This window comes from Carassius carassius, chromosome 28 (genome assembly GCF_963082965.1).
Source record: "Carassius carassius chromosome 28, fCarCar2.1, whole genome shotgun sequence".
Taxonomy (NCBI): Eukaryota; Metazoa; Chordata; class Actinopteri; order Cypriniformes; family Cyprinidae; genus Carassius; species Carassius carassius.
This window is the reverse complement of record NC_081782.1, coordinates 17,957,809-18,091,498: the sequence shown is the minus strand read 5'-3', so window position 1 is coordinate 18,091,498 and position 133,690 is coordinate 17,957,809. Positions and strand designations below refer to the sequence as shown.

The window sequence follows — 133,690 nt, the reverse complement described above, 5'->3', positions numbered from 1 at the left end:
GTGAACACAAAAAAAAAATTGAGGGCATGATTCGAAAAAGCTTAGTGGTCGTAAAAAAAAAAGTCACGCTCATGGGTTGCATCCGATAATGGAAAAATGTTGCCTTCGGGGGACACATTCCAAGGTAGGACGGCATCAAGGCACGCCCAAATTCAATGTTAGCTTAATTTCCTGTCTCCTGAGATGCTTTCATTTGGCTTGTTTTTGAAGGCAGCATAGATGTATCCTTCACTGCCTTTGATATCCCACAATCCTGTGCATTCAGTTCTGTGGCAGTTAAGCCAAAAATAGAGATGGCATCTGAAAGTTGTGGACAGTGGTCAGGTTGTGTGTAAATGTATGTGTTTGTTCAGCGTTTTCTACTTTGGAGGTAATTTATAGCGAGAAATTAATATTGCAGTAATTAAATATCCACTTATCACCAATATCACCAAAGCGCTCTTTATTTTGCTGTAGATCATTTAACCATTACTCTGCCTCAGAAGCCTGTCCAAAGTCAGTTTCATGAGGTGCCTTCGTGCAAAAACACTGCCTGAAAAGTCATTGCCTGATACGGCAGTGAGGCAGCAAGTCACCTGCCTAAGTTTTCGGATGCAGCCATGGTCTTCGGTCAAAAATGACAGACCATAGGAAATTAATGGGAAATGGAGAAAAAAATTGAAAACACTGAACATTTTTAAGTGTACAATCTACAAATCCCCCAAAATGCTGAAAAAAATTGCACAGCGATGAAGGGGTGAAACTCCAAAACATCTAGACTGCAAAATCAACATACCAACTCACACACAGGCGGACACACACACACATACACACCTATGAACTGGTGTGACTGTAACACTGCAACTATGAAAAATAAAATCAATAATTTTACTACAATGCAGTAAAAAAGTGGACAGCAGGAAGGGGTTACACTGTAAAACATCAAGAGTGTAATACTGATACATGCACTCACACACACTTACTTACACACACTCACAGATACACATATTTATTAAACATAGATTTATTCATAATCTAGTTGGTATAGCTATAACCATATAGCCAAAATGAGTCAGAAGACTGAAATAAAAGATTAAAATCAGATCAGACCCAGAAGGATTAAGCTCTTATAAGCATTCCTGTTCATTTTTGTTACATTTATTTATAGAATTTTAATGTATTGTGTAACATAGTGCTTTCTGTGTTCAGGTTTGAATGTAGTAATAATAATAAAATAAATAAATATATCAAATCAACATTTAAAACAACAAAAAATGTAAACCTTGACAAAAAGTAGTCTTTGAGAATTCCTTAATATACTTTTAAATCCACAACCTAATAAAAGTTAACAATTATGTATAAAAACATAACTATGGAATTCACAAGTATCTCTATAGAGTCCTATACAGGAATAGGATAAAAAGATAAAAATAAAATAATTATTTGCATTTAGAGGTTTTTCTTTTTTATCCTCTCATCAAGAGGTGCTATTCTGCCTTCACAATTTGGATTTTAAGGGCCTAGTCTCTATTTCAATCTGAAATACTGCATTAATTGAAAAATTAATGTTTTTTTACTAATAAATGCGATTTTACAAATCTCACTGCGAAAAATGTATCATAATTATTGCATAAATATTAATTAGTATCGTGAAATTATCTCAAAATACAAAAGAAACACTAAAAAAATATATTATTGAACAAAAATATATAAGATGGATTTCACTGAAGAGAAAAAACCATACATTTCAGGTGTCCTGTCACCTTTGACCATGAAGACCATGAGTGTGACTCTCAAATGGTGGACACAAATCCAGGTGGACACAAGGATTAAATAGGCTAATTAAACACAGCGTCAAGTTGTTATTGTGGCTTGCACTTAAAATTTTGTGAAAATCAAGTTTAAATGGAATTAACAAGGGTTTTGACCAGCAAATAATGACCAGACAGCAACCAGTTTGGCATGGATTAACACTCAATAGAGAGTGTTAGAATTAGAGCGTCAAATAAACATGGAAGAGATGTGTTTTTAGTCTATTCTTAAAGATGGCTAAGGACTCAGCTGCTCGGATTGAGTTGGGCAGGTCATTCCATTCAGGAGGGAACATTTCATTTAAAAGTCCATAAAAGTGACACTGTGCTTCTTTGGGATGGCACAATCAAGTGCTGTTCAGTTGCAGAATGCAAGCTTCTAGAGGGCACATAAGTCTGAAGTACTAAATTTAGGTGCAGAGCCATTGGTTTTATAGGCAAATATCTATTGGTAGCATGTGCAAATTAATAAACAGAGGTGTAACTTGCATTCTTTTTGGATCATTAAAAATTTATCTTGCTGTGAGTTCTGGATTAATTGTAAAGGTTTGTCAGAAGAACTGTCTGGTAGCCCTGCCAAGAGAGCATTGCAATAGTCCAGCCTGGACAGAACAAGAGCTTGAACAAGGAGTTGTGAGGCATGTTCCGAAAGAAAGGGCCTGATCTTCTTGATTTTGGATAAAGCAAATCTGATATAGACAGATAAAAGGATAGACAGAATGATAGTTCAATAGATAGATAGATAGATAGAGACAGATAAAATGATAAGCAGAACCATAGATTGGTGGATAGACAGAATGATAGAATGACAGAGACAGACAGACAGACAGATACATAGATAGATAGATAGATTAAAGCATTAAAGCATTACAGCACATTTTCTCAAACAGACGTCAGATTTGCCTCAGCATTGTGCCACATTTGACGGCTGCAGTCGGGGACTATGAAAGAAAAACACTGTAGTTAAAATATTTAATATTCACAGATGAAAGTTTAGTCCTTATGAAGATATGTGCGTTTCTTAGAATGAATTCAAACAGGATAAATGTCAAGCTTATGAGCCTGTGCTTATATTTTCTCTACACCATATTTAAGATTTTACACATTTAAATAGTGTGCAGTATTATTTATATAATATGAATTATGTGTTATATTATTCAAAAGAAATTGTGGTTCACTTTGCATTTGAGCATTAAAAGTGGTAGCCTATTTTAGTGAGCTATAGGCTTGTGTTTTTTATAAAATGTTATCTTTATTTTAGTAAAACGTGAGGCACTGTATAATTTCACTTCCATTATTTAGGCTTAATTAAAACAAGAAACGAATAAATTAAACCTGCACAATTTAGCTAAATCATTGAAACTCTAAAGCCTATTTAATAAAACTTCCTCATGTTTAAACTCAAGTTCTCTCATTATAATCAACAAAATACACACAATGTAAATAATGGATTCATTAATTGACAACTTCAGTGATTTTAAAGGGAGTTTTCTTTACTTGCTTTCATATAATTTAAGTAAAAAAAATAAATAAATAAATTGCAGCCGCATTTAAATGCAGGTGTGTATAATATTCCGTAAAAAATCATTGCAAGATTTGCTCGGCGCGCATGATGCTGAGTGCACACGCAGACTTTATTCTTATTTGTCTACATATTTTGTCTTCATTACAAATCTTGTTTGGTTTTATTTTGAATAATGGCATGTAAAATGTAGTATGGAAGATAGGATCCAAATGCAAATGAAAGAGTTTTTTGAGAGAGCGATGACACAAGTCTCTTCAAACGGGAACACAAGTAGCTGCAGGTTATGCAGAGATAAAAAGTCACTCTTAACCAGTGGTGGACAGTAACGAAGTAGCTTTAGTTCGTTACTGTACTTAAGTAAATTTTTCAAGTATCTGTACTTTACTGGAGTAGTTTTATTTTGAGTAACTTTTACTTTTACTTCACTACATTCCAAAGCATAAAATCGTACTTTTAACTTCACTACATTTCATAAAACATATCGTTACTCCCTATAATATATCACGTGCTCCGACACGCAGAAGCGGTGTTTGATTCATCATGAAAGAACCGAGTCTTTTCAAAATAAACTTAAATCGGATCGCAAATCGCACCAAACGATTCGTTTACGAATTAGAATGATCCGATTGCAGCCTACTGTCTATGGATTGCAGCATAGACTGTAAAAAAAGATGGACGACTCGCCTTCGCTCTCTTCCATTGGTCAAAACTGAAGCCGCCAGTGTCCCGATATGGCGCTGACATCTTGGACTTGTGCCTGCGCAGATAGCGATCTAGGGACCAGTTCTGCGCATTAGCTATGCGCAGTAGCAAGCAGGAAGTAAAGCCTTAAAGCCGCGAAATCAACGGCCCCGCCCCTGTGCCCCGCCCTCACTCTCCCTCGCAGAATGCACATACCGTAATCTGCACTGTTTTGGAAGTGGAGTCCTGCTCCTGTGAACTCTGTCTGCTCCGTTCCACTCCAATCTCATTAAAATAAGGTAAATACAATCTCCTCAGTCCTCCGAAGATCATGAAAAAAGCCTATTGACGCTTCAGTGCCTCCTCGGCTCAGAGAGCTGTCAATCACAGCTGTCAATCACGACGTCACACCACCGTTTTTAGAGCATTAAATAACTATCTAAAAAACAACTTATTTTAAAAACGAACACTTGAATTTACATTAGCGTGATACAAACTACAGTAAATGACAAAAAACAGCTTCGGAAAAAAGATATTTGAAGGGTAATTTAATTGTTTAGTTGGTCTCGCGTCATATTGAATATCATGGGGAGGGGGGGTTTATGACCTATACTAGGACCACTCACCAGGGGGCGATCGAGACGTTTTGGCTTCACTTTTCAGGGCTTGTGCTGCACGCTTGGATTGCAGCTGTTCTGGAGTCGACCACTCACTGATTCAAATGAACCGTTTAGTGCGAGTCTACAGAAGTAAGAACCGGGAGATCTGGTGAGCGCGCGTGGGTCTGATGTTGCTAAAAGTAAGTTACTAATGTCGAAATTTTGGATTAATTATTGTAACTGAAAATCATATTTAGGTCAAAATTGTCAGTTGTTTGGGAACTAAATCCGTTGTAAAGAGTGATCTATTTAAGCCCACTGAAATACTCGAGTGCAGACGATGCAGACACATCAATTTTAGGTAAAAAAAAAATAAAAATAAAAAAAATAAAAAAACAAACATTAAAATTACACAGGTTAAATACAATAACTCATGCACGTTCAAATTCCCCGCTGCCGTAATGTTAACAGTTTTATTAAGATGCTACCATCCCTATGTGACGTCTGTTTTTATATTGTTTATCAACAGTAACGTTTGGATTAACTAGACGAGTAGACAGACATAAATGTTTATTCATAACCGTACTGAAAATAAGTATATATTGTTAGCTGATGCTAACTGTCTAGCTAACAAGCTTGCTGGTAATTTTTATAAATAATGTCCAAATATTTTTATTCAACCACCTATATATATATATATATATATATATATATAGATTACATCTGGGGAGAAAAGAAAGGATGTGATGTTCAGAACATGGTAACTACAGTAATTATCAAAGTGGGAAGAGATGCACCCTGTTTGGCCAGGGGTGTTTTTACACCACAGACAAGGTTTGAGAAGGAAAAAATCCAGAGGCGTAGCCATCTTTTCAGCGGGGAGGGGGACAGAAATGATATATATATATATATATATATATATATATATATATATATATATATATATATATATATATATATAGGCTATATATGTAGGCTATATAACATTTCTTTAATCTATATAGCTTACCAATCAACAGTTTTTGAACAGTAATATTTTAATGTTTTTAAAGAAGTATCTTCTGCTCACCAAGCCTGCATTTATTTGATCCAAAGTCCAGCAAAAAACAGTAATATTTTGAAATATTTTTATATTTAAAATAACTTTTTTCCCTATTTGAATGTATTTTAAATTGTAATTTATTCCTGTGATCAAAGCTGTATTTTCAGCATCATTACTCCAGTCTTTAGTGTCACATCCTTCAGAAATCATTCTAATATGCTGATTTGCTGATTATCAATATTTAAAACATGAGTTTTTTGTTTCAGTATTCTTTGATGAATATAAAGATCCAAAAATTAGCATTTATGTGAAATAAAAAGCTTTTGCAACATTGTACACTATATATCATTCAAAAGCTTACAGTCAATATAATTTTTTTTTTTCAAAATAAATTATAGAAATGAACACTTCTACTTAGCAAGGACTCTTTTGTGGTTTCGAGTCTCAGGCCGGCAACACCATGACTAAGGTTCTCTTGAGCAAGACACCGAACCCCCAACTGCTCCCCAGGCATCGCAGCATAAATGATGCCCACTGCTCCGGGTGTGTGTTCTCGGTGTGTGTGTGTTCACTGCTGTGTGTGTGCACTTTGGATGGGTTAAATACAGTGCACGAATTCTGAGTATGGGTCACCATACTTGGCTGTATGTCACGTCACGTCACTTCACTTTAAATTGATTAAAAGTGATGATAAAGACATAATTTTCTATTTCAGATTATTCCAGATTTCTATTTCAAAATAAACGCTGTTCTTCTGAACTTTCTATACATCAAAGAAACCATTTTTTTTTTTTCTGAAGGATTGTCTGACTGGAGTATTGATGCTTAAAATTCAGCTTTGAAATTTCAACAAATTACATTTTGAAATATATCCAAATAAAAAACAGTTAATATAAATAGGTTAGTAAAAATATTTCACAATTTTTCTGTTTTGCTGTACTTTGGATCAAATAAATGCAGACTTGGTGAACAGAAGAGACTTCTTTAAAAAATATTAACAAGCTTACTGTTCAAAAACTGTTGACTGGTAGTGGATACAATAGGCAACTTAAATTTTTCTCAAATTTCTAACTTTTAACAGGCTTAGAAATCTATAACTGCTGGACAATAACAAATAATAATGTTTTGTTTATATACTACAAAATGTTTTTGTCAATTAGCACTGCATTGTTCATACTTTATTTATCACCTGCTGAAGATGACTTGAAAAACCATATATTATTGCAATCGTATGTTTAATGTCTTCGTGTTTCCAAAAGTTTCTGTGTAAAAAACGCTTTCATACAGCGATAGCTGGACGCTTTTGCCCATATTAGGAATTTCCTGATATGACTTTCTGCATGAGAGCGCCCTCCTGCACAGTCCACACTGCAGGAGAGTTCAGCGCTCTGTGATGTTCATCTCGCTGTATTCTGGGTCCGAATAAAATATCAAATCATGTGCAGACTATCCCGTCTCTTTGAGCTTAAATCTATATTTATTCACACCAGCTCTTGAAAACCTCTATGCGAGGGGGGGGGGCTGATTATGAAAATATAATTCTATTTTCCTTTAAAATGTTCTTCCTAACTTCTGGCCTTATTATCATGTCATATATAGTCCTACCCGTGATATTCTGTAAAACAACAAACTTTAAAATACTTTGTTCTTACTGGTGAAAATCAGATGGTCATCTGTTTTCTCTCATGTACATCACAGTGTAAGCTTTCACAGTTAACATCACTCTCATCAGCGTAGTCCATATCAACAACAAAAATATATCTTGACTCCATATAGTTGTTATTTTGGAAAAAACCCCAGGTATTTTCAGCAGTAGGATTATTAAAAATATGTGCGAATATAAAATTGAATTAAGTAGCCTATATAAAATTTCAGTACTTTAAGTACATAAAAAATCGAGTACTTTTGTACTTTCACTTGAGTAAAATTGAAAAAGGAGTACTTTTACTCTTACTGGAGTAATATTTTATTATATGTAGGCTATCTGTACTTTTACTCAAGTACTTGATTTGTGTACTTCGTCCACCACTGCTCTTAACTGAAACACAGGCAGATTGCAAAAGGTCAAAGGAAAGATCACAGGACGGTCTCTGAAGAGGGTCCTCTATTAATGGGTCAGTGGCTCTCTCGTGGGTCTTGTGAGCGCCTGGAATGCAGCAGGTTAACAGGGAGACCGGCTAGTGGAACTTAGACCTCTCGTCCCCACGTACTGAGCGGCCGCAATGCACTGAGCGCAGCTCAGGGAGATCGTCGACAGCGGGAGGGCTGGACACAGTCGAAGAGAGGTTAATAGGCAGTGATATGGTGTAGCTGACCTGAACCTGACTGTAGACAGAACTGCGACAAGACTGTGACAAGACGAGACGGATACAACAGGGTTTGTAGATAGCCACCAGACGAAATAATCCGACAACTGGCAAGAAAACAGAGGACATTAAATAGCAAGCGGGTTAGAGGGGGAACAGGTGGAACGGATCAGCGAGAAAGCTACAAATGAGAAACAGCTGAAGAGGGAAAGGGAAAGAGGGAGGTAAAGACCAGCAGAGGGAGGAAAAGGACTTGGAAGAAGCCAGAAGGAAGAACCAGACTCATAACATAAAAAAAATAAAAAAACATTTTTACTTTGTAATGCATATGCAAAATGTGACTTCTTATTCATTTGTGCGAAAATTAATAATGCGCATGCATGGCAGGCAGTCGCCCTCTCAGTCACGTGATTTTTTTCCTGATAATGAAATAACTGAAAATTGGGGTGTCTCACATACATGAGAAACATGTCTACAGAAAGCTTCTTTTAAACGAATCAGTTCAAAACGAAAGCATTATGTACTTATCTGTGAAGGGTGCATTTCTCTTTAAAGGCGCGTCCATGTGGAGAGAGTCAGCACTGTGAATTTCATCTTGCAACCGACAATAAAACATTTGTTTATTAAAAAATAATAAAAATTTCTCCTTTTTCAAAATTTGTTTGAGAGATTTGTATGATGGAAAAATTACTTACAAATATTACAATTATTCTTCTGGTGATCCGACTCATGTATGATGTAAGGAAATGTATGTACACAAATTAGACTAGTTGTGACCTCATCAGGTCAAATGATCAGGAAGTTTATTTAATTTTTATGACGGAAAAATTCATTACAAATACAACAATTATTCTTTTGGTGATTTAACTTGTGTATGATGTAAAGTAGTGGTTTCCAACCATGTTCGTGGAGGCCCACAAACACTGCATGTTTTCCATGTCACCTTTATCTAGGTCAGGTTTGGGATGTCTCTAATCAGCTGGTTCCTCTCGCTGTGACTGATATTCACCGACAGCAGTGGATTTTGTCCGGTACTGATCGCAGAGCATATTCATTCTTAAAATCCAGAGTCTGAGCTCTGTGGAAATCAGATTTCGTTAAATCCCAAACAATTAAAGCAAACTGGCAGGAAAATCCAGCCCCTGTCACTTTTTTCTCATAAAACTGCTGTGCTTCCCCAAAGAGATTTATTTATTGTTATTAATCAAAACAACATTTTTCAAACACGGCCTGAAAAAGGACAGATCAAAAGGTGAGCTTTCAGTTATCTTTTACTATAGAAGCTGCTAAAGGCAACACAGACTACATTTGCCGTCCATTCCTAGATAGTACAATTTTTCTGGCCACAAACTTGCCTAGGTTCTGGCCCAATTCTGTCTGGAAACAATACTGAAAACAAACACAAACAATTTCCTCTGGCCCAGATTGCGGCCCACACCCTGTAAAATTACTCTTATTTATTGACTTGGCCCAGATCTGGCCCAAATACTGTAGAGTGACATATTTTATGTGACCCAAGTCTGGCCCAGACACTTTAAGCCAGATCTGGCTGAGACATTCTTGGTTCCTGGGCTAAATGGGGCCCAGAAACTGCTTAATCTAATTCAGCAGTAAAACAAAAATTCAACCATTTGAAAAAAAAATAAAAGGCTTTAATTATAAAATTACCAAATACTTTAATATTAATATGTGTTAACAATGAAAAAATGCACTACAATATAAACATTAACACACTTTTTAAAACATAAAATAAGTAGATTATATTTACAGTTGTTGGGGTAATTTAACAGTTAAAACCCATTTTACCAGATATGTCGAAATGAAGACCAGGAGTCAGAGATGAGTTCAATTAATAATAATAATTTTACTTGAAGAAAATAGTTTGCAATTTCATCAGCAGAAGTCAGCTTCAATACTCTCGACGGAGTTCGTAGGCCGCCCCCGTACAACTCAAAATCAACCGCAGTTATACCCTGACAGAGGATACTAATTGCGTCAATACATAAGTCAACAAAATCCTGACTGGTTCCAAAACCTAGATAAACTCTCCAAAGACGTATATCTGATACGCTGGACACTGGCAGTTGATCGTTTGTCCTGGGACTGTCTAAGCTTCTCCCTGTACAGACAGATACTAACACACATACACAGAGAACTTATCTAAAATTCAAGGCTTTCTAGCACTGGCGAGTGTCTTATTACGGTTGGATACACACACATAATATGTGGCCATTAATCTTGAGGAAAAGAAATAGAGGGTAGTACAGGATTCTTTAATATCTCTTAAGCGCACATAAGGTTACACATTTCACTCTTGCCATAACTTGATTAATAGTCAAACAAGAAATCATGTAATAATATAATTAATATCAGTATGAAGCATATGGCAACTCGGCATCCACTCCTTCAATCCCCCGTTTTAGATCAATGTGGGGTCCAATACCCCACATCTGGTCTAATAAATGAGGTCAGGTGTAGTTGTGATGCATGCTAATAATGCAGGCTGTTGGTCAACTTAAGCAGGTTTATATACTTAACATCTCTGGTACTGTCTGACATTTCTAGTAATAAACATTATTTTGTACAAAATACTTCCCATATACATTCTTACTTCCCATATACATTCATCTACTTACTTAATCCCACAATATCTGCACTTGCACTAGTCTTTCTTCACATAAAAAGTAATGTCTTTTCCAGTGAATCATTCTGTGTGTCCCTCTACCTGGAAAAGTGTCCTCCATCCATATATACTTTCATCAACATACCTTTGTAAATACCTCTCTTCCTACTACAGCTACTTCACACTTACCCTCTAAAACAAAACATTTATCCAACAGCCTTAAGACTAAATTTGCATATTCATTAACCAGATTTAACAAATCATTAAAGAAAACCGCACACACAATAACCAACTCATTTTTTTGACCCTTTAGAAAGAAATGTGCCTTATTTGTTTTCTTTTAACATGTCTTATACAACTATGATGAATATTAGTTAATTTGGTCATATCGTAAAATAAACTCATTACAATAAACGTATATATATATTAATATCTGGAAGCCGGGCTAAATTAATAACCACTGTTATTGCATTCCTGACATATGTCAGACCCTCAGTCACCTCACAGATACCAAATACAGACATTGCTTATAACCTAATTCCCAGTAAAGATACCCTTATTTTATGAAAATCTATCATTTTCCAGATCAATGGTGCAGGGATTGAATATCCATTATACCCTTTCACTCCAAACTTTGTGTTAAAAACGCAAAAAATAAACAAACCAAAAATAACTAAGATCAATATTGAGCCATCTTTAAAAATAAAAATAATCATAATCATTATTTCCTCGAAAACCTAGAGCAGTTCCTAGTTTATTACTTAATAGCCCTTTTATTAAGTCTTACTTTCACCAAGAATCCATTTGCAGTCATCATAGTTCACATGTTGTTTAAACATACATGAACCATAAACCTAAACTTGTCATTGTTAACAACATTTGGTCAAAATTACATTTTAAGTATCGAAGTGTCTAACTTCAAAAATACAACTAACCTGTCCACTTATTGTCATTCATGTATTTTTATACCATGACATTACTGTTAATCATACTCATTGCCTTATTATTATTATTACTTATTTTATTTACATTTTTTTAAGCAAATCTTGTCAATTATCATACCATATTACTGTACTCAGACTATATTAATGACACATTCAGAAGCAAATCCTCAATACCTCGTATAAAGTCAATTTAGTTCTCACTGTTTTGTCAGTGAGAAATGCTTACAGGTCAGCTACCTGATCAATGTCTTAAAAACCCTTCGTTCATGTTTGTCATTTGGCAGTGATATTTATTTACTCAAAATTATTATAAACTGAAAAAGAGCAGACAGATTTCCCAATACTATTACTAAATGAATAATACTATTACTTAAATTATTAAAATAATTATTAAAGAGACATCCTCAGTTTCTGTAAATCTGTATTGAAACAGTATACATTATCAAAAAGCCCTGTCAGTGTTCACAATATTAATTTGATTTGACTTGACAGGTGTCCATAAGCAGCTCCATAGAGCCTATTACAATTGTGTTGTTTAAACATATATATATTTTTTGCTGTGCTATTTCAATTAATTCAAACCTCTTGTTATGGTATTCCTCCATTAAGGGGCTATCTCAGGAGATCCACACGTTTTTGTTCAACTTATCTCTGCTCTACATAAACCAAACTATTGTGTCTTTCAGACCTTGAGGACCCACAAAGCCTTACGGCTGCTTTTGCTTTTGCACTATTATTAAATAAACAGGATTCACTCCTTTGTTTTCCCACCAGGCTTCTTTATGTGAGGGTGCTTAGTATGTGATTAGTGACTTAGCCAATCTTTCACTGTTTTTCTGCCGTCAAGTCTAAAATATTTACCTTTACCATTCAAACAACAAAGTGTTAACTTGTTAAAATTTAGACCCTCATTTAAATTTAGGCATGGATTTTAAACCCATTTTGGGCGGCAATCTTAAATTTCACAAATCCAATTATATAAACACTCTTAAACATATTAATCCAGAGAGTGATTTAAATCAGCATTATAAAAGACAAAACAAGTCATTATTACCAGTAGCAGACAGAGCTGGATAACCAATCCACTTAAAGCTCGTCCCATGTTTGGCATTGTCTTTTCATTAGTTTCACTCAGAATTATTGACTTCTGTAAAGAATTTCACTTCACACATCTGTAATGATAAAACACTCATTCCAGAGGTTAGTGACTCAATATACACAAAGCAGAAACAGAATTGTCCTCCAAAATATACAGTAGTCATCCTCATGCGTGCACATACTTAACATAAATATTTAACATCTCATATTCAAGGTTTGCTTTTGGTGTTAAATCGGAAGGATTTAAAAAAAAAAAAAAAAAAAAAAAAAAAAAATTCTGTACGTGCTACCTAGTTTGTTCCTAGTCTCTTATCTAGTATCAAAAGTTTGCCTGTTCATTAATGCTTTTTATTTCGAGAAAAATCAGCTGGGTTGTTTTGGTCTTAAAATCATTGCTCTGTTTTGGTTACTCTTACTTAGCAGGCCGATAAGAGAAGCAGATCACCATCCCTGCCTCCACTCAAGCACTCTCTCTCTCTCTTACTGTGCAAAATGTTAGTTATTTATTTAGACAATTTTCGCCAAACTTTAACTTAGATTATAATATCAAATTCAATACAACATATAAACCTTAATCATTCAAATAGGTTAAAAATGTCAAAGTTTCTATATCTCAAATTTCAGTTTAGACTGTTTAAAATACATAATGCTAGGAACATTTCTTTAAAATTATTTTGACCTTAAATGCTTAATTCCCTTAACCTTTGTTATCTAAACCATCTCTTGATTAAGCAAAAGTAGTCTTCATTTTTAGCCACCACCATATCTTGTAATCATCTTATGCCATGCCTAATGACCTGCATGAGTAAAGACTATGATATAGACATATTAGTTGAATATCGTTTTAGCCACATAAGAAATTTTGACTCAAAATAATGGCTGTCATCACATGGTCTCAGATGGTTCTTGACAGCCCATTGCCATTAACTCTTTATAAACAAGCCTCTTTTCCTCAGGGTCTGATCCCCTGGCATAGTTGCATCAAGTTGTGGACGCTTGTCACAACAAGCAATCAAGGAATGCGGTTGCTGTTGATCAGGTCTGGAGGAGCTCACATTTTTGAGGCAGATTGCTGTACTTCCTACAGTTCCCCTCTTAATGATGCTCTAGGCCTATCAAGCATCCGCTCAACTCCACTACCATCTCACATATAACACCTCCCTTCTGGGCAGGTGCCCAGTGGCGGTGACCCCCTGCCTTAGGTTGTCCCCTATTGGCCAGAAGAGGATCTTACCAGTCATTGAGAAATCACCTCATGCACACTGGTAACCACTCTTTCCCGTTGCAACATCCTCGACAGTCTTCTTCCGGAATCCAGTATTTCCTGCAGCTTAGGGAAGGTGCACTCAAGAACCATGAGAGCCATTGACAGCACCTACTAGTGTTAAAACATTGAGACAGGTTAATCAAACCTATCAATTGGATACCTCCAAACTATCATGCTGAGATTACTCAGTGAATTTATTTTTCACACCCCTCCATTCAGTGTAATTTTCTGTTGCTTCTGTAGCTGCAGCCATCAGGCCCTGTATGATGGTGGAGACTAAAAATAATACAGATAAGTTACTGGTCATAGAACAAATAGCAATACAACTGTTTAACTATTCAAAATTATTACTTCTATAGCTCAGGGTCTGTATTATGATTTTAAAGACCTCATGTCTCTTCAACAATTGCTCCTAAATTGTTATTCATTATTTTTATAATCTCTTATTTCTTAAATGCATTTGGCAGTTGAACATTTAACTACCAATTGCCCTCTTAATGCATTAAATCTGAACTCTTTTTGTCATGTCCTTTAGCATCTCAGTGCCTATGATTTGAATGAAACACTGTGCTGTACTATAAATAGCTTATCACTTAAACACAGGCTCAGATAATGGCATTTTAGCTTACTTTGAATGAGAGAGAGAACTCTGAGGGATTCAGGACTCGTAACAATACATTTTCATTCATTTTTAACATAATTTCATCGTACTATCATTTTACTCTAGCCCAGTTTAAAACTTGTCAGAAATTATATGCATTTTAAAAATAAACCTCTTTATATTTGTATTTTTACTTTATTTTCGCAACTCAAATGTTTCTCAAAGTTCTTTGCAGTCATTGTCATTACTTTTACATCAACTTGTATTAAAGGAGTCATACCCTCGTATTACCTTGGATACCTACTGCTGTATTATAGTCTTTCAGGCCCTTCTAAAAAAGAAAATTGGAAAAAAAATAAACGGAGCTCCTCAGATTGTCTCGCGAGATCTGATGCGATATTTTGGCTGTCGTGGACGGTCATTATAATAATGCAAATGAGGGGCACGTTGATTGGTTGCAGGAAGGAGGGGGGTTGACACCGCAGGTAACGCTTTAGCATATCATTACAAACTGACATCATGGCGCAAGTTGTGAATGAACGCGACCGGCTTCCCGGCCAGCGCCGTTTAGGGCTTAAATCAAACTTCATTCACGCACACATATGAAACACGCTGGCATAAGTACTAGTCACACATACATGTATATGAACTATCTACGCACATAAAGTTACTCATATGAGACGTGAGCACAGCACACACACACAAATATAAGACGTGAGCACACACACACACAAACTAGACGGGGCCTCATGTAAGCGTTAGGCAATAAATAAACAATAACCGAATTCATGATGATCTCAGTCATTTGTTTTTTGCAAAGTACGTTAGCAGCCATTCCCCATACCTCGAAGCTAATGCTCCCGCCAGAGTTGTGCCTGGACGCGTTCATTGAACGATAGTTCATGAACTCGTTCATATTTTGGGCGAACATGAACTGAACGTACCGCATTACTGCCTGATGAACGTTACTGTGAAGTCGTTCATTCTGGTGTCTGTGAACGCCACGCTCTCTCAGTTTAACTTCGTTCAGTAGGATGCCAGATTTCTATAAAGCCTTCCAGGCGAAAACCCACCTAAAACACACCGTAAACCGGCCTTAATATGTAGCGGAAAAAACACCCAAACTGGCAACGCCAGACTCTCTTGTTCAAACTAGTTCATCAAAATGAACAAATCTTTTTTCGAGTCATTTCGTTCATTTAAGGGGCTTTAAATGTTACTATTAACAGGCAAATTCCCCGAACACATCAACCTACGCAATCTTGATCATATTCTGAATTAAGAAATCATTATAATGCAGTCAAAAGTCCGTTTTTGCAGTCCGTTTACAGGGAACATAAATAATTACTTCACCTCCAGTCTTTCGTTTATTTGTCTACTGACGGACGCAATAGCATACAATAGCTGCATTAGCAGTTATGCTGTTTGTTACACACAGTAGAGCAATAAAAACACAGTCTTACCGTTTCAATTGCAGCCAATTTTGTTGGAATGGCGCTTTTCCCGAGCTTCGATGCCAACTTCGCCTGATATTGCCCCAAATTTGTGAAGGATTTCGGCGTACAATGTTTAGCACAAACACGTAACGATAAGTAAGGATGGCTGAAGCGAAACAGTCGTTCCGAAGCTTTGCGAGATCCCGAAGCGCAGATGTGTCGAAACACTGATCCGAAGCGTGATTCGAAACACCCATGTCACGTGACTATGACCAAACGAAGCCTCGAAGTGTTTCACTAATTGTTTCATCAGGTGTGGTCCGCCGAATCAGCGTTTGATTGGAACGGTTGGGAACAGACCACACAATCGCACATCTGTATAAAAGTAAAATAAAAGCATTTTGACCTCGTGGGTTTTTGTGAGAGGAGTTTGACTTTGAGATAGCGGATTTTTGGTGATATAGTGACATAGTGCGATTTGATTAGTTATAGGCAATTTAGACTTACATTTAAATTTACACAACACATTGACTGAGAGGCTAGAGACAGACAGAGTATACATATAGTGACACATTAATAGATGCATAGATATAAATATATATAGACAGCTAGATTAATAGATAGATACATATATAGATAGATTACAGATACATATATAAATACATATATTATAGATAGATACATATATAGATAGATTATAGATACATATATAAATACATATATTATAGATAGATACATATATAGATACATAGATTATAGATACATATCTAGATACATAGATCGATTCATATATAGATAGATAGATTTGGATAGATGAAATGGAAGCTCCCCAGAAGAGATGCCGTACATCTGTGGTGTGGGAGCATTTCCATTTAGAAACCCCAAATAAAGTGAGATGTGTGTATTGTGATCGGCAGCTAGCCTACTGCAACAATACATCATCCATGATGCGCCATTTGAGGAGCACTCATCCTGCCATTTTGCAGGGTGCAGAGGATGGCCTGCTACTGACACTGCTGGGCCATCTAAGCAAGGTATGCATTGTTTGGGATATAATTATAATTGAAATATAATTACAACCTTTTGGGACACTGTTTATAAAGTTTATAAGTTATATAAAGCACTGATTATAAACACTGGAAGGTTTCCAAATAATGAACCAGTAGGCTACACTTTTAATAGATGTGCACTAATTGAAGCTGTATTTTTCCAATGTATTTGTCAATGTCAATGTCAATGTCACCTTTATTTATATAGCGCTTTAAACAAAATACATTGCGTCAAAGCAACTGAACAACATTCATTAGGAAAACAGTGTCAATAATGCAAAGATGATAGTTAAAGGCAGTTCATCATTGGATTCAGTTATGTCATCTCTGTTCAGTTAAATAGTGTCTGTCCATTTATTTGCAATCAAGTCAACGATATCGCTGTAGATGAAGTGTCCCCAACTAAGCAAGCCAGAGGCGACAGCGGCAAGGAACCGAAACTCCATCGGTGACAGAATGGAGAAAAAAACCTTGGGAGAAACCAGGCTCAGTTTTTGTCTGAAAGTATGTTTTGTCTTCTCTTTTAAAAGTCAGACAGAGGGAATTGGATGAGGCTCTTATAAACATGGTGGTGAAGGATCTGCAGCCCTTCACCATCGTGGACGATGAGGGATTCAGGGCATTTGTGAACAAGCTTGATCCAAGCTATGTCCTCCCATCCCGGAAGGTGCTTAAAATAATGGTCAGCGAAAAGTACAACAAAGCCAAGGAGAAGACAATGGAGGACCTACAAAAGGCCGAATTTGTTAGCCTTACAGCTGACATGTGGTCCTCCATTAATATGGATGGATATCTTGGTGTGACTTGCCATTACATAACACCAGAGGCAAAAATGGCAACTGTTGTACTGGGTGTAAGGAGGTTTTACCAAACCCACACAGCCCAGCATCTCATGGAGGCTAAAGCCTTGCTAATGGCTGAGTGGGGAATAACCTCCAAAGTTCAGTGCATGGTGACTGACAATGCATCTAACATGATCCTAAGTGCCCAGCTACTCCACCTTCGCCATGTCCCATGTTTTGCTCATACTTTAAATTTGATTGTGAAAAAGGCACTAGATCAAACCCCAGTCATCAATGAAATACGCCAGAAGGCCAGAAAGATAGTGGGGTTGTTCAGATCCAGCTGCAAAGCAAAGGACAAGCTTGTGGAGATGCAGAGCTTGATGGGAAGACCAACTCTGAAACTGATACAGGAGGTTGACACGAGATGGAACAGCACATTTGACATGCTACAGCGCTTGTATGACCAACGTGAACCAGTGGCTGCTGCACTTTCCAACTTAAACAATGATACTGCTCCCCTGACAAGTATTGATTATGACATTATTGAACAATCATTGTCAATACTGCAACCATTCAAACTCGCAACAACAGAGATGTCAGAGGAAAAGAGAGTGTCTGCTTCAAACCTTATACCACTGTACAGGATGTTGCAGCACAAGCTTGCACAGAAAAAAGGAAATGCAACGCAGGAATCAACTGTTCAATTAGGTAGGCCACAATGACCATACTACCCATGTGATTGGCCATAACTGTCATATTATTGTCATTATTATAAATATGTGTTTCTCCTGTTTTGGCTCATAGGCTCACATCTGCAAGAAGGTCTGCACTCCAGATGTGGAGGTTATGAGAGTTTTAGAGCCTTGGCACTGGCTACACTGCTGGACCCAAGGTTCAAAAATGTGGCATTTGGAAATGCTGCCAAAGCCCAGGAAGCTGAAAAGCATATCACACTGGAGTGTGCTTCACTGATGCGTTCAAACACAAATCCTGGTGAGCAGTTTCAGTCAGTGTTATGTTATGTAATCTGAATCATGTAATATAATATATCCTTCATATATGCCGTCAGTTTAGGATTTGTTACTAATTGCTGTTTTCATTTTTATTCAGACCCAGAAATGTCAACATCACACCCATCATCATCATCATCACCATCACCATCAACATCAACACCAGTAGAAACACAGGACAGTTTATGGGAACTTTTTGATACTCGCATCCATCAAACCAAGATGATACACAATGCTACAGCTGATGCCACAGTGGAAGTGAAAAAATACATCAACGATGCGTATTTGCCCAGAACTCATGATCCACTAACTTACTGGAAAGAGAGAGCAGTAATCTTTCCTCATTTGTATGTCCTTGCAAAAAAATATCTTTGTATGCCAGCAACAAGTGTCCCTTGTGAGAGGATTTTTTCAAAGGCTGGAGAAATTATCTGTAAAAAAAGAAGTAGGCTAAGTCCTTCCACAGCAGATAAATTAATATTTTTGAATAAAAATCTCTAAAAAAGTGAGACATTGTGGCTTGATTTCTTTTATTAATATTCATTTTTCATGACCAAAATAACATTATGCACAGTGAGGAGCCTATAGGTTACAAGCTTCACATATTAGAACATTATAATAATAAAAAAACAACACATTTTTTTAATGGCTCGTCAAGGTTGTTTCAGATCAACACCTGCAAGTGACCACTAGGTGTCACCGTTGAGACGGGTGTCGGATTGATTCGAAGCCTCGAAACAATATGGCACATTTGGTTCAACTGTTTCATTGGTTCACGAGGCCTCGATTTTGCCATCACTAACGATAAGCCAGTGGAAGGGTTGAAGGAACCGCGTCATTAAAAATGAATTTAATCCACTGGTCTCTGATAGCTAGGTCCGTTCTTGGTAGAGAAAACACATTTAAATGTTGATTCTGGCAGTCAACCACAGAGCAACTCACGTGTGCACTACTCCAGCGTCTTTCACGACTGAATATGAGGGGGAGAGGGGAAGGGGCGAGCTTCCTGCTGCGATGTCCATATATGGTATATCCTGCCCCGTCTTGACGTCAATTGAATGCGCAATTGATCTCCTATTTGAATGCGCGTGCACGTGGGCTATTTTACAAACCCTGAGGTAAACAAACGCTTCACTTTTAAATATTGGCTTCCCGGCCAGTGTATAATCGTTAGGCAATCATAACATACATTGATTCTCGTGGAAAAGTGAAAATTGTGGGTCATGACTCCTTTAATTCATTCACTTAATTCTGGCCATGGCTTCGGAATTTCAACATTTGTTTTAAATCTGTCAGGAGTTATCTGACCCAGGTATATTACTTCGGGTCTTGCTAGCATGCTGTCTTCAAAGTTACTTTGAAACCCCCATTTATGTTACATGTTTACAACTTTATCATCTCATAAGCAAACAATAATTTTCTTTTCTCTTTTTTTATGATGCTGAGTGGCTACAATTTTGCAGTCCAACAATAAAGTTACTCTTTTGGCCAAACATTAGTAAATATAGGAATTACAAATTTTCCACTCAGAACATGTCTCTGGTATTTTTACTGCTTACAGTTTTTTACAATCACTTTGTTACTATTTTCAGAACCTTGATGTCATTTTTCACAACTCTAGACACAAAACTCACAACCAATGATCCCTGTAACTGTACACATCTTTAAATATATCTTATCCTAAGACCTACCGATGTGCACTTGTACCCCTTTTACTCACAAGGTTACTTCATTTACAGGTGTACCATGACACCAATTTACCTACTCCACCCCGGAGCTGGTGTCTACCCCCTCACGTCTGAGTGAGTCTATCGTTCCTCCTTCTCTCGACCCCCTCCACTTACAGACAGTCCCTAACCAATAATATTAAATATAAAATCTTTCCTACCTTGGTTTGATGATTGATCAGGGATGTCACCAAAGAACGATTGCCCGAGCATCCTCCACCATTAACTGTTGGGGTAATTTAACAGTTAAAACCCAAGGACCAGATATGTCGCAATGAAGACCAGGAGTCAGAGATGAGTTCAATTAATAATAATAATTTTACTGAAGAAAATAGTTTGCAGTTTCATCAGCAGAAGTCAGCTTCAATACTCTCGACGGAGTTCGTAGGCCGCGCCCGTACAACTCAAAATCAACCACAGTTATACCCTGACAAAAAAATTGGCAAAATTCTGATTGGTTCCAAAACCTAGATAAACTCTCCAAAGACGTATATCTGATACGCTGGACACTGGCAGTTGATCGTTTGTCCTGGGACTGTCTGAGCTTCTCCCTGTACAGACAGATACTAACACACATACACAGAGAACTTATCTAAAATTCAAGGCTTTCTAGCACTGGCGAGTGTCTTATCATTACGGTTGGATACACACACATAATATGTGGCCATTAATCTTGAGGAAAAGAAATAGAGGGTAGTACAGGATTCTTTAATATCTCTTAAGCGCACATAAGGTTACACATTTCACTCTTGCCATAACTTGATTGATAGTCAAACAAGAAATCATGTAATAATATAATTAATATCAGTATGAAGCATATGGCAACTCGGCATCCACTCCTTCACAGTATATTATTTAAAACAACAACAACAACATTATTAAATAAATTTATGCATTTAGCAGATGCTTTTATCCAAAGCGACTTACAGTGCATTCAGGCTATCAATTTTTTCCTATCATGTATTCCCGGGGAATCGAACCCCCAACCTTCGCAATGCTCTACCAATTGAGCAACAGGAACACTATTTATTTCTTTACATTGTTATGTAGCAAAGAGGGATGTCATAATTCAGGTCAGTTCAGTTCTTATCCAGTGGTGTCACTGCAGTCAGGTCAATAATATTGCTGAATATTAGGGGTCTTTAACTAAGCAAGACAAAAGGCAACAGTAGCAAAGAACCCAAACCATATCAAAACCAGGCTCAGTCAGGAAACCCCTTCTTTTCTGGCCAAAAAATTGAACATGGTGTGATGATTCCAGGCTGCATCACAAAACAGATTTTGGATTGATATCATCCAGAATATTTAATTTAACTTCTTCTGCTTAAAGGAACATGATGCCAGCAGGTGAAGCTGGTAAAAAGGGTCTGTGCCGAGGGCTTGTACTGTTCTCGTGGAGGATATTTGCTTCGCATCTGTGCTGGGGCCATCAATGAGGTCTTCACAAGGGATCTGTCATCATCTGTCTAGACCGGGCTAAAACACCTCATTCAAGTCTGGCTGTGCAAAGGCTGTTTTTAAAAAAAAATGGGTCAATCCCGACTTTGCTATGACAATCTGGTGTTTAATCTGAATCAGCTACTGTAAGAATATGTTCTTATAAATTTAAGTATTTGCTATTGACAGTTCAAATACTATTAGTCTGCGGTGTGAGGCCATATAAAGTTTGTGGGTTTGAGTCGAAACAGATTTGTGACTTCTGGCCTTTCGTTTATCAATGAATTGCATGCTTATGCCCTCGGGCAACAGAAAGTTGTGAAAAATCTCATACAGGAGATCCTGGGTTCGAATCCCAGCAGTGCCTTTGCTGGTGGTCAAGCGCTGCCATGGGCTGTGAGGTTTTGCTCTCCGTAAAAAAGGGGGTGCAGAGGAGTGCCAGAGCAGCATGCAATTTAATTTGCGAACCACCCCTCAGATGCTGCCGAAGAATGCTGCTAGAGTCATCTCAGCAATGTAGCATGGCTCAGCTGGTCAAAGAGCTTACCTTGCAAACAGGTGATCCTTGGTTTAGGACTGCTGCAAGCCTGGAAGGAGCTACTGCAATGTGGTGCAGAGTGTAGCGCATTGGACTATTAGTCTGCGGTGTAAGGCCATATGAAGTTTGTGGGTTTGAGTCAAAACAGATTGGGGACTTCTGGCCTTTCGTTTATCATTAAATTGCACGCTTATGCCCTCGGGCAACAGAAAGTTGTGAAAAATCTCATAAGCTGACCAGCCCATGGACCTTTGTCCTCACCGCTGGATGTTTTGATCAACTTACTCACCCTTCTAGTTCTCTGCTTGGTGCCGTGGCTTAGTCGGTTAAAGTGTCTGTCTCGTAAACAGGAGATCCTGGGTTCAAATCCCAGCTGTGCCTCAATCAGAATCAGAATGAGCTTTATTGCCAGGTATGTTCACACATATGAGGAATTTGTTTTCGTGACAGAGCTCCGCAGTGCAACATAACAGCGACAGAACAAAAAACACAATAAGGAATAAAAAATACAAATAGGTGGGTAAGGATTGACAATATACAAATTGACAATGTATGGCAGGTATATTAAAAAGAGCATTTATGTATGTACATGTATATTATGTGGAAAAATTTTAACTGTACGCTAAGTATGTGTGTTGGATAAATAAGTGTATGTGTATATAAATATAAATATAAGTAGTGTAGTGTGTTCCATGTACGTACATGTATATTATGTGCAAAAGATTTACGTGTACGCTAAGTATGTGTGTTGGATAAAAAGTGTAGTGTATATAAATATAAATAGTGTAGTGTGTCCCACAGTTATTATCAGCTGTTCATAAGATGGATTGCCTGAGGGAAGAAACTGTTCCTGTGTCTGGTCGTTCTGGTGCTCAGTGCTCTGTAGCGTCGACCAGATGGCAACAGTTCAAAGAGGGAGTGTGCTGGATGTGAGGGGTCCAGAGTGATTTTAACAGCCCTTTTGCTCACTCTGGATAAGTACAGTTCTTGAATAGATGGGAGGTTTGTACCGATAATTCGCTCAGCAGTCCGGACTACCCTCTGTAGTCTTCTGAGGTCAGATTTAGAAGCTGAGCTGAACCAGACAGTTACTGAAGTGCAGAGGATGGATTCGATGATGGTGGAGTAGAACTGTTTCAGCAGATCCTGTGGCAGGTTAAACTTCCTCAGCTGGCGAAGGAAGTACAACCTCTGCTGGGCCTTTTTCACAATGGAGTCAATGTGAATGTCCCACTTCAGGTCCTGAGAGATAGTGGTGCCCAGGAACCTGAATGACTCCACTGCAGTCACAGTGCTGTTCATGATGGTGAGTGGGGGGAGTGCAGGGGGGTTTCTCCTGAAGTCCACGATCATCTCCACTGTTTTGAGCGTGTTAAGCTCCAGGTTGTTGAGACTGCACCAGACAGCCAGCTCTTTAACCTCCTGTCTGTAAGCAGACTCGTCACCGTCCTGAATGAGGCCGATGAGTGTGGTGTCATCTGCAAACTTCAGGAGCTTGACAGAGGGGTCCTTAGATGTGCAATCGTTAGTGTACAGGGAGAAGAGCAGTGCGGAGAGAACACAGCCCTGGGGAGCTCCGGTGCTGATTGTACGAGTGCTGGATGTGTATTTTCCTAGTCTCACTAGCTGCTGCCTGTCTGTCAGGAAGCTGTTGATCCACTGACATACGGAGGTGGGCACGGAGAGCTGAGTTAGTTTGGGCAAGAGGAGGTTTGGGATGATCGTGTTGAAGGCAGAGCTGAAGTCCACAAACAGGATCCACACAGGTCCCCGGTCTGTCTAGGTGTTGCAGAACATAATGCAGTCCGATGTTTACTGCATCGTCCACAGACCTGTTTGCTCTGTAGGCAAACTGAAGAGGATCTAGCAAGGGTCCAGTGATGTCTTTCAGGTGGGCCAGCACCAGTTTTTCAAATGACTTCATGACTACAGACGTTAGAGCCAAAGGCCTGTAGTCATTTAGTCCTGTAATTTTGGATTTCTTTGGGATAGGGATGATGGTGGAGCGTTTGAAGCATGAAGGGACTTCGCACAGTTCCAGCGATCTGTTGAAGATCTGTGTGAAGATGGGGGCCAGCTGGTCAGCACAGGATTTCAGACAGGCTGGTGTAACGCAATCTGGGCCTGGTGCTTTTTTCCTTTTCTGCTTCCGGAAGACCTGGCGCACCGCATCCTCGCTGATCTGTATTGCAGGTGTGGGGGAGAGGGGGGATGCAGGAGATGTGAATGGTGAGAGCGCTTGATTGGAGAGGTGTTCAGGGTGGGTTGCAGGAGTTGTGAGTGGTGTGAACAGTTGTTTGGAGAGGCATTCAGGGTTGGTTGCAGGAGTTGTGAATGGTGAGAGCGGTTGATTGGAGAGGTGATCAGGATGGGTTGCAGGAGCTGTGAATGGTGTGAACGGTTGTTTGGAGAGGCATTCAGGGTTGGTTGCAGGAGTTTTGAATGGTGTGAATGGTTGTGTGGGGAGGTGTTCAGGGCAGGTGATGGGTGTTCTTTCAAACCTGCAGTAAAACTCGTTCAGATCGTCTGCCAGTCGTTGATTCTCCACAGTGCTGGGGGGTGGTGTCTTGTAATTGGTGATCTTCTTTAGGCTTTTCCACACTGATGCGGAGTCGTTCGAAGTGAACTGAGTCCTTATTTTTTCCGAATAATTCCTCTTTCCCACTTTGATCTCCTTTTCCAGTGTGTATTTAGCCTGTTTATACACGACATTGTCCCCCTTCACGTAAGCATCTTCTTTAGCCTGACGGAGCTGTCTGAGTTTTGCAGTGAACCACGGTTTGTCATTGTTGTAATTTAGTTGAGTCTTGGTAGGAATACACATATCCTCACAGAAACTGATATATGATGTTACGGTCTCTGTGAGTTCATCCAGATCGGTGGCAGCAGCTTCAAAAACACTCCAATCGGTGAGATCAAAACAAGATTGTAAATCCTGCTCTGCTTCATTAGTCCATCTTTTTACAGTCCTTAATACAGGTTTAGCTGATTTTAGTTTCTGCCTGTAGGTCGGTATAAGATGAACCAGAAGGTGATCAGAACGTCCCAAAGCTGCTCGTAGAACAGAGTGAAATGCATCCTTTATTGTTGTGTAACAGTGATCCAATATATTACTGTCTCTTGTGGGACAAGTAACATGCTGTCTGTATTTTGGCAGTTCACGGGAGAGATTGGCTTTATTAAAGTCCCCAAGAATGATTAAAACAGAGTCTGGGTGTTGTTGTTCTGTCTCTGTGATCTGCTCAGCGAGTTTCTGTAAAGCTGAGCTCACGTGCGCTTGAGGAGGGATGTAAACACTAACCAGAATGAACGAATGAAACTCCCGCGGCGAATAGAACGGCTTGCAGTTAATGAAGAGCGTTTCGAGATTTGAGCAGCACGTCTTCTTTAACACAGTTACATCTGTACACCACCGTTCAATGATGTAACTGCGTCGCGATCCGCTCTAAACAGCTGAAAGTCCGGCAGATGGAGCGCGTTGTCCGGTATGGTGTCATTCAGCCAAGTTTCCGTGAAACACAGAGCAGCAGAGTGAGAGAAATCTTTATTCCGTGAAACACAGAGCAGCAGAGTGAGAGAAATCTTTATTTGTCCGAGAGAACAGAAGCAGTTCGTCCGTTTTGTTGGGTAGAGAGCGGAGATTTGCCAGATGGATGCTAGGCAACGGCGTTCGAAATCCGCGTTTTCTGAGTCTCACGAGCGCGCCAGTTCTCTTTCCCCGTCTGCGCGTCCTCTTGAAGCGTGTGATCAGCGCAGCCGCTCCGCCGACAAGAATGTCCAGCAAAACATCAGAATAGTCAAAAACCGGTGAAATATCGGGAGATGTGTGTTGCCGAATATCCAGCAATTCGTCGCTGGTGAAACTGATTGCAGGAATATAACTAAAGACAGGATAAACTAACAAAAACACAAAAACAACTGCAGAGCACGTCACGGAGGCAGCCATCCTGTATCGGCGCCACTCGCGTGTGCTTTTCTGAGATCGGACTGCAAACAGGGATAGCAAAGGCAGCAGGTGATTCCATTTCCAAACCAGATCCTTGTAATGCTGACGCTCTTTTGAACAGGTCAACAGTTGCTGATAGGCTCTGTGGCACAATAGATAGCAAACTGGACTTCTAGACTGCCAGATGAGGCCATTCAAAGGTTAACTAATGGCACTTGGCCAACAAACCCAGAGGCTAGCTGGCCACCCCGAATCAATTGTCAAAAAAACTATTTTAGGCTGTGCAGAGCCTGGTCGTTGGCCTCTTATCTGGATGCTTTAATCCTCTTAGTGCCCCTCCCTGAGAGAGTGTGTGCAGGTTGGCGCCATGGCTTAGTTGGTTAAAGCTTGTGTAGTGAATAGGACATACTGAATTCAAATCCCAGCACTGTCTTTGCTGGTAATCAAACACCACCTTGGGTTGTGTGGTTTTGCTTTGCGCAATCAGGCGGTACAGAGGAGCGTCAGAGCAGCATGCGATTTCATTTGGCAACCACCCCTCAGCTGCTGCTGAAGAATTCTGTCCCAAGCCGAGCATGCAGCAGGGCGCCGTGGCTTAGCTGGTCAAAGCGCTTGTCTTGTAAACAGGAGATCCTGGGTTTGATTCCCAGCGGTGCCTTTTAACAGGTGGCTCTGCTCTGTGAGTTCTTTCTTGGAAAGGAAGCCCCTTACAGATCCTCCGCTTTTCCAAACACATACCAATTGCAGAGAGACCCACATATCTTGTCCTTCCCACTCCCCAAATGGCTGAACTCAATTCAACGGACTGGTACAAGCCAGGAAAAAAAAGCACCACACATGGCTCTGTGGCGCAGTGGATAGTGCAATGGACTTCTAGACAACACCCCTCAGATGCTGCCGAAGAATGCTGCCCAGAGTCATCTCAGCAATGCAGCATGGCTCAGCTGGTCAAAGAGCTTGCCTTGCAAACAGGTGATCCTTGGTTTAGGACTGCTGCAAGCCTGGACGGAGCTACTGCATGTGGCGCAGAGTGTAGCGCATTGGACTATTAGTCTGTGGTGTGAGCCCATATGAAGTTTGTGGGTTTGAGTCAAAACAGATTGGTGACTTCTGGCCTTTCGTTTATCATTAAATTGCACGCTTATGCCCTCGGGCAACAGAAAGTTATGAAAAATCTCATAAGCTGACAAGCCCATGGACCTTTGTCCTCACCGCTGGATGTTTTGATCAACTTACTCGCCCTTCTAGTTCTCTGCTTGGCGCCGTGGCTTAGTTGGTTTAAGCGTCTGTCTCGTAAACAGGAGATCCTGGGTTCAAATCCCAGCGGTGCCTCAAGCATGTGCTTTACTGAGATCGGACTGTAAACAGGGATAGCAAAGGCTGCAGGCGATTCCATTTCCAAACCAGATCCTTATAATGCTGACGCTCTTTTGAACAGGTCAACAGTTGCTGATAGGCTCTGTGGCACAATAGATAGCAAACTGGACTTCTAGACTGCCAGTTGAGGCCATTCAAAGGTTAACTAATGGAACTTGGCCAACAAACCCAGGGACTAGCTGGCCACCCCGAATCAATTGTCAAAAAAACTATTTTAGGCTGTGCAGAGCCTGGCCGTTGGCCTCTTATCTGGATGCTTTAATCCTCTTAGTGCCTCTCCCTGAGAGAGTGTGTGCTGGTTGGCGCCGTGGCTTAGTTGGTTAAAGCTTGTGTAGTGAATAAGACATACTGAATTCAAATCCCAGCACTGTCTTTGCTGGTAATCGAACACCACCTTGGGTTGTGTGGTTTTGCTTTGCGCAATCAGGCGGTACAGAGGAGCGTGAGAGCAGCATGCGTTTTTATTTGCCAACCACCCCTCAGCTGCTGCTGAAGAATTCTGACCCAAGTCAACCATACAGCAGGGCGCCGTGGCTTAGCTGGTCAAAGCGCTTGTCTTGTAAACAGGAGATCCTGGGTTCGATTCCCAGCGGTGCCTTTTAACAGGTGGCTCTGCTCTGTGAGTTCTTTCTTGGAAAGGAAGCCCCTTACAGACCCTCCGCTTTTCCAAACACATACCAATTGCAGAGAGACCCGCATATCTTGTCCTTCCCGCTCCCCAAATGGCTGAACTCAATTCAACCGACTGGCACAAGCCAGGAAAAGAAAAGCTCCACACATGGCACAATGGATAGCGCATTGGACTTCTAGACTGCCAGATGAGGTCATTCAAAGGTTGTGGGTTCGAGTCCCACCAGAGTCATTACTTTTAGCATTCTGTTAATGGCGCTTGGCCAACAAACACATATGCTCTCAGGCCACCCCTCCAGAGTTATAAAGCTCTAAGTCTCACTTTCTTACCAGGTATATGCAAGTTGGTGCCATGGCTTAGTTGGTTAAAGCGCCTGTCAAGTAAACAGGAGATCCTGGTTTCGAATCCCAGCGGTGCCTTTGCTGGTGATCAAGTGCCACCTTGGGCTGTGAGATTTTGCTCTCCGTAAAAAGGGAGGGCAGAGGAGTGCTAGAGCAGCATGCAATTTAATTTTGCGAACCACCCCTCAGATGCTGCCGAAGAATGCTGCCCAGAGTCATCTCGGCAATGTAGCATGGCTCAGCTGGTCAAAGAGCTTGCCTTGCAAACAGGTAATCCTTGGTTTAGGACTGCTGCAAGCCTGGAAGGAGCTACTGCATGTGGCGCAGAGTGTAGCACATTGGACTATTAGTCTGTGGTGTGAGCCCATATGAAGTTTGTGGGTTTGAGTCAAAACAGATTGGTGACTTCTGGCCTTTCGTTTATCATTAAATTGCACGCTTATGCCCTCGGGCAACAGAAAGTTGTGAAAAATCTCATAAGCTGACCAGCCCATGGACCTTTGTCCTCACCGCTGGATGTTTTGATCAACTTACTCACCCTTCTAGTTCTCTGCTTGGTGCCGTGGCTTAGTTGGTTAAAGCGTCTGTTTCGTAAACAAGAGATCCTGGGTTCAAATCCCAGCGGTGCCTCCAGGAACCCTTGTGTGCTCTCAAGCATGTGCTTTTCTGAGATCGGACTGCAAACAGGGATAGCAAAGGCAGCAGGCGATTCCAATTCCAAACCACATCCTGATAATGCTGACGCTCTTTTGAACAGGTCAACAGTTGCTGACAGGCTCTGTGGCACAATAGATAGCAAACTGGACTTCTAGACTTCCAGATGAGGCCATTGGTTAACTAATGGCACTTGGCCAACAAACCCAGAGGCTAGCTGGCCACCCCGAATCAGTTGTCAAAACAACTATTTTAGGCTGTGCAGAGCCTGGCCGTTGGCCTCTTATCTTGATGCTTTAATCCTCTAAGTGCCCCTCCCTGAGAGAGTGTGTGCAGGTTGGCGCCGTGGCTTAGTTGGTTTAAGCTTGTGTAGTGAATAGGACATACTGAATTCAAATCCCAGCACTGTCTTTGCTGGTAATCAAACACCACCTTGGGTTGTGTGGTTTTGCTTTGCGCAATCAGGCGGTACAGAGGAGCGTCAGAGCAGCATGCGATTTCATTTGCCAACCACCCCTCAGCTGCTGCTGAAGAATTCTGACCCAAGTCAACCATGCTGCAGGGCGCCGTGGCTTAGCTGGTCAAAGCGCTTGTCTTGTAAACAGGAGATCCTGGGTTTGATTCCCAGCGGTGCCTTTTAACAGGTGGCTCTGCTCTGTGAGTTCTTTCTTGGAAAGGAAGCCCCTTACAGATCCTCCGCTTTTCCAAACACATACCAATTGCAGAGAGACCCACATATCTTGTCCTTCCCGCTCCCCAAATGGCTGAACTCAATTCAACGGACTGGCACAAGCCAGGAAAAAAAAAGCACCACACATGGCTCTGTGGCGCACCATGTCACCTGTAGGTCGTGGTTATTCTTTGTTATGACAGCCAATCATGTTCCCGGCTGCAACCATGAAATTTATGTTTTAGCCAATCAGCGCTCGTGTCGCAACCGCAAATTAGCCAATCAGCGCTCGTATCGTAACTGCGAATTAGCCAATCAGTGCTCGTATCGCAACCGTGATTTCCCCCAGTAACAACAAGCAATTAGCCAATCAGCGCTCGTATCGCAACCGTGATTCCACCCAGTAACAATAAGAAATTGACCAATCAGCGCTCGTTCCTCATCCGTGATTCTTCATAGTAACAACAAGTTATCAACAACAATTGATGACGTCAAGAACCCCCGGAGACTTGCGGATCACGGCTGAAGAAGAAGATAACGGTCATCGATTAATTTCTAACCTACATTTGCAATGTAAGTGAATCTTTTATCAATAAAAAACACTTACAATACTGGTGCACATATATGCATTAATTTATACTTAACAAATGCACAGATAATCATGATTTAATGTAAACGAATGAAAGACTAACTTAAACCATTAATTAATGATTACTACATCAGCCACTAATAAACATTCTATATGTTTCATAGATTAATTAATAAATACAATTTTATTAGTTAAATTTACTTTAATGTATTAGTTCCTTAATAACATTATATTAACTAATGACGTAAATGTATATTTTAAAGGAGTCATACCCTCGTATTACCTTGGATACCTACTGCTGTATTATAGTCTTTCAGGCCCTTCTAAAAAAGAAAAGTGGAAAAAAAATAAACACAGAGCTCCTCAGACCTTTATTTCTGTAGGCATTATTTTCTCGTGAGATCTGAAGCGATATTTTGGCTGTCGTGGACGGTCATTATAATAATGCAAATGAGGGGCAAGTTGATTGGTTGCAGGAAGGAGGGCGGTTGACACCGCAGGTAACGCTTTAGCATATTATTACAAACTGACATCATGGCACAAGTTGTGAATGAACGCGACCGGCTTCCCGGCCAGTGTATAAGTATGAGGCGCCGTTTAGGGCTTAAATCAAACTTCATTCACGCACACATATGAAACACGCTTGCATATATACTAAGTACTAGTCACACATACATGTATATGAACTATCTACGCACATAAAGTTACTCATATGAGACGTGAGCACAGCACACACACACAAATATAAGACGTGAGCACACACACACACAAACTAGACGGGGCCTCATGTAAGCGTTAGGCAATAAATAAACAATAACCGAATTCATGATGATCTCAGTCATTTGTTTTTTGCAAAGTACGTTAGCAGCCATTCCCCATACCTCGAAGCTAATATTCCCGCCAGAGTTGTGCCTGGACGCGTTCATTGAACTATAATTCATGAACTCGTTCATGTTTTGGACTGAACTGAACGTACCGCAATTACTGCCTGATGAACGTTACTGTGAAGTCGTTCATTCTGGTGTCTGTGAACGCCACGCTCTCTCAGTTTAACTTCGTTCAGTAGGATGCCAGATTTCTATAAAGCCTTCCAGGCGAAAACCCACCTAAAACACACCGTAAACCGGCCTTAATATGTAGCGGAAAAAAACACCCAATCTGGCAACGCCAGACTCTCTTGTTCAAACTCGATCATCAAAATGAACAAATCTTTTTTCGAGTCATTTCGTTCATTTAAGGTTAATGTTACTATTAACTGGCAAATTCCCCGAACACATCAACCTACGCAATCTTGATCATATTCTGAATTAAGAAATCATTATAATGCAGTCAAAAGTCCGTTTTTGCAGTCCGTTTACAGGGAACATATATAATTACTTCACCTCCAGTCTTTCGTTTATTTGTCTACTGACGGACGCAATAGCATACAATAGCCGCATTAGCAGTTATGCTGTTTGTTACACACAGTAGAGCAATAAAAACACAGTCTTACCGTTTCAATTGCAGGCAATTTTGTTGGAATGGCGCTTTTACCGAGCTTCGATGCCAACTTCGCCTGTTATTGCCCCAAATTTGTGAAGGATTTCGGCGTACAATGTTTAGCACAAACACGTAACGATAAACAAGTGGAAGGGTTGAAGGAACCGCGTCATTAAAAATGAATTTAATCCACTGGTCTCTGATAGCTAGGTCCGTTCTTGGTAGAGAAAACACATTTACATGTTGATTCTGGCAGTCAACCACAGAGCAACCCACGTGTGCACTAGTTCCAGCGTCTTTCTCGACTGAATATGAGGGGGAGAGGGGAAGGGGGAGCTTCCTGCTGCGGTGTCCATATATGGTATATCCTGCCCCGTCTTGACGTCAAGACGTGGAAGAAATCAAAATCTCGTATTTGAGTGCGCGTGCACGTGGGCTATTTTACAAACCGTGAGGTAAACAAACGCTTCACTATTAAATATCGGCTTCCTGGCCAGTGTATAATCGTTAGGCAATCATAACATACATTGATTCTCGTGGAAAAGTGAAAATTGTGGGTCATGACTCCTTTAATTACTACAGTGGCCAAAGCTATTTACTTCAACTTCCAGTTGTCAGCTTTAATTAATCATTAGCTAATGATTTTCAAAGGAATCATGTTATGACTTTACATGTTGAGGTAAAGAGCTATTAACCTATTGTTAATATGTTATTGTGGTTATGGATTTTTTTTAAATTAGTCATGTACCTCAACAAGTAAAGTTAAAGTAATAACATAATGATATCTTTACAAATTATTATCTAATGATTCATTAATGATATAATTTTACACTGTTAGTTAATATAAAATGTTATTAAGGAATGGATACATTATGACACATTTAACAAAAAAACAATTTATTGATTTCTTTATCTATGAATCATATAAAATGTTCATTTGTTGCCAATGCAGTAATAATTAATAAATGGTTTGGTCCTTAATGAGTTATATATTAAGTCATGATTATCTGTGCATGAATTAAGCATGAATTAATGCATTCAATTGTATTTATTTAATGCATACTAGTGCCAGCATATTGTAAAGTGAGTTGTGTTTTTATGTTAACATAAAAATAAAGTGTCAAATATATAAAGTTGTTTTGAATGAATAACCTGTAGTTCAGACAAGCTAATAATTCAGCTAATCAATGTAAAATATTATAATAAAAAAAGTATTTCATATTCTTGTAGATTAGTCGACCAAGCAGAATATAAAGTATATTAAGTTACAGTTTTACCAGCTGCAACATTAAAACGATTCTTGCACATTAATGCATTACTTGTTATAATGCAATAATATAGTATACATTATGCGTCTACTTTTAGTACTTTAAGTATATTTTGATTCTAGAATTTTGAATGTATGATCTTTACTTGTAATAGAGCAGACAAATTTGTGAAAAATTTGTCTTTAAAAAGGAGATCACATAGAATAGACTGAACTTTCACTTCCCTGTCTCAGGTGGGACAAAAATGTCAAAGGTGAAGGAAGCCAACAAAGGAGAGCCATACACAAGACACCTGCCCCCGGAGAAAGTGCTGGACAAAGCCAGGAAAAGTTTAAGTGAGCACCACGGAGATCTGTCTAACAGAAAGCACCTGTTGGGTTTCTTTGAAATCCAGTTTGGTGTATTTCGTGGGCAAACATTTAGGTGGGTGGCTGAAAATGCCCTGGGGTATGCTGCTTATCTGGTGGCAGCTATGAAGAGGGACCCCACAGGAGGCAGCAAAGACTCCCAAGAACATGCCCACAACAAGGGGAGTTTCAGGGAGTATATTGAGCTCTAGACTGAACTTTCCCTTCCCTGTCTCAGGTGGGACAAAAGTTATATTTTAATGTATAATAATTATCTGAAAAATTACCTCATACTCTGGGATAATTCTGATATGTTAGCCAACATTTTTAGCCTGTAGGAAAATATATACACAAACAAAGCATAATATAAAATCAACATTAAAAGGTGATCATAAGTAAATATAGTTCACTTTTTTTTAATTTAGATGGAACCTCGCTTTAGGAGACGGGCTGATGGAAACCTGAATCTGACGGATACAGTGGAAGCGTCAAAGGTGAAGGAAGCCAACAAAGGAAAGCCATACACAAGACCCCTGCCCCCGGAGAAAGTGCTGGACAAAGCCAGGAAAAGTTTAAGTGAGCACCACGGAGATCTGTCTAACAGAAAGCACCTGTTGGGTTTCTTTGAAATCCAGTTTGGTGTATTTCGTGGGCAAACATTTAGGTGGGTGGCTGAAAATGCCCTGGGGTATGCTGCTTATCTGGTGGCAGCTATGAAGAGGGACCCCACAGGAGGCAGCAAAGACTCCCAAGAACATGCCCACAACAAGGGGAGTTTCAGGGAGTATATTGAGCTCTTTCCTTCTGGCAGAATTGCCATTGCCATGAAGGAAGAGCAATATGCTGGGAAAGCTCCCCAGCATGCTGCTTACTCCCAGCACTCTGCCCCCACAGAGTTCACCACCCCCACCCAGCACGCTACCACCACCCATACTTCTACTGCCTCTCTCCGCTCCCTCTTGGTTAGGAAGTTGCCTAACCAAAAAAACTTGAACAAGGCTGTAGAAAGACTGGTTTCCCCCCTCAAAGTCACACCTTGTAAGCAAACATTTATTTGTATAACACTTTTTTGGTTTGTTTAGCATTTATTGCTGTTCAGTAGTCATGTTTATCTGTTTGTCCTGTGTTTTTTTGTAGCTTTGGCCCAGGCACGTGCACGGCCCTCAGCCACCCTCACCTGTCCAACTGTGTCTCTTGAGACAGCCACAGGGCCCTCAGCCACCCTCACCTGTCCGACTGTGTCCCTTGAGACAGCCACAGGGCCCTCAGCCACCCTCACCTGTCCGACTGTGTCCCTTGAGAATCAGAATCAGAATCAGAATGAGCTTTATTGCCAGGTATGTTCACACATACGAGGAATTTGTTTTCGTGACAGAGCTCCGCAGTGCAACATAACAGCGACAGAACAAAAAACACAATAAGGAATAAAAAATACAAAAAAAATACAAATAGGTGGGTAAGGATTGACAATATACAAATTGACAATGTATGGCAGGTATATTAAAAAGAGCATTTATGTATGTACATGTATATTATGTGGAAAAATTTTAACTGTACGCTAAGTATGTGTGTTTGGATAAATAAGTGTATGTGTATATAAATATAAATATAAGTAGTATAGTGTGTTCCATGTATGTATATTATGTGCAAAAGATTTACGTGTACGCTAAGTATGTGTGTTGGATAAAAAGTGTAGTGTATATAAATATAAATAGTGTAGTGTGTCCCACAGTTATTATCAGCTGTTCATAAGATGGATTGCCTGAGGGAAGAAACTGTTCCTGTGTCTGGTCGTTCTGGTGCTCAGTGCTCTGTAGCGTCGACCAGATGGCAACAGTTCAAAGAGGGAGTGTGCTGGATGTGAGGGGTCCAGAGTGATTTTAACAGCCCTTTTGCTCACTCTGGATAAGTACAGTTCTTGAATAGATGGGAGGGTTGTACCGATAATTCACTCAGCAGTCCGGACTACCCTCTGTAGTCTTCTGAGGTCCGATTTAGAAGCTGAGCTGAACCAGACAGTTACTGAAGTGCAGAGGATGGATTCGATGATGGTGGAGTAGAACTGTTTCAGCAGATCCTGTGGCAGGTTAAACTTCCTCAGATGGCGAAGGAAGTACAACCTCTGCTGGGCCTTTTTCACAATGGAGTCAATGTGAATGTCCCACTTCAGGTCCTGAGAGATAGTGGTGCCCAGGAACCTGAATGACTCCACTGCAGTCACAGTGCTGTTCATGATGGTGAGTGGGGGGAGTGCAGGGGGGTTTCTCCTGAAGTCCACGATCATCTCCACTGTTTTGAGCGTGTTAAGCTCCAGGTTGTTGAGACTGCACCAGACAGCCAGCTCTTTAACCTCCTGTCTGTAAGCAGACTCGTCACCGTCCTGAATGAGGCCGATGAGTGTGGTGTCATCTGCAAACTTCAGGAGCTTGACAGAGGGGTCCTTAGATGTGCAGTCATTAGTGTACAGGGAGAAGAGCAGTGGGGAGAGAACACAGCCCTGGGGAGCTCCGGTGCTGATTGTACGGGTGCTGGATGTGTATTTTCCCAGCCTCACTAGCTGCTGCCTGTCTGTGAGGAAGCTGTTGATCCACTGACAGACGGAGGTGGGCACGGAGAGCTGAGTTAGTTTGGGCAGGAGGAGGTTTGGGATGATCGTGTTGAAGGCAGAGCTGAAGTCCACAAACAGGATCCTCACATAGGTCCCCGGTCTGTCTAGGTGTTGCAGGACATAATGCAGTCCGATGTTTACTGCATCGTCCACAGACCTGTTTGCTCTGTAGGCAAACTGAAGAGGATCCAGCAAGGGTCCAGTGATGTCCTTCAGGTGGGCCAGCACCAGTTTTTCAAATGACTTCATGACTACAGACGTTAGAGCCACAGGCCTGTAGTCATTTAGTCCTGTAATTTTGGATTTCTTTGGGATGGGGATGATGGTGGAGCGTTTGAAGCATGAAGGGACTTCGCACAGCTCCAGCGATCTGTTGAAGATCTTTGTGAAGATGGGGGCCAGCTGGTCAGCACAGGATTTCAGACAGGCTGGTGTAACACAATCTGGGCCTGGTGCTTTTTTCCTTTTCTGCTTCCTGAAGACCTGGCGCACCGCATCCTCGCTGATCTGTATTGCAGGTGTGGGGGAGAGGGGGGATGCAGGAGGTGTGAATGGTGAGAGCGCTTGATTGGAGAGGTGTTCAGGGTGGGTTGCAGGAGTTGTGAGTGGTGTGAACAGTTGTTTGGAGAGGCATTCAGGGTTGGTTGCAGGAGTTGTGAATGGTGAGAGCGGTTGATTGGAGAGGTGATCAGGATGGGTTGCAGGAGCTGTGAATGGTGTGAACGGTTGTGTGGAGAGGCATTCAGGGTTGGTTGCAGGAGCTGTGAATGGTTTGAACGTTTGTTTGGAGAGGCATTCAGGGTTGGTTGCAGGAGTTGTTATTGGTGTGAACGGTTGTGTGGAGAGGTGTTCAGGGCAGGTGATGGGTGTTCTTTCAAACCTGCAGTAAAACTCGTTCAGATCGTCTGTCAGTCGTTGATTTTCCACAGTGCTGGGGGGTGGTGTCTTGTAATTGGTGATCTTTTTTAGGCTTTTCCACACTGATGAGGAGTCGTTCGAAGTGAACTGAGTCCTTATTTTTTCAGAATAATTCCTCTTTGCCACTTTGATCTCCTTTTCCAGTGTGTATTTAGCCTGTTTATACAAGACATTGTCCCCCTTCCTGTAAGCATCTTCTTTGGCCTGACGGAGCTGTCTGAGTTTTGCAGTGAACCACGGTTTGTCATTGTTGTAATTTAGTTGAGTCTTGGTAGGAATACACATATCCTCACAGAAACTGATATATGATGTTACAGTCTCTGTGAGCTCGTCCAGATCAGTGGCAGCAGCTTCAAAAACACTCCAATCAGTGAGGTCAAAACAAGATTGTAAATCCTGCTCTGCTTCATTAGTCCATCTTTTTACAGTCCTTAATACAGGTTTAGCTGATTTTAGGTTCTGCCTGTAGGTCGGTATAAGATGAACCAGAAGGTGATCAGAATGTCCCAAAGCTGCTCGTGGAACAGAGTGAAATGCATCCTTTATTGTTGTGTAACAGTGATCCAATATATTACTGTCTCTTGTGGGACAAGTAACATGCTGTCTGTATTTTGGCAGTTCACGGGAGAGATTGGCTTTATTAAAGTCCCCAAGAATGATTAAAACAGAGTCTGGGTGTTGTTGTTCTGTGTCTGTGATCTGCTCAGCGAGTTTCTGTAAAGCTGAGCTCACGTGCGCTTGAGGAGGGATGTAAACACTAACCAGAATGAACGAATGAAACTCCCGCAGCGAATAGAACGGCTTGCAGTTAATGAAGAGCGTTTCGAGATTTGAGCAGCACGTCTTCTTTAACACAGTTACATCTGTACACCACCGTTCATTGATGTAAAAGCATGTCCCGCCGCCGCGCGATTTACCCGTTGATTCTGCGTCGCGATCCGCTCTAAACAGCTGAAAGTCCGGCAGATGGAGCGCGCTGTCCGGTATGGTGTCATTCAGCCAAGTTTCCGTGAAACACAGAGCAGCAGAGTGAGAGAAATCTTTATTTGTCCGAGAGAGCAGAAGCAGTTCGTCCGTTTTGTTGGGTAGAGAGCGGAGATTTGCCAGATGGATGCTAGGCAACGGCGTTCGAAATCCGCGTTTTCTGAGTCTCACGAGCGCTCCCGCTCGCTTTCCCCGCCTGCGCGTCCTCTTGAAGCGTGTGATCAGCGCAGCCGCTCCGCCGACAAGAATGTCCAGCAAAACATCAGAATAGTCGAAAACCGGTGAAATATCGGGAGATGTGTGTTGCCGAATATCCAGCAATTCGTCCCTGGTGGAACTGATTGCAGGAATATAACTAAAGACAGGACAAACTAACAAAAACACAAAAACAACTGCAGAGCACGTCACGGAGGCAGCCATCCTGTATCGGCGCCACTCAGAGACAGCCACAGACAGCCACAGGGCCCTCAGCCACCCTCACCTGTCCGACTGTGTCCCTTGAGACAGCCACAGGGCCCTCAGCCACCCTCACCTGTCCGACTGTGTCCCTTGAGACAGCCACAGGGCCCTCAGCCACCCTCACCTGTCTGACTGTGTCCCTTGAGACAGCCACAGGGCCCTCAGCCACCCTCACCTGTCCGACTGTGTCCCTTGAGATAGATGACAACACACTGCTGGCAGAGGCAGCTAAGTTTGAGGAGTCATATGTGGCATGTACGTTTATACTTATTTAAAGTATTCAACGTTTCCTTTCCAGGGATAATAAAGTAAAGTGAAGCAATGAGAATTTGTTTATTTATGTGTTTATTTTCTGTTTTTCTATTTTATTTTATTTTTTCAGCCAGACGAGTCTGTCTTCCGGCTGGATGGACACACACCCTGCCTGAAGTGGACCAGAGGTGGATCTCCAAGGCCCTGTTCAGGTGGACAGCACAGGGGCATCCTGAGCTGGTATTTAGTAGGGTGAACAAACTTTGGTGGTATCCTCCACCGGTGCCACTGAAGACCAGTAATTCTCCTTCCTTGGAGAATTACTTTGGCCATCGCCTGCTGCTCTGGATGCCACGAAAACTGTGGCAAGTGAAGCTGACTTGTCCGCATCCAGACTGTCAAAAAGAACTTCTGACCTCAGCTGGCTTGCATCAAAAGATCAGGCAGGTGGTTGCCATGGGTGAGATGTACTTTGTGGCATCTGAGTACCTTGCCTGCCGAAGATGTAAAAGGAAGGTCATCAGCTGGAGCCATGATCTCGTTTCCCAGCTCGACATTGGCCACAGGGTGCTGTTCCCTTGCATTCTTACTTCAAAACTTGCATGTGACTTCGAGGTAGTAACGTTGATGCGTCAGAGTGGGCTGGGAAACAGCAGCAGCCAGATCCAGCGCAAGCTACAGGAGCGCCATGTTGATGTCTGGTTGCAAAAGACAGTCCAGTATCTGACAGATTGCAAGGGGATTGCCAGTGCTGTCACGTCGAGCCTGATCCTGCCTGTGACATTTGAACCTGCTCCTTCAATGCCTTCTATACCCAAGCACCGACGGCTGATGCAGGTGTATGCCCAGGATGTCCTGCAAAGGCTGGATGAGGTCAAGGCCACTATAACATCACAATATGGTCGAATCTTAAAAATGGATTCTACCAAAAAAGTGGCCAGAAAACAAGCAGGACGCAGCTATGGCACTGCTACTTGGGCAACTAATGTTGGCAATGAGCATGGACAGGTGATCATGTCCGTGCTCACAGCGAGCGAAGGTTTTGGTCTGGGGCCAATGATAGAAGGCCTTATCAGAGCTGGAAGCTGATGGGAAACCATCATCCGAGGCTGATGTGCTGCGCTGTATCAGTCGTAGCGAGCTAGCGCTACATTGCAGGAGAACCACTCGCGGGACCAAAGAGACCCTGGCGCTGATTGAGAGCCATGTTCAGGCCTTTAATGGAGATGCTGGTCGTGACACTCTGGGAGTCCCACTAATAAACTCAGCCCGCATGAGAGAGATTTTAAAGTCCCAGCGGAAGCATGTGGCCTGCATCCAGGATCCTGCCGGTGTGCAGCTCTACATGCAGACGGGTACTGTACTGAAGGGAGGGCACCGCCTGCCAACATACCGCTGTGCCAGAGGTTCCACTTCACTTGAGTCATTTCACCTGCACCTTAACAGATTCATCCCAGGTTAATAAATTATTTAACTGAATTATTAAATTAAGATATGATTTATACTGAAATAATTATGAGAATTGCAAGAACAGCTATTTGTGTATTTATATGAAATTTTTGTTCTGTGAATTTATTATTATTATTTTTTTTTTCATTTATAGGCACGCTGGCAAGTGACACCTTCTTTCAGGCATATCTTTTGGATGGTCTTGCAAGGTGGAATGAGGACCGGGCTGTGGCAGCAACAACTAATCAGCAGCAACCACATTCCTACAACCATCTTCTGCGTCATGCTGTCAACACTCTTGCAGAGGAGCTTATGGGCATGAAAATCATTCCTTATGTTGGGCCAAGAAAGTACACTGGTATATAACAATTTTTTTTTGTTTTTAGTGACACTTTAATTTAAGTATAAACCACTGAACCACTAAGTTATAATATAATATTATGGTATGTTATCTAATTGTCAATGTTTTTCTATTTTAAAGGTGAGCTTATTGGAGTGGAATATCTTTACCAGCAAACTGGTAAAGTTCTGCAGGACTACAATTTGGCCATTGAAGAGACAGAGACCACTGAGGTTGGTATAGAGGTGGATGAAGGTTATGCTGAACTTGAGGAGTTTCAGGACATCACTGTCCCCACCTTTGACACTGAACGGACACCTGCTGCCTCTTCACAAGCATCAGTGTCTGCAGCATCTGCAGCATCATCTCCAACTCCTCCTATTTTTTATTTACATTTACATGTGTGTAAACATAATCTGGGTTACATTGGATATGCCTTCATGTGAATATTTGTTTTCATTGATGCTATCAAAAGTTCCTAAATTATCTTTCATTTTAGGATTCAATTGGACCTGATAATATTGAGGGGTATGGAGCCGTGCAGGACTTGGCAGAGTTCTTGGTTGGCCTCAGAAACCACCGTCTGGCTTTGTCGGGAGAAGAGTGCATCAAGATCGTCTCCCTATGGCAGGCATTGGGGGAGTATGACAGGAAAAAGACCATTTACCCACCACGTCACCAAACCAACCTAAAACAGGTGTGGAGAGCACCAAAAGGTATGTTATATTTAGTAAACACAGGGTTTACACATTTTTTTGTAATATATATATATATATATATATATATATATATATATATATCTGAAACTGGCTGAAATATCACCTACAACTTTTTTTGTTTAGTAACCTGACACCTTCATGACTAGCTTATCTTGGTTATAAAATAAATTATTAGTTGTGATTTACATTTAATTTTGACTATATATATTAGGTTGCTAAGTATGTTACACTGCTATGGACACAGTTCCAACTGTACAATGGAATAATTAATTTAGCAGAAACAAAGCAATCATTTCTTAAATCGGTAAAATCATTTTGTATCAATATGTTGTGTCAAATAATTTGTCTTTTACTGTACTTTAGTAAGTAGCCATGTAATAAGCGGGATAATATGCAGTCATTATAGTGAAAAAAATCTGACAGGCTGACTAACAACACCCTGTAATAATTCCACAACACAGTAATCCAGTAGAGACCTGATTTATTGATATGACATTTCAACATCAATCTAAAAACAAAACAAAGAAAGAAAACATAACTATGGGCAGATATTATCAATGAACATTTAGACAACACAAAGCAAAACAGACAGAATAGGAAAGGGAAAATAAAAATAAGATCACACAATGAAAACAATCTTACATTAATAATATGTATCCTGTTGTAATTTGCAGGTGTTTCGTTGGGGCTCATAGTCCTGCACAGTGGCCTGACTGCAACCGAGTGGTCGAGGCCATTTTCACAAGGCTCTGTGCTCTCTACCCAAACGTGGTGCGCTGTGACGGAGTGAGGGTGTCCCGCTTCTGATATAACTGATATAGGCTTATTTTTTTTATTATTTTTTTTTCTTTTTATTCAAAACAATTCCAAACATGCTTAATATATCAGGAAATATCTCGTTTCTCAAATATGTGTAGGTAAACGCGTTTTGCACCTTTATAGATTGTTATTTGATCATGGAAATGTAGTGTAATCTATTAACTACACATAAAAACCTGACTTTTTACTTAAGTGCCATATCATGCCATAAAATATTTTTAATACGACTGAACTTGCATTTAATGTAAATTTTAATAACAATGTTGTAAGATACTTATTTTAAAACTTTCATTTTACAGAGAGTAAAGAACATTTACATTATCAAAAAACATTTTCATTCAGTCTAGCCAGAGTTCAGGCACTCTCAAAAACTCCCTTTAAAATCACTGAAGCACTTTACATTATGAAACGAATATCTTACTTACATTCGTACGCACATCTGCACTTTTTGTTGTTTCTGATGAGAGAATTCGCTAAATAATTCAGTCAGCGAGCAAGTGAACAAAACACCGCGTTTCAGTGATGACTCTTCTGGACGTCTCTCATTGGCCATTGCATCCATAAGCGCAACAGAATAGTTTCTGATTGGTAATCATGAAGCGTTGTACGAACGCGTCTGTCTCTGGCTCAGCGCCAGCCAGCGAACGCAGATTTGAATTTAGCAGCTGATGCTGTGCACTGAACGATCTAATCACACCGCTGTGATTGTATCAAATATATAAAAAATATTATTCTGCGATTTTTTTTTTTTTTTTTTCGTTTGGAAGCTGCATTTAAAATCCACTTGGCTCAGAAATCTGATCTGATCACTTTGAATGGGCACAACGCCTCTGAGTGAGACCACCATCCAGCTCCCAGAAGTGAACGCTGCAACAGTCACACAATGGTGAGTAAATAAGCATTGTCACCGCTGATGTTACACAGCAACTTTTTTTGATCAATGCTGCTGGGCAACTTTGGTTAATATTGCCATCAACAGGCAGCCAGGTAAGACACAGAGCGCGAGATTGATCTGAAGTATCAAGATTGAAATTTGTTACCCATTCTCAGTGAGGAACGTACCCAAGAAACACTTCTCAAAATTTTTTGTATCATCAGCCTTAATTTAACCATGGCTGCTTTGCAGGTCTAGAAACAAATCAACAAGAGTTCAACTTCTGTTTTCTTCTTCATTATGAAAGATAAGATTTATGACATGGATCAGCTGTCTTCAGCAGACTGCAAGAATCAATAATTCATAATACAATGTTAATCTCAATAAAGTAGCCATTTCACAAAAGCAGTAATACATTAGATGACTGCTGTGTGATCTCAGCTGTGTCATGCTGCTGAGTCATTTTTATTAATATTGGTTGTTTTATGTTTCCCAGGTTCAGCAGGTGTGGCAAGTCACAGGAACAAGAGATTTTGAAGCAGGGTATCCAAGCCCCAGACGCACCCATGGCAGGACCCGAGACGCTTCCTGCGGCTATGCAGAAAGGACCAACTCTGTATCCAGGCAATTTGGCTGAGCCTCACCTTTTTATCCTGCCACCAAACACTGCTGGGAAGGCAAAACTTACGGGGAGGTCGCAACCCCAGGCCATCTCCCAGGCTCCAACATCACATCTACCCATCTCTCTCCCTTTCATTTTACCATCTGTGCAGCTTCCTACAGTGATAGGCACTTGCACGCCATCCTCTACAGTGCCAGGTACCTCACAGGTGATGTTCTTCAACTTCCCTTTACCTTCAGCTCTGCCACCATCAGCTCAGACACAGACATCCAGTCAAGATGTTCCTTACTCCACTCAGCAATATAGAAAGAGAAAACTGGAGAGGGAGCGCACTGGAACTGTCACAAGAAAATATGTGAAGAAGACAGATGTCATTCTTTGCAGAAAGTGTAACAAAGAGAGAAAGCCACCATCACATCTTCAGTACTTTGGCAACTGGTTCTGCAAAGAGTCTGAGACTCAATCATAAGGTGAATGGAGGGCTGTGCTGCAGGAACGAGGTTATAGAAGAAAAAAAAGGGAAATGGCAACCCTCCAGCTTCTTAAAACTGTTATTTCAGCACATTATATTTTTATTTGGTTAATGTTTGCTTTATAGTGCAATTTACAAGTCTCCAACAATGGCAGCTGTCTCTAAAATGTGTAATTACTGTGTGTTTCCTCTGCTGCATGCCTCTGTTGGAAAAATATTTGATACCATTATATATAAATGGTATGTTTATGTTTTTATTATTATCATTATTTTGGTTTTGGTATATTTGATTTACTATTTTTTTAGGGGCGAATATGTCATAATTGCACTACTGTGGTCCATTTTTGTTTTGATTTACTTTTTTTTGGCTAATATGTCAAAATTGTACTACTGTGGTAAATGTTTGTCTTGGTTTACTATTTATTATTTTCTTAGTCTGATGTCAAAATTGTACTGCAAATGTTTGTTTTGGTTTGATATTTATTATATTTTTACACTGATATGTAAAAAGTTTAATACTGTGGTAAACATTTTTGGTTTGCTGTTTATTATTTTAAATTGATGTGTCAAAATTGCACTATTGTTCTAAATGTTTTATTGGCTTTAAAATATATATGGAGATTAAAAGGGTTGTTAATATTTGCCCTCACACTATTGTTATTGTGTTTGTTTTGGTTTGATATTTATTATATTTTTTACACTGATATGTAAACATTTTACTACTTTGATAAACATTTTTGGTTTACTGTTTATTATTTTTAATTGATGTGTCAAAATTGCACTATTGTTCTAAATGTTTTATTGGCTTTAAAATATATATGGAGATTAAAAGGATTGTTAATATTTGCCCTCACACTATTTTTATTGTGCCTTTTTGTATTCTCACAATATTTGTACATGCATATATATTTGCACTGCTGTTATAATTTTTTTATTGACTTTATATTTGCAAATAAAAAGGGTTGTTAATCTTAATCTTTGCACTAGCAATGTTTTTGTACCTATTTCTCACTGTATTCCAGTATTACATAACAATAAAACACACACACACAAAAACAGGGACTTTCAGAATAAGTCAGAAAATATAATAATATAATGTTATACTGTAAAAAATAATATATTATACTGTAAAAAATGAGTTAGTTAGCGCTGAGTTATTCATGTATTTTGTTGTGTAAAATACATGAATGACTGCGTCCGGTATGAATGAAACATACATAACGTAAGAGTGTTTACTTTGGACAGTTCCCAAATTAGAGTGGGGGGGGGGCGAATTTACATTCGATTAAATTACAGGGGAGAATGATGATTATGTACACATGCATCACCAGCATCAAAGCGGACACATTCCAGGAATTCCATCACTGTTCGGAGTGGGCTGCGAACTCGCGTCCCTGTGCGTCTTTTAGGATCTTTACCTCGACTAATGGGCACCGGCCTTGGCACAATGGATAGCGCATTGGACTTCTAGACTGCCAGATGAGGCCATTCAAAGGTTGTGGGTTTGAGTCCCACCAGAGTCGTTACTTTTGGCATTCTCTTAATGGCACTTGGCCAACAAACACATATGCTCTCAGGCCACCCCTCCAGAGTTATAAAACTCTAAGTCTCACTTTCTTACTTGGTACATGCAAGTTGGTGCTGTGGCTTAGTTGGTTAAAGCGTCTGTCTAGTAAACAGGAGATCTTGGGTTCGAATCCCAGCGGTGCCTTTGCTGGTGATCAAGTGCAGCCTTGGGCTGTGAGTTTTTGCTCTCCGTAAAAAGGGAGGGCAGAGCAGTGCTACAGCAGCATTCAGTTTAATTTGCGGACCACCCCTCAGATGCTGGTTAAAGCTTGTGTCGTAAATAGGACATACTGAATTTAAATCCCAGCACTGTCTTTGCTGGTAATTAAGCACCACCTTGGGTTGTGTGGTTTTGCTTTGCGCAATCAGGCGGTACAGAGGAGCGTCAGAGCAGCATGCGATTTCATTTGTCAACCACCCCTCAGCTGCTGCTGAAGAATTCTGACCCAAGTCAACAATACAGCAAGGTGCCGTGGCTTAGCTGGTCAAAGCGCTTGTCTTGTAAACCGGAGATCCTGGGTTCGATTCCCAGCGGTGCCTTTTAACAGGTGGCTCTGCTCTGTGGGTTCTTTCTTGGAAAGGAAGCCCTTACAGATCCTCCACTTTTCCAACCACATACCAATTGCAGAGAGAACCACATATCTTGTCCTTGCCGCTCCCCAAATGCCTGAACTCAATTCAACGGACTGGCACAAGCCAGGAAACAAAAGCTCCAAACATGGTTCTGTGGCACAATGGATAGCGCATTGGACTTGTAGACTGCCAGATGAGGCCATTCAAAGGTTGTGGGTTTGAATCCCACCAGAGTTGTTACTTTTGGCATTCTGTTAATGGCGCTTGACCAACAAACACATATGCTCTCTAGTAAACAGGAGATCCTGGGTTCGAATCCCTGCGGTGCCTTTGCTGGTGATCAAGTGCCGCCTTGGGCTGTGAGGTTTTGCTCTCTTTAAAAAGGGGGTGCAGAGGAGTGCTAGAGCAGCATGCAATTTAATTTGCGAACCACCCCTCAAATGCTGCCGAAGAATGCTGCCCAGAGTCATCTGAGCAATGCAGCATGGCTCAGCTGGTTTAGGACTTGGTTTAGGACTGCTGCAAGCCTGGAAGGAGCTACTGTATGTGGCGCAGAGTGTAGCGCATTGGAATATTAGTATTAGTAAACAGGAGATCCTGGATTCAAATCCCAGCGGTGCCTTCAGCATGCCTTGTGTGCCTCAAGCATGTGCTTTTCTGAGATCGGACTGCAAACAGGGATAGCAAAGGCAGCAGGCAATTCCATTTCCAAATCAGATCCTGATAATGCTGATGCTCTTTTGAACAGGTCAACAGTTGCTGACAGGCTCTGTGGCACAATAGATAGCAAACTGGACTTCTAGACTGCCAGATGAGGGCATTCAAAGGTTAACTAATGGCACTTGGCCAACAATCCCAGAGGCTAGCTGGCCACCCCGAATCAGTTTTCAAAAAAAACATTTTGGGCTGTGCAGAGCCTGGCCGTTGGCTTCTTATCTGGATGCTTTAATCCTCTAAGTGCCGCTCCCTGGGAGAGTGTGTGCAGGTTGGCGCCGTGGCTTAGTTGGTTAAAGCTTGTGTCGTAAATAGGACATACTGAATTTAAATCCCAGCACTGTCTTTGCTGGTAATTAAGCACCACCTTGGGTTGTGTGGTTTTGCTTTGCGCAATCAGGCGGTACAGAGGAGCGTCAGAGCAGCATGCGATTTCATTTGTCAACCACCCCTCAGCTGCTGCTGAAGAATTCTGACCCAAGTCAACAATACAGCAAGGTGCCGTGGCTTAGCTGGTCAAAGCGCTTGTCTTGTAAACAGGAGATCCTGGGTTCGATTCCCAGCGGTGCCTTTTAACAGGTGGCTCTGCTCTGTGGGTTCTTTCTTGGAAAGGAAGCCCTTACAGATCCTCCACTTTTCCAACCACATACCAATTGCAGAGAGAACCACATATCTTGTCCTTGCCGCTCCCCAAATGCCTGAACTCAATTCAACAGACTGGCACAAGCCAGGAAACAAAAGCTCCAAACATGGTTCTGTGGCGCAATGGATAGCGCATTGGACTTGTAGACTGCCAGATGAGGCCATTCAAAGGTTGTGGGTTCGAGTCCCACCAGAGTTGTTACTTTTGGCATTCTGTTAATGGCGCTTGACCACCAAACACATATGCTCTCTAGTAAACAGGAGATCCTGGGTTCGAATCCCTGCGGTGCCTTTGCTGGTGATCAAGTGCCGCCTTGGGCTGTGAGGTTTTGCTCTCTTTAAAAAGGGGGTGCAGAGGAGTGCTAGAGCAGCATGCAATTTAATTTGCGAACCACCCCTCAAATGCTGCCGAAGAATGCTGCCCAGAGTCATCTGAGCAATGCAGCATGGCTCAGCTGGTTTAGGACTTGGTTTAGGACTGCTGCAAGCCTGGAAGGAGCTACTGTATGTGGCGCAGAGTGTAGCGCATTGGAATATTAGTATTAGTAAACAGGAGATCCTGGATTCAAATCCCAGCGGTGCCTTCAGCATGCCTTGTGTGCCTCAAGCATGTGCTTTTCTGAGATCGGACTGCAAACAGGGATAGCAAAGGCAGCTGGCAATTCCATTTCCAAATCAGATCCTGATAATGCTGATGCTCTTTTGAACAGGTCAACAGTTGCTGACAGGCTCTGTGGCACAATAGATAGCAAACTGGACTTCTAGACTGCCAGATGAGGGCATTCAAAGGTTAACTAATGGCACTTGGCCAACAATCCCAGAGGCTAGCTGGCCACCCCGAATCAGTTTTAAAAAAAAACATTTTGGGCTGTGCAGAGCCTGGCCGTTGGCCTCTTATCTGGATGCTTTAATCCTCTAAGTGCCGCTCCCTGGGAGAGTGTGTGCAGGTTGGCGCCGTGGCTTAGTTGGTTAAAGCTTGTGTCGTAAATAGGACATACTGAATTTAAATCCCAGCACTGTCTTTGCTGGTAATTAAGCACCACCTTGGGTTGTGTGGTTTTGCTCTGCGCAATCAGGCGGTACAGAGGAGCGTCAGAGCAGCATGCGATTTCATTTGTCAACCACCCCTCAGCTGCTGCTGAAGAATTCTGACCCAAGTCAACAATACAGCAAGGTGCCGTGGCTTAGCTGGTCAAAGCGCTTGTCTTGTAAACAGGAGATCCTGGGTTCGATTCCCAGTGGTGCCTTTTAACAGGTGGCTCTGCTCTGTGGGTTCTTTCTTGGAAAGGAAGCCCTTACAGATCCTCCACTTTTCCAACCACATACCAATTGCAGAGAGAACCACATATCTTGTCCTTGCCGCTCCCCAAATGCCTGAACTCAATTCAACGGACTGGCACAAGCCAGGAAACAAAAGCTCCAAACATGGTTCTGTGGCGCAATGGATAGCGCATTGGACTTGTAGACTGCCAGATGAGACCATTCAAAGGTTGTGGGTTCGAGTCCCACCAGAGTTGTTACTTTTGGCATTCTGTTAATGGCGCTTGACCAACAAACACATATGCTATATGGGGTGGTCCTAGCGCAGTGGATAAGACACATGTCTTTGGTGTGAGAGACCCGGGTTCGAATCCACTGTGAGACACCAATGTGTCCCTGAGCAAGACACTTAACCCCTAGTTGCTCCAGAGGTGTGTGACCTCTGACATATGTGGCAATTGTAAGTCGCTTTGGATAAAAGCGTCAGCTAAGTGAATAAATGTAAATGTAATGTAATGCTCTCTGGACACCCCTCCAGTTATAAAACTCTAAGTCTCACTTTCTTACTGGGTACATGCAAGTTGGTGCTGTGGCTTAGTTGGTTAAAGCGCCTGTCTAGTAAACAGGAGATCCTGGGTTCGATTCCCAGTGGTGCCTTTTAACAGGTGGCTCTGCTCTGTGGGTTCTTTCTTGGAAAGGAAGCCCTTACAGATCCTCCACTTTTCCAACCACATACCAATTGCAGAGAGAACCACATATCTTGTCCTTGCCGCTCCCCAAATGCCTGAACTCAATTCAACGGACTGGCACAAGCCAGGAAACAAAAGCGGTGCCAGGTGGCTCTGCTCAGCGGTGCCTTTGCTGTTGATCAAGTGCTGCCTTGGGCTTTGAGGTTTTGCTCTCTGTAAAAAGGGAGTGCAGAGGAGTGCTAGAGCAGCATGCAATTTAATTTGCGAACCACCCCTCAGATGCTGCCGAAGAATGCTGCCCAGAATTATCTCAACAATGCAGCATGAAAGACTGCCTCGGGCAACAGAAAGTTGTGAAAAATCTCATAAGCTGACCAGCCCTTGGACCTTTGTCCTCACCGTTGGATGTTTTGATCAACTTACTCCCAGTGCTCTGCTTGGTGCCGTGGCTTAGTTGGTTAAAGCGTCTGTCTCGTAAACAGGAGATCCTGAGTTCAAATCCCAGCGGTGCCTTTAGCATCCCTGCCTGAACTCAATTCAACGGACTGCCCCAAGCCAGGAAACAAAAGCTCCACACATGGTTCTGTGGCGCAATGGATAGCGCATTGTACTTCTAGATTGCCAGATGAGGCCATTCAAAGGTTGTTGGTTTGAGTCCCACCAGAATTGTTACTTTTGGCATTCTGTAAATGGCACTTGACCAACAAACACATATGCTCTCTGGACACCCCTCCAGTTATAAAACTCTAAGTCTCACTTTCTTACTGGGTATACACATGGCTCTGTGGCGCAATGGATAGCGCATTGGACTTCTAGACTGCCAGATGAGGCCATTCAAAGGTTGTGGGTTCGAGTCCCACCAGAGTCGTTACTTTTGGCATTCTTTTAATGGCGCTTGGCCAACAAACACATATGCTCTCTGGCCACCCCTCCAGAGTTATAAAACAAGTTATATGCAAGTTGGTGCTGTGGCTTAGTTGGTTAAATCGCCTGTCTAGTAAACAGGAGATCCTGGGTTCGAATCCCAGCGGTGCCTTTGCTGGTGATCAAGTGCCGCCTTGGGCCGTGAGGTTTTGCTCTCTGTAAAAAGGGGTGCAGAGGAGTGCTAGAGCAGCATGCAATTTAATTTACGAACCACCCCTCAGATGCTGCCGAAGAATGCTGCCCAGAGTCATCTCAGCAATGCAGCATGGCTCAGCTGGTCAAAGAGCTTGCCTTGCCAACACGTGATCCTTGGTTTAGGACTGCTGCAAGCCTGGAAGGAGCTACTGCATGTGGCGCAGAGTGTAGCGCATTGGACTATTAGTCTGCGGTTTGACGCCATATGAAGTTTGTGGGTTTGAGTCAAAACAGATTGGTGACTTCTGGCCTTTCGTTTATCGTTAAATTGCACGCTTATGCCCTCGGGCAACAAAAAGCTGTGAAAAATCTCATAAGCTCACCAGCCCGTGGACCTTTGTCCTCACTGCTGGATATTTTGATAAACTTACTCACCATCTGAGTGCTCTGCTTGGTGCTGTGGCTTAGTTGGTTAAAGCGTCTGTCTTGTAATCAGGAGATCCTGGATTCAAATCTCAGCGGTGCCTTCAGCGTCCCTTGTGTGCCTCAAGCATGTGCTTTTCTGAGATCGGACTGCAAACAGGGATAGCAAAGGCAGCAGGCAATTCCATATCCAAATCAGATCCTGATAATGCTGATGCTCTTTTGAACAGGTCAACAGTTGCTGACAGGCTCTGTGGCACAATAGATAGCAAACTGGACTTCTAGACTGCCAGATGAGGGCATTCATAGGTTAACTAATGGCACTTGGCCAACAATCCCAGAGGCTAGCTGGCCACCCCGAATCAGTTGTCAAAAAAAACATTTTGGGCTGTGCAGAGCCTGGCCGTTGGCCTCTTATCTGGATGCTTTAATCCTCTAAGTGCCGCTCCCTGGGAGAGTGTGTGCAGGTTGGCGCCGTGGCTTAGTTGGTTAAAGCTTGTGTCGTAAATAGGACATACTGAATGTAAATCCCAGCACTGTCTTTGCTGGTAATCAAACACCACCTTGGGTTGTGTGGTTTTGCTTTGCGCAATCAGGCGGTACAGAGGAGCATCAGAGCAGCATGCGATTTCATTTGTCAACCACCCCTCAGCTGCTGCCGAAGAATTCTTACCCAAGTCAACAATGCAGCAAGGCGCTGTGGCTTAGCTGGTCAAAGCGCTTGTCTTGTAAACAGGAGATCCTGGGTTCGATTCCCAGCAGTGCCTTTTAACAGGTGGCTCTGCTCTGTGGGTTCTTTCTTGGAAAGGAAGCCCTTACAGATCCTCCACTTTTCCAACCACATACCAATTGCAGAGAGACCCACATATCTTGTCCTTCCCGCTCCCCAAATGCCTAAACTCAATTCAACGGACTGGCACAAGCCAGGAAAAAAAAGCTCCACACATGGCTCTGTGGCGCAATGGACAGCGCATTGGACTTCTAGACTGCCAGATGAGGCCATTCAAAGGTTGTGGGTTCGAGTCCCACCAGAGTTGTTACTTTTGGCATTCTGTTAATGGCGCTTGGCCAACAAACACATATGCTCTCTGGCCACCCCTCCAGAGTTATAAAACAAGTTATATGCAAGTTGGTGCTGTGGCTTAGTTGGTTAAAGCGCCTTTCTAGTAAACAGTAGATCTTGGGTTTGAATGCCAGAGGTGCCTTTGCTGGTGATCAAGTGCCGCCTTGGGCTGTGAGGTTTTGCACTCTGTAAAAAGGGGGTGCAGAGGAGTGCTAGAGCAGCATGCAATTCAATTTGTGAACCACCCCTCAGATGCTGCCGAAGAATGCTGCCCAGAGTCATCTCAGCAATGCAGCATGGCTCAGCTGGTCAAAGAGCTTGCCTTGCAAACACGTGATCCTTGGTTTAGGACTGCTGCAAGCCTGGAAGGAGCTACTGCCTGTGGCGCAGAGTGTAGCGCATTGGACTATTAATCTGCGGTTTGAGGCCATATGAAGTTTGTGGGTTTGAGTCAAAACAGATTGGTGACTTATGGCCTTTCGTTTATCATTAAATTGCACGCTTATGCCCTCGGGCAACAGAAAGTTGTGAAAAATCTCATAAGCTAACCAGCCCTTGGATCTTTGTCCTCACCGGTGGATTTTTTGATCAACTTACTCACCCTACCAGTACTCTACTTGGTGCCGTGGCTTAGTTGGTTAAAGCGTCTGTCTCGTAAACAGGAGATCCTGGGTTCAAATCCCAGCGTTACCTTTAGCATCCCTTGTGTGCCTCAAGCATGTGCTTTTCTGAGATCGGACTGCAAACAGGGATAGCAAAGGCAGCAGGCAATTCCATTTCCAAATCAGATCCTGATAATGCTGATGCTCTTTTGAACAGGTCAACAGTTGCTGACAGGCTCTGTGGCACAATAGATAGCAAACTGGACTTCTAGACTGCCAGATGAGTCCATTCAAAGGTTAACTAATGGCACTTGGCCAACAAACCCATAGGCTAGCTGGCCACCCCGAATCAGTTGTCAAAAAAACTATTTTAGGCTGTGCAGAGCCTGGCCGTTGGCCTCTTATCTGGATGCTTTTATCCTCTAAGTGCCGCTCCATGGGAGAGTGTGTGCAGGTTGGCGCTGTGGCTTAGTTGGTTAAAGCTTGTGTCGTAAATAGGACATACTGAATTCAAATCCCAGCACTGTCTTTGCTGGTAATCAAACACCACCTTGGGTTGTGTGGTTTGCTTTGCGCAATCAGGCGGTACAGAGGAGCGTCAGAGCAGCATGCGTTTTTATTTGTCAACCACCCCTCAGCTGCTGCCGAAGAATTCTGACCCAAGTCAACAATACAGCAAGGCGCCATGGCTTAGCTGGTCAAAGCGCTTGTCTTGTAAACAGGAGATCCTGGGTTCTATTCCCAGCGGTGCCTTTTAACAGGTGGCTCTGCTCTGTGGGTTTTTTCTTGGAAAGGAAGCCCTTACAGGTCCTCCACTTTTCCAACCACATACCAATTGCAGAGAGACCGACATATCTTGTCCTTTCCGCTCCCCAAATGCCTGAACTCAATTCAACGGACTGGCACAAGCCAGGAAAAAAAAGCTCCACACGTGGTGCAATGGATAGCACATTGGACTTCTAGACTGCCAGATGAGGCAATTCAAAGGTTGTGGGTTCGAGTCCCACCAGAGTCGTTACTTTTGGCATTCTGTTAATGGCGCTTGGCCAACAAACACATATTCTCTCTGGCCACCCCTCCAGAGTTATAAAACAAGTTATATGAAAGTTTGTGCTGTGGCTTAGTTGGTTAAAGCGCCTGTCTAGTAAACAGGAGATCCTGGGTTCGAATCCCAGCGATGCCTTTGCTGGTGATCAAGTGCCGCCTTGGGCTGTGAGGTTTTGCTCTCTGTAAAAAGGGGGTGCAGAGGAGTGCTAGAGCAGCATTCAATTTAATTTGCGAACCACCCCTCAGATGCTGCCCAGAGTCATCTCAGCAATGCAGCATGGCTCAGCTGGTCAAAGAGCTTGCCTTGCACAAACACGTGATCCTTGGTTTAGGACTGCTGCAAGCCTGGAAGGAGCTACTGCATGTGGCGCAGAGTGTAGTGCATTGGACTATTAGTCCGCGGTTTGACGCCATATGAAGTTTGTGGGTTTGAGTCAAAACAGACTGGTGACTTCTGGCCTTTCGTTTATCATTAAATTGCACGCTTATGCCCTCGGGCAACAGAAAGTTGTGAAAAAGCTCATAAGCTGACCAGCCCATGGACCTTTGTTCTCACTGCTGGATATTTTGATAAACTTACTCACCATCTGAGTGCTCCACTTGGTGCTGTGGCTTAGTTGGTTAAAGCGTCTGTCTCGTAAACAGGAGATCCTGGATTCAAATCCCAGCGGTGCCTTCAGTATCCCTTGTGTGCCTCAAGCATGTGCGTTTTTGAGATCGGACTGCAAACAGGGATAGCAAAGGCAGCAGGCAATCCGATTTCCAAATCAGATCCTGATAATGCTGATGCTCTTTTGAACAGGTCAACAGTTGCTGACAGGCTCTGTGGCACAATAGATAGCAAACTGGACTTCTAGACTGCCAGATGAGGGCATTCAAAGGTTAACTAATGGCACTTGGCCAACAATCCCAGAGGCTAGCTGGCCACCCCGAATCAGTTGTCAAAAAAAAAAACATTTTGGGCTGTGCAGAGCCTGGCCGTTGGCCTCTTATCTGGATGCTTTAATCCTCTAAGTGCCGCTCCCTGGGAGAGTGTATGCAGGTTGGCGCCGTGGCTTAGTTGGTTAAAGCTTGTGTCGTAAATAGGACATACTGAATTCAAATCCCAGCACTGTCTTTGCTGGTAATCAAACACCACCTTGGGGTATGTGGTTTTGCTTTGCGCAATCAGGCGGTACAGGGGAGCGTCAGAGCAGCATGCGATTTCATTTGTCAACCACCCCTCAGCTGCTGCCGAAGAATTCTGACCCAAGTCAACAATACAGCAAGGCGCCGTGGCTTAGCTGGTCAAAGCGCTTGTCTTGTAAACAGGAGATCCTGGGTTCGATTCCCAGCGGTGCCTTTTAACAGGTGGCTCTGCTCTGTGGGTTCTTTCTTGGAAAGGAAGCCCTTACAGATCCTCCACTTTTCCAACCACATACCAATTGCAGAGAGACCCACATATCTTGTCCTTCCCGCTCCCCAAATGCCTGAACTCAATTCAACGGACTGGCACAAGCCAGGAAAAAAAAGCTCCACACATGGTTCTGTGGTGCAATGGATAGCGCATTGTACTTCTAGACTGCCAGATGAGGCCATTCAAAGGTTGTGGGTTCGAGTCCCACCAGAGTTGTTACTTTTGGCATTCTGTTAATGGCGCTTGACCAACAAACACATATGCTCTCTGGCCACCCCTCCAGTTATAAAACTCTAAGTCTCACTTTCTTAATGGGTACATGCAAGTAGGTGCTGTGGCTTAGTTGGTTAAAGCGCCTGTCTAGTAAACAGGAGATCCTGGGTTCGAATCCCGGCGGTGCCTTTGCTGGTGATCAAGTGCCGCCTTGGGCTGTGAGGTTTTGCTCTCTGTAAAAAAGGGGGTGCAGAGGAGTGCTAGAGCAGCATGCAATTTAATTTGCGAACCACCCCTCAGATGCTGCCGAAGAATGCTGCCCAGAGTCATCTCAGCAATGCAGCATGGCTCAGCTGGTCAAAGAGCTTGCCTTGCAAACACGTGATCCTTGGTTTAGGACTGCTGCAAGCCTGGAAGGAGCTACTTCATGTGGCGCAGAGTGTAGGGCATTGGACTATTAATCTGCGATTTGAGGCCATATGAAGTTTGAGTCAAAACAGATTGGTGACTTCTTGCCTTTCGTTTATCATTAAATTGCACGCTTATGCCCTCGGGCAACAGAAAGTTGTGAAAAATCTCATAAGCTGACCAGCCCGTGGACCTTTGTCCTCACTGCTGGATATTTTGATAAACTTACTCACTATCGGAGTGCTCGGCTTGGTGCCGTGGCTTAGTTGGTTAAAGCGTCTGTCTCGTAAACAGGAGATCCTGGGTTCAAATCCCAGCGGTGCCTTTAGCATCCCTTGTGTGCCTCAAGCATGTGCTTTTCTGAGATCGGACTGCAAACGGGGATAGCAAAGGCAGCAGGCAATTCCATTTCCAAATCAGATCCTGATAATGCTGATGCTCTTTTGAACAGGTCAACAGTTGCTGACAGGCTCTGTGGCACAATAGATAGCAAACTGGACTTCTAGACTGCAAGATGAGTCCATTCAAAGGTTAACTAATGGCACTTGGCCAACAAACCCATAGGCTAGCTGGCCACCCCGAATCAGTTGTCAAAAAAACTATTTTAGGCTGTGCAGAGCCTGGCCGTTGGCCTCTTATCTGGATGCTTTAATCCTCTAAGTGCCGCTCCCTGGGAGCGTGTGTGCAGGTTGGCGCTGTGGCTTAGTTGGTTAAAGCTTGTGTCGTAAATAGGACATACTGAATTCAAATCCCAGCACTGTCTTTGCTGGTAATCAAACACCACCTTGGGTTGTGTGGTTTGCTTTGCGCAATCAGGCGGTACAGAGGAGCGTCAGAGCAGCATGCGTTTTTATTTGTCAACCACCCCTCAGCTGCTGCCGAAGAATTCTGACCCAAGTCAACAATACAGCAAGGCGCCATGGCTTAGCTGGTCAAAGAGCTTGTCTTGTAAACAGGAGATCCTGGGTTCTATTCCCAGCGGTGCCTTTTAACAGGTGGCTCTGCTCTGTGGGTTTTTTCTTGGAAAGGAAGCCCTTACAGATCCTCCACTTTTCCAACCACATACCAATTGCAGAGAGACCGACATATCTTGTCCTTTCCGCTCCCCAAATGCCTGAACTCAATTCAACAGACTGGCACAAGCCAGGAAAAAAAAGCTCCACACGTGGTGCAATGGATAGCACATTGGACTTCTAGACTGCCAGATGAGGCAATTCAAAGGTTGTGGGTTCGAGTCCCACCAGAGTCGTTACTTTTGGCATTCTGTTAATGGCGCTTGGCCAACAAACACATATTCTCTCTGGCCACCCCTCCAGAGTTATAAAACAAGTTATATGAAAGTTTGTGCTGTGGCTTAGTTGGTTAAAGCGCCTGTCTAGTAAACAGGAGATCCTGGGTTCGAATCCCAGCGATGCCTTTGCTGGTGATCAAGTGCCGCCTTGGGCTGTGAGGTTTTGCTCTCTGTAAAAAGGGGGTGCAGAGGAGTGCTAGAGCAGCATTCAATTTAATTTGCGAACCACCCCTCAGATGCTGCCCAGAGTCATCTCAGCAATGCAGCATGGCTCAGCTGGTCAAAGAGCTTGCCTTGCACAAACACGTGATCCTTGGTTTAGGACTGCTGCAAGCCTGGAAGGAGCTACTGCATGTGGCGCAGAGTGTAGTGCATTGGACTATTAGTCTGCGGTTTGACGCCATATGAAGTTTGTGGGTTTGAGTCAAAACAGACTGGTGACTTCTGGCCTTTCGTTTATCATTAAATTGCACGCTTATGCCCTCGGGCAACAGAAAGTTGTGAAAAAGCTCATAAGCTGACCAGCCCATGGACCTTTGTTCTCACTGCTGGATATTTTGATAAACTTACTCACCATCTGAGTGCTCTGCTTGGTGCTGTGGCTTAGTTGGTTAAAGCGTCTGTCTCGTAAACAGGAGATCCTGGATTCAAATCCCAGCGGTGCCTTCAGTATCCCTTGTGTGCCTCAAGCATGTGCGTTTTTGAGATCGGACTGCAAACAGGGATAGCAAAGGCAGCAGGCAATCCGATTTCCAAATCAGATACTGATAATGCTGATGCTCTTTTGAACAGGTCAACAGTTGCTGACAGGCTCTGTGGCACAATAGATAGCAAACTGGACTTCTAGACTGCCAGATGAGGGCATTCAAAGGTTAACTAATGGCACTTGGCCAACAATCCCAGAGGCTAGCTGGCCACCCCGAATCAGTTGTCAAAAAAAAAAACATTTTGGGCTGTGCAGAGCCTGGCCGTTGGCCTCTTATCTGGATGCTTTAATCCTCTAAGTGCCGCTCCCTGGGAGAGTGTATGCAGGTTGGCGCCGTGGCTTAGTTGGTTAAAGCTTGTGTCGTAAATAGGACATACTGAATTCAAATCCCAGCACTGTCTTTGCTGGTAATCAAACACCACCTTGGGGTATGTGGTTTTGCTTTGCGCAATCAGGCGGTACAGGGGAGCGTCAGAGCAGCATGCGATTTCATTTGTCAACCACCCCTCAGCTGCTGCCGAAGAATTCTGACCCAAGTCAACAATACAGCAAGGCGCCGTGGCTTAGCTGGTCAAAGCGCTTGTCTTGTAAACAGGAGATCCTGGGTTCGATTCCCAGCGGTGCCTTTTAACAGGTGGCTCTGCTCTGTGGGTTCTTTCTTGGAAAGGAAGCCCTTACAGATCCTCCACTTTTCCAACCACATACCAATTGCAGAGAGACCCACATATCTTGTCCTTCCCGCTCCCCAAATGCCTGAACTCAATTCAACGGACTGGCACAAGCCAGGAAAAAAAAGCTCCACACATGGTTCTGTGGTGCAATGGATAGCGCATTGTACTTCTAGACTGCCAGATGAGGCCATTCAAAGGTTGTGGGTTCGAGTCCCACCAGAGTTGTTACTTTTGGCATTCTGTTAATGGCGCTTGACCAACAAACACATATGCTCTCTGGCCACCCCTCCAGTTATAAAACTCTAAGTCTCACTTTCTTAATGGGTACATGCAAGTAGGTGCTGTGGCTTAGTTGGTTAAAGCGCCTGTCTAGTAAACAGGAGATCCTGGGTTCGAATCCCGGCGGTGCCTTTGCTGGTGATCAAGTGCCGCCTTGGGCTGTGAGGTTTTGCTCTCTGTAAAAAAGGGGGTGCAGAGGAGTGCTAGAGCAGCATGCAATTTAATTTGCGAACCACCCCTCAGATGCTGCCGAAGAATGCTGCCCAGAGTCATCTCAGCAATGCAGCATGGCTCAGCTGGTCAAAGAGCTTGCCTTGCAAACACGTGATCCTTGGTTTAGGACTGCTGCAAGCCTGGAAGGAGCTACTTCATGTGGCGCAGAGTGTAGGGCATTGGACTATTAATCTGCGATTTGAGGCCATATGAAGTTTGTGGGTTTGAGTCAAAACAGATTGGTGACTTCTTGCCTTTCGTTTATCATTAAATTGCACGCTTATGCCCTCGGGCAACAGAAAGTTGTGAAAAATCTCATAAGCTGACCAGCCCGTGGACCTTTGTCCTCACTGCTGGATATTTTGATAAACTTACTCACTATCGGAGTGCTCGGCTTGGTGCCGTGGCTTAGTTGGTTAAAGCGTCTGTCTCGTAAACAGGAGATCCTGGGTTCAAATCCCAGCGGTGCCTTTAGCATCCCTTGTGTGCCTCAAGCATGTGCTTTTCTGAGATCGGACTGCAAACGGGGATAGCAAAGGCAGCAGGCAATTCCATTTCCAAATCAGATCCTGATAATGCTGATGCTCTTTTGAACAGGTCAACAGTTGCTGACAGGCTCTGTGGCACAATAGATAGCAAACTGGACTTCTAGACTGCAAGATGAGTCCATTCAAAGGTTAACTAATGGCACTTGGCCAACAAACCCATAGGCTAGCTGGCCACCCCGAATCAGTTGTCAAAAAAACTATTTTAGGCTGTGCAGAGCCTGGCCGTTGGCCTCTTATCTGGATGCTTTAATCCTCTAAGTGCCGCTCCCTGGGAGCGTGTGTGCAGGTTGGCGCTGTGGCTTAGTTGGTTAAAGCTTGTGTCGTAAATAGGACATACTGAATTCAAATCCCAGCACTGTCTTTGCTGGTAATCAAACACCACCTTGGGTTGTGTGGTTTGCTTTGCGCAATCAGGCGGTACAGAGGAGCGTCAGAGCAGCATGCGATTTCATTTGTCAACCACCCCTCAGCTGCTGCCGAAGAATTCTGACCCAAGTCAACAATACATTATGGCGCCGTGGCTTAGCTGGACAAAGCGCTTGTCTTGTAAACAGGAGATCCTGGGTTCGATTCCCAGCGGTGCCTTTTAACAGGTGGCTCTGCTCTGTGGGGTCTTTCTTGGAAAGGAAGCCCTTACAGATCCTCCACTTTTCCAACCACATACCAATTGCAGAGAGACCCACATATCTTGTCCTTCCCGCTCCCCAAAATCTCATAAGCTGACCAGCCCGTGGACCTTTGTCCTCACTGCTGGATATTTTGATAAACTTATTCACCATCTGAGAGCTCTGCTTGGTGCTGTGGCTTAGTTGGTTAAAGCATCAGTCTCGTAAACAGGAGATCCTGAATTCAAATCCCAGTGGTGCCTTCAGCATCCCTTGTGTGCCTCAAGCATGTGCTTTTCTGAGATCGGACTGCAAACAGGGATAGCAAAGGCAGCAGGCAATTCCATTTCCAAATCAGATCCTGATAATGCTGATGCTCTTTTGAACAGGTCAACAGTTGCTGACAGGCTCTGTGGCACAATAGATAGCAAACTGGACTTCTAGACTGCCAGATGAGGGCATTCAAAGGTTAACTAATGGCACTTGGCCAACAATCCCAGAGGCTAGCTGGCCACCCCGAATCAGTTGTCAAAAAAAAACATTTTGGGCTGTGCAAAGCCTGGCCATTGGCCTCTTATCTGGATGCTTTAATTCTCTAAGTGCCGCTCCCTGGGAGAGTGTGTGCAGGTTGGTGCCTTGGCTTAGTTGGTTAAAGCGCCTGTCTAGTAAACAGGAGATCCTGGGTTTGAATGCCAGCGGTGCCTTTGCTGGTGATCAAGTGCCGCCCTGGGCTGTGAGGTTTTGCTCTCTGTAAAAAGGGGGTGCAGAGGAGTGCCCAGAGTCATCTCAGCAATGCACACACTATTGTGCCACTGAGCCTGTCAGCAACTGTTGACCTGTTCAAAAGAGCGTCAGCATTATCAGGATCTGGTTTGGATAATGGAATCGCCTGCTGCCTTTGCTATCCCTGTTTGCTGTCCGATCTCAGAAAAGCACAGGCTTAAGGCACACAAAGGATGCTGAAGGTACCGCTGGGATTTGAACCCAGGATCTCCTGTTTATTAGACAGACGCTTTAACCAACTAAGCCACGGTGCCAAGCAGAGCACTGGGAGGGTGAGTAAGTTGATCAAAACATCCAGAGGTTAGGACAAAGGTCCACGGGCTGGTCAGCTTATGAGATTTTTCACAACTTTCTGTTGCCTGAGGGCATAAGTATGCAATTTAATGATTAACGAAAGGCCAGAAGTCAACAATCTGTTTTGACTCAAACCCACAAACTTCATATGGGCTCACACCGCAGACTAACAGTGCAATGCGCTACACTCTGCGCCACATGCAGTAGCTCCTTAAAGGCTTGCAGTGGTCCGAAACCAAGGATCACCTGTTTGCAAGGCAAGCTCTTTGACCAGCTGAGCCATGCTGCATTTCTGAGAAGACTTTGGGCAGTATTCTTCGGCAGCATCTAAGGGGTGGTTCGCAAATTTAATTGCATGCTGCCCTAGCGCTCCTCTTCACCCCCTTTTTACGGAGAGCAAAATCTCACAGCCCAAGTTGGCACTTGATTACCAGCAAAGGCACCACTGGGATTAGAACCCAGGATCTCCTGTTTACTAGACAGGTGCTTTAACCAACTAAGCCACAGCACCAACTTGCATGTACCCAGTAAGAAAGTGAGACTTAGAGGTTTATAACTCTGGAGGGGTGGCCAGAGAAAATATGTGTTTGTTGGCCAACCGCCATTAACAGAATGCCAAAAGTAACGACTCTGGTGGGACTCGAACCCACAACCTTTGAATGGCCTCATCTGGCAGTCTAGAAGTCCAATGCGCTATCCATTGCGCCACAGAGCCATGTGTGGAGTGTTTTTTTCCTGGCTTGTGCCAGTTCGTTGAATTGAGTTCAGGCATTTGGGGAGCGGGAAGGACAAGATATGTGGGTCTCTCTGCAATTGGTATGTGGTTGGAAAGGTGGAGGATCTGTAAGGGCTTCCTTTCCAAGAAAGAACCCACAGAGCAGAGCCACCTGTTAAAAGGCACCGCTGGGAATCGAACCCAGGATCTCCTGTTTACAAGACAAGCGCTTTGACCAGCTAAGCCACGGCGCCTTGCTGTATTGTTGACTTGGGTCAGAATTCTTCGGCAGCAGCTGAGGGGTGGTTGACAAATGAAATCGCATGCTGCTCTGACGCTCCTCTGTACCGCCTGATTGCGCAAAGCAAAAACCACACAACCCAAGGTGGTGTTTGATTACCAGCAAAGACAGTGCTGGGATTTGAATTCAGTATGTCCTATTTACGACACAAGCTTTAACCAACTAAGCCACGGCGCCAACCTGCACACACTCTCCCAGGGAGTGGATTTTAGAGGATTAAAGCATCCAGATAAGAGGCCAACGGCCAGGCTCTGCACAGCCCAAAATGTTTTTTTTTGACAACTGATTCGGGGTGGCCAGCTAGCTTCTGGGATTATTGGCCAAGTGCCATTAGTTGACCTTTGAATGCCCTCATCTGGCAGTCTAGAAGTCCAGTTTGCTATCTATTGTGCCACAGAGCCTGTCAGCAACTGCTGACCTGTTCAAAAGAGCGTCAGCATTATCAGGATCTGATTTGGAAATGGAATTGCCTGCTGCCTTTGCTATCCCTGTTTGCAGTCCGATCTCAGAAAAGCACATGCTTAAGGCACACAAGGGATACTGAAGGCACCGCTGGGATTTGAATCCAGGATCTCCTGTTTACGAGACAGACGCTTTAACCAACTAAGCCACAGCACCAAGCAGAACACTCAGATGGTGAGTAAGTTTATCAAAATATCCAGCAGTGAGGACAAATGTCCACGGGCTGGTCAGCTTATGAGATTTTTCACAACTTTCTGTTGCACGACGGCATAAGAGTGCAATTTAATGATAAACGAAAGGCCAGAAGTCACCAATCTGTTTTGACTCAAACCCACAAACTTCATATGGTGTCAAACCGCAGACTAATAGTCCAATGCACTACACTCTGCGCCACATGCAGTAGCTCCTTCCAGGCTTGCAGCAGTCCTAAACCAAGGATCACGTGTTTGCAAGGCAAGCTCTTTGACCAGCTGAGCCATGCTGCATTGCTGAGATGACTCTGGGCCGCATTCTTCGGCAGCATCTGAGGGGTGGTTCGCAAATTAAATTGCATGTTGCTCTAGCACTCCTCTGCACCCCCTTTTTACAGAGAGCAAAACCTCACAGCCCAAGGCGGCACTTGATCACCAGCAAAGGCACCGCTGGGATTCGAACCCAAGATCTCCTGTTTACTAGACAGGCGCTTTAACCAACTAAGCCACAGCACCAACTTGCATGTACCTACTAAGAAAGTGAGACTTAGAGTTTTATAACTCCAGAGGGGTGGCCAGAGAGACTATGTGTTTGTTGGCCAAGCGCCATTAACAGAATGCCAAAAGTAACGACTCTGGTGGGACTCGAACCCACAACCTTTGAATGGCCTCATCTGGCAGTCTAGAAGTCCAATGCGCTATCCATTGCGCCACAGAGCCATGTGTGGAGCGTTTGTTTCCTGGCTTGTGCCAGTTCGTTGAATTGAGTTCAGGCATTTGGGGAGTGGGAAGGACAAGATATGTGGGTCTCTCTGCAATTGGTTTGTGGTTGGAAAAGTGGAGGATCTGTAAGGGCTTCCTTTCCAAGAAAGAACCCACAGAGCAGAGCCCCCTGTTAAAAGGCACCGCTGTGAATCGAACCCAGGATCTCCTGTTTACAAGACAAGCGCTTTAACCAGCTTAGCCACGGCGCCTTGCTGTATTGTTGACTTGGGTCAGAATTCTTCAGCAGCAGCTGAGGGGTGGTTGACAAATGAAATCGCATGCTGCTCTGACGCTCCTCTGTACCGCCTGATTGCGCAAAGCAAAATCACACAACCCAAGGTGGTGTTTGATTACCAGCAAAGACAGTGCTGGGATTTGAATTCAGTATGTCCTATTTACGACACAAGCTTTAACCAACTAAGCCACGGCGCCAACCTGCTCACACTCTCCCAGGGAGCGGCACTTAGAGGATTAAAGCATCCAGATAAGAGGCCAACGGCCAGGCTCTGCACAGCCCAAAATGTTTTTTTTGACAACTGATTCGGGGTGGCCAGCTAGCCTCTGGGATTGTTGGCCAAGTGCCATTAGTTAACCTTTGAATGCCCTCATCTGGCAGTCTAGAAGTCCAGTTTGCTATCTATTGTGCCACAGAGCCTGTCAGCAACTGTTGACCTGTTCAAAAGAGCATCAGCATTATCAGGATCTATTTTGGAAATGGAATTGCCTGCTGCCTTTGCTATCCCTGTTTGCAGTCCGATCTCAGAAAAGCACATGCTTGAGGCACACAAGGGATACTGAAGGCACCGCTGGGATTTGAATCCAGGATCTCCTGTTTACGAGACAGACGCTTTAACCAACTATGCCACAGCACCAAGCAGTACACTCAGATGGTGAGTAAGTTTATCAAAATATCCAGCAGTGAGGACAAAGGTCCACGGGCTGGTCAGCTTATGAGATTTTTCACAACTTTCTGTTGCACGAGGGCATAAGAGTGCAATTTAATGATAAACGAAAGGCCAGAAGTGACCAATCTGTTTTGACTCAAACCCACAAACTTCATATGGTGTCAAACCGCAGACTAATAGTCCAATGCACTATACTCTGCGCCACATGCAGTAGCTCCTTCCAGGCTTGCAGCAGTCCTAAACCAAGGATCACGTGTTTGCAAGGCAAGCTCTTTGACCAGCTGAGCCATGCTGCATTGCTGAGATGACTCTGGGCAGCATTCTTCAGCAGCATCTGAGGGGTGGTTCGCAAATTAAATTGCATGCTGCTCTAGCACTCCTCTGCACCCCCTTTTTACAGAGAGCAAAACCTTACAGCCCAAGGCGGCACTTGTTCACCAGCAAAGGCACCGCTGGGATTCGAACCCAGGATCTCCTGTTTACTAGACAGGCACTTTAACCAACTAAGCCTCAGCACCAACTTGCATGTACCCAGTAAGAAAGTGAGACTTAGAGGTTTATAACTCTGGAGGGGTGGCCAGAGAGACTATGTGTTTGTTGGCCAACCGCCATTAACAGAATGCCAAAAGTAATGACTCTGGTGGGACTCGAACACACAACCTTTGAATGGCCTCATCTGGCAGTCTAGAAGTCCAACGCGCTATCCATTGCGCCACAGAGCCATGTGTGGAGCTTTTTTTTCCTGGCTTGTGCCAGTCCGTTGAATTCAGTTCAGGCATTTGGGGAGCGGGAAGGACAAGATATGTGGGTCTCTCTGCAATTGGAATGTGGTTGGAAAAGTGGAGGATCTGTAAGGGCTTCCTTTCCAAGAAAGAACCCACAGAGCAGAGCCACCTGTTAAAAGGCACCGCTGGGAATCGAACCCAGGATCTCCTGTTTACAAGGCAAGCGCTTTGACCAGCTAAGCCACGGCGCCCTTCTGCATTGCTGACTTGGGTCAGAATTCGTCGGCAGCAGCTGAGGGGTGGTTGGCAAATGAAATCGCATGCTGCTCCTCTGTACCGCCTGATTGTGTAAAGCGCTTGTGTTGCCTGATCTCAGCCACACAACCCAAGGTGGTGTTTGATTACCAGCAAAGACAGTGCTGGGATTTGAATTCAGTATGTCCTATTTACAACACAAGCTTTAACCAACTAAGCCACGGCGCCAACCTGCACACACTCTCTCATGGAGGGGCACTTAGAGGATTAAAGCATCCAGATAAGAGGCCAACGGCCAGGCTCTGCACAGCCCAAAATGTTTTTTTTTTTGACAACTGATTCGGGGTGGCCAGCTAGCCTCTGGGTTTGTTGGCCAAGTGCCATTAGTTAACCTTTGAATGGCCTCATCTGGCAGTCTAGAAGTCCAGTTTGCTATCTATTGTGCCACAGAGCCTGTCAGCAACAGTTTACCTGTTCAAAAGAGTGTCAGCATTATCAGGATCTGGTTTGGAAATAGAATCGCCTGCTGCCTTTGCTATCCCTGTTTGCTGTCCGATCTCAGAAGAGTACATGATTAAGGCACAGCTGGGATTTGAACCAAGGATCTCCTGTTTACTAGACAGACCCTTTAACCAACTAAGCCACGGTGCCAAGCATAGCACTGGGAGGGTGAGTAAGTTGATCAAAACATTCAGCGGTGAGGACAAAGTTCCAAGGGCTGGTCAGCTTATGAGATTTTTCACAACTTTCTGTTGCCCGAGGGCATAAGCGCGCAATTTAATGATAAACGAAAGGCCAGAAGTCACCAATCTGTTTTGACTCAAACCCACAAATTTAATATTGCCTCAAACCGCAGACTAAGAGTCCAATGCGCTACTCTCTGCGCCACATGCAGTAGGTCCTTCCAGGCTTGCAGCAGTCCTAAACGAAGGATCACTTGTTTGCAAGGCAAGCTCTTTGACCAGTTGAGCCATGCTGCATTGTTGAGATGACTCTGGGCAGCATTCTTCGGCAGCATCTGAGGGGGTGGTTCGCAAATTAAATTGCATGCTGCTCTAGCACTCCTCTGCACCCCCTTTTTACGGAGAGCAAAACCTCAAAGCCCAAGGAAGCACTTGAACACCAGCAAAGTCACTGCTGGGATTCGAACCTAGGATCCCCTGTTTACTAGACAGGCGCTTTAACCAACTAAGCCACAGCACCAACTTGCATGTACACAGTAAGAAAGTGAGACTTAGAGTTTTATAACTGGAGGGGTGGCCAGAGAGCATATGTGTTTGTTGGTCAAGCACCATTAACAGAATGCCAAAAGTAACGACTCTGGTGGAACTCGAACCCACAACCTTTGAATGGCATCATCTGGCAGTCTAGAAGTCCAATGCGCTACCATTGCGCCACTGAGCCATGTGTGGAGTGTTTTTTTCCTGGCTTGTGCCAGTTCGTTGAATTGAGTTCAGGCATTTCGGGAGCGGGAAGGACAAGATATGTGGGTCTCTCTGCAATTGGTATGTGGTTGGAAAGGTGGAGGATCTGTAAGGGCTTCCTTTCCAAGAAAGAACCCACAGAGCAGAGCCACCTGTTAAAAGGCACCGCTGGGAATCGAACCCAGGACCTCCTGTTTACAAGACAAGCGCTTTGACCAGCTAAGCCACGGCGCCTTGCTGTATTGTTGACTTGGGTCAGAATTCTTCAGCAGCACATGAGGGGTGGTTGACAAATGAAATCGCATGCTGCTCTGACGCTCCTCTGTACCGCCTGATTGCGCAAAGCAAAACCACATAACCCAAGGTGGTGTTTGATTACCAGCAAAGACAGTGCTGGGATTTGAATTCAATATGTCCTATTTACGACACAAGCTTTAACCAACTAAGCCACGGCGCCAACCTGCACACACTCTCCCAGGGAGCGGCACTTAGAGGATTAAAGCATCCAGATAAGAGGCCAACGGCCAGGCTCTGCACAGCCCAAAATGTTTTTTTTTGACAACTGATTCGGGGTGGCCAACTAGCCTCTGGGATTGTTGGCCAAGTGCCATTAGTTAACCTTTGAATGCCCTCATCTGGCAGTCTAGAAGTCCAGTTTGCTATCTATTGTGCCACAGAGCCTGTCAGCAACTGTTGACCTGTTCAAAAGAGCGTCAGCATTATCAGGATCTGATTTGGAAATGGAATTGCCTGCTGCCTTTGCTATCCCTGTTTGCAGTCCGATCTCAGAAAAGCACATGCTTGAGGCACACAAGGGATACTGAAGGCACCGCTGGGATTTGAATCCAGGATCTCCTGTTTACGAGACAGACGCTTTAACCAATTAAGCCACAGCACCAAGCAGAGCGCTCAGATGGTGAGTAAGTTTATCAAAATATCCAGCAGTGAGGACAAATGTCCACGGGCTGGTCAGCTTATGAGATTTTTCACAACTTTCTGTTGCACGAGGGCATAAGAGTGCAATTTAATGATAAACGAAAGGCCAGAAGTCACCAATCTGTTTTGACTCAAACCCACAAACTTCATGTGGTGTCAAACCGCAGACTAATAGTCCAATGCACTACACTCTGCGCCACATGCAGTAGCTCCTTCCAGGCTTGCAGCAGTCCTAAACCAAGGATCACGTGTTTGCCAAGGCAAGCTCTTTGACCAGCTGAGCCATGCTGCATTGCTGAGATGACTCTGGGCAGCATCTGAGGGGTGGTTCGCAAATTAAATTGCATGCTGCTCTAGCACTCCTCTGCACCCCCTTTTTACAGAGAGCAAAACCTTACAGCCCAAGGCGGCACTTGTTCACCAGCAAAGGCACCGCTGGGATTCGAATCCAGGATCTCCTGTTTACTAGACAGGCGCTTTAACCAACTAAGCCACAGCACCAACTTGCATGTACCCAGTAAGAAAGTGAGACTTAGAGGTTTATAACTCTGGAGGGGTGGCCAGAGAAAATATGTGTTTGTTGGCCAACCGCCATTAACAGAATGCCAAAAGTAACGACTCTGGTGGGACTCGAACACACAACCTTTGAATGGCCTCATCTGGCAGTCTAGAAGTCCAATGCGCTATCCATTGCGCCACAGAGCCATGTGTGGAGCTTTTTTTTCCTGGCTTGTGCCAGTCCGTTGAATTGAGTTCAGGCATTTGGGGAGCGGGAAGGACAAGATATGTGGGTCTCTCTGCAATTGGTATGTGGTTGGAAAAGTGGAGGATCTGTAAGGGCTTCCTTTCCAAGAAAGAACCCACAGAGCAGAGCCACCTGTTAAAAGGCACCGCTGGGAATCGAACCCAGGATCTCCTGTTTACAAGACAAGCGTTTTGACCAGCTAAGCCACGGCACCTTGCTGTATCGTTGACTTGGGTCAGAATTCTTCGGCAGCAGCTGAGGGGTGGTTGACAAATGAAATCGCATGCTGCTCTGACGCTCCTCTGTACCGCCTGATTGCGCAAAGCAAACCACACAACCCAAGGTGGTGTTTGATTACCAGCAAAGACAGTGCTGGGATTTGAATTCAGTATGTTCTATTTTCGACACAAGCTTTAACCAACTAAGCCACAGCGCCAATCTGCACACACTGTCCCAGGGAGCGGCACTTAGAGGATTAAAGCATCCAGATAAGAGGCCAACGGCCAGGCTCTGCACAGCCTAAAATAGTTTTTTTGACAACTGATTCGGGGTGGCCAGCTAGCCTATGGGTTTGTTGGCCAAGTGCCATTAGTTAACCTTTGAATGCCCTCATCTGGCAGTCTAGAAGTCCAGTTTGCTATCTATTGTGCCACAGAGCCTGTTAGCAACTGTTGACCTGTTCAAAAGAGCATCAGCATTATCAGGATCTGATTTGGAAATGGAATTGCCTGCTGCCTTTGCTATCCCTGTTTGCAGTCCGATCTCAGAAAAGCACATGCTTGAGGCACACAAGGGATACTGAAAGCACCGCTGGGATTTGAATCCAGGATCTCCTGTTTACTAGACAGGCGCTTTAACCAACTAAGCCACAGCACCAACTTGCATGTACCCAGTAAGAAAGTGAGACTTAGAGTTTTATAACTGGAGGGGTGGCCAGAGAGCATCTGTGTTTGTTGGTCAAGCGCCATTAACAGAATGCCAAAAGTAACGACTCTGGTGGGACTCGAACCCACAACCTTTGAATGGCCTCATCTGGCAGTCTAGAAGTCCAATGCGCTATCCATTGCGCCACAGAGCCATGTGTGGAGCGTTTTTTTCCTGGCTTGTGCCAGTTCGTTGAATTGAGTTCAGGCATTTGGGGAGTAGGAAGGACAAGATATGTGGGTCTCTCTCTGCAATTGGTATGTGGTTGGAAAAGTGGAGGATCTGTAAGGGCTTCCTTTCCAAGAAAGAACCCACAGAGCAGAGCCACCTGTTAAAAGGCACCGCTGGGAATCGAACCCAGGATCTCCTGTTTACAAGACAAGCGCTTTGACCAGCTAAGCCACGGCGCCTTGCTGTATTGTTGACTTGGGTCAGAATTCTTCGGCAGCAGCTGAGGGGTGGTTGACAAATGGACGCTCCTCTGTACCGCCTGATTGAGCAAAGCAAAACCACACAACCCAAGGTGGTGTTTGATTACCAGCAAAGACAGTGCTGGGATTTGAATTCACATGCTTGAGGCACACAAGGGATACTGAAAGCACCACTGGGATTTGAACCCAGGATCTCCTGTTTACGAGACAGACGCTTTAACCAACTACGCCACAGCACCAAGCAGAGCACTCAGATGGTGAGTAAGTTTATCAAAATATCCAGCAGTGAGGACAAAGGTCCACGGGCTGGTAAGCTTATGAGATTTTTCACAACTTTCTGTTGCCCGAGGGCATAAGCGTGCAATTTAATGATAAACGAAAGGCCAGAAGTCACAAATCTGTTTTGACTCAAACCCACAAACTTCATATGGTCTCAAACCGCAGACTAATAGTCCAATGCACTACACTCTGCGCCACATGCAGTAGCTCCTTCCAGGCTTGCAGCAGTCCTAAACCAAGGATCACGTGTTTGCAAGGCAAGCTCTTTGACCAGCTGAGCCATGCTGCATTGCTGAGATGACTCTGGGCAGCATTCTTCGGCAGCATCTGAGGGGTGGTTCGTAAATTAAATTGCATGCTGCTCTAGCACTCCTCTGCACCCCCTTTTACAGAGAGCAAAACCTCACAGCCCAAGGCGGCACTTGATCACCAGCAAAGGCACCGCTGGGATTCAAACCCAGGACCTCCTGTTTACTAGATAGGCGCTTTAACCAACTTAGCCACAGCACCAACTTGCATGTACCCACTAAGAAAGTGAGACTTAGAGTTTTATAACTCTGGAGGGGTGGCCAGAGAGAATATGTGTTTGTTGGCCAAGCGCCATTAACAGAATGCCAAATGTAACGACTCCGGTGGGACTCGAACCCACAACCTTTAAATGGCCTCATCTGGCAGTCTAGAAGTCCAATGCGCTATCCATTGCGCCACAGAGACATGTGTGGAGTGTTTTTTCCTGGCTTGTGCCAGTTCGTTGAATTGAGTTCAGGCATTTGGGGAGTAGGAAGGACAAGATATGTGGGTCTCTCTGCAATTGGTTTGTGGTTGGAAAAGTGGAGGATCTGTAAGGGCTTCCTTTCCAAGAAAGGACCCACAGAGCAGAGCCACCTGTTAAAAGGCACCGCTGGGAATCGAACCCAGGATCTCCTGTTTACAAGACAAGCGCTTTGACCAGCTAAGCCACGGCGCCTTGCTGTAATGTTGACTTGGGTCAGAATTCTTCGGCAGCAGCTGAGGGGTGGTTGACAAATGAAATCGCATGCTGCTCTGACGCTCCTCTGTACCGCCTGATTGCGCAAAGCAAAACCACACAACCCAAGGTGGTGTTTGATTACCAGCAAAGACAGTGCTGGGATTTGAATTCAGTATGTCCTATTTACGACACAAGCTTTAACCAACTAAGCCACGGCGCCAACCTGCACACACTCTCCCAGGGAGCGGCACTTAGAGGATTAAAGCATCCAGATAAGAGGCCAACGGCCAGGCTCTGCACAGCCCAAAATGTTTTTTTTTGACAACTTATTCGGGGTGGCCAGCTAGCCTCTGGGATTGTTGGCCAAGTGCCATTAGTTAACCTTTGAATGCCCTCTTCTGGCAGTCTAGAAGTCCAGTTTGCTATCTATTGTGTCACAGAGCCTGTCAGCAACTGTTGACCTGTTCAAAAGAGCGTCAGCATTATCAGGATCTGATTTGGAAATGGAACTGCCTGCTGCCTTTGCTATCCCTGTTTGCAGTCCGATCTCAGAAAAGCACATGCTTGAGGCACACAAGGGATACTGAAGGCACCGCTGGGATTTGAATCCAGGATCTCCTGTTAACGAGACAGACGCTTTAACCAACTAAACCACAGCACCAAGCAGAGCACTCAGATGGTGAGTAAGTTTATCAAAATATCCAGCAGTGAGGACAAATGTCCACGGGCTGGTCAGCTTATGAGATTTTTCACAACTTTCTGTTGCACGAGGGCATAAGAGTGCAATTTAATGATAAACGAAAGGCCAGAAGTCACCAATCTGTTTTGACTCAAACCCACAAACTTCATATGGTGTCAAACCGCAGACTAATAGTCCAATGCACTACACTCTGCGCCACATGCAGTAGCTCCTTCCAGGCTTGCAGCAGTCCTAAACCAAGGATCACGTGTTTGCAAGGCAAGCTCTTTGACCAGCTGAGCCATGCTGCATTGCTGAGATGACTCTGGGCAGCATCTCAGGGGTGGTTCGCAAATCAAATTGCATGCTGTTCTAGCACTCCTCTGCACCCCCTTTTTACAGAGAGCAAAACCTTACAGCCCAAGGCGGCACTTGATCACCAGCAAAGGCACCGCTGGGATTCGAACCCAGGATCTCCTGTTTACTAGACAGGCGCTTTAACCAACTAAGCCACAGCACCAACTTGCATGTACCCAGTAAGAAAGTGAGACTTAGAGGTTTATAACTCTGGAGGGGTGGCCAGAGAAAATATGTGTTTGTTGGCCAACCGCCATTAACAGAATGCCAAAAGTAACGACTCTGGTGGGTTTCGAACCCACAACCTTTGAATGGCCTCATTTGGCAGTCTAGAAGTCCAATGCGCTATCCATTGCGCCACAGAGCCATGTGTGGAGCTTTTTTTTCCTGGCTTGTGCCAGTCCGTTGAATTGAGTTCAGGCATTTGGGGAGCGGGAAGGACAAGATATGTGGGTCTCTCTGCAATTGGTATGTGGTTGGAAAAGTGGAGGATCTGTAAGGGCTTCCTTTCCAAGAAAGAACCCACAGAGCAGAGCCACCTGTTAAAAGGCACCGCTGGGAATCGAACCCAGGATCTCCTGTTTACAAGACAAGCGTTTTGACCAGCTAAGCCACGGCACCTTGCTGTATCGTTGACTTGGGTCAGAATTCTTCGGCAGCAGCTGAGGGGTGGTTGACAAATGAAATCGCATGCTGCTCTGACGCTCCTCTGTACCGCCTGATTGCGCAAAGCAAACCACACAACCCAAGGTGGTGTTTGATTACCAGCAAAGACAGTGCTGGGATTTGAATTCAGTATGTTCTATTTTCGACACAAGCTTTAACCAACTAAGCCACAGCGCCAATCTGCACACACTGTCCCAGGGAGCGGCACTTAGAGGATTAAAGCATCCAGATAAGAGGCCAACGGCCAGGCTCTGCACAGCCTAAAATAGTTTTTTTGACAACTGATTCGGGGTGGCCAGCTAGCCTATGGGTTTGTTGGCCAAGTGCCATTAGTTAACCTTTGAATGCCCTCATCTGGCAGTCTAGAAGTCCAGTTTGCTATCTATTGTGCCACAGAGCCTGTTAGCAACTGTTGACCTGTTCAAAAGAGCATCAGCATTATCAGGATCTGATTTGGAAATGGAATTGCCTGCTGCCTTTGCTATCCCTGTTTGCAGTCCGATCTCAGAAAAGCACATGCTTGAGGCACACAAGGGATACTGAAAGCACTGCTGGGATTTGAATCCAGGATCTCCTGTTTACTAGACAGGCGCTTTAACCAACTAAGCCACAGCACCAACTTGCATGTACCCAGTAAGAAAGTGAGACTTAGAGTTTTATAACTGGAGGGGTGGCCAGAGAGCATATGTGTTTGTTGGTCAAGCGCCATTAACAGAATGCCAAAAGTAACGACTCTGGTGGGACTCGAACCCACAACCTTTGAATGGCCTCATCTGGCAGTCTAGAAGTCCAATGCGCTATCCATTGCGCCACAGAGCCATGTGTGGAGCGTTTTTTTCCTGGCTTGTGCCAGTTCGTTGAATTGAGTTCAGGCATTTGGGGAGCGGGAAGGACAAGATATGTGGGTCTCTCTGCAATTGGTATGTGGTTGGAAAAGTGGAGGATCTGTAAGGGCTTCCTTTCCAAGAAAGAACCCACAGAGCAGAGCCACCTGTTAAAAGGCACCGCTGGGAATCAAACCCAGGATCTCCTGTTTACAAGACAAGCGCTTTGACCAGCTAAGCCACGGCGCCTTGCTGTATTGTTGACTTGGGTCAGAATTCTTCGGCAGCAGCTGAGGGGTGGTTGACAAATGAAATCGCATGCTGCTCTGACGCTCCTCTGTACCGCCTGATTGAGCAAAGCAAAACCACACAACCCAAGGTGGTGTTTGATTACCAGCAAAGACAGTGCTGGGATTTGAATTCAGTATGTCCGATTTACGACACAAGCTTTAACCAACTAAGCCACGGCGCCAACCTGCACACACTCTCCCAGGGAGCGGCACTTAGAGGATTAAAGCATCCAGATAAGAGGCCAACGGCCAGGCTCTGCACAGCCCAAAATGTTTTTTTTGACAACTGATTCGGGGTGGCCAGCTAGCCTCTGGGATTGTTGGCCAAGTGCCATTAGTTAACCTTTGAATGCCCTCATCTGGCAGTCTAGAAGTCCAGTTTGCTATCTATTGTGCCACAGAGCCTGTTAGCAACTGTTGACCTGTTCAAAAGAGCATCAGCATTATCAGGATCTGATTTGGAAATGGAATTGCCTGCTGCCTTTGCTATCCCTGTTTGCAGTCCGATCTCAGAAAAGCACATGCTTGAGGCACACAAGGGATACTGAAAGCACCACTGGGATTTGAACCCAGGATCTTCTGTTTACGAGACAGACGCTTTAACCAACTACGCCACAGCACCAAGCAGAGCACTCAGATGGTGAGTAAGTTTATCAAAATATCCAGCAGTGAGGACAAAGGTCCACGGGCTGGTAAGCTTATGAGATTTTTCACAACTTTCTGTTGCCCGAGGGCATAAGCGTGCAATTTAATGATAAACGAAAGGCCAGAAGTCACAAATCTGTTTTGACTCAAACCCACAAACTTCATATGGTCTCAAACCGCAGACTAATAGTCCAATGCACTACACTCTGCGCCACATGCAGTAGCTCCTTCCAGGCTTGCAGCAGTCCTAAACCAAGGATCACGTGTTTGCAAGGCAAGCTCTTTGACCAGCTGAGCCATGCTGCATTGCTGAGATGACTCTGGGCAGCATTCTTCGGCAGCATCTGAGGGGTGGTTCGTAAATTAAATTGCATGCTGCTCTAGCACTCCTCTGCACCCCCTTTTACAGAGAGCAAAACCTCACAGCCCAAGGCGGCACTTGATCACCAGCAAAGGCACCGCTGGGATTCAAACCCAGGACCTCCTGTTTACTAGATAGGCGCTTTAACCAACTTAGCCACAGCACCAACTTGCATGTGCCAACTAAGAAAGTGAGACTTAGAGTTTTATAACTCTGGAGGGGTGGCCAGGGAGAATATGTGTTTGTTGGCCAAGCGCCATTAACAGAATGCCAAATGTAACGACTCCGGTGGGACTCGAACCCACAACCTTTAAATGGCCTCATCTGGCAGTCTAGAAGTCCAATGCGCTATCCATTGCGCCACAGAGACATGTGTGGAGTGTTTTTTCCTGGCTTGTGCCAGTTCGTTGAATTGAGTTCAGGCATTTGGGGAGTAGGAAGGACAAGATATGTGGGTCTCTCTGCAATTGGTTTGTGGTTGGAAAAGTGGAGGATCTGTAAGGGCTTCCTTTCCAAGAAAGAACCCACAGAGCAGAGCCACCTGTTAAAAGGCACCGCTGGGAATCGAACCCAGGATCTCCTGTTTACAAGACAAGCGCTTTGACCAGCTAAGCCACGGCGCCTTGCTGTATTGTTGACTTGGGTCAGAATTCTTCGGCAGCAGCTGAGGGGTGGTTGACAAATGAAATTGCATGCTGCTCTGACGCTCCTCTGTACCGCCTGATTGCGCAAAGCAAAACCACACAACCCAAGGTGGTGTTTGATTACCAGCAAAGACAGTGCTGGGATTTGAATTCAGTATGTCCTATTTACGACACAAGCTTTAACCAACTAAGCCACGGCGCCAACCTGCACACACTCTCCCAGGGAGCGGCACTTAGAGGATTAAAGCATCCAGATAAGAGGCCAACGGCCAGGCTCTGCACAGCCCAAAATGTTTTTTTTTGACAACTTATTCGGGGTGGCCAGCTAGCCTCTGGGATTGTTGGCCAAGTGCCATTAGTTAACCTTTGAATGCCCTCTTCTGGCAGTCTAGAAGTCCAGTTTGCTATCTATTGTGCCACAGAGCCTGTCAGCAACTGTTGACCTGTTCAAAAGAGCGTCAGCATTATCAGGATCTGATTTGGAAATGGAACTGCCTGCTGCCTTTGCTATCCCTGTTTGCAGTCCGATCTCAGAAAAGCACATGCTTGAGGCACACAAGGGATACTGAAGGCACCGCTGGGATTTGAATCCAGGATCTCCTGTTAACGAGACAGACGCTTTAACCAACTAAGCCACAGCACCAAGCAGAGCACTCAGATGGTGAGTAAGTTTATCAAAATATCCAGCAGTGAGGACAAATGTTCACGGGCTGGTCAGCTTATGAGATTTTTCACAACTTTCTGTTGCACGAGGGCATACGAGTGCAATTTAATGATAAACGAAAGGCCAGAAGTCACCAATCTGTTTTGACTCAAACCCACAAACTTCATATGGTGTCAAACCGCAGACTAATAGTCCAATGCACTACACTCTGCGCCACATGCAGTAGCTCCTTCCAGGCTTGCAGCAGTCCTAAACCAAGGATCACGTGTTTGCAAGGCAAGCTCTTTGACCAGCTGAGCCATGCTGCATTGCTGAGATGACTCTGGGCAGCATCTCAGGGGTGGTTCGCAAATCAAATTGCATGCTGTTCTAGCACTCCTCTGCACCCCCTTTTTACAGAGAGCAAAACCTTACAGCCCAAGGCGGCACTTGATCACCAGCAAAGGCACCGCTGGGATTCGAACCCAGGATCTCCTGTTTACTAGACAGGCGCTTTAACCAACTAAGCCACAGCACCAACTTGCATGTACCCAGTAAGAAAGTGAGACTTAGAGGTTTATAACTCTGGAGGGGTGGCCAGAGAAAATATGTGTTTGTTGGCCAACCGCCATTAACAGAATGCCAAAAGTAACGACTCTGGTGGGTTTCGAACCCACAACCTTTGAATGGCCTCATTTGGCAGTCTAGAAGTCCAATGCGCTATCCATTGCGCCACAGAGCCATGTGTGGAGCTTTTTTTTCCTGGCTTGTGCCAGTCCGTTGAATTGAGTTCAGGCATTTGGGGAGCGGGAAGGACAAGATATGTGGCTCTCTCTGCAATTGGTATGTGGTTGGAAAAGTGGAGGATCTGTAAGGGCTTCCTTTCCAAGAAAGAACCCACAGAGCAGAGCCACCTGTTAAAAGGCACCGCTGGAAATCGAACCCAGGATCTCCTGTTTACAAGACAAGCGTTTTGACCAGCTAAGCCACGGCACCTTGCTGTATCGTTGACTTGGGTCAGAATTCTTCGGCAGCAGCTGAGGGGTGGTTGACAAATGAAATCGCATGCTGCTCTGACGCTCCTCTGTACCGCCTGATTGCGCAAAGCAAACCACACAACCCAAGGTGGTGTTTGATTACCAGCAAAGACAGTGCTGGGATTTGAATTCAGTATGTCCGATTTACGACACAAGCTTTAACCAACTAAGCCACGGCGCCAACCTTATGAGCTTATGAGATTTTTCACAACTTTCTGTTGCCCGAGGGCATAAGCGTGCAATTTAATGATAAACGAAAGGCCAGAAGTCACAAATCTGTTTTGACTCAAACCCACAAACTTCATATGGTCTCAAACCGCAGACTAATAGTCCAATGCACTACACTCTGCGCCACATGCAGTAGCTCCTTCCAGGCTTGCAGCAGTCCTAAACCAAGGATCACGTGTTTGCAAGGCAAGCTCTTTGACCAGCTGAGCCATGCTGCATTGCTGAGATGACTCTGGGCAGCATTCTTCGGCAGCATCTGAGGGGTGGTTCGTAATTAAATTGCATGCTGCTCTAGCACTCCTCTGCACCCCCTTTTACAGAGAGCAAAACCTCACAGCCCAAGGCAGCACTTGATCACCAGCAAAGGCACCGCTGGGATTCAAACCCAGGATCTCCTGTTTACTAGATAGGCGCTTTAACCAACTAAGCCACAGCACCAACTTGCATGTACCCATTAAGAAAGTGAGACTTAGAGTTTTATAACTCTGGAGGGGTGGCCAGAGAGAATATGTGTTTGTTGGCCAAGCGCCATTAACAGAATGCCAAATGAAACGACTCCGGTGGGACTCGAACCCACAACCTTTAAATGGCCTCATCTGGCAGTTTAGAAGTCCAATGCGCTATCCATTGCGCCACAGAGACATGTGTGGAGTGTTTTTTCCTGGCTTGTGCCAGTTCGTTGAATTGAGTTCAGGCATTTGGGGAGTAGGAAGGACAAGATATGTGGGTCTCTCTGCAATTGGTTTGTGGTTGGAAAAGTGGAGGATCTGTAAGGGCTTCCTTTCCAAGAAAGAACCCACAGAGCAGAGCCACCTGTTAAAAGGCACCGCTGGGAATCGAACCCAGGATCTCCTGTTTACAAGACAAGCGCTTTGACCAGCTAAGCCACGGCGCCTTGCTGTATTGTTGACTTGGGTCAGAATTCTTCGGCAGCAGCTGAGGGGTGGTTGACAAATGAAATCGCATGCTGCTCTGACGCTCCTCTGTACCGCCTGATTGCGCAAAGCAAAACCACACAACCCAAGGTGGTGTTTGATTACCAGCAAAGACAGTGCTGGGATTTGAATTCAGTATGTCCTATTTACGACACAAGCTTTAACCAACTAAGCCACGGCGCCAACCTGCACACACTCTCCCAGGGAGCGGCACTTAGAGGATTAAAGCATCCAGATAAGAGGCCAACGGCCAGGCTCTGCACAGCCCAAAATGTTTTTTTTTGACATCTTATTCGGGGTGGCCAGCTAGCCTCTGGGATTGTTGGCCAAGTGCCATTAGTTAACCTTTGAATGCCCTCTTCTGGCAGTCTAGAAGTCCAGTTTGCTATCTATTGTGCCACAGAGCCTGTCAGCAACTGTTGACCTGTTCAAAAGAGCGTCAGCATTATCAGGATCTGATTTGGAAATGGAACTGCCTGCTGCCTTTGCTATCCCTGTTTGCAGTCCGATCTCAGAAAAGCACATGCTTGAGGCACACAAGGGATACTGAAGGCACCGCTGGGATTTGAATCCAGGATCTCCTGTTAACGAGACAGACGCTTTAACCAACTAAGTCACAGCACCAAGCAGAGCACTCAGATGGTGAGTAAGTTTATCAAAATATCCAGCAGTGAGGACAAATGTCCACGGGCTGGTCAGCTTATGAGATTTTTCACAACTTTCTGTTGCACGAGGGCATAAGAGTGCAATTTAATGATAAACGAAAGGCCAGAAGTCACCAATCTGTTTTGACTCAAACCCACAAACTTCATATGGTGTCAAACCGCAGACTAATAGTCCAATGCACTACACTCTGCGCCACATGCAGTAGCTCCTTCCAGGCTTGCAGCAGTCCTAAACCAAGGATCACGTGTTTGCAAGGCAAGCTCTTTGACCAGCTGAGCCATGCTGCATTGCTGAGATGACTCTGGGCAGCATCTCAGGGGTGGTTCGCAAATCAAATTGCATGCTGTTCTAGCACTCCTCTGCACCCCCTTTTTACAGAGAGCAAAACCTTACAGCCCAAGGCGGCACTTGATCACCAGCAAAGGCACCGCTGGGATTCGAACCCAGGATCTCCTGTTTACTAGACAGGCGCTTTAACCAACTAAGCCACAGCACCAACTTGCGTGTACCCAGTAAGAAAGTGAGACTTAGAGGTTTATAACTCTGGAGGGGTGGCCAGAGAAAATATGTGTTTGTTGGCCAACCGCCATTAACAGAATGCCAAAAGTAACGACTCTGGTGGGTTTCGAACCCACAACCTTTGAATGGCCTCATTTGGCAGTCTAGAAGTCCAATGCGCTATCCATTGCGCCACAGAGCCATGTGTGGAGCTTTTTTTTCCTGGCTTGTGCCAGTCCGTTGAATTGAGTTCAGGCATTTGGGGAGCGGGAAGGACAAGATATGTGGGTCTCTCTGCAATTGGTATGTGGTTGGAAAAGTGGAGGATCTGTAAGGGCTTCCTTTCCAAGAAAGAACCCACAGAGCAGAGCCACCTGTTAAAAGGCACTGCTGGGAATCGAACCCAGGATCTCCTGTTTACAAGACAAGCGCTTTGACCAGCTAAGCCACGGCGCCTTGCTGTATTGTTGACTTGGGTCAGAATTCTTCGGCAGCAGCTGAGGGGTGGTTGACAAATGAAATCGCATGCTGCTCTGACGCTCCTCTGTACCGCCTGATTGCGCAAAGCAAAACCACACAACCCAAGGTGGTGTTTGATTACCAGCAAAGACAGTGCTGGGATTTGAATTCAGTATGTCCTATTTACGACACAAGCTTTAACCAACTAAGCCACGGCGCCAACCTGCACACACTCTCCCAGGGAGCGGCACTTAGAGGATTAAAGCATCCAGATAAGAGGCCAACGGCCAGGCTCTGCACAGCCCAAAATGTTTTTTTTTGACATCTTATTCGGGGTGGCCAGCTAGCCTCTGGGATTGTTGGCCAAGTGCCATTAGTTAACCTTTGAATGCCCTCTTCTGGCAGTCTAGAAGTCCAGTTTGCTATCTATTGTGCCACAGAGCCTGTCAGCAACTGTTGACCTGTTCAAAAGAGCGTCAGCATTATCAGGATCTGATTTGGAAATGGAACTGCCTGCTGCCTTTGCTATCCCTGTTTGCAGTCCGATCTCAGAAAAGCACATGCTTGAGGCACACAAGGGATACTGAAGGCACCGCTGGGATTTGAATCCAGGATCTCCTGTTAACGAGACAGACGCTTTAACCAACTAAGTCACAGCACCAAGCAGAGCACTCAGATGGTGAGTAAGTTTATCAAAATATCCAGCAGTGAGGACAAATGTCCACGGGCTGGTCAGCTTATGAGATTTTTCACAACTTTCTGTTGCACGAGGGCATAAGAGTGCAATTTAATGATAAACGAAAGGCCAGAAGTCACCAATCTGTTTTGACTCAAACCCACAAACTTCATATGGTGTCAAACCGCAGACTAATAGTCCAATGCACTACACTCTGCGCCACATGCAGTAGCTCCTTCCAGGCTTGCAGCAGTCCTAAACCAAGGATCACGTGTTTGCAAGGCAAGCTCTTTGACCAGCTGAGCCATGCTGCATTGCTGAGATGACTCTGGGCAGCATCTCAGGGGTGGTTCGCAAATCAAATTGCATGCTGTTCTAGCACTCCTCTGCACCCCCTTTTTACAGAGAGCAAAACCTTACAGCCCAAGGCGGCACTTGATCACCAGCAAAGGCACCGCTGGGATTCGAACCCAGGATCTCCTGTTTACTAGACAGGCGCTTTAACCAACTAAGCCACAGCACCAACTTGCGTGTACCCAGTAAGAAAGTGAGACTTAGAGGTTTATAACTCTGGAGGGGTGGCCAGAGAAAATATGTGTTTGTTGGCCAACCGCCATTAACAGAATGCCAAAAGTAACGACTCTGGTGGGTTTCGAACCCACAACCTTTGAATGGCCTCATTTGGCAGTCTAGAAGTCCAATGCGCTATCCATTGCGCCACAGAGCCATGTGTGGAGCTTTTTTTTCCTGGCTTGTGCCAGTCCGTTGAATTGAGTTCAGGCATTTGGGGAGCGGGAAGGACAAGATATGTGGGTCTCTCTGCAATTGGTATGTGGTTGGAAAAGTGGAGGATCTGTAAGGGCTTCCTTTCCAAGAAAGAACCCACAGAGCAGAGCCACCTGTTAAAAGGAACCGCTGGGAATCGAACCCAGGATCTCCTGTTTACAAGACAAGCGCTTTGACCAGCTAAGCCACGGCGCCTTGCTGTATTGTTGACTTGGGTCAGAATTCTTCGGCAGCAGCTGAGGGGTGGTTGACAAATGAAATCGCATGCTGCTCTGACGCTCCTCTGTACCGCCTGATTGAGCAAAGCAAAACCACACAACCCAAGGTGGTGTTTGATTACCAGCAAAGAAAGTGCTGGGATTTGAATTCAGTATGTCCGATTTACGACACAAGCTTTAACCAACTAAGCCACGGCGTCAACCTGCACACACTCTCCCAGGGAGCGGCACTTAGAGAATTAAAGCATCCAGATAAGAGGCCAACGGCCAGGCTCTGCACAGCCCAAAATGTTTTTTTTGACAACTGATTCGGGGTGGCCAGCTAGCCTCTGGGATTGTTGGCCAAGTGCCATTAGTTAACCTTTGAATGCCCTCATCTGGCAGTCTAGAAGTCCAGTTTTCTATATATTGTGCCACAGAGCCTGTTAGCAACTGTTGACCTGTTCAAAAGAGCATCAGCATTATCAGGATCTGATTTGGAAATGGAATTGCCTGCTGCCTTTGCTATCCCTGTTTGCAGTCCGATCTCAGAAAAGCACATGCTTGAGGCACACAAGGGATACTGAAAGCACCACTGGGATTTGAACCCAGGATCTCCTGTTTACGAGACAGACGCTTTAACCAACTACGCCACAGCACCAAGCAGAGCACTCAGATGGTGAGTAAGTTTATCAAAATATCCAGCAGTGAGGACAAAGGTCCACGGGCTGGTAAGCTTATGAGATTTTTCACAACTTTCTGTTGCCCGAGGGCATAAGCGTGCAATTTAATGATAAACGAAAGGCCAGAAGTCACAAATCTGTTTTGACTCAAACCCACAAACTTCATATGGTCTCAAACCGCAGACTAATAGTCCAATGCACTACACTCTGCGCCACATGCAGTAGCTCCTTCCAGGCTTGCAGCAGTCCTAAACCAAGGATCACGTGTTTGCAAGGCAAGCTCTTTGACCAGCTGAGCCATGCTGCATTGCTGAGATGACTCTGGGCAGCATTCTTCGGCAGCATCTGAGGGGTGGTTCGTAAATTAAATTGCATGCTGCTCTAGCACTCCTCTGCACCCCCTTTTACAGAGAGCAAAACCTCACAGCCCAAGGCGGCACTTGATCACCAGCAAAGGCACCGCTGGGATTCAAAACAAGGATCTCCTGTTTACTAGATAGGCGCTTTAACCAACTAAGCCACAGCACCAACTTGCATGTACCCACTAAGAAAGTGAGACTTAGAGTTTTATAACTCTGGAGGGGTGGCCAGAGAGAATATGTGTTTGTTGGCCAAGCGCCATTAACAGAATGCCAAATGTAACGACTCCGGTGGGACTCGAACCCACAACCTTTAAATGGCCTCATCTGGCAGTCTAGAAGTCCAATGCGCTATCCATTGCTCCACAGAGACATGTGTGGAGTGTTTTTTCCTGGCTTGTGCCAGTTCGTTGAATTGAGTTCAGGCATTTGGGGAGTAGGAAGGACAAGATATGTGGGTCTCTCTGCAATTGGTTTGTGGTTGGAAAAGTGGAGGATCTGTAAGGGCTTCCTTTCCAAGAAAGGACCCACAGAGCAGAGCCACCTGTTAAAAGGCACCGCTGGGAATCGAACCCAGGATCTCCTGTTTACAAGACAAGCGCTTTGACCAGCTAAGCCACGGCGCCTTGCTGTAATGTTGACTTGGGTCAGAATTCTTCGGCAGCAGCTGAGGGGTGGTTGACAAATGAAATCGCATGCTGCTCTGACGCTCCTCTGTACCGCCTGATTGCGCAAAGCAAAACCACACAACCCAAGGTGGTGTTTGATTACCAGCAAAGACAGTGCTGGGATTTGAATTCAGTATGTCCTATTTACGACACAAGCTTTAACCAACTAAGCCACGGCGCCAACCTGCACACACTCTCCCAGGGAGCGGCACTTAGAGGATTAAAGCATCCAGATAAGAGGCCAACGGCCAGGCTCTGCACAGCCCAAAATGTTTTTTTTTGACAACTTATTCGGGGTGGCCAGCTAGCCTCTGGGATTGTTGGCCAAGTGCCATTAGTTAACCTTTGAATGCCCTCATCTGGCAGTCTAGAAGTCCAGTTTGCTATCTATTGTGCCACAGAGCCTGTTAGCAACTGTTGACCTGTTCAAAAGAGCATCAGCATTATCAGGATCTGATTTGGAAATGGAATTGCCTGCTGCCTTTGCTATCCCTGTTTGCAGTCCGATCTCAGAAAAGCACATGCTTGAGGCACACAAGGGATACTGAAAGCACCACTGGGATTTGAACCCAGGACCTCCTGTTTACGAGACAGACGCTTTAACCAACTAAGCCACGGCACCAAGCAGAGCACTGGGAGGGTGAGTAAGTTGATCAAAACATCCAGCGGTGAGGACAAAGGTCCAAGGGCTGGTCAGCTTATGAGATTTTTCACAACTTTCTGTTGCCCGAGGGCATAAGCGTGCAATTTAATGATAAACAAAAGGCCAGAAGTCACCAATCTGTTTTGACTCAAACCCACAAATTTAATATTGCCTTAAACCGCAGACTAATAGTCCAATGCGCTACACTCTGCGCCACATGCAGTAGCTCCTTCCAGGCTTGCAGCAGTCCTAAACCAAGGATCACTTGTTTGCAAGGCAAGCTCTTTGACCAGTTGAGCCATGCTGCATTGCTGAGATGACTCTGGGCAGCATTCTTCGGCAGCATCTGAGGGGTGGTTCGCAAATTAAATTGCATGCTGCTCTAGCACTCCTCTGCACCCCCTTTTTACGGAGAGCAAAACCTCAAAGCCCAAGGCAGCACTTGATCACCAGCAAAGGCACCGCTGGGATTCGAACCCAGGATCTCCTGTTTATTAGACAGGCGCTTAAACCAACTAAGCCACAGCACCAACTTGCATGTACCCAGTAAGAAAGTGAGACTTAGAGTTTTATAACTGGAGGGGTGGCCAGAGAGCATATGTGTTTGTTGGTCAAGCGCCATTAACAGAATGCCAAAAGTAACACCTCTGGTGGGACTCGAACCCACAACCTTTGAATGGCCTCATCTGGCAGTCTAGAAGTCCAATGCGCTATCCATTGCACCACAGAGCCATGTGTGGAGCTTTTTTTTCCTGGCTTGTGCCAGTCCGTTGAATTGAGTTCAGGCATTTGGGGAGCGGGAAGGACAAGATATGTGGGTCTCTCTGCAATTGGTATGTGATTGGAAAAGTGAAGGATCTGTAAGGGCTTTCTTTCCAAGAAAGAACCCACAGAGCAGTGCCACCTGTTAAAAGGAACCGCTGGGAATCGAACCCAGGATCTCCTGTTTACAAGACAAGCGCTTTGACAAGCTAAGCCACGGCGCCTTGCTGTATTGTTGACTTGGGTCAGAATTCTTCAGCAGCAGCTGAGGGGTGGTTGACAAATGAAATCGCATGCTGCTCTGACGCTCCTCTGTACCGCCTGATTGCGCAAAGCAAAACCACACAACCCAAGGTGGTGTTTGATTACCAGCAAAGACAGTGCTGGGATTTGAATTCAGTATGTCCTATTTAAGACACAAGCTTTAACCAACTAAGCCACGGCGCCAACCTGCACACACTCTCCCAGGGAGCGGCACTTAGAGGATTAAAGCATCCAGATAATAGGCCAACGGCCAGGCTCTGCACAGCCCAAAATGTTTTTTTTGACAACTGATTTGGGGTGGCCAGCTAGCCTCTAGGATTGTTGGCCAAGTTCCATTAGTTAACCTTTGAATGCCCTCATCTGGCAGTCTAGAAGTCCAGTTTGCTATCTATTGTGCCACAGAGCCTGTCAGCAACTGTTGACCTGTTCAAAAGAGCATCAGCATTTTCAGGATCTGATTTGGAAATGGAATTGCCTGCTGCCTTTGCTATCCCTGTTTGCAGTCCGATCTCAGAAAAGCACATGCTTGAGGCACACAAGGGATACTGAAGGCACCACTGGGATATGAATCCAGGATCTCCTGTTTACTAGAGACAGACGCTTTAACCAACTAAGCCACAGCACCAAGCAGAGCACTCAGATGGTGAGTAAGTTTATCAAAATATCCAGCAGTGAGGACAAAGGTCCACGGGCTGGTCAGCTTATGAGATTTTTCACAACTTTCTGTTGCCCGAGGGCATAAGCGTGCAATTTAATGATAAACAAAAGGCCAGAAGTCACCAATCTGTTTTGACTCAAACCCACAAACTTCATATCGCGTCAAACCGCAGACTAATAGTCCAATGCACTACACTCTGCGCCACATGCAGTAGCTCCTTCCAGGCTTGCAGCAGTCCTAAACCAAGGATCACGTGTTTGCAAGGCAAGCTCTTTGACCAGCTGAGCCATGCTGCATTGCTGAGATGACTCTGGGCAGCATTCTTCGGCAGCATCTGAGGGGTGGTTCGCAAATTAAATTGCATGCTGCTCTAGCACTCCTCTGCACCCCCTTTTTACAGAGAGCAAAACCTCACAGCCCAAGGCAGCACTTGATCACCAGCAAAGGCACCGATTGGATTCGAACCCAGGATCTCCTGTTTACTAGACAGGTGCTTTAACCAACTAAGCCACAGCAAAAACTTGCATGTACCAAGTAAGAAAGTGAGACTTAGAGTTTTATAACTCTGGAGGGGTGGCCAGAGAGAATAAGTGTTTGTTGGCCAAGCGCCATTAACAGAATGCCAAAAGTAACGACACTGGTGGGACTCGAACCCACAACCTTTGAATGGCCTCATCTGGCAGTCTAGAAGTCCAATGCGCTATCCATTGCGCCACAGAGCCATATGTGGAGCTTTTTTTTCCTGGCTTGTGCCAGTCCGTTGAATTGAGTTCAGGCATTTGGGGAGCGGGAAGGACAAGATATGTGGGTCTCTCTGCAATTGGTATGTGGTTGGAAAAGTGGAGGATGTGTAAGGGCTTCCTTTCCAAGAAAGAACCCACAGAGCAGAGCCACCTGTTAAAAGGAACCGCTGGGAATCGAACCCAGGATCTCCTGTTTTCAAGACAAGCGCTTTGACCAGCTAAGCCACGGCGCCTTGCTGTATAGTTGACTTGGGTCAAAATTCTTCGGAAGCAGCTGAGGGGTGGTTGACAAATGAAATTGCATGCTGCTCTGACGCTCCTCTGTACCGCCTGATTGCGCAAAGCAAAACCACACAACCCAAGGTGGTGTTTGATTACCAGCAAAGACAGTGCTGGGATTTGAATTCAGTATGTCCTATTTACGACACAAGCTTTAACCAACTAAGCCACGGCGCCAACCTGCACACACTCTCCCAGGGAGCGGCACTTAGAGGATTAAAGCATCCAGATAAGAGGCCAACGGCCAGGCTCTGCACAGCCCAAAATGTTTTTTTTGACAACTGATTCGGGGTGGCCAGCTAGCCTCTGGGATTGTTGGCCAAGTGCCATTAGTTAACCTTTGAATGCCCTCATCTGGCAGTCTAGAAGTCCAGTTTGCTATCTATTGTGCCACAGAGCCTGTCAGCAACTGTTGACCTGTTCAAAAGAGCATCAGCATTATCAGGATCTGATTTGGAAATGGAATTGCCTGCTGCCTTTGCTATCCCTGTTTGCAGTCCGATCTCAGAAAAGCACATGCTTGAGGCACACAAGGGATACTGAAGGCACCGCTAGGATTTGAATCCAGGATCTCCTGTTTATGAGACAGACGCTTTAACCAACTAAGCCACAGCACCAAGCAGAGCACTCAGATGGTGTGTAAGTTTATCAAAATATCCAGCAGTGAGGACAAAGGTCCACGGGCTGGTCAGCTTATGAGATTTTTCACAACTTTCTGTTGCCCGAGGGCATAAGCGTGCAATTTAATGATAAACGAAAGGCCAGAAGTCACCAATCTGTTTTGACTCAAACCCACAAATTTAATATTGCCTCAAACCGTAGACTAATGGTCCAATGCGCTACACTCTGCGCCACATGCAGTAGCTCCTTCCAGGCTTGCAGCAGTCCTAAACCAAGGATCACTTGTTTGCAAGGCAAGCTCTTTGACCAGTTGAGCCATGCTGCATTGTTGAGATGACTCTGGGCAGCTACAGCCAGACCCGGAGATGGCTAAAGGGATTTTAAAACAGTAAATCAACTGTTTAACTCTAGGGGAGTTGGAAAATGAGCCTATTTTCTATCTCCCCTTTGAGACTTAATAAGTCTCACATTTGATTATTCTTATCCAGAGTGCTACTCCATAATCCAGTCATATTTGTTACACTACCTAGTGACTAAATAAGTCACATTGTATTATCACCAGTGACTAGATCATAAATTTCCACTCTGAGGGATTACTGGACCAAACATCTCTCTCCTAATTTGACGAGGAGGGAGTAAAAGATCCAGTCTCCCCAATTCCTTCTGTAATAGTACACAATGTTATAAGCGTGAGCGTGCAATTGGTCCAGCATTTGCCTGTGGTTATCACAGTTATGTATAAAAGGCATAAAATACATACATTACATCAATAATTGAATATCACAAGATTATAAAAGTTGATCTTCAGCTCAGATACTTTTTGTATCGTAGAGAGCCTCCCTGGGCCGAAGTTAAACTGGCACTTCTATCCAGGGTATGGTTTACCTTTAGACATCTTCATCATCCTCGTTAGAGTCAATAGAACTATCATCAAAAGTTTGCTCATTTAAGTTCAGTTTGTTTAGCCATTCTTCATAATATTCCTCCAGACTCCTTTCAGTGATCCTTTGTTGATTATTCGGTACTTTTATCACTTCCATTTGCTTAACAGTAGCATTGACGATTAATGATCTTAATAAAGGTAATACACAGCAAAATAATAATCCTCCTAATAATATGGCAACTCCTAAAAACATTCCTAGTTTAACAAACCATGCTCCCCATGCTCCAAATTTCACATCAATCCAATCCCAAATATGTTGGTCTCTTCCGGCATTTGCTGTAACTTCATTTCTTAATTTTAAAATTTTTGTCATAACTTCACTGAAAGCTCCTCCAGGGGCGATGTTATTTGGGATAAATGTACAACATTGATCTCCAAACATAACACAAACTCCTCCCTTGTCTGCCAAGAGCCAATTAAGAGCCTGTCTGTTTTGTCTTGTCATTCTACTTGTTGCATGCACTTGGTCGCCTAATAAGGTTAACGCCTCATCAGTATAATTAATGAATCTTTGTTGATTATAATAAATATAATTAATCCACTCTGTATTTTTGTTTGGTGTGATCCAAACCAGGATTTCTTGCCTTGAATTTATTAGGAATTTCTCTTGGCTGTCCAATTGAGTCTAAATATACATTGGGATCTGCCTCATATCCTCTTTTAGTTCTATTGTCTTCCTTGTTCGTGCTCTGTTCTGTTCCCCATTGTGCCATGCTAACTTCTTGAAGTAATCTTACTCTTACACATATACCTTTCCATCCAACTGGTAAAGAAGGCAATAATATTTCATTTCCACAGATCCAAAAGAAATCTGCTATTGTTAATGATTGGTCTTCATAAATTTCTATTGGAGGTAAGGCTATAGTTTGATTTTCACATTTTTCAGGTGCTATCTGTCACGGAGACGAACCCCGTGATTCCCTCTGATGGCCAGCAGAGGGCACCCTCACCTGAATACTGACACACACGCATCCATTCACTCACTTACACTGACAACACTACATTTCCCATAAGCCCCGTCCTTGGACTCTGATCACCTGCACAGGTGCCAATCATCAACATATCATTATATGTGCATATAAGCTGGACTTTCACAGTAGTTTGACGCGAAGTCTTGATTTGCTGTTTCTGTCATTTCTGAGCGTTATTACCCGTGTTTGATTTTCTGTTACCGATTCTGTCTGTTATCTCCTGCGTACCTTTGCTGCCTGCCTACCGACCCCTTGCTTGTTACTGGATTTTGATTCTCTGTTCTTCCCACGCTGTTGATATTGCTGGTTTCGACCATTGCATGTACGACTACGAGTCTTTACAATAAAGCCTGCATTATGGATCCCATGTCGTGTTCTGGATCATTACAGAAGACTTGGCCACAACAAGATCCGGCGGCTTTTGAAGGTCTTCACACCACCTTGGCGGCCCAAGCCAGTCAGATTGCGGCCAATCAGTTTCAGCTGAATCGACTGACATCGATCACAGAGGAACTCGTCAAGACCATGCAGAATCTCCACACAGCTCCCGCCGCCACACCAACGCCGAAGGTATCCGCCATTGCCCACGCGGCAGGAACGCCATCTCAGGCCACTCCCCGTCTTGCTTTCCTGGATAAATACAACGGTGACGCCAGCAAGTGTAAGGGATTTCTATTACAATGCTCTCTGTTTGTGGAACAGCAGCCCTCACTGTATACTACGGATACTGGGAAGATCGCCTTTGTTTGTTCATTATTGACTGAGAAATCACTAGAATGGTTTACGTCCGTGTGGGGTTCCTATGGATCTGCATTTACCTCCTTTCAGGATTTCCTACAACAGTTCCGGGCAGTTTTCGATCATCCTAAGGAGGGAAAAGGAGCTGGAGATCGCTTATTGGAGTTGTCACAAGGCAGAATGACGGCGGCGGATTATGCTCTACGATTTCGCACTCTGGCTGCACAAACTAACTGGGTGAGCTACACATTAAAAGTACTCTTCCGCAAGGGGCTCAATTATGATCTGCAAATGGAACTAGCATGCAGAGACGAGGGCAGAGATCTCAGCAGCTTCATCGAACTGACCATATCCATTGATAATCTGCAACGTGCCCGGCGACCCAACTCCCGTCGCACTGAGCATTCAGCACCCTTGCCCTCTCAGGAATCTACTGAACCCATGCAGGTCAATACTTACCACTTATCTACGGAGGAAAGAGATCGACGTATGTCCAATAGGTTATGCATGTATTGTGGACTGCCTGGCCATCAACGCAACCACTGCCCCACTCGTACCTCTACCTTCTCCCAACGCTCGGTGAGTACTCCTCTCACTTCCATGTGTGAAACCCAGAGTGTAAGCATTCCCGTTGAGTTTTGGATTAACAACAGACAAGTTATCACCTCTGCCTTACTCGATTCCGGGGCTGCAGGCAATTTCATTTCTGAAGAGTTTGCTCAGAGGTGTAACATTCAACTCATTCCATGCTCTACCTCTCTCTCAGTGGAGACAATAGATGGTCGTCCACTGGGTTCAGGATCCATCACTCACCTCACCCGCAAAGTCATAATGGCGGCTGGCTTACTGCACAAGGAGAGAATCCAATTCTACATCCTTCCCACATCTCACACATCCGTGATTCTTGGATTACCCAGGCTATGTCTGCATAACCCCCAGATCTCATGGAGAGAGGGTCAAGTGGTGAAGTGGAGCAATTACTGTCAACAGAACTGTCTTTCCCTGGTCAAACCTATTCCTGTCTGTTCCGTGTCACTTACCTCCGTTCAAGAGTCCATTCCCGATCTACCAGAGGAATATGCAGATCTTCTGGAGGCCTTCAGTAAGAAACAAGCCAACACCTTACCTCCTCATCGCAAAGATGACTGTGCCATCGATCTTCTGCCAGGGCATTCTCCTCCAAAGGGTCGCATCTTCCCACTGTCTCAACCAGAGTCAGACGCCATGAATGATTACATCAAGGAAGAGCTCCAGAAAGGGTTCATCAGACCATCCACATCCCCTGCTTCATCCGGGTTCTTCTTTGTAAAAAACAAGGATGGTGGCCTCCGTCCCTGCATCGATTATCATGGACTAAATGAAATGATGGTAAAATTCTGATACCCGCTTCCGTTGGTTCCTTCAGCCCTCGAACAACTTCGCACCGCCCAATACTACACCAAACTGGACCTGAGGTGCGCCTATAATCTCATTCGCATCAGGGAGGGAGATGAATGGAAGACCGCGTTCTCCACTACCACTGGACACTATGAGTATTTTGTGATGCCGTTCGGACTGGCTAATAGTCCATCTGTATTTCAATCATTTATTAACGAGGTTTTCAGAGACATGCTGAACATATCTGTGATCGTATACTTCGATGATATCCTGATCTTCTCTAACACCCTTCCTGAACACATACAACACGTCCGAGCAGTTCTCCAACGCCTCATTCAATACCAGTTGTACGACAAGGCTGAGAAATGCGAATTCCATACAACTTCCACCACTTTCCTAGGGTACATCATCAGTCCAGGAGGAGTAGCCATGGACGAGAAGAAGGTCAACGCCATGCTCAACTGGCCTGAACCCACAACCCTCAAGGAACTGCAACGATTTCTGGGATTCGCAAACTTTTATAGAAGATTCATTAGGAACTTCAGCACTGTTGTCGCCCCGCTCACCTCACTGGTCAAGAAGGGAACTCATCGACTCCAATGGTCAGATTCCACTCACAAAGCTTTCCAAACCCTGAAACAACGATTTAGTAACGCGCCCATCCTCTGTCACCCTGACCCCTCATTGCCTTTCATTGTCGAGGTGGACACATCCAACACAGGCAAAATGAGCTATCCTGTCATAACGCCCAGAGCCTGCCGCTAAACTTCATCCATGTGCCTTCTATTCTAGGAAACTCAACTCGGCAGAGCGCAACTACAGTGTGGGGGATCAGGAACTTCTTGCCATGAAGGCAGCCTTTGAGGAGTGGAGGCACTGGCTAGAGGGAGCCACACATCCGTTCACTGTACTAACGGATCACAAGAACCTGGAGTACTTACGCACCGGCAAACGCCTGAATCCCCGTCAAGCTAGATGGTCTCTGTTCTTCACAAGATTCGACTTCTCGGTAACTTACCGACCCGGCTCCAAGAACACTAAGGCAGATGCTCTGTCACGTCAGTTCGAGGAGGAGAACATTCAACCTGCTACAGAACCCATCTTACTGTTCCATGTGGTGGTTGCTCCCATTCAATGGGATATCATGACTCTGCTCCAACAATACAGGGAGCAGAACGAGAGCCCAGTAGCCTGTCCAGCCGATAGAATCTTCGTTCCTGAAAATCTTCATGACCAGGTCATCAGCCAAGTTCACTGCCATCATCATCCGGTCACCCAGGTATCACTGCCACCATCAATCAACTGGAGAACCGCTTCTGGTGGGAATCACTGCACAAGGACACAGCTACTTACATACAGCAATGCAATAACTGTAATATTAACAAAGCATCTAAACAATCTCCCGCCTGAACAATGTTCAGGGCTTTGAATAATGTCAGCCTCACCTCTCGGTATCACCCTCAAGCGAACGGACAGGTAGAGAGGCTCAACCAAGAGCTAAACCGTTTCCTCAGAGCTCATTGCAACCAGAATCAGGACGATTGGGCTCGATACTTACTATGGGCAGAATACGCACAGAACTCCCTTATCAAACCATCTACCGGGCTTACTCCCTTTAAATGTGTACTGGGGTTCCAACCACCAATGTTCCCCTGGTCAGGGGAACCAACGGACGTCCCAGCAGTAAACGACTGGATGGCACGCAGTGAGGAGGTTGGGAATCGGGCTCATGTTCACCTGCAACACGCTGTTAGGAGGCAAAAGGAGCAAGCGGACCGCAGAAGGCGCCCAGGTCACGATTATCAGCCTGGCCAGTGGGTATGGCTTTCAACACGGGATCTCCGGCTCCCGTGCCACAAGTTGAGTCCAAGGTACGTGGGTCCATTCCAAATCACTAGACAAATAACTCCAGTTTCATTCCGGTTAGGACCTCCTAACACATATCGTATTTCTCCTACCTTTCATGTATCCCTGCTCAAGCCCGCTGCTGGTCCCAGAGACGAGGGAGAGGGGAGGTCCCGTGCACAGGCCCCTCAACCCATCATCATAGAGGGCGAGGAGGCGTACCCAGTCCAGGAATTACTCGATTCCAGACGTCGGGGCAGAATTCTACAGTATCTGGTCGACTGGGAGGGGTACGGTCCAGAGGAACGCTCATGGGTAAACTCTGAGGACATCCTAGATCCCAATCTCATCAATGAGTTTCATCTTTTACACCCTGGAAAACCGGCCCCTCGACCCCGTGGTAGACCCCGACGTCGTGGGCCTCCTCGCGCCAGGAGTCGCTCGCAGGGGGGGGGCTCTGTCACGGAGACGAACCCCGTGATACCCTCTGATGGCCAGCAGAGGGCACCCTCACCTGAATACTGACACACACGCATCCATTCACTCACTTACACTGACAACACTACATTTCCCATAAGCCCCGTCCTTGGACTCTGATCACCTGCACAGGTGCCAATCATCAAGACTGTGCATATAAGCTGGACTTTCACAGTAGTTTGACGCAAAGTCTTGATTTGCTGTGTCTGTCATTTCTGAGCGTTATTACCAGTGTTTGATTTCCTGTTACCGATTCTGTCTGGTATCTCCTACATACCTTTGCTGCCTGCCTACCCCTTGCTTGTTACTGGATTTTGATTCTCTGTTCTTCCCACGCTGTTGATATTGCTGGTTCCGACCATTGCCTGTACGACTACGAGTCTTTACAATAAAGCCTGCATTATGGATCCCATGTCGTGTTCTGGATCATTACACTATCTTACTTCCTTTAGTTGTTCCGAATGCTAAAAGTTCTGGAGCTCTAGAAGGAACTCCTGATTTCCAAGAATTTTTCTTATCTATATACCAAATAATAGCACATCTTCCTTTGAATTTACCCATATCTTGGGTTCATTTTGGTTTATGGAAACACTTATATTCTTGTTTATAATCTATGCTATACCATTTTGGAATCACTACTTTTTGTTTTTCAATTTTTATATTTTGACCGATATCTGAATACTGACACCATGATCCCCAGAGTGGTGTAAAGAAATAATCTGTTCATTTAGGATTTCCTAAAATCCTAGGCATTCAGCAATAAAATATGGCCTGGTAAAATCTGTTAAATGACAAAAGTTTCTCCCAAATTGGGCACATTTTCGGTAGTCATATGGATTTGGTATGGCTATTACTTTGTTTAACGGAGATTTGGAGCACAGAAAGCAATTTTCTTTTCCTGTTTCTTTAGCTGTAAAGGCTGCCCATTTATACCATTCATTATTTTGGGCTGTATCCCATAATGCATCAATTTGACTAATGTCTTCATCACCTTGAACATCATAATCAATGTCTCTACGATTTTTGATTATCATTGGTTCTGTTGAGTTGATAACATTATCACTTTTGTTCAAAGGTTGAAAAGTCAATTGAAGGGAAGTCAGGTTGCTTTCTATTGGTTGAGTTTGAGTCTGCATTATGAGATGCATTAGACATAGGATGGTCTTCAGACATGTTGTCAGACTTATTCTCTGTCCTCTCCAGTTTGTCTGACAGGAGGAAAGAAGCTCCTTGTGTATCTTTTGGTGAGCTCTCGTCAGCTTGCACTTCATCATGTGTCTCTGATTTTTCCTCATTGCTCTCTCCTGCATTGTCTGGTTGTCTGTTTTCCTTTCTTTCTGCCTTTCCTGTGGAAACTCTAGTACAGTGGTTTGGATGATACCAGGTTGTGCTTCTCTCCACTTGGACTGCTGTTGGAGTAGCTCTCACCACTGTGTAGGGTCCTTCTCTCCTGGGCTCATTCCATTTTCTCCGGAATACCCTCAGATAAACTTGGTCCCCTGGAACAACTGGACAGGCAGTCTCCAATTCCTCTCTGGGCTCTTTTCTTTTTTCCTGTAAATAGATAGCTTTATGTATGGCAGTTAATTTCTTCATATAAGAGCGAAGTTCCATTTGTAATTGTTCTAGAGGTGGTCCTTTATAGGGACCTCTACAATATGGCACAGGCATGGGTCGACCCGTAAGCATTTCATGGGTGTTAAGTGCGTGTTCCTGTTAGTTTGCATGCGATAGCTCATTAGTGCGAGCGGTAATGCATCAATCCAGTTAAGTTTAGTACTTTCACATATTTTGTTTATTTTGGCCTTGATAACTCCATTTACCCTCTCCACTGACCCTTGTGTTTGAGGTCTATAAACGCATCCTAGACTCTGTTTTATCCTTAATTGTTGCAATACTTGTTTCACAGTTTTTTGTATGAATGCCGACCCATTATCTGAACTTATTTCTGAAGGAATTCCAAATCTAGGAATTACCTCTCTTGTTAGAAATATAATTACCTTTCCTGCTTCTAGATCTGCGGATGGTACCGCCTCCACCCATCTGCTAAATCTGTCTATGATAACAAGCATGTATCTTTTGCCTTGTACATGCTTTATCATATCCACATAATCGCATACAAGATGTTTAAAGGGGCCTTCAGGTGTTGGAATATGGCCTATTGGTGTCACTATGCCTTTTCTTACATTGTATTTAGCACATACTTCACATGTGGACAAAAATTCATCCACCATTGCATATAAATAAGGAGACCAATATCCTTGCTGTTTAATTTTTCTTACTACTTCTCCCCTTGCACAATGGTCAAAACCATGTGCATCTGTAATAAGAATATTCAACAGTGAAGTAGGTGCAACAATGTGTCCTTCATGTGTACGCCAGATCTCCTGTGAGTCTTTTTTAGCTCCCCTTTGATGCCACATTGATTGTTCATAGGGGCCTGCTTGTTGTTGAATTCGAATAATGTCACCCAATTGATGATGACGTTCGATAAGTACAACAGGTGCTAATACTGCTACTTGACACCCTGAAGCTTTTTTAGCTTCTAAATCTGCTGCATTGTTTCCTTTAATGACATAGTCATTTCCCTTCTTGTGTGCTTGACATTTGATTATTGCTAGTCGTTTCGGTAGCATCATAGCAGAAATCAATTGCCCTATTTGTTCACTATGTTGGATGGGAGTCCCATCACTCTTTTTGAAACCTCTTTGTTTCCACACTGCTCCGAATAGATGACATACACCATGAGCATATGCTGAATCTGTAAAAATGTTAACAGTTTGTCCTTTTGCTAACTGACATGCAGTTGTGAGAGCTTTTAATTCTGCTAATTGAGCAGAGCAAGGCTGTACACAATGTTGTGATATTACAGATTCATATTCTTTTTTGTTTATCTTCACTAATGAATATCCTGTATGATTTCCTTCGTGATCTCTAAAGCTAGAACCATCTACGAAGTAAGTAACTTCTGTTTCAGAAATAGGTATTGATTCAAGATCTGGTCGTAATCTAGTAAATGACTCATTCACCAAGGACTCATTCACACACTCATGAGGTTCTCCTTCGAAAGCCAAAGGAATTAATTCAGCTGGATTAACTGTCTGGCATCTCTTAATGGTAACATCTGGATATGTGAGTAATGAGGAATAGGCTAGAATTCGAGCTTGTGTCAGAACAAATTTCCCTTGTTCTATTAATTCCACAACTTTGTGATGGGTATATATAGTTACTGGGTACCCCATAGTTAATGTGGATGCTTTTTCATAAGCATAATACACTGCAGCTAAACCCTGTTGGTAACATGGTGGGTATCCCTGGGCTACATTGTCTAACTTTGTGCTGTAATATACTATAGGCTGTTTTTTCAATACAGCTGATGCATAACCATCAACTCTATTTGCCACATATAGATGAAACATTTTATCATATTCTGCCATTCCCAGGGCAGGGGCCTGTTGTAATTCTTTTTTTATTGCTTCAAATGCTAGTAAGGCATCTGTGTTCCATTTTAATGGATTGCTTAAATGTTGTAATCCTGCTTGTTTCATCATTTCTTTCAAAGGCCCTGTCTTTACTGCATAGTCTTCTATCCAGTCGGCACTAAAGCCAGTCATTCCTAGAAAAGTCATCATTTGTCCTACTGTCTGAGGTAACGGTGTTTTACTTATACCTTCTAATTGAGCTGGAGCTATAACTCTGGTGCCAAATGCAATTAATCTTCCCAAGTATTCCACTTGAGGCTGGCAATACTGCAATTTGTTTTTAGACACCTTGTGTCCTCCTTGTGCTAATTTTGTCAACACCTTAATTGAATCTTTGTGACATTGTTCTAGTGAGGTAGAACAGATAATTAAATCATCCATGTATTGTAATAGTGTACCGTCTATTACGAGGTCTTCTAAATCAGCCTTAAGAATCTTGTTGAATATATGTGGTGAATGTTTATATCCCTGAGGAATTCTAGAATATGTATATTGTTTATTTGCATATGTAAATGCAAATAGATACCTACTGTCTTCTGCAAGCGGTACACTGAAGTAGGCAGAGCAAAGATCAATTACAGTAAAGTATTTGGCATCAGGAGGGACATTTGTCAGTAAAGTGTGTGGGTTTGGTACATCAGCTGGCATATCTTCCGTTGTTTCATTTATTGTTCGTAAATCATGAACAAGTCGCCATCTGTTTTTGTCTGATTTGATTACAGGCATAATTGGAGTGTTACAGTAACTAGTAGTTTCTATCAATACTCCTGCCTTCACTAAGCCTTCAATTGTGTCCTTTATTCCTGCTTCAGCACCTGCCCATAAAGGATATTGTGCTTTTCTAGGTAGACGTGCATTCGGTTTAAGTTGAACTCTTACTGGATTTGCTGATTTTATTAATCCAATATCTGTGTCATGTTGAGACCATAGTTCAGTTGGTACCCGACACTCTATTTCCTTAAATAATTCAGTCTCAGTTGTGTTTATTAAATCTGATGCTGTAGTCATCTGTGTCACTTTCTTTTGACCGATAACTACTTCCTGTGGAATTCCCAGCAAACTGGTTGCACACAAAATTTTGATATAATTTTTGTCAGCTGAATGAAAAATTAATGGGTTTTCTGTTGATTCCCATTTGCTTTGTTCTGCCCTTTTCATCATTGGTCCTAAATCTTTTGCTTCCCAACTTTTTCCTACATATACTGCAATATGCGGGACAGAGTTATTTACATTGAACCATTTTTTGACAAATTCACCTTCTGGTATGTTTAAAGCTGCTCCCTGTTTACCTATGATGATGTACTGGGAGACTATCTCAATCCGCTGTCCTTTTGTTTCTTTTTGCCATTTCTGTTCTATATTTTCATCCCTTTCTTGATCATACATCATTGTGCAATGAAATTCGGACTTTGATAGCTGTGCTTCAGGTATCTGTGCTTCAATAAACTTTCCCCATTTATTGACTGTCTGTCTCACATCTTGTTCTATCTGTCCTATCCAATAAACATTTGCTTTTGGCTCTGCAACCATCATTTGTGTTTCTGTTCCTATTGCATCAATATATATTCCTTCTGGAGAACACCAAATTTGTAGTCCTAATTTACATAATGCATCTCTTCCTAACAAATTAATAGGAGTTTGATTGGATACCAGAATGGGCATTGTTATACTTTGATCTTTTGTTTGTAGACACACTGGAGCTGTTATGGGAATTAATTGCATTTTTTCCGAGAATCCTATTGTCTTTGCAAATTTTCCAGACAAGGGGAGATGTGAAGCATATTTCAAATTAGCGCCCATATCAATCATCATCGGAGTATCTTATCTCCCTCTATTTTAATCTGCATAATAGGCTCTTGATCAGCTTTTGTTGGTAAAATTGGAAGCTGACTCTCCCCTTTAGGATTCTCTGGGCACCCCTAATAGCCTGGATTGGGACCTCCTCATGGGTTTACTGGGCTCTGGTTAGGCTCACCTCCCTTCCACCATGGGGTTGCTTTGGCCATGGACAAGTTGGACAGTCAGTTTTATTGTGCCCGGGCTGTCCACAGCCCCAGCACAAACCTGGAGGCCTGCCTCTGCCTCTGCCTCTCTGGCCTTGCTGTATGTGTTTTTTTCTCCATCCCATTTGTCTGGGCTGTTGAGTATAAACATTTATTATGGGCACAGAGTTCAAGTGTTCATTTGGAGGGACTGCTGTAAGTGGGCTTGACTGAAGAGTTGGTTGTGGAGCAATTACTGGAGGCATTATAGTCATTTGTTCTGCTGCTGCATTTGTTACTGAAGCTTGAATATTTTTCTTATTTTTCTTTGTGAGTTCTTCAAGCTGTAATTGAGTTAGTTTACGTTGTAACTCTTTCTCTTGACTTTTGAGTTTTTGTTCATTTTTTCTGTGTTGTTCCACTGCATGAGACACATGGTCACAAAACTCTTTGTGTGTTTTAGAAGTTAAACCGACCACATCCCCCAGCTTGCTTTTTACCGCTGGCGGCATAGCATCGATCACAGCTTGTCTAAACAATGTTGCCATTAACAGTGGTGGACGAAGTACACAAATCAAGTACTTGACTAAAAGTACAGATACGTATAGTAAAATATTACTCCAGTAAAAGTAAAAGTACTCCTTTTTCAATTTTACTCAAGTGAAAGTACAAAAGTATTGCATTTTTTATGTACTTATATAAAAAAGTACTGAAAGATAGATGTTTGCAATTGTATATAGGCTACCTAATTAAATTTTATATTAGCACATAATTTTTTTTATAATCCTACTGTTCAAAATACCTGGGATTGTTTCCAAAATAACCACTATATGGAGTCAAGATATATTTTTGTTGTTGATATGGACTACGTTGATGAGAGTAATGTTCACTGTGAAGCTTACACTGTGATTTACCTGAGAGAAAGCAGAGATGACCATCAGATTTTCACCAGTAAGAACAAAGTATTTTAAAGTTTGTTGTTTTACAGAACATCACAGTTATATATGACATGATAATAAGGCCTGAAGTTAGGAAGAACATTTTAAGGAAAATATAATAATATTTTCATAATGATTTTTTCCTTCTCAAACCTTGTCTGTGGTGTAAAACAGCCCTGGCCAAACGGGGTGCATCTCTTCCCACTTTGATAATTACTGTAGTTACCATGTTCTGAACATCACATCCTTTATTTTCTCCCCAGATGTTATCTATATATATATATAGGTGTTTGAATAAAAATATTTGGACATTATTTATAAAAATTACCTCAAGTTAGCACCAGCAAGCTTGTTAGCTAGACAGTTAGCATCAGCTAACAATATTTACTTATTTTCAGTACGATTATGAATAAACATTCATGTCTGTCTACTCGTCTAGTTAATCCAAACAATATAACGTTACTGTTGATAAACAATATAAAAACAGACGTCACATAGGACACTGTAGCATTTTAATAAAACTGTTAATATTACCGCAGCGGGGAATTTGAACATGCATGAGTTATTTTATTTAATCTGTGTTAGTTTAATGGTTTTTTTTTGTTATTTTTTTTTATTTTATTTTTTTTTACCTAAAACACAGAGATGATTGATGGGTCTGCATTCAAGCATTTCAGTGGGCTTAAATAGATCACTCTTTACAGCGGATTTAGTTCCCAAACAACTGACAATTTTGACCTAAATATGATTTTCAGTTACAATAATTAATCCTAAATTTCGACATTAATAACTTACTTTTAGCAACATCCATGGCCGTAGCTGGGGTCAGGGGTATTTGCTATCGCTTGTAAAACGGTTATAAAATATGACAAGAACTTATAGTTAAACTGTGTCAGAACAAATTAGTCTTGATAATGTCATAACTTTGATAGAAATTTATTTAATGGATTACAATCAACCAAAACTACAGACAACTGTTACAATATTTATACAACTATCAATACTTTGTTGACCAATTACCGAGCAATGCTTCATTTTGTTCAGACTGTGGTGTGAAAAGGTTGCATTAGCAATTCAGAAAAAAACATTAGCAATGCATGGTGCTTTATAAGGTGCTGAATAATTTTTGGTCCCAATTTTATATATAGATAGAGAGATAAAACATTTATATCTATCTATTTCACTAGTAGTTCACTGTATGAAGATTCTTTGGGTATAATATGTCACAGTTTGCTAATACTCACTTACATAAATGCATTAGTGTCCTTTACCTACTAGTAAAATATACATATCAAAAATTATATCTGGAGTCTGAATATTTTTTGGTTTGACTGTGCATACATTTTTGTTAAAACTACAAAGTAATGCAGTCAAGAGCAGTGAGTGAATTTTCTTTCATTTTCTTGGATTAACATTACAGCAGCTAGTAGCTAAATTAGGCGCGGTCACTTTAAGAGACGATGAACGCATCTTTTTCCTAAACTGTTTACTTTCCCTTAAAAAATAACTGACAAATAACTGAAAAAAAATAAAACAGATTTTTCGAGCATACTTTCCAAGGCGGGTATTTTGACATATTTTGTATGTATTTGTCGGCACAAGAGCAAAAAGAAGCAGTTTCGGTGTTCAAGTGTTTTGAGAGACGCCTCTCTCTGCGTGAGCCCTGAACACCAGAACAGCGCGAGAACTGAATTGGGCTCTTTCACGTCTTTTTGTTTTGTTCAAACTGCGATTTGTATTTGTTCGTTCAGGTGCAGGAGGGACTTCGAGGAGAACTTCGCAGAAGAGAGCTCGGTTCGCACCGAACACAGCGCGCGAGTAACCAGCTACTCTGTTCAGCTTTTTCGTGTCTTGTGTTTGGATGCTTTAATGTTTAAATCGACAAGTGGTCATTTAAATACACGTGAAAATGATAAGCTTTCATGACGACGCGCAGCAGTGGCCCGTCAACTGTACTGACTGAGCATCTCCCGGTTCTTACTTTTGGAGACTCGCACTAAACGGTTCATTTGAACCAGTGAGTGGTCGACTCCTGACAGCTGTCCACCACTGGCCATTAATGGGTCTCCCTCGGGATCCCCCTCAGTTTCTTGTTTCCACCTTTTCAGCTGTTTCTGAACATAAGTGGTTGGATTTTCTGTGTCCCCCACCTCTTCTCCCTTCAGTGATTTAGGATTCAGTCTGATCGGATACTCCGCACCCAATGCCTCCCATACTGCTGGGCGGAATGCATCGAAAACAATCCCATCCATATTGTGAGAGTTCACTGCTCTGTTTAGAGTCGTTGTATGAAGAATTTCATCCATCTTTGTCCCTCCAATAATTTTAGCCAGCAGAGCTTTAACATCACCCACTGACAATAGCTTTCCCATTGTTTCCTCCTCAAACATTCTAATCCATTTACCCGCCCCCTCATGAATATCAGGAAGGCGAGTGACAAGCCCCTCGAGGTCCTGTGAAGCCCAGGGGACATACTGTCCCTGCTCACCCTTGATTAAAATTGGGAGCTGTGCGGCCAGTGGTCTAAGTGTCCCTTTTTCTCTGCCCTGTTCCCATTTACCGTTATCAAATAACTCCTCTGCCCTATTTTCATCCTCACTACCATAGAACAACTTACTCTTTCCTCTCTCCAACTTATTTACCTCTTGTATCTTTTTCCCTGATTCTCTAATTTTCTCTTCCATTTCTTCTTCCATAGCTTGTACTTGTGCTACAATATCTCTATCTTTCCTCCTCTTTTTTTCTAATCCTTCCTCAAACCAGGTTTTATCTTCCTGATTAGCTTTCATTTTTTCTAATGCTGTACGTGCTTGCCTGTAACAATCAAGATGCAAACTTTCTACACTTTCCTTTCTGGGTTGCATCTGCGTTTTTACAGCTGGTCCTCTCTATCATCCATCTCTATCTGCCCTTCTAACTCTAGTTCTCCTGTTACTTTCACTGTTCCCTTGAGTATTGGGAACTCTCCTTGTACTGGCAAATAGGGGGGAGGCTCTGAAAATAACTTTTCTTTTCTCATGTTATCTTTCTCTGCCCCCTTCAGGATTTTCCTAGCCTGTTTAATACTCCTCAACATATCCTCACCTTCTTTTTTAAACAGGGCAATTACTTCTTTCTCTTTTTCCCTCTTTGTTTCTCTTTTTTCTCTTTTCATATTGATGCTTTTAGTTTTATAGTTTTTTATCAGAGTTTATCAGGCCATTTTGTCATCATATTTTTTGTTCTCTTCTGCCATTTTTTTTAGATTTTGTTTATTTGCTCTTTACACAGTGGATATTTTAATCCAATTATTTCCACTGGTGTGGCTGCCATATCTTTATTTATATTATTACCATCAAAAATCAACTGTTTAGTTTTATATAGTAACTTGGTTACAATCTCTTCTTTTCCTTTCACTTAATTTAACTACTTTTTACCAATTGCATCCTTATTTTTATTCTTTACTATGTGTCATACCTCCTTGAATTTAGTTTTTTATTTTGTCTGATACATTTACACCTTTTTATATTATTTGACTGTCTATTTTATTTGCTCTATTTTATTATCACTTTCTAACAATAATTCTTCTTATTTTTTATTTTTATTTTTTTTTACTTCTCTTTCCTTTTTTGTACACCCATGTAATACAACTTTAATGTAGACACTTCATCCCTTGCTCCCACTCCCACTGCACTGGGCTCAGAGAATTTTCTCCCCTTTCACACAAACATCCAAAATGCAAAAAGCCTATTATAGATCTTGATTCAAACTTTATTGATACTATTTTCCTAAACTCATTCACACTTTCTACACTCTTTATTGAGCCAGAGTGCTTATTCGTGCATACTTTTTCCCTTTATCTAAGGGATAATCAGTCATTAATTGTCCTTTTATTATCAAGGCTCATCATACATTCATCCCTCTCAAGTGGATACTCGTTGAGTCCAATTCTGCCAGGCCCCACTAAAGGGACGGTCCAGGAACGGTGCTCAACTTTTACCCACCCAATACGGAATTTATTTGTTCATACATTCATCATCGTTCACACATTCATTCGTCCGGACACAGTTACATACACACAACAAAACACCGCTCTTCCCTAGAGCGTCCTTAAGGGCCCACCCGTTCTGACCTTTGAGACAGTGACCTTTCACTTTATTCTTCTTTATTCTTTCCTCGCGATTCCTTAACTAATCTGCTTCTCCGTTTATTACTGTCCTACACCATCTTTGTTTTAAATTAAGGTTACCTTCCAAGGCTTTCCTATTAATAAACCAAATATTTGCATGCAGTTATTTCTTCTGGAGTAAAACCCCCCTTTTTTTAATTTAGATATCCTATTATTTTTCTGAATTTGGAAGAGCAGATTTTAAGTGTCCTTACCACTCAGAACTGACCTCAACCAACACAAACAAATTTTATAGGCAAAAATGCTTACCTTATTTTATGGTGGCCACCCGGTTGTGTTGATCATCGGTCAGCTCAAAAGCGGTTGTCCACTCTGCTGTTCTTTTCCAGTCCCATCTGGGGTGCCAAATCTGTGGTGTCATCTACCGGTTCTCAGAAGAATCACACTCAGTCAGGGGTTTTCTCTCAGAAGAAAAGATTTTATTTTATGGAAAGCAAAGCCGAGAGTCCTTGCAAGGAAATCTCTCGAATGTTATTTGGTATCTCCTTATATACACTATATGGGGCGGTTCCACATAGTCAAACTTTTCCTTATGATTACAATTTTAATACCTCCCTAGAGAGGAGAGGCCCCCTGCTTGATTTATTCTAAAGAAAGGCCCTGTATGTATGTCTGACCATATGTTTCTCATCAGTTTTGTACATTCCAGCACGTAGGCAACATTCTATTACCTATAAGATTATAATGGAGTAATAACTAGCAACAAAAATGGCTAGAATCACATTGATTATATACTTGATTAATTTAAATCTTGCTTATAAAAATCTTCCACACGGTGTGAGGCCATATGAAGTTTGTGGGTTGGAGTCAAAACAGATTGGTGACTTCTGGCCTTTCGTTTATCATTAAATTGCACGCTTATGCCCTCGGGCAACAGAAAGTTGTGAGAAATCTCATAAGCTGACCAGCCCGTGGACCTTTGTCCTCACCGCTGGATGTTTTGATCAACTTACTCACCCTTCTAGTGCTCTGCTTGGTGCCGTGGCTTAGTTGGTTAAAGCATCTGTCTCGTAAACAGGAGATCCTGGGTTCAAATCCCAGCTGTGCCTCAAGCATGTACTTTTCTGAGATCGGACTGCAAACAGGGATAGCAAAGGCAGCAGGCGATTCAATTTCCAAACCAGATCCTGATAATGCTGACGCTCTTTTGAACAGGTCAACAGTTGCTGATAGGCTCTGTGGCACAATAGATAGCAAACTGGACTTCTAGACTGCCAGATGAGGCCATTCAAAGGTTAACTAATGGCACTTGGCCAACAAACCCAGAGGCTAGCTGGCCACCCCGAATCAGTTGTTAAAAAAACTATTTTAGGCTGTGCAGAGCCTGGCCGTTGGCCTCTTATCTGGATGCTTTAATCCTCTAAGTGCCACTCCCTGAGAGAGTGTGTGCAGGTTGGCGCCGTGGCTTAGTTGGTTAAAGCTTGTGTAGTGAATAGGACATACTGAATTCAAATCCCAGCACTGTCTTTGCTGGTAATCAAACACCACCTTGGGTTGTGTGGTTTTGCTTTGCGCAATCAGGCGGTACAGAGGAGCGTCAGAGCAGCATGCGATTTCATTTGCCAACCACCCCTCAGCAGCTGCCGAAGAATTCTGACCCAAGTCAGCAATGCAGCAGGGTGCCGTGGCTTAGCAGGTCAAAGCACTTGTCTTGTAAACAGGAGATCCTGGGTTCGATTCCCAGCGGTGCCTTTTAACAGGTGGCTCTGCTCTGTGGGTTCTTTCTTGGAAAGGAAGCCCTTACAGATCCTCCACTTTTCCAACCACATACCAATTGCGGAGAGACCCACATATCTTGTCCTTGCCGCTCCCCAAATGCCTGAACTCAATTTAACGGACTGGCACAAGCCAGGAAAAAAAACCTCCACACATGGCTCTGTGGCGCAATGGATAGCGCATTGGATTTCTAGACTGCCAGATAAGGCCATTCAAAGATTGTGGGTTCGAGTCCCACCAGAGTCGTTACTTTTGGCATTCTGTTAATGGCGCTTGGCCAACAAACACATATGCTCTCAGGCCACCCCTCCAGAGTTATAAAACTCTTAAGTCTCACTTTCTTACCAGGTACATGCAAGTTGGTGCCGTGGCTTAGTTGGTTAACGCGCCTGTCTAGTAAACAGGAGATCCTGCGTTCGAATACCAGCGGTGCCTTTGCTGGAGATCAAGTGCCGCTTGGGTTATGAGGTTTTGCTCTCCGTAAAGGGGGGTGTAGAGGAGTGCTAGAGCAGCATGCAATTTCATTTGCCAACCACCCCTCAGCTGCTGCCGAAGAATTCTGACCCAAGTCAACAATGCAGCAGGGCGCCGTGGCTTAGCAGGTCAAAGCGCTTGTCTTGTAAACAGGAGATCCTGGGTTCGATTCCCAGTGGTGCCTTTTAACAGGTGGCTCTGCTCTGTGGGTTCTTTCTTGGAAAGGAAGCCCTTACAGATCCTTCACTTTTCCAACCACATACCAATTGCAGAGAGACCCACATATCTTGTCCTTCCCGCTCCCCAAATGCCTGAACTCAATTTAACGGACTGGCACAAGCCAGGAAAAAAAAGCTCCACACATGGCTCTGTGGCGCAATGGATAGCGCATTGGATTTCTAGACTGCCAGATAAGGCCATTCAAAGATTGTGGGTTCGAGTCCCACCAGAGTCGTTACTTTTGGCATTCTGTTAATGGCGCTTGGCCAACAAACACATATGCTCTCGGGCCACCCCTCCAGAGTTATAAAACTCTTAAGTCTCACTTTCTTACCAGGTACATGCAAGTTGGTGCTGTGGCTTAGTTGGTCAAAGCGCCTGTCTAGTAAACAGAAGATCCTGGGTTCGAATCCCAGCGGTGCCTTTGCTGGTGATCAAGCGCTGCCTTGGGCTGTGAGATTTTGCTCTCCGTAAAAAGGGGGTGCAGAGGAGTGCTAGAGCAGCATGCAATTTAATTTGCAAACCACCCCTCAGATGCTGCTGAAAAATGCTGCCCAGAGTCATCTCAGCAAAGCAGCGTGGCTCAGCTGGTCAAAGAGCTTGCCTTGCAAACAGGTGATCCTTGGTTTAGGACTGCTGCAAGCCTGGAAGGAGTTACTGCATGTGGCACAGAGTGTAGCACATTGGACTATTAGTGTGCAGTGTGAGTCCATATGAAGTTTGTGGGTTTGAGTCAAAACAGATTGGTGACTTCTGACCTTTCGTTTTTCATTAAATTGCACGCTTATGCCCTCGGGCAACAGAAAGTTGTGAAAAATCTCAAAAGCTGACCAGCCCGTGGACCTTTGTCCTCACTGCTGGATGTTTTGATCAACTTACTCACCCTCCCAGAGCTGTAGTGCTCTGCTTGGTGCCGTGGCTTAGTTGGTTAAAGCATCTGTCTCATAAACTTGCGATCCTGGATTCAAATCCCAGCAGTGGCTTTAGCATCCCTTGTGTGCCTCAAGCATGTGCTTTTCTGAGATCGGACTGCAAACAGGGATAGCAAAGGCAGCAGGTGATTCCATTTCCAAACCAGATCCTGATAATGCTGACACTCTTTTGAACAGGTCAACAGTTGCTGACAGGCTCTGTGGCACAATAGACAGCAAACTGGACTTCTAGTCTGCCAGATGAGGCCATTCAAAGGTTAACTAAGGGCACTTGGCCAACAAACCCAGAGGCTATCTGGCCAGCCCGAATCAGTTGTCAACAAAACTATTTTAGGCTGTGCAGAGCCTGGCCGTTGGCCTCTTATCTGGATGCTTTAATCCTCTAAGTGCCCCTCCCTGAGAGTGTGTGTGCAGGTTGGTGCCGTGGCTTAATTGGTTAAAGCTTGTGTAGAAAATAGGACATACTGAATTCAAATCCCAGCACTGTCTTTGCTGGTAATCAAACACCACCTTGGGTTATGTGGTTTTGCTTTACGCAATCAGGCGTTACAGAAAAGCGTCAGAGCAGCATGCGATTTCATTTGCCAACCACCCCTCAGCTGCTGCCAAAGAATTCTGACCCAAGTCAACAATGCAGCAGGGAGCCGTTTCTTAGCTGGTCAAAGCACTTGTCTTGTAAACAGGAGATCCTGGGTTTGATTCCCAGCGGTGCCTTTTAACAGGTGGCTCTGCTCTGTGGGTTCTTTCTTGGAAAGGAAGTGTTACATCTTCTTCTTCTTCTTTTTTGTTTTATTGGCAACCACACTTAACAGTGCATTACTGCCATCACCCGGTAGCTTGGAGCTTGGATCAGAAACATTCCTAATCCCCCCCCCCCCCCCAAAAAAAAAAAAAAACACTGGCGCTGCGTGTTCAGCTCCTCCAGCTTCCACCCCACTTCCCTTTAACTCCCGCTTCCCATCCGTAACCTTATTTACCTCCAAATCTACTTACCCTGTCTCACACTATACTCATCTACATCTTCTACCTCTCTCTATAAGCCTAAATACATATTAATCCTACATTCTCTTCATTAAACCAGTATTATTCAAAAACAATTATTCAGAAACAACACATTAACCATACTATTTCCTATATCTGAGTCTAATATATTCTTTAATGTTAACTCTTTCCCTTCATTCTTCCATAATTCTTCTCTTAGCACTTCTCTTTCTTTATCATACCCATTACAATTAATAATCACATGTTCTACAGTTTCACTCTGTCCACATTTCTCACACAAACCCGTTGGATGCTTAGATATTAAGTGTAATGTTTTATTCAAACCGGTATGTCCCACCCTTAGTCTTGTAATTATACTTTCCTCCCTTCTATTTCTCCCTCTTTTTCTACCTTTTCCCACTTTCTTTTGTATTGCATATAAATGTCTCCCTTTACTCTCATTATCCCAATATTGTTGCCACTTTTTACTAATTTTCTCTTTTATTACTGATTTAATTTCTTTTAAACTATGTTTTAACTCAATTTCTACCATCTCTTCATCTACTGCTTGTTTAGCTAATTTATCTGCTTCCTCATTGTCTTTAATTCCCACATGCGCTGGGACCCACATAAACTGTACCTCTATTTTAATTTGGTTCAATTCAAAAAGATTTTGAAGAATTTCCATGATTAAATCTGGTCTTGATTCTGACTTTTGATTATCAATACTAATTATTGATGAATAAGAATCTGAACATATGACTGCATTTTGAATTTTCCTTTCCTTAATTATTTGTACTCCTAGCAGAATTGCCATCAACTCACCTGTATACACCGACAAATGATCACTAATTCTAGCTTTTTTCTTCACCATTAACTTTGGCACATTGACTGCCACTCCTATTCTACTTCCTTTTTTAGAAGCATCTGTGTATATCTTTATATTATCTCCATACGTTATTCTTAAATACTCATTTGCTCTCATTACTTCCATCTCATTATTTCCTTCATTCTGTCTTATCTTCAGTAATGTTAAATCTACTACCGGCTGAGGAATAATCCATAAAGGAGTATGCATATATATTACTCTTGGTACACATCTATAATTGTCTATCCCCATCTCCTTAATATCTTCTTCTACCACCCACCCAAAACTCTTATGTTTCTTCATTCCTTGTTCCCAACATTTTCCTAATATTTTCCTTGTTGGTTGTACCTCATTCTGACTATTAAGATTTGTCCAATACACAGCCATTAACTGTTGTCTTCTAATATTAAGCGGCATTTCATTTATCTCTATTTGCATTGCTGCTATAGGTGTTGTTGGATATGCTCCACAGCAAATTCTCAATGCCTGTGCTTGAATTCTATCCAATTTCTCTAACTGTGATTTTGCTGTCAACCCATATGCTATACTTCCATAATCTAGTACAGATCTTATCATTGCTATATATACTGTTTGAAGTGCCCCTCTATCTGCTCCCCACTCTTGTCCTGCCATACATTTCATTATATTTAACACTCTTTTACACCTATTCACTATCTTATCAATATGTTCTTTCCATGTAAGTCTAGTATCTAGCCACATTCCCAAGAATCTAACTGATGTTACTCGTGCCATATTCCTGTTATATATCCTTAACTTCCATTCATTACCTACTTTCTTGTTGGAAAATATTATAACTTGTGACTTCTCCACCGATAACTTAAATCCCCACTTATATGACCATTTAACTACCTCATCCACAGCCTTCTGCATTTTCCCCATAATGAACTTATTGTTTCTCCCTCTGAACCACAAAGCCCCATCATCTGCAAACAGTGATCTACCAACACTCCTATCCACCTTACTAAATATATCATTTATCATTATTATAAAAAGTACTGGACTTATCACACTTCCCTGAGGAGTACCATTTTCTATTATTCCTTGAGATGATATAGTATCTCCTACTCTCACCCTTATTACTCTTTGCTTAAGAAAGTCATTAACCCAATTAAACATTCTTCCCCCTACCCCCACCTCTTCCAACTTAATTATCAGACCCTCCCTCCATAACATATCATAGGCTTTTTCAATATCAAGAAACACAGCAATTACTGATTCTTTATCCACTTTGAAAAGGTGTTAATTTTCCTTCTTTTTCCAAAAAATATACTAACCTATCCGTTTTCATTCTCTCCATCACTTTACCTACATGAGAAGTAAGGGCTATTGGCCTATAGCTAGCCGGCTTACTTGGATCCTTCCCTGGTTTCTTTATTGGCAATATCAATGCTTCTTTCCAACTTTGCAGTAGCACCCCCATTTCCCACACTTTATTATAGAATTCTAACATTACTCTCAACGATTCCTCACTTAACTGCTTGATCATATAATAGCTGATTTCATCTTGCCCTGGAGTAGTTTCTCTCATTCTCCTCAGCGCTCGTTTTAGTTCCGACATTTCAAACGGGACATCCATCATATCATCTCTTTTCTGTCTTTATCCCAATAGATAATACTTCCTCCCTCTCCCTCTTAAACTCTTCAGTCAGATTTTCCGTACTGTTTACTTTTATAAATGTATTACAAAACATTTCTGCTATCTCACAGTTTTCTATTGCTGTAACTTCCCCTTCATTTAAAACAGGATATTCCATATCTTTCCTTATTCCATTCATCCTTCTGATCATACTTCTCCTATTGGTGTACTTCTCCCTATTCTATCACAGAAATTTCTCCAATGTTGTCTTTTTGCCCTTCTTACCACCTCTTTAACCTTTGCTTGTTCTCTCTTATATTCGATTAAATCTGTATAATTATGCATTCTTCTTGCCCTCTTGTATGCTCTCCTTTTCCTTCTAATAGCTTCATCACACTCCTTATTCCACCATGGTACCATTTTTGTCTTTCTTCTTCCTTTACCCTTAGGAATATTACTTACTGCTGCGTTTTTCATAACTCCTATAATTTTCTCATTTATGGCTTCTATATCATCTACCCTTCTTATTTCATTTATGTCTAAACCCTCCTCCACCCTTTTCACATATTCAGTCCAGTTAGCTTTTTCATACTTCCATCTCCCTTCTCTTCTCTCACTTCTTTCTACACAATTATTCATATTGGTACACATTTCAATCAAAATAGGAAAGTGGTCACTACCTATAGTACATTTCCTTAATACCCTCCAGTTAATTATTCCCCCTAACCTACTTTTTACAAGAGTTAAATCCAACACCGCTTCTTGCCCTGTTCTCATGTCTACTCGTGTACCTCCCCTATCATTCATACAGATCAAATTCATCTCATCCATCAATTCTTCAACCACCTTCCCATTTCTGTCAGTTACACTTCCTCCCCACGTACTACTATGGGCATTGAAATCCCCACACCATATCACCCTCTCTCTACTTTGCCCTTCTATCTCCAGCATATCTTCCAATGTCATTTGTCTACATGGATTATAAAAATTTATTATTACAGCACTCTTATCATCCTTCCATACCTCCACCACCACATATTCCATTTCTCTTCCTTTCCCCACCATTCTATACTGTGTTTCAGATTTAATGAAAGTAACACACCCACCACCATTTCCCTCTTCCCGATCTCTTCTCACAGAAACATACCCTTTAATTACAAAATCAAATTTAGGTTTCAGCCAAGACTCTTGTACACATATCACATCTGGCTTTTCCTCCATCTTATTTAGATAACCCTTAAATTCCAGTCCATTAGCCACCAAACTCCTAGCATTCCATTGTAAAATTACTAACATCAAAATTATTGTCCATCCCATGATTCTTGACTAGGCTGTATTTCTAAAGTTAGACCATCTCTAACCATTTCCCATGTTAGCCCTTTGATATCCAGGAACCTGTATTATCTGTATCTTTTCTGTTCTTCTTTCAGTCTGCGCTGAACAATTTATGACCTCTGCCATGAATAACACAAAATTATTTTTACTTACTATCATTGTGTCATCCGATTTTTCCCTTTCCTTTTCTTCATTTCTGATTTGATCTTTCCACATCTCCTTCTCCTCACTCTCTTTCTTTTTCCTTGAGTCTACTTTTTTAACTGCTTCCGCATATGACAGCTTATTTCCATCTCTTTCCTTCTGAATTTCGACTGCTCTCTTTCTCACTTCACATCCTCCATATGCCACATTATGGGCTCCTCCACAATTACAACATTTTGCCTCCACACCTCTTCCACATTTTCCGTACTCATGTTCTTCCCCACAGTGTGCACATCTCTTTTTGGCTCTGCATACACTCGCAATATGACCATATCTCTGGCAGTTATAGCATCTCAGCGGAGCACGCACATATTCTCTCACCCGAAAGCTAACATATCCAATCATCACTTTACTTGGTAGCATTCCTCCACTTTCAAAACGCAACATTACAGAAAGACTTTCTTCCTTATTCCCTTCCCTATTCCTTTGCAATCGTTTTGCTTCAATTACATTTCCTCCTTTAATATTTATCATCAACTCTATCATAGTGACATCCAATGCTACCCCTGTAATTATTCCACATACCCATGATTTTCCACCTGTTTGATTACAACTTGAAATCACTTGTTTACACACAACCTTCATTTTCATCACCATATCCCTCTGCTCCTCATTATCACAAATCACCAATAATGCTCCATCCTGAAGTACTCTTGCACCCCTAATCTCTCCTGATTGTTTCCTCAACTCCTTTGTTAACTCAATTGGGTTTACCCCTTTTACTCCTTGTCCCTCTTTAAATCTTACAATCATTTTTATTTCCTCTCTCATTTCACTTATTACTTATAACCTTATCTTTCTTCCTCTTATTATTTGCTTTTCCAACACTTTTTATTCTCCCTCCGTCCACTTGTGTCCAACCCATCTCATCACTTTCATCTTCAATCTCTGATTCATCAATTCTAGCTCTTGTTTCTGATCCAACCTCCTCTTTTTTCTTTTTCCTCGATTTCCCCATTGTATTCTTCTTATTTCAGCAACTTTTATACTTAAAGCAATTCAGTATAATTTATTTCAAACACTCACGACGGTTGCAAACACAAGTTAGTCTAACTTCCGTTTCCGGTCGAAGTGTTACATCCCTAGGATGTATGTTTTTTAATTAATTGTTAAGGTATGTTTTCCCCACCCTTTGGGGTGTGGTTATGTATCCTGTGTGTTCTCGCTCACTCTCTACTGCTCTCTGATTGATAGGCAGTTCAAATTGCCCACAGGTGGTACTCATCCGAGGGTGTGCTGCATACGGTGCTGCTACAAAAGAACAGAGGGAACACTGCTTGGGAGAGGACTTCCGGTCGACGCGCGAGACAAGCAGCGTTTGGTCCTCGGGAGCGCGAGGAACTTCAGCAACTTTGTGTTTTGTTGGTGAAACCCGTGAATAACGAGCAGAGACGAGTCTCTCGGAGAAAGGAGCGTATGGAAGTGGGAGTTTGGAAAGAGGTCAACTAAAATGGAGAAGAGGGAGAAGGCAGCGGGTAGGCACAACTATGTTGAGAATGGGTCAGAGTGGAAGGACACCGATATGGATGATAGTCAGGGGGGTATGGATATAAGTCAAGAAGATAAAAAAAAGAGGGACAAAAGAGGAAACACTTTTGCTGGGATCAGTACAAAAAGGGCAAGGAGTAATGAGGATTATGGGAAAGTAATAAAAGATAATGGTATGAAAGGACTAGAGTTTAAAATCATATTGAGATTTGGTGAGGAGAGGGGAATTTCGTCAATAAGTCCGGTGAAATTAACAACTGTATTGAGAAACCAGGTCGGAGATATTATAGTAGCCAAGGTGTTGAGAGATGGTAATCTAATGATCGGTTGTAAAAATGAAGAACAGAGAGAGCGGGCTGGAAGGATTAAAGAAATTGGGAGGTTTAAAGTAATAAGTACAAGTCAAATTGAAAGAGGAAACATGTGGAGTAAGGGAGTGATATGGGGGGTACCAGTCGGGGTTACAATGGAGGAAATCAAAGCAAATCTTAAAGGAGGACATCTAAAAGGTGTCCGAAGGATGCAGATAACTCGGGAGGGAGTGAGGAAGGACAGTGAGCTTGTGATTCTGGAGTTTGAGGAGGAAGTACTCCCAAAGAATGTAACACTAGGTTTTTTGAGTTATAGTGTAAGAGAGTATGTTCCAAAGCCAATTAGGTGTTATAACTGTCAAAGGTTTGGACATACAGCAATAACATGTAAAGGCAGAAGAAGGTGTGCAAGATGTGGAGATGATCATGAGTATGGTCATTGTAATCACAAACAACCAAAGTGTTGTAATTGTGGGGGTAGTCATAGTGTGGCTTACAGTGGATGTGAGGTGATGAGAAGGGAAATGGAAGTACAACGAGCTAAAATTCAAAATAAGATCTCATATGCAGAAGCTGTGAAAATGGTTAGTAAGAGTGATGAAAGAAACAGAGAGGAAAGACAAAATACAAGAGTACCAGACCAAGATAAGGAAGAGATCGTAACGGTTGATCTAAAGAAGTTAGTCACTTTCATAGCAGGGGTGATAAATGCAACTATGGAGGTTAAATCTAAAACTGAGAGAATACAAATAATTGTAAAAGCAGCAATTCATCACCTAGATATCAGGGAGCTGACATGGGAGGAGGTGAGGAATGAGCTAAACAGTCAAGCAAGCCAGGAGCAAGTAGGGACTGGAGAGTATTAATAATGGTCCTCTTGCTACAATGGAATGCTAGGAGCTTGATGGCCAACGGACAGGAATTTAAAAAGTACATTGATGATCTTCCCAATAAACCAGACATTACAGGAAACTTGGTTGAGACCAAATTTAGAATTCAGATTAGATGGATATGCTTCTGTAAGGTGTGATAGGGGGGATGGAGTAGGGGGGGGATGTGCTACATTTATTGGAAATGATATTTCATTCAGAGAAGTGAGTGTAGGGGGGAAAGAACAAGAATATGTTAGTGTAGTGATATGGACAGATGAGGGAGAGTGTGTAATTATAAATTATTATAATCCATGTAGGAAATTAGAGTTGGAGCAGATAACACAAATAGTAGGGTTGGATGGTAATAAGGTGGTGGTATGTGGTGACTTTAATGCACATAGTATGTTATGGGGAGGAGTAAAAACAGATGTAAATGGTGTGATTATAGAAGAATTGTTAGAAGAGAGAAACATGGTGTGTTTAAATGATGGGAGAGGGACTAGAATAGATGTACATACAGGGAACATCTCAGCATTAGATTTAACTTTAGTTTCTAGGAATTTAGCAGGAATATGTGAGTGGGATCTAGCTGAAGAATCATTGGTAGGTAGTGATCATTTTCCAATATGGTGTAGTGTTTTATTGGAAATGAATAAGGATCAAAGGGAATTAGTGGGGAAATGGATATTTAGTAGTGCAAAATGGGAAAGATATAAATATATGTGTGAGCTAGAAATGGACAAAATAGATCTAAATGAGGAAATAGAGGACATTGCTAAAAATATTAGAACAACAATACTACAAGTTGCTAAAGAATCGATATCTAAAAGCAAAGGGAAAATGAAAAGAAAGGCAGTTCCCTGGTGGACAGAGGAGTGTGGGAAAATAGTGAAAGAAAGGAATAAAGCACTCAGATTATTAAGAAAAACACATAATTTTCATAATTTGATTAAATATAAAGAAACACAAGCAAAGGTTAGGAAAATTATACGAAAAGCAAAAAAGCAAAGCTGGCAGACTTTCTGTAACAAAATTGGTAGAGCAACACCTGTTGGAGATGTGTGGAACATGATTAAGAGTATGCGAGCAATTCGAAGGGAATCGAAGTATCCAATATTGAAGATGGGGGAGGAAGCAGCAGTTTCTGACCAGGAGAAGGCAGAGATGATAGTGAAGGCATTTACTCTTATTCATAGTTCCGATAACTTAACGGAGGAGGGCAAGAGAGGAAGGACAATGACAAGATTAGCATATGGAGATTTACTTGAAAGAAGGGAGGATAGTAACAGTATAATGGATGCACCAATTACAATGGAAGAAATGAGAAGGGCAATAAAAAGATCTGGATTAACATCTCCGGGTAAAGATGATATCTGCTATGTAATGTTAGAACATTTAGGTGTTTTAGCATCTAAAACATTGCTGGGGTTTTATAATAAAGTATGGGATTTAGGGAAATTGCCAGCTGGGTGGAAAGAAGCAGTAATTATTCCAATCAGGAAATCAGGGAAAGATTTGTCAGGCCCAATGAATTATAGACCAATAGCACTTACATCACATGTAGGAAAGATAATGGAAAGGATCATTACAGATAGATTATCTTTTTATATGGAAAGTAGAGGAATTTTATCACCTCATCAGAGTGGATTTAGGAGGGGTAGAGGAACGATGGATCCTGTTATGTGTTTGGAAACCGAGATCAGGAAAGCTCAAGTTAATAAAGAGTCTTTAATGGCAGTGTTCTTTGATGTAGAAAAAGCCTACGATATGGTTTGGAAGGAGGGAGTAATGATAAAATTAAAAATGATAAGAATAGGAGGTAGAACATATAAGTGGATTAAGGGATTCTTGGATGAGAGAAGTATACAAGTAAGAATTGGGACAGCTGTTTCAAGAAGATACATGGTAGAGAATGGTACTCCTCAGGGCAGTGTAATTAGCCCTATACTCTTTTCCATAATGATTAATGATGTTTTTTCACAAGTACAGGGGGATATCGGACAGTCACTGTTTGCTGATGATGGAGCCTTATGGAAAAGGGGAAGGAACATTAATCATATTAAAGGTAAAATACAAGAGGCAATTAATGTTGTGGAGAGCTGGTCAATTGCAAGGGGGTTTAAGTTTGCAATTGGGAAAACCAAGACAGTGTTTTTCACTAGAAAGAGAGGGGTTGAAGCTAAGGTAAAGATGTATGGGCAAGAAATGGAGCAAGTAAAAGTTTTTAGGTTTTTGGGTATGTGGTTTGATGATAAGTTAACATGGAATGAACATATCAGAAGGGTAAATACCAAGTGTAAAAAGATACTAAATGTGATGAGATGCTTAACAGGGTCAGAATGGGGGGCAAGTAGGCCTGCTAGTAAAAATGTGTATATAGCATTGATAAGATCAGTATTAGATTACGGGTGCATTGCTTATGCATCGGCAGCAAAAACGGCATTAAAAAAGTTGGATGTGGTGCAAGCTCAAGCTCTAAGACTATGCTGTGGGGCTATGAAAACAACTCCTGTGGCTGCTCTTCAGGTTGAGATGGGGGAAATGCCGTTGCACATTAGACGTAAGCAGTTAATGATGCACTACTGGATAAATTTACAAGGGCATTCTGGGGATCGACATCCTACAACTAAGATACTTCTCCCATGTTGGGAGAGTGAAAGGGCTAAACGGGGATGCTTTGCATGGAGATGTGAAGAAATAGCTGAGGCAATAACATTAAATCAAGGTGGATATATCCCGACAGTGCCATTATCAGTGACACCACCTTGGTTGTTTCCTTCAGTGTCAGTAGATTTATATTTCCTGGAAAAAATGCAGGGTAAAAAAGGATTTGGAAATATAGCAGTACTGGTGGAAGATAGAATACAAACACTATATCAAACATATGTTCAAATATATACTGATGGATCCAAGGATCCTAATACAAGGAAAGCAGGTTTTGGTTTTAGTATTCCTACATTACATGTTTCTGGTAAGAGAAGGACTTCAGATCATCTATCAGTGTATACAGTTGAGATGGTGGCAATCGTAATAGCATTAGAGAAGGTAGAAGAATTACAAATTTAAAAAGTTATTATATGTACTGATTCATGCTCTGCATTAATGTCACTGCAGTCATTTACATCTAACAGCAGACAAGATATAGTAAATGAGATCTATGAAATATTGTATAGAATTAAAAATATGAACATGCAGGTAACATTTATGTGGATTCCGGCACACAGAGGGATTAAAGGAAATGAAGATGTGGATGCATTAGCAAAACAGGCGCTGATGCAGGAGGAGGTCTTGTGCGTTCCACTCAGTAAGTCTGAAGCAAAAGGAATAATTAAACGAAACATCATTAAGGAATGGCAGAACAGTTGGGATACAGGAAACACAGGGCGACATCTCTATATATTACAGCAAAATGTGGGAACAGGAAGGATAACCAGAAGAAACAATAAATAGGAGAACATTTTGACAAGGCTAAGGGTAGGACATACTAGGCTTAATAAAACCTTGTACTTAATAAATAAGCACCCTTCAGGAGTGTGTGATCACTGCCAAATAGAGGAGTCAGTTGAGCATGTAATTCTTCATTGTCAAAAATTCTATAGAGAGCGGGAAGTATTAAGGGAGGAAAGTAGAAAGTTTGACCAGGAAGAATTAAGTTTAAAAAATGTTTTTGATATTGAAGTAGGGAAGTTATTCTGTTACTTGAGAGAAACTGGGTTGATAAATAGAATTTAGGGACAGGAAATATTTTTAGTATTATTACTAGTAGTAGCTGTATTTATTATTATTTATTAATTTTTTTACTCAAGGGAAGGAAAACTCTGACCCACACTCCAACATAGTAGGTGGCGGTAATGCACCATAATGCTGGTTGCCACCCGCCATTAAACGAAACGAAGGAGAAGAAGAAGATGCTTGGGAGAGGCTCACTTCTCCCCTGCTCCAGACCTGCATTGTGTTCCTTGTTGATGCTGTAAGGTTAAAATAGTTGTTAAGTGGTCAGAACTGAAACTGAATTGTATTCCTGTGCACAAGTGGTGTGTTGAAGCCGCAGAGTGTATAACATTTATTTTCTATTTTTAATTTGGTTAAGGTATTAAGAGGTATTGTAACTTTATTTGATTTATGGTTAGTTTTGAAAGCTGTAGAGAGAGGGTGCCATTTTATTGTGTACTCCTGTTTATCCCTGTTTTTGGTTAGAGAGGGAGTTGAGGAAAGCTTTTGTTGTTGATTTTATTTTACTTGGATCGATTATTTAGTACTCCTCCTACTAGTCAGCTGCTGTTTTGTTTGTTGTTTTGGCCAGGCTCTCTCCTGAAGACTTTTATTGCTTCCCTTTATAAATAAATTACTTAAATAGTCAAACTAAGTGGTGGTTGTATTTTCTGGAGCAGACGACTGAGGTGATTCCTCCGTGTTTTTCTTTAATTTATTCCATTATAAGTTTTAGTTAACCTGTTACTCCCACTCCCAACCCTAGAAAGGGAAAGGGGATCGTAACAGAAGTCCTTACAGATCCTCCGCTTTTCCAACCATGTACCAATTGCAGAGAGACCCACATATCTAGTCCTTCCCGCTTCCCAAATGCCTGAACTCAATTCAACGGACTGGCACAAGCCAGGAAAAAAAAAGCTCCACACACAGCTCTGTGGCGCATTTTGGATTGTGCATTGGACTTCTAGACTGCCAGAAGAAGCCATTCAAAGGTTGTGGATTCGAGTCCCACCAGAGTCGTTACTTTTGGCATTCTGTTAATGGCGCTTGGCCAACAAACACATATGCTCTCAGGCCACCCCTCCAGAGTTACAAAATTTTAAGTCTCACTTTCTTACTGGCTACATGCAAGTTGGTGCAGCGGCTTAGTTGGTTAAAGCGCCTGTCTAGTAAATGGGAGATCCTGGGTTTGAAACCCAGTGGTTCCTTTGCTGGTGATCAAGTGCCCCCTTGGGCTGTGAGGTTTTGCTCTCCGTAAAAAGGGGGTGCAGAGGAATGCCAGAGCAGCAATTTACTCATTAATTTACTCATTAATATGTCAATATTCCATTCTTCACATCAATTATCGTGATATCTTTTAATGGGAATTAATGTAAATCGAACAGTGGTTTGTCCAGCAAACGGCTGTAAGATTAACTTATCAACTTTCAATAAAGTTATCACTTAAAGTGGGCGGCAGTGGCTCAGTGGTTCAAGTGGGTTGTCTACAAACCGGAAGGTTGGTGGTTCAATCCCCGGCTCCACCTGACCAAGTGTCGAGGTGTGAGCAAGACATCTAACCCCTGCTGCTCCCGACGAGCTGGATGGCGCCTTGAATGGCTGACACTGCCGTCGGTGTGTGAATGGGTGAATGTGAGGCAACTTGTAAAGTGCTTTGGATGGCCATGGGTCTGTTGAAAGTGCTATATAAATGCAGTCCATTTATAAAAATTTTTTTTAGGGGAAGTCGTGGCCTAATGGTTAGAGAGTCGGACTCCCAATCGAAAGGTTGTGATTTCAAGTCCCGGGCTGGCAGGAATTGTGGGTGGGGGGAGTGCATTTACAGTTCTCTCTCCACCCTCAATACCACGACTTAGGTGCCCTTGAGCAAGGCATCGAACCCCCAACTGCTCCCCGGGCGCCGCAGCATAAATGGCTGCCCACTGCTCCGGGTGTGTGTTCACAGTGTGTGTTCACTGCTCTGTGTGTGTGCACTTTGGATGGGTTAAATGCAGAGCACAAATTCTGAGTATGGGTCACCATACTTGGCTGAATGGCTGAATGTCATGTCACTTCTTATAATTTTTCAGGAAAAATTGTTTCTGGTCATGAAACTATTCTTCTGTCCTTATAAAATTGAGGTTACAGAAAAGTGACAAATAAGCATTGTAGCTAAGATCAAACACTTCATTGACTTCGTGATGTGAGCATTTTAGACAGAAGCAATCATGTATATCGTCGCTGTCCGATGAAAACCACGTATGTCCATTTTGAGATTTTTCGACGGATTGAATCTCCAGGTTCATTTCCGTATACAGTATGCTTCACATATCTAAATGGCCAATGAAAAGTTGTGAAATCATGTCATCTGATTTTCATGTATATCCATTTGGTGTCAAAGCTGTCAATCATGCTGCGTATTTCCCGCCCTGTGGAAGCATCTCGCTGGTCTCGTGAAGTTTCATCGAAGCTCAGCACTGGATAGCCGAATAACACTGTGAGGTAAAGTATCAGCAAACGTTTGTTTTTGACAACTGTTCTCAAGTTTATTATATATTCACAACTATTATTTATCGGTAAATGGTCTAGACGAAGTAATTGTCACCAAATATTTTTTTTTATTTTTATATTTGTGAACCTGGCTGACGAAAGTACGACATTGAAGCTTCAGCATCCACAGTTTGGTTCTAATCTAGTTCTTCACAGATTAGTTTGCTTGCTAGTATGTAAATAAACTCGGTCTCATTGATAAGATTCAAACTTTTTTTTTTCTTAGTCAAACTGATCAAATTATAGCCTGTAATGCTACTGTCATGATTGTCACTAGAACATGCCTCACTCAAACTGCTATCCCCGCTTCCCAGAGGCTGAGAATGTCCAGCACTAGAGTTATCTTGCTACGAAGTGAAGTGAAGTGATATCCGAAGTGAAGTGAGACAATGTTGACTGGGCATAGCGCTATATTTTTTCCGATCTGTTTTTCTCCCTTCCTCTGTCATTCTTAGATTCACTTGAAAGTGACAGTTCTCAGATAGCTGCCAATGAGGGTAGGTACTTTAGGCTTAAATTATTTTCTCCCGGTAGCAGCTACCTATACAGCAACCTAAAGCCTAATGATGTGTTGCACATTGAAAGCCTGTCACACATGTTATTTTGGTACCCTTGATCCAAGAAACTGCTGTTGCATTTCCAAGTACTAACCCATCAAATTGTATGTGGCTAAATTAAAACATTTTAAAGGGATAGTTCACCCAAAAATGATATTTAAGCCATGATTTACTCACCCTCAAGCCGTTCGAGATGCATATGTCAATCTTTTTTCAGACAAACACACTTTCAGTTATTTTAGAAAATGTCTTCAATCTTTCAGTGGTTATAATGTCAAGTTATGTATATAAAATATACATATTTAAAACTTTATAAATGAAAATAACTGGGCTGCGTCCTACGTTATACGCCAGCATCCATCTCCATGAACGCGCGCCGACCGCTACCGGAAGCCAGTTATTTTCGTTTATAAAGTTTTAAATATGTATATTTTTATGACAAAACCGCATGGATTACCCTCAGAAGGCCTTCGTTTATCCCCCTGGAGCCGGATGGATTATTTTTGTGAAGGATGCAGACAAATTTTCGTATTTGAAGCAGCCGGACCCCATTGCTTCACATTATAACCACTGAAAGATCTAAGACATTTTCTAAAATAACTGAAAATGTGTTCACCTGAAAAAAGATGCATCTTGAACGTCTTGAAGGTGAGTAAATCATGGCTTAAATATCTTTTTTGGGCGAACTATCCCTTTAATCACAGAGAATTCAAAATGTATAGTTACTGTGCTGGTCAAAGCTACTGATGCAAGCTCAGTCGTGAATTATTCAAACATAGTAGGCTATTCAGTGTGCTAAATGCATTTTATCTTTATTGCTGTTAGATTCTCTGGAAAGTGATAAAGAAAATCATTCCGAAATAGCTGCCAGTGAGGGTAAGTATTATTCTTCTTCTTTTTCTTCTTCTCAGATTAGACTATACTACAGCCTCCACCTCACATTAGTTTTGAGTAGGACTTAAAGACTAAAGCCCATTACTAATTACAAATCTAGCATATTTAATAGATTACCAGTCAAGATGAATGCAATCTTATATCTGAATGATGTGAACAGTGCATTCGTTGTACTAAATGTGTTCCTCTTTATTATTCTAAGACTCACTTGAACACGATCCAGAAAATGAGCCGAATTACACACCTGTCAATGAAGGTGAGTAACTTATTGTCATTATTTTTACATTCCTGTCAGCTACTAGTGGGCTCAGCCGCATGCGCGCGCACACACACACACACACACACACACACAAACAGCAATTTAAATGCATGCCTACACACTGACACACACACACACATATATCCACATGCTAAGAAACCATGTAAGAGAAATGTGCATTTGTAGAACATCATTTTTATTTTCTTTTTATTTTAATCATATGAAGGTGCCCTCTATAATCAGGGAAGGTCAAGGAAGAGGGCCAACCCAGACACTTGGAAGGGTAACATCTGTAGGAAAAGAATGAGGGGCCAATCTTATCTTGGATGGAAAAAAAATGAATTTGTCATCAAAGAAGAAAAAAAAATGGGTGGCCGGTGCCAATCTGTGTCCTGCAAGAAATCAAGCAAACTACACTGCTCCGAAATTGATGAAGGGAAGAGGGAGGAAATTTTCAAGTATTTTGGGGGGAAATTGGAATGGAAAGAGAGGAGAATGTATGTGAAAACATCGGTGGAGGTGAGTGATGTCAAGCGGCATAGGGCAGAAGCGGTTTAATCTCGGAGGTCAGCATCTCTCTTTTGTTGTTTATGTGTAGATGGTAAAAGGCTCAGAGTTTGTCAAAGGATGTTCCTGTCTACACTTGGCATCAAGCAGTGGACTTTTTTAAAGTGGGTTGGGCGAAGAGGGGAAAGTCCTGAGAAGATGGCGAGAGTGAGTGTAAGGACAGAGGAGAAGGACTTCCTAAAGACCTTCCTTCTGGATCTGCCAAAAGTTCCATCACACTACTGCAGGTCCTCCTCATCAAAGATGTACCTGGAGCCTTTCTTCAAGTCCATCAGTCATCTCCACACACAGTATAACAAACATGTGCAGACCACAGCATCCAGCCTCTGTCACGGCAAGTATTCACTAACACCTTCAACGATTTAAATCTTTCTCTGTTCCATCCGAAGAAAGATCAGTGTGACACTTGCTGTGCCTTCAAAGCCGGGAACATCGAGGCTGCCGTGTGGGAGGAACACTGTGTTAAAAAGGACGATGCACGAGCAGAAAAGGTAAAGGATAAACAACTTGCAAACAACACCACCTTGGTTTCATGCATGGATCTGCAGGGCCTTCTCCTGTGCCCAAATTTTCAAGCGTCTGCCCTGTACTACAAAATGAAGTTTGGTGTCCATAATTTTCCATCTACAATATGGCATCACATGAAGCAAAAAATTACCTTTGGCATGAGGGTGAAGCTGGGGTCTCTGCCAACGAGTTCGCCTCCTGCATTGTGGATTACCTTGAAGCACACCCCACTTACAATGAATTCATCCTTTGGAGTGATGGGTGTGGCTATCAAAACAGAAATCTGGTCCTGAGCAATGCCCTCTTAAAGTTGGCTACTGAGAAAAAGAAACGTGTGACACAGAAGTACCTTGAAAGAGGTCACACACAAATGGAATGTGACTCTGTGCACATTGTGATTGAGAGGAAGTTGAGAAACCATGACATACATGTTCCAGCTGAGTATGCTGCAGTTATTCGAGGAACTCGTTCCAGTCCAGAACCATAAGAGGTGAAGTATGTTGGTTAAAGCTTTTTCCAAGACTCCAGCAAAGTCAACATCTGTAAGTCAGTCAGACCTGGTAGCAAAGTTGGACATCCTACGGTGCATGACCTTCGAGCAGTCAGGTGTTTTTTTTAACACACTTTTTCACAAATACATGAAACATTAGCCATATCATATTAAAATATTTGGTTTCATAAATCTAAACATGCTTTTGGTTCCCTCTTATCTCTGTGACCTATGTCCCCCGACACCCCTCCCCCCTTCTTTTCTTTAATCTATCTATTAGATACAATGTGGATAGCAGTATGGAGTTTAAATTACTACACTCTGACAACTGGCAACCCTTCACATCCCCATCCCTGAGGAAGACGTGTGTCATCGTGGCCCCACTCTAAACATCTGTCCCAAAAATTAAAGCCCTGAAGTTCAAGCATCTTCAAGAACTGAAACATGTTTTACCCAAGGACTTTCATCCATTTTACAATGCACTTGACCATGAGTGATGCAATATCACTACCTGGATGAATGGGCTGTCCTGACTTACTGATTAATTTATTAATTAAATGTTCTATTTATTGTGTATTGTCATGTAATTGTTTATGTGCATGTTTTAAAATGACTTGGTCTTATCTGTTGAAATTTTTGGAATTCCTATCAGCCAATTCTGACCGGACAGACATGATTAAAATCTTGCATTAAAGGGATAGTTCACACAAAAATGAAAATTCTGTCGTCATTTACTCACCCTCAAGTTGTTTCAAACATGTGTGAATTTCTTTTTTCTGAAAAGAAAAGATATTTTGAAAAATGTCTGTAACCAAACAGTTGACGGACCCCATTGACTTCCATAATAATTTTTTTTCCTACTATAGAAGTTGGTGGGGTCCATCAACTGTTTGGTTACAGACATTTTTCAAAGTATTTTCTTTTGTGTTCAGCAGAAAAAATTAAATCCATACAGGTTTGAAACAACTTGAGGGTGAGTAAATTATGACAGAATTAAAAAAATTTTGGGTGAACTATCCCTTTAAGGCCTGTTGCCATTTTATAATTCCACCTGTAATGTCAGCATTGAGTCTGATTAGTTGGTATTGCTTGAATCACCTGAAGAATTAACATGAACTGGTAACTGGAACATGAACTGGTCTCTTTTTTAGCACTTTAAATAAAGTTGCTCCTTTACGCTTAAGGAAGGTTAAGGAAAACAATTTGACACCTTGGTATAATGAGCATACTCGCACCCTAAAGAGAGCAGCCCGAAAAATGGAGCGCAGCTGGAGGAATACCAAACTAGAGGTATTTCGTATTGCTTGGCAGGAAAGTAACCTATCCTACAGAAAAGCATTAAAAACTGCTAGATCCGATTACTTTTCTTCTTTTTTAGAAGAAAACAAACATAACCCCAGGTATTTATTCAATACAGTGGCTAAATTAACGAAAAATAAAGCCTCAACAAGTGTTGACTTTTCCCAACACCACAGCAGTAATGACTTTATGAACTACTTTACTTCTAAAATTGATACTATTAGAGATAAAATTGCAACCATTCAGCCGTCAGCTACAGTATCACATCAGACAGTGCACTATAGACCCCCTGAGGAACAGTTCCACTCATTCTCTACTATAGGAGAGGAAGAATTGTATAAACCAACATGTATGTTAGACCCTATACCATCTAAGCTCCTAAAAGAGGTGCTTCCAGAAGTCATAGATCCTCTTCTGACTATTATTAATTCCTCATTGTCATTAGAATATGTCCCCAAAACCTTCAAACTGGCTGTTATTAAGCCTCTCATCAAAAAACCACAACTTGACCCCAAAGAACTAGTTAATTATAGACCAATCTCGAATCTCCCTTTTCTGTCCAAGATACTAGAAAAGGTGGTATCCTCACAATTATATTCCTTCTTAGAGAAAAATGGTATATGTGAGGATTTCCAGTCAGGATTTAGACCGTATCATAGTACTGAGACTGCTCTCCTTAGAGTTACAAATTATCTGCTCTTATCATCTGATCATGGGTGTATCTCTCTATTAGTTTTATTGGATCTTAGTGCTGCGTTTGACAGCATTGACCACAACATTCTTTTGCATAGACTTGAACAATTTGTTGGCATCAGTGGAAGTGCATTAGCATGGTTTAAATCGTACTTACATGACCGCCATCAGTTCGTAGCAGTGAATGAAGATGTATCATATCGATCACAAGTGCAGTATGGAGTACCTCAAGGCTCAGTACTAGGGCCGCTACTCTTCACGCTTTATATGCTACCCTTGGGAGATATCATCAGGAAACATGGTGTTAGCTTTCACTGTTATGCTGATAATACTCAGCTCTATATTTCTTCGCGGCCCAGTGAAACACACCAATTTGAAAAACTAATGGAATTCATAGTCGATATATATGTAATAACCTAGAACACTGTCTAAGACTTGATGGTTGCTCTGTCAATTCTTCGTCATCAGTTAGGAACCTAGGTGTGCTATTTGATCGCAATCTTTCCTTAGAAAGCCACGTTTCTAGCATTTGTAAAACTGCATTTTTCCATCTCAAAAATATATCTAAATTACGGCCTATGCTCTCAATGTCAAATGCAGAAATGTTAATCCATGCGTTTATGACCTCAAGGTTAGATTAGTGTAATGCTTTATTGGGTGGTTGTTCTGCACGCTTAGTAAACAAACTACAGCTAGTCCAAAATGCAGCAGCAAGAGTTCTTACTAGAACCAGGAAGTATGACCATATTAGCCCAGTCCTGTCAACACTGCACTGGCTCCCTATCAAACATCGTATAGATTTTAAAATATTGCTTATTACTTATAAAGCCCTGAATGGTTTAGCACCTCAGTATTTGAATGAGCTCTTTTTACATTATAATCCTCTACATCCGCTACGTTCTCAAAACTCAGGCAATTTGATAATACCTAAAATATCAAAATCAACTGCGGGCGGCAGATCCTTTTCCTATTTGGCGCCTAAACTCTGGAATAACCTACCTAACATTGTTCGGGAGGCAGACACACTCTTGCAGTTTAAATCTAGATTAAAGACTCATCTCTTTAACCTGGCTTACACATAACATACTAATATGCTTTTAATATCCAAATCCGTTAAAGGATTTTTAGGCTGCATTAATTAGGTAAACTGGAACCGGAAACACTTCCCATAACACCCTATGTACTTGCTACATCATTAGAAGAATGGCATCTACGCTAATATTTGTCTGTTTCTCTCTTATTCCGAGGTCACCGTAGCCACCAGATCCAGTCTGTATCCAGATCAGAGGGTCACTGCAGTCACCCGGATCCAGTACGTATCCAGACCAGATGGTGGATCAGCACCTAGAAAGGACCTCTACTGCCCTGATAGACAGCGGAGACCAGGACAACTAGAGCCCCAGATACAGATCCCCTGTAAAGACCTTGTCTCAGAGGACCACCAGGACAAGACCACAGGAAACAGATGATTCTTCTGCACAATCTGACTTTGCTGCAGCCTGGAATTGAACTGCTGGTTTTGTCAGGTCAGAGGAGAACTGGCCCCCCAAACTGAGCCTGGTTTCTCCAAAGGTTTTTTTTCCATTCTGTCACCGATGGAGTTTCGGTTCCTTGCCGCTGTCGCCTCTGGCTTGCTAAGTTGGGGTCACTTCATCTACAGCGATATCGTTGACTTGATTGCAAATAAATGCACAGACACTATCTGAACAGAGATGACATCACTGAATTCAATAATGAACTGCCTTTAACTCTCATTTTGCATTATTGACACACTGTTTTCCTAATGAATGTTGTTCAGTTGCTTTGACGCAATGTATTTTGTTTAAAGCGCTATATAAATAAAGATGACTTGACTTGACTGGAGTTTACTGGAACTGCATCTTCATTTTCACTTTTCTTTTCTGCAATACATTTCCAAATAAACAAAGCCTGGTGAGACAATGACTTTCCTTCATCGAGGTAAACATTTCCCCCCTGACGCCAGACGTACGTCTAGGAGTGACAAAATTATGGTAGGACTGTGCAAACAAAGTATCTGTCTAGCATTAACATGTCAGTGTATTGATTCATTGTCCCTTCATAGTTTGCAAGAGACATTTAATAAATGTATAATTAATATTAAATAAACTAAGCGTATTTAATAAACTAAGACGTAGGCTATTTAATAAACTGAGCGTATTCATCTGTCAATATGAAACGCGACATTCTAATTAATGATCGGAAGAACGCTTATCGACCACCGTTACTGTAAAATATGCACGTATGTCCATTTAAACTCAATTTTGGTCAAATGTGGATTATATCATTACACTGGCAAGAATATGGTTACATTTAAAGATGCCGTACCAAGTGTGACAACGCTACATTCAACTGCTTTTGAAATACGGTGTTTTTTTCACTTCCTGAAAAGTAACCGTTTTGGACATACGTGAGTTTCATCGGGCAGCGACGATATATATTGGATTTTAATAATTGAACTAATAATAAATCAAACTACGATTCACACAGAGTAAATATGCGTATAACAATACAAACAGTAAAAACAAATACAAGACATAACGGATACACATGAGAGAGAGAGAGAGAGAGAGAGAGAGAGAGAGAGAGAGAGAGAGAGAGGATGAGCGAGAGAGGTGAGAGAGAATAGGCAAGATCACAGACATGATCGCTCAGTATGGCAAAATCACAGACAGTAACCTTTTGAAAGACAAGAAATCAGATCACCTTGAAAAGAGAATAGATAACCTTTAAGCAGCATTGAAATCTCTATAGAAAATAATACTTGCAGTGGGTCTCTTTGTGACCCGCAAGAAGAGTGTGTGTCGTTCTTTTGGAGCTAGGCATGTTCTCTCTTGTCTTCCGGGGCGAGCAGACTCACACAAAATTTCAAAGGTTCAACAAACGTGAAGTTACTACAGAAATGACTCAGAGTTCATCTCCCTCATGGGGAGAGGTGAATATGACAATAAACTTAGTATAGAAAAGATAAGAAAAACAGAGATGAGAGCTCCCTAAGGAGCCCACGAAAAAGGCGTTCTCTCAGACGAAGTGTTCGGACCAAGCCACGAGAACTTCCTGGGTCAGTTCTCTTATGGATTGACTGGTTCACGCCTCTGTTTGCGTGAACAACCAATGAATGTCCGCGATCTGAAGCGGGAAAAAGTTCCTTTGTCTCTGGGGAAACAACCACTCGCGTAACTTATGGTGTTGTCAGAATTCAGCAGTTATATTCCAGCAAGCTGATATTTCCAGAATAAATACATTTTACAAAAATGTTCTATATGTGAATTGTCCAGTCACAACAAGACGCTTAAACAGATAACAAGGATGGCAGGTATAAATGATAGAAACATGAAGTTACATTCATTTGCAGAATTACACACATTTAAAGTTTGATTAAAACACACAATAACATTGCAGATACTCCAATTTGATATGGGAAGACATCTAAGCACAAAAAGGCAAAACAGTCAATACATTTAGAATACATTTTAAAAAGGTACTTTTCTCTTTTCTTACAAGAATTCCAGCAAGTTGGGCTTTCCTGTTTCTCACAGTTGGGTCATAAAGTTTTATGACCTGGTCAGGGGTAGGGTTACAGAATCCTGACTCTACTTGAGAACATTAATTAGGAGAAACATTTTATAAATCCGAAACTCATAACTACATATGCTCATTATTTCACTTTAGTTGAACATAAAGACAAAAACCTTTTAGTCAAATGTGAGCTGTGTCTTCATGGTTCGAATGTACGGAGCCCCACATGTCGCTTGTAGGAGAAAAAAATAATTCCATGGACAGGGTGTTGGTTTCAGTTCTTATGCTTAGACATAAGATGTTTGGTTTGTCTTTCTTGTCTTCCTTGCGAGTTTTCATGTAAAGAAGCTCTTTCAGCACCCTCAGCATCTCTGCTGTCTCAGACATGGCTGCCCTGTGTTTTTCTGATGTGGGCTCAGGATTAAGCTCACCAGGGTCGTTTCGAGAGTGGTTCCACTGCCGGCTGTCGAGGCTTTGTGTCTTGGACGGTGGGTATCGGCTCTTTTTGGGTCGCCGGTCCCTGAATCTTTTAGAGCGCTCGCTCTGGTGCTTTGGACGAGCACCACCACGATTGTGTTTCCCTCTGCTGGCTTGGAACGGTCCTGAATCTCTGTAAAAAGGTCTGTGACTGTGGTGTTGTGGGGCGCCCTCTAGGGTCACTTCCGAGCAGTGCTCAGAGACAGATTTTGGGGTTTTTCACAGTCTTTTCAGAAATAGTCTTTTGCTTGGTGTAAGCTTTATGGGCTAAGTCCCGTAACTCTTGTGTAGACATGCTACACGGACATGCTGGGACTCCAAGATGAAAACTCCAAGTGGCATGTAGGTTTCGGAGGAACAGAGTTTTAAAGTTGACATCCTGTTCCATACCTGGTTCGTTGCGTGCTCCGAAATAGGCTTTTCGTAGTTGACTGTAGAAAGTCTGTGGGTTTTCAAGTCGGTCCTGTTTGAGGTTCATAGTGTTAAGGAGCCCATGGTCTGAGTCTGGATCAGAGAATTCAAGAATCAAAGCTTTTCGCAGTTGCTGGTAGTCCGCTTTGGCAGTCTCTGGTTGACGATCCAGAAAGCTATTCACATTACGGTTGGACGTGATTTTTAACAGGTACAATTTGTCCAAAGCTGTCACGTTGGCGACAGTTTGCAAGTGAAAGTCAATTTCTTTTAAATAAGCATGAAAATCATTAACCTCCTGCAGGTTCTGGATTGAATGTAGGGATGTTTCTGGCTAGCTTGTCAAGTTCTTGGGGAGTCGTGCAGGGTTTAGTGGCATGCGTTCTCCGGAAGGGCTCCCCCCCCCCTCCATTGTTGACAGGTGTTCTGGTAAGCTGACTGGTGATGTCTTGAGCCGTGGGCTTACACCCCCTTTTTCAGCTCTGGGTTCTTGGCTGAAAGGGTTGGAGTGGCGGGCCGGGAGAAACTCTGTGGTGTGTTTCTCCATTCCAGCTGCTCTGTAATCTGTCAGAATGTTTCAGTTCTGCGAGAACAGTATCAAGTTCATCTTGGAGCTCATCTCTCTGCAGAGTAAACTCCTTGATTTTAGCTCGGGCCACCTTCAAGTGTTTTTCGCAGGCCCTGGCTTTAACGTCTCTTTCTTTGAGTTCAGTCTCTACTCTTTTTAGGAGAGCATCACCATGCTGGAGTTTTTTGTTGAGTTCTTTTCGGGCTTCTCTCTCCAGCTGTTCTCTTTGGTCTGTGTCGAGGCAAAGATCTGGCAGGGTATTTTGAACTATGTCTACTTCTTTCTGTAGCTCTGGATCTGTGGTGTTCTCTTTCTCACGCTGGTTCTGGGTCTCGAGGAGGAGCTGATCAAGGCGACTCTGGGTTCGGGCCTGGTCCGTCCAGGCCTCCTCCGCTTGAAGCTTAAGCATTGGCTGCTTGTTGTTCAAGGTCGATGTTGCTCTGTTTGCTGAGGCATGCCTGGGCGATGAGAATGTGAACTAGGCTTCTGAGGATCTTGGCGAGTTCTTTGTAGTGGTCGCTTTGGGTTGGATCGTGTGCCATCAGTTCATCTAGCTCGGTGTCTAGTTGCTCTTGGTTTAGGTGTTGCAGGTTACTGGCATCCTTGGGCAGGAAAGGGGTCGTCACTGCTTTCAATCATGTCGAGAGGTGGCCCCCGTGGACTGCTGGACTGGATGACCGGAACATCCTGGCTCACTGTAGGTGAGAGAAACACAGCACATACACTAAAAGACCAATGCAAGTTTGTTCTATGGTTAACGAGCTATACTCATACGGGCTGTGCCGTTTATGAGAATTTTGGGGCTAACTGATGCAAACAGTCAGACAGTTCAGTAGCCAATTAACTTGGGTCAATGAAGGACCTGAAATGGAGATTTGACAGGCAGTAGCCTAGCGGGTCGCGTGATGACACCGGCTGCTGGTTGTCACTCTACAATTTAGCTTCTTTGGTGGCTCTCACAGGTTACTATCTCTATGTGAAATGAAAGAAACAAATCACAACAGAACAGAGGATCAAAGTGAAACAAAACACTTGAAATGAGATAAAACAATAGTAACACGCTATGTGTTAGTGAGAATAAAGAGGCCTAAGCCTACTGCTAGGTTTTAAGATAGGGCCAACAGGTGAGTGGGGCTATTGGGGTAGGAAACCTAGGAAGATGGTGTGGCTTGGAGAAGTGATGAAAGAGCTTTTGACTTTTAACACAACCTGGCAACACCAAGATGTCAACCACCAGACAGCACTGCAAAATTGAGCTGTTCCCTACAACCCTCTCGAAAGAGTGGCCCCTTTTTAGGCCCCTGTTTAGGTACTGGTCCAGGAAATTGCTTTGTTTGTGTCGGCTGTACTGATTGACTACCTTTGGAGTGCCAAATTGCTGATGTCTCCACTGCATGCCGCAACGACGGACAGAGATAAAAGAAACCGAGATTCACTCACAGCCAGTGGTCGGTAACGCTGGTCGGCCCCCTTGCTCACTGGAAACCTGAGATGACTGTCCAATCACCAAGGGAGTTCTACAATCAAATACACAAGCATGAACAAAAGGGAACTTAAAGTGAATTAAGGTTTGTTTTGTTTAACATCACTGAGTAAATATATATGTATAAATGAGAGGCAACAGCTTTACCTAATTATGATAAAACAAAGAGG

General features: G+C 43.1%; 1 protein-coding gene and 91 non-coding genes across 92 annotated transcripts in view; 38 read left to right on the top strand and 54 right to left on the bottom strand.

Annotated features, from left to right (window-relative positions):
* Positions 1-22,765: 22,765 nt before the first annotated feature.
* Positions 22,766-22,839, top strand: trnat-cgu (transfer RNA threonine (anticodon CGU)). The gene has a single exon. It is a non-coding gene; the product is annotated as a tRNA-Thr (tRNA).
* Positions 22,840-26,988: 4,149 nt separating this feature from the next.
* Positions 26,989-27,062, top strand: trnat-ugu (transfer RNA threonine (anticodon UGU)). The gene has a single exon. It is a non-coding gene; the product is annotated as a tRNA-Thr (tRNA).
* Positions 27,063-27,662: 600 nt separating this feature from the next.
* On the top strand, positions 27,663-27,736 carry trnat-cgu (transfer RNA threonine (anticodon CGU)). The gene has a single exon. It is a non-coding gene; the product is annotated as a tRNA-Thr (tRNA).
* A 569-nt stretch (positions 27,737-28,305) lies between these two features.
* On the top strand, positions 28,306-28,379 carry trnat-ugu (transfer RNA threonine (anticodon UGU)). The gene has a single exon. It is a non-coding gene; the product is annotated as a tRNA-Thr (tRNA).
* A 930-nt stretch (positions 28,380-29,309) lies between these two features.
* On the top strand, positions 29,310-29,383 carry trnat-cgu (transfer RNA threonine (anticodon CGU)). The gene has a single exon. It is a non-coding gene; the product is annotated as a tRNA-Thr (tRNA).
* A 586-nt stretch (positions 29,384-29,969) lies between these two features.
* On the top strand, positions 29,970-30,043 carry trnat-ugu (transfer RNA threonine (anticodon UGU)). The gene has a single exon. It is a non-coding gene; the product is annotated as a tRNA-Thr (tRNA).
* Positions 30,044-45,913: 15,870 nt separating this feature from the next.
* Positions 45,914-45,987, top strand: trnat-agu (transfer RNA threonine (anticodon AGU)). The gene has a single exon. It is a non-coding gene; the product is annotated as a tRNA-Thr (tRNA).
* A 321-nt stretch (positions 45,988-46,308) lies between these two features.
* On the top strand, positions 46,309-46,382 carry trnat-ugu (transfer RNA threonine (anticodon UGU)). Its single transcript has one exon. It is a non-coding gene; the product is annotated as a tRNA-Thr (tRNA).
* A 1,244-nt stretch (positions 46,383-47,626) lies between these two features.
* trnat-ugu (transfer RNA threonine (anticodon UGU)) lies at positions 47,627-47,700 on the top strand. The gene has a single exon. It is a non-coding gene; the product is annotated as a tRNA-Thr (tRNA).
* A 180-nt stretch (positions 47,701-47,880) lies between these two features.
* On the top strand, positions 47,881-47,970 carry trnat-ugu (transfer RNA threonine (anticodon UGU)). Its single transcript is given in 2 exon segments — positions 47,881-47,917; positions 47,935-47,970. It is a non-coding gene; the product is annotated as a tRNA-Thr (tRNA).
* Positions 47,971-48,944: 974 nt separating this feature from the next.
* Positions 48,945-49,018, top strand: trnat-ugu (transfer RNA threonine (anticodon UGU)). Its single transcript has one exon. It is a non-coding gene; the product is annotated as a tRNA-Thr (tRNA).
* A 180-nt stretch (positions 49,019-49,198) lies between these two features.
* On the top strand, positions 49,199-49,288 carry trnat-ugu (transfer RNA threonine (anticodon UGU)). The gene is given in 2 exon segments: positions 49,199-49,235; positions 49,253-49,288. It is a non-coding gene; the product is annotated as a tRNA-Thr (tRNA).
* Positions 49,289-49,614: 326 nt separating this feature from the next.
* On the top strand, positions 49,615-49,688 carry trnat-agu (transfer RNA threonine (anticodon AGU)). Its single transcript has one exon. It is a non-coding gene; the product is annotated as a tRNA-Thr (tRNA).
* Positions 49,689-50,159: 471 nt separating this feature from the next.
* trnat-cgu (transfer RNA threonine (anticodon CGU)) lies at positions 50,160-50,233 on the top strand. Its single transcript has one exon. It is a non-coding gene; the product is annotated as a tRNA-Thr (tRNA).
* A 265-nt stretch (positions 50,234-50,498) lies between these two features.
* On the top strand, positions 50,499-50,588 carry trnar-ucu (transfer RNA arginine (anticodon UCU)). Its single transcript is given in 2 exon segments — positions 50,499-50,535; positions 50,553-50,588. It is a non-coding gene; the product is annotated as a tRNA-Arg (tRNA).
* Positions 50,589-50,682: 94 nt separating this feature from the next.
* Positions 50,683-50,756, top strand: trnat-agu (transfer RNA threonine (anticodon AGU)). Its single transcript has one exon. It is a non-coding gene; the product is annotated as a tRNA-Thr (tRNA).
* A 476-nt stretch (positions 50,757-51,232) lies between these two features.
* trnat-ugu (transfer RNA threonine (anticodon UGU)) lies at positions 51,233-51,306 on the top strand. The gene has a single exon. It is a non-coding gene; the product is annotated as a tRNA-Thr (tRNA).
* Positions 51,307-51,895: 589 nt separating this feature from the next.
* On the top strand, positions 51,896-51,969 carry trnat-ugu (transfer RNA threonine (anticodon UGU)). The gene has a single exon. It is a non-coding gene; the product is annotated as a tRNA-Thr (tRNA).
* Positions 51,970-52,149: 180 nt separating this feature from the next.
* On the top strand, positions 52,150-52,239 carry trnar-ucu (transfer RNA arginine (anticodon UCU)). Its single transcript is given in 2 exon segments — positions 52,150-52,186; positions 52,204-52,239. It is a non-coding gene; the product is annotated as a tRNA-Arg (tRNA).
* Positions 52,240-52,884: 645 nt separating this feature from the next.
* trnat-cgu (transfer RNA threonine (anticodon CGU)) lies at positions 52,885-52,958 on the top strand. The gene has a single exon. It is a non-coding gene; the product is annotated as a tRNA-Thr (tRNA).
* Positions 52,959-53,546: 588 nt separating this feature from the next.
* On the top strand, positions 53,547-53,620 carry trnat-ugu (transfer RNA threonine (anticodon UGU)). Its single transcript has one exon. It is a non-coding gene; the product is annotated as a tRNA-Thr (tRNA).
* Positions 53,621-53,976: 356 nt separating this feature from the next.
* trnat-agu (transfer RNA threonine (anticodon AGU)) lies at positions 53,977-54,050 on the top strand. The gene has a single exon. It is a non-coding gene; the product is annotated as a tRNA-Thr (tRNA).
* Positions 54,051-54,516: 466 nt separating this feature from the next.
* On the top strand, positions 54,517-54,590 carry trnat-cgu (transfer RNA threonine (anticodon CGU)). The gene has a single exon. It is a non-coding gene; the product is annotated as a tRNA-Thr (tRNA).
* Positions 54,591-55,182: 592 nt separating this feature from the next.
* On the top strand, positions 55,183-55,256 carry trnat-ugu (transfer RNA threonine (anticodon UGU)). The gene has a single exon. It is a non-coding gene; the product is annotated as a tRNA-Thr (tRNA).
* A 382-nt stretch (positions 55,257-55,638) lies between these two features.
* On the top strand, positions 55,639-55,712 carry trnat-agu (transfer RNA threonine (anticodon AGU)). The gene has a single exon. It is a non-coding gene; the product is annotated as a tRNA-Thr (tRNA).
* Positions 55,713-56,182: 470 nt separating this feature from the next.
* Positions 56,183-56,256, top strand: trnat-cgu (transfer RNA threonine (anticodon CGU)). Its single transcript has one exon. It is a non-coding gene; the product is annotated as a tRNA-Thr (tRNA).
* A 1,018-nt stretch (positions 56,257-57,274) lies between these two features.
* On the top strand, positions 57,275-57,348 carry trnat-agu (transfer RNA threonine (anticodon AGU)). The gene has a single exon. It is a non-coding gene; the product is annotated as a tRNA-Thr (tRNA).
* Positions 57,349-57,814: 466 nt separating this feature from the next.
* trnat-cgu (transfer RNA threonine (anticodon CGU)) lies at positions 57,815-57,888 on the top strand. Its single transcript has one exon. It is a non-coding gene; the product is annotated as a tRNA-Thr (tRNA).
* Positions 57,889-58,480: 592 nt separating this feature from the next.
* trnat-ugu (transfer RNA threonine (anticodon UGU)) lies at positions 58,481-58,554 on the top strand. Its single transcript has one exon. It is a non-coding gene; the product is annotated as a tRNA-Thr (tRNA).
* Positions 58,555-58,936: 382 nt separating this feature from the next.
* On the top strand, positions 58,937-59,010 carry trnat-agu (transfer RNA threonine (anticodon AGU)). The gene has a single exon. It is a non-coding gene; the product is annotated as a tRNA-Thr (tRNA).
* A 478-nt stretch (positions 59,011-59,488) lies between these two features.
* On the top strand, positions 59,489-59,562 carry trnat-cgu (transfer RNA threonine (anticodon CGU)). The gene has a single exon. It is a non-coding gene; the product is annotated as a tRNA-Thr (tRNA).
* Positions 59,563-60,150: 588 nt separating this feature from the next.
* Positions 60,151-60,224, top strand: trnat-ugu (transfer RNA threonine (anticodon UGU)). The gene has a single exon. It is a non-coding gene; the product is annotated as a tRNA-Thr (tRNA).
* Positions 60,225-61,207: 983 nt separating this feature from the next.
* trnai-aau (transfer RNA isoleucine (anticodon AAU)) lies at positions 61,208-61,281 on the bottom strand. The gene has a single exon. It is a non-coding gene; the product is annotated as a tRNA-Ile (tRNA).
* A 477-nt stretch (positions 61,282-61,758) lies between these two features.
* Positions 61,759-61,832, bottom strand: trnat-agu (transfer RNA threonine (anticodon AGU)). Its single transcript has one exon. It is a non-coding gene; the product is annotated as a tRNA-Thr (tRNA).
* Positions 61,833-61,946: 114 nt separating this feature from the next.
* On the bottom strand, positions 61,947-62,036 carry trnar-ucu (transfer RNA arginine (anticodon UCU)). Its single transcript is given in 2 exon segments — positions 61,947-61,982; positions 62,000-62,036. It is a non-coding gene; the product is annotated as a tRNA-Arg (tRNA).
* Positions 62,037-62,216: 180 nt separating this feature from the next.
* Positions 62,217-62,290, bottom strand: trnat-ugu (transfer RNA threonine (anticodon UGU)). The gene has a single exon. It is a non-coding gene; the product is annotated as a tRNA-Thr (tRNA).
* Positions 62,291-62,881: 591 nt separating this feature from the next.
* trnat-cgu (transfer RNA threonine (anticodon CGU)) lies at positions 62,882-62,955 on the bottom strand. The gene has a single exon. It is a non-coding gene; the product is annotated as a tRNA-Thr (tRNA).
* A 477-nt stretch (positions 62,956-63,432) lies between these two features.
* On the bottom strand, positions 63,433-63,506 carry trnat-agu (transfer RNA threonine (anticodon AGU)). Its single transcript has one exon. It is a non-coding gene; the product is annotated as a tRNA-Thr (tRNA).
* A 114-nt stretch (positions 63,507-63,620) lies between these two features.
* On the bottom strand, positions 63,621-63,710 carry trnar-ucu (transfer RNA arginine (anticodon UCU)). The gene is given in 2 exon segments: positions 63,621-63,656; positions 63,674-63,710. It is a non-coding gene; the product is annotated as a tRNA-Arg (tRNA).
* A 180-nt stretch (positions 63,711-63,890) lies between these two features.
* trnat-ugu (transfer RNA threonine (anticodon UGU)) lies at positions 63,891-63,964 on the bottom strand. Its single transcript has one exon. It is a non-coding gene; the product is annotated as a tRNA-Thr (tRNA).
* Positions 63,965-65,104: 1,140 nt separating this feature from the next.
* trnat-agu (transfer RNA threonine (anticodon AGU)) lies at positions 65,105-65,178 on the bottom strand. Its single transcript has one exon. It is a non-coding gene; the product is annotated as a tRNA-Thr (tRNA).
* Positions 65,179-65,292: 114 nt separating this feature from the next.
* Positions 65,293-65,382, bottom strand: trnar-ucu (transfer RNA arginine (anticodon UCU)). The gene is given in 2 exon segments: positions 65,293-65,328; positions 65,346-65,382. It is a non-coding gene; the product is annotated as a tRNA-Arg (tRNA).
* Positions 65,383-65,562: 180 nt separating this feature from the next.
* trnat-ugu (transfer RNA threonine (anticodon UGU)) lies at positions 65,563-65,636 on the bottom strand. The gene has a single exon. It is a non-coding gene; the product is annotated as a tRNA-Thr (tRNA).
* A 1,133-nt stretch (positions 65,637-66,769) lies between these two features.
* trnat-agu (transfer RNA threonine (anticodon AGU)) lies at positions 66,770-66,843 on the bottom strand. The gene has a single exon. It is a non-coding gene; the product is annotated as a tRNA-Thr (tRNA).
* Positions 66,844-66,955: 112 nt separating this feature from the next.
* Positions 66,956-67,044, bottom strand: trnar-ucu (transfer RNA arginine (anticodon UCU)). Its single transcript is given in 2 exon segments — positions 66,956-66,991; positions 67,009-67,044. It is a non-coding gene; the product is annotated as a tRNA-Arg (tRNA).
* Positions 67,045-67,224: 180 nt separating this feature from the next.
* On the bottom strand, positions 67,225-67,298 carry trnat-ugu (transfer RNA threonine (anticodon UGU)). Its single transcript has one exon. It is a non-coding gene; the product is annotated as a tRNA-Thr (tRNA).
* Positions 67,299-67,888: 590 nt separating this feature from the next.
* Positions 67,889-67,962, bottom strand: trnat-cgu (transfer RNA threonine (anticodon CGU)). Its single transcript has one exon. It is a non-coding gene; the product is annotated as a tRNA-Thr (tRNA).
* A 465-nt stretch (positions 67,963-68,427) lies between these two features.
* Positions 68,428-68,501, bottom strand: trnat-agu (transfer RNA threonine (anticodon AGU)). Its single transcript has one exon. It is a non-coding gene; the product is annotated as a tRNA-Thr (tRNA).
* Positions 68,502-68,615: 114 nt separating this feature from the next.
* On the bottom strand, positions 68,616-68,705 carry trnar-ucu (transfer RNA arginine (anticodon UCU)). The gene is given in 2 exon segments: positions 68,616-68,651; positions 68,669-68,705. It is a non-coding gene; the product is annotated as a tRNA-Arg (tRNA).
* A 180-nt stretch (positions 68,706-68,885) lies between these two features.
* Positions 68,886-68,959, bottom strand: trnat-ugu (transfer RNA threonine (anticodon UGU)). Its single transcript has one exon. It is a non-coding gene; the product is annotated as a tRNA-Thr (tRNA).
* A 588-nt stretch (positions 68,960-69,547) lies between these two features.
* trnat-agu (transfer RNA threonine (anticodon AGU)) lies at positions 69,548-69,621 on the bottom strand. The gene has a single exon. It is a non-coding gene; the product is annotated as a tRNA-Thr (tRNA).
* Positions 69,622-69,733: 112 nt separating this feature from the next.
* trnar-ucu (transfer RNA arginine (anticodon UCU)) lies at positions 69,734-69,823 on the bottom strand. The gene is given in 2 exon segments: positions 69,734-69,769; positions 69,787-69,823. It is a non-coding gene; the product is annotated as a tRNA-Arg (tRNA).
* Positions 69,824-70,005: 182 nt separating this feature from the next.
* trnat-ugu (transfer RNA threonine (anticodon UGU)) lies at positions 70,006-70,079 on the bottom strand. The gene has a single exon. It is a non-coding gene; the product is annotated as a tRNA-Thr (tRNA).
* Positions 70,080-70,815: 736 nt separating this feature from the next.
* On the bottom strand, positions 70,816-70,889 carry trnat-agu (transfer RNA threonine (anticodon AGU)). The gene has a single exon. It is a non-coding gene; the product is annotated as a tRNA-Thr (tRNA).
* A 114-nt stretch (positions 70,890-71,003) lies between these two features.
* trnar-ucu (transfer RNA arginine (anticodon UCU)) lies at positions 71,004-71,093 on the bottom strand. Its single transcript is given in 2 exon segments — positions 71,004-71,039; positions 71,057-71,093. It is a non-coding gene; the product is annotated as a tRNA-Arg (tRNA).
* Positions 71,094-71,272: 179 nt separating this feature from the next.
* trnat-ugu (transfer RNA threonine (anticodon UGU)) lies at positions 71,273-71,346 on the bottom strand. Its single transcript has one exon. It is a non-coding gene; the product is annotated as a tRNA-Thr (tRNA).
* A 1,128-nt stretch (positions 71,347-72,474) lies between these two features.
* trnat-agu (transfer RNA threonine (anticodon AGU)) lies at positions 72,475-72,548 on the bottom strand. Its single transcript has one exon. It is a non-coding gene; the product is annotated as a tRNA-Thr (tRNA).
* A 114-nt stretch (positions 72,549-72,662) lies between these two features.
* Positions 72,663-72,752, bottom strand: trnar-ucu (transfer RNA arginine (anticodon UCU)). Its single transcript is given in 2 exon segments — positions 72,663-72,698; positions 72,716-72,752. It is a non-coding gene; the product is annotated as a tRNA-Arg (tRNA).
* A 180-nt stretch (positions 72,753-72,932) lies between these two features.
* Positions 72,933-73,006, bottom strand: trnat-ugu (transfer RNA threonine (anticodon UGU)). Its single transcript has one exon. It is a non-coding gene; the product is annotated as a tRNA-Thr (tRNA).
* A 588-nt stretch (positions 73,007-73,594) lies between these two features.
* Positions 73,595-73,668, bottom strand: trnat-agu (transfer RNA threonine (anticodon AGU)). The gene has a single exon. It is a non-coding gene; the product is annotated as a tRNA-Thr (tRNA).
* A 112-nt stretch (positions 73,669-73,780) lies between these two features.
* trnar-ucu (transfer RNA arginine (anticodon UCU)) lies at positions 73,781-73,870 on the bottom strand. Its single transcript is given in 2 exon segments — positions 73,781-73,816; positions 73,834-73,870. It is a non-coding gene; the product is annotated as a tRNA-Arg (tRNA).
* Positions 73,871-74,050: 180 nt separating this feature from the next.
* trnat-ugu (transfer RNA threonine (anticodon UGU)) lies at positions 74,051-74,124 on the bottom strand. Its single transcript has one exon. It is a non-coding gene; the product is annotated as a tRNA-Thr (tRNA).
* Positions 74,125-74,713: 589 nt separating this feature from the next.
* trnat-cgu (transfer RNA threonine (anticodon CGU)) lies at positions 74,714-74,787 on the bottom strand. Its single transcript has one exon. It is a non-coding gene; the product is annotated as a tRNA-Thr (tRNA).
* A 476-nt stretch (positions 74,788-75,263) lies between these two features.
* trnat-agu (transfer RNA threonine (anticodon AGU)) lies at positions 75,264-75,337 on the bottom strand. Its single transcript has one exon. It is a non-coding gene; the product is annotated as a tRNA-Thr (tRNA).
* Positions 75,338-75,451: 114 nt separating this feature from the next.
* trnar-ucu (transfer RNA arginine (anticodon UCU)) lies at positions 75,452-75,541 on the bottom strand. The gene is given in 2 exon segments: positions 75,452-75,487; positions 75,505-75,541. It is a non-coding gene; the product is annotated as a tRNA-Arg (tRNA).
* Positions 75,542-75,720: 179 nt separating this feature from the next.
* trnat-ugu (transfer RNA threonine (anticodon UGU)) lies at positions 75,721-75,794 on the bottom strand. The gene has a single exon. It is a non-coding gene; the product is annotated as a tRNA-Thr (tRNA).
* A 590-nt stretch (positions 75,795-76,384) lies between these two features.
* Positions 76,385-76,458, bottom strand: trnat-cgu (transfer RNA threonine (anticodon CGU)). The gene has a single exon. It is a non-coding gene; the product is annotated as a tRNA-Thr (tRNA).
* Positions 76,459-76,922: 464 nt separating this feature from the next.
* Positions 76,923-76,996, bottom strand: trnat-agu (transfer RNA threonine (anticodon AGU)). Its single transcript has one exon. It is a non-coding gene; the product is annotated as a tRNA-Thr (tRNA).
* Positions 76,997-77,110: 114 nt separating this feature from the next.
* On the bottom strand, positions 77,111-77,200 carry trnar-ucu (transfer RNA arginine (anticodon UCU)). The gene is given in 2 exon segments: positions 77,111-77,146; positions 77,164-77,200. It is a non-coding gene; the product is annotated as a tRNA-Arg (tRNA).
* A 180-nt stretch (positions 77,201-77,380) lies between these two features.
* Positions 77,381-77,454, bottom strand: trnat-ugu (transfer RNA threonine (anticodon UGU)). The gene has a single exon. It is a non-coding gene; the product is annotated as a tRNA-Thr (tRNA).
* Positions 77,455-78,087: 633 nt separating this feature from the next.
* On the bottom strand, positions 78,088-78,161 carry trnat-agu (transfer RNA threonine (anticodon AGU)). The gene has a single exon. It is a non-coding gene; the product is annotated as a tRNA-Thr (tRNA).
* Positions 78,162-78,275: 114 nt separating this feature from the next.
* On the bottom strand, positions 78,276-78,365 carry trnar-ucu (transfer RNA arginine (anticodon UCU)). Its single transcript is given in 2 exon segments — positions 78,276-78,311; positions 78,329-78,365. It is a non-coding gene; the product is annotated as a tRNA-Arg (tRNA).
* A 179-nt stretch (positions 78,366-78,544) lies between these two features.
* On the bottom strand, positions 78,545-78,618 carry trnat-ugu (transfer RNA threonine (anticodon UGU)). The gene has a single exon. It is a non-coding gene; the product is annotated as a tRNA-Thr (tRNA).
* Positions 78,619-79,746: 1,128 nt separating this feature from the next.
* Positions 79,747-79,820, bottom strand: trnat-agu (transfer RNA threonine (anticodon AGU)). The gene has a single exon. It is a non-coding gene; the product is annotated as a tRNA-Thr (tRNA).
* Positions 79,821-79,934: 114 nt separating this feature from the next.
* On the bottom strand, positions 79,935-80,024 carry trnar-ucu (transfer RNA arginine (anticodon UCU)). Its single transcript is given in 2 exon segments — positions 79,935-79,970; positions 79,988-80,024. It is a non-coding gene; the product is annotated as a tRNA-Arg (tRNA).
* A 180-nt stretch (positions 80,025-80,204) lies between these two features.
* Positions 80,205-80,278, bottom strand: trnat-ugu (transfer RNA threonine (anticodon UGU)). The gene has a single exon. It is a non-coding gene; the product is annotated as a tRNA-Thr (tRNA).
* A 1,128-nt stretch (positions 80,279-81,406) lies between these two features.
* On the bottom strand, positions 81,407-81,480 carry trnat-agu (transfer RNA threonine (anticodon AGU)). Its single transcript has one exon. It is a non-coding gene; the product is annotated as a tRNA-Thr (tRNA).
* Positions 81,481-81,594: 114 nt separating this feature from the next.
* On the bottom strand, positions 81,595-81,684 carry trnar-ucu (transfer RNA arginine (anticodon UCU)). The gene is given in 2 exon segments: positions 81,595-81,630; positions 81,648-81,684. It is a non-coding gene; the product is annotated as a tRNA-Arg (tRNA).
* Positions 81,685-81,864: 180 nt separating this feature from the next.
* Positions 81,865-81,938, bottom strand: trnat-ugu (transfer RNA threonine (anticodon UGU)). The gene has a single exon. It is a non-coding gene; the product is annotated as a tRNA-Thr (tRNA).
* Positions 81,939-83,534: 1,596 nt separating this feature from the next.
* trnat-ugu (transfer RNA threonine (anticodon UGU)) lies at positions 83,535-83,608 on the bottom strand. Its single transcript has one exon. It is a non-coding gene; the product is annotated as a tRNA-Thr (tRNA).
* Positions 83,609-84,198: 590 nt separating this feature from the next.
* trnat-cgu (transfer RNA threonine (anticodon CGU)) lies at positions 84,199-84,272 on the bottom strand. The gene has a single exon. It is a non-coding gene; the product is annotated as a tRNA-Thr (tRNA).
* Positions 84,273-84,749: 477 nt separating this feature from the next.
* On the bottom strand, positions 84,750-84,823 carry trnai-aau (transfer RNA isoleucine (anticodon AAU)). Its single transcript has one exon. It is a non-coding gene; the product is annotated as a tRNA-Ile (tRNA).
* A 112-nt stretch (positions 84,824-84,935) lies between these two features.
* Positions 84,936-85,025, bottom strand: trnar-ucu (transfer RNA arginine (anticodon UCU)). Its single transcript is given in 2 exon segments — positions 84,936-84,971; positions 84,989-85,025. It is a non-coding gene; the product is annotated as a tRNA-Arg (tRNA).
* Positions 85,026-85,205: 180 nt separating this feature from the next.
* On the bottom strand, positions 85,206-85,279 carry trnat-ugu (transfer RNA threonine (anticodon UGU)). Its single transcript has one exon. It is a non-coding gene; the product is annotated as a tRNA-Thr (tRNA).
* A 1,330-nt stretch (positions 85,280-86,609) lies between these two features.
* Positions 86,610-86,699, bottom strand: trnar-ucu (transfer RNA arginine (anticodon UCU)). Its single transcript is given in 2 exon segments — positions 86,610-86,645; positions 86,663-86,699. It is a non-coding gene; the product is annotated as a tRNA-Arg (tRNA).
* An 18,817-nt stretch (positions 86,700-105,516) lies between these two features.
* On the top strand, positions 105,517-105,590 carry trnat-cgu (transfer RNA threonine (anticodon CGU)). The gene has a single exon. It is a non-coding gene; the product is annotated as a tRNA-Thr (tRNA).
* Positions 105,591-106,159: 569 nt separating this feature from the next.
* On the top strand, positions 106,160-106,233 carry trnat-ugu (transfer RNA threonine (anticodon UGU)). The gene has a single exon. It is a non-coding gene; the product is annotated as a tRNA-Thr (tRNA).
* Positions 106,234-106,413: 180 nt separating this feature from the next.
* Positions 106,414-106,503, top strand: trnar-ucu (transfer RNA arginine (anticodon UCU)). Its single transcript is given in 2 exon segments — positions 106,414-106,450; positions 106,468-106,503. It is a non-coding gene; the product is annotated as a tRNA-Arg (tRNA).
* A 338-nt stretch (positions 106,504-106,841) lies between these two features.
* trnat-ugu (transfer RNA threonine (anticodon UGU)) lies at positions 106,842-106,915 on the top strand. Its single transcript has one exon. It is a non-coding gene; the product is annotated as a tRNA-Thr (tRNA).
* Positions 106,916-107,095: 180 nt separating this feature from the next.
* trnar-ucu (transfer RNA arginine (anticodon UCU)) lies at positions 107,096-107,185 on the top strand. Its single transcript is given in 2 exon segments — positions 107,096-107,132; positions 107,150-107,185. It is a non-coding gene; the product is annotated as a tRNA-Arg (tRNA).
* Positions 107,186-107,300: 115 nt separating this feature from the next.
* On the top strand, positions 107,301-107,374 carry trnat-agu (transfer RNA threonine (anticodon AGU)). Its single transcript has one exon. It is a non-coding gene; the product is annotated as a tRNA-Thr (tRNA).
* Positions 107,375-133,485: 26,111 nt separating this feature from the next.
* The window catches only part of p4ha3 (prolyl 4-hydroxylase, alpha polypeptide III), a 37,280-nt gene continuing 37,075 nt past the window's right edge, over positions 133,486-133,690 (bottom strand). Inside the window, exon 12 of the mRNA XM_059514727.1 lies at positions 133,486-133,554. Within this exon, the coding sequence (XP_059370710.1) occupies positions 133,513-133,554 (42 nt within the window). The 3' untranslated portion in view covers positions 133,486-133,512. The remainder of the gene's footprint in view (positions 133,555-133,690) is intronic.